The sequence below is a fragment of the Miniopterus natalensis genome, chromosome 10 (genome assembly GCF_054644295.1).
Source record: "Miniopterus natalensis isolate mMinNat1 chromosome 10, mMinNat1.hap1, whole genome shotgun sequence".
NCBI lineage: Eukaryota > Metazoa > Chordata > Mammalia > Chiroptera > Miniopteridae > Miniopterus > Miniopterus natalensis.
In genome coordinates, this window is record NC_142090.1 from 71,219,823 (window position 1) to 71,364,001 (window position 144,179).

At 36.7% G+C, this 144,179-nt stretch overlaps 1 protein-coding gene across 1 annotated transcript; it reads left to right on the forward strand.

Annotated features, from left to right (window-relative positions):
- The first annotated feature begins 16,437 nt into the window (after window positions 1-16,437).
- Window positions 16,438-91,690, forward strand: ITGB8 (integrin subunit beta 8). Its single transcript, XM_016217026.2, has 14 exons — window positions 16,438-16,639; window positions 40,685-40,770; window positions 47,322-47,493; window positions 54,650-54,896; window positions 56,274-56,439; window positions 57,035-57,193; window positions 67,280-67,375; window positions 70,591-70,680; window positions 74,183-74,317; window positions 76,660-77,065; window positions 79,757-79,982; window positions 82,772-82,878; window positions 85,890-86,053; window positions 86,150-91,690. Exons 1-14 carry the CDS (start codon window positions 16,513-16,515, stop codon window positions 86,270-86,272), a joined length of 2,304 nt encoding a protein of 767 aa, XP_016072512.2. The 5' UTR covers window positions 16,438-16,512; the 3' UTR covers window positions 86,273-91,690.
- The last annotated feature ends 52,489 nt before the right edge of the window (window positions 91,691-144,179 follow it).

A 144,179-nucleotide genomic window follows, 5' to 3' on the forward strand; every position in this document is an offset into this window, starting at 1 on the left:
TTTTGTTTAAAGATAATTTCTTTCAAGATTAAAACAATTATTTAACTGCCAAAGATAATTAATTCCAATTCGATGACTCAAATACCAAACAATTATCTTTCCAGATCCGGTTTCTTAACTCATATTCATAATCAGAATACTTGTTATTTAATCAAACTTAAGATTTGATTGATTGTTTCATGATATTAACATTAAAATCCATTTCTTTCTAGGCCTAATTCTGTTTCTTGTATTTGCTTTGTACTGAATTACTGTGATTTAAATAGCCGGTTTAACATGACTACTTTCAAACAAGATCATAAATTCTCATAAAAACAGACTAAGGAATTCATAATCATAGCTCTTGGCCGCCACCTAAAGGTTTCTTTCTTGTTTTATGTTACATAAGACCTACTGTGCATGCCTTTTGTAATAAAATTGTTGGCTGTATGATCGCGTTTCTATATAAGTATAGGGTAAAGAGACTTAATTCAGCATTTCTTTTTCATTTTGTGTATTTACATTAGAAGCTTATATAATTGTATCCACTTCTCAATCTTTTCTGTATACAAAAGCAATTTAAACTAGGTCCTCTAAGTGGTCTGAAAACTTTCTATTCATTCAAGAAAGAATGTCCTTATTATGGACCACCCCCAATCCTACTCCTATCTTAGAAATAGGAAAATATTTAAGTCATGGTCTCTGGTTCAAGCAGCATGCACCAGTTGCCAATGATGTAAGAAACTGACTTCTATTTTGTCATAAACTGGAGAGAATGATCATTAATTGGATGCCACGGAGTGAATCTAAAAGTCTAAGTTAAGAGAAATGTTTCTCATTTACACCTTTCCAAGCTAATTGGACCAAACACATTTATGGAACCATTGCTGAATGTAATGTATATGCTAAACTCTTCAACTTCCCAGATAACAGTAATAACAGGTGTAACCTCATGATTATGCTTGTGGGTAAACAGGCCCTGGTATTTACAACTCCCTGTTCCACATCCTATTCTCATTCTCTTCATTCGCCTCCGAAGAGGGCCCTGATTCAAGCAAGCACGCACCTCCAACCCCCTACTTGGATTCTGACAGGGTCACGCTTTGAGAATTAAATAATTACAATCTATGATATCACAGCAAAAAGTTAGATATAAACTCTACAAATTTCTCATTTCAAAATCCATACACATAAAGTATCTATGAATCACCAAAATAATTCTTAAATGTGTAGACATGTTTTATTAGCGTGAATACTTGCCATTATAGATTCCATTTATTTAGCCCTTGATTTGTGTATAGACCACTACTTATTATCCATTAATTCAAAACATGTTTTTAGGCACTCACCATGTGACAGATATTCACCATTATGAGTGTTCAATAAAGCAGACTGGGCTTGGCCCTCATGGGACTTGTAAGGGAAAAAACTAACAAATAAACAAACAAATAAATAAATCACATTATGATGAAAACTATAAAGAAACTTAACACATGCACTGTGATAGAAGATAATGTTGAGGAGAAACAGACCTACATTATAGGTAGGGTAATCAAGAAAGGTCTCTTGGAGGAGGCAATATTCAAACCTAAAGAATAAGGAGCCAGCTCTGCCAAGAATATGGAGGCAGAGGGAACTGTCTGTGCAAAGGCCAAAATGCTAAGGGAGGTCCAAGGGATCTAGAGGAAGCAAAGGAGAATTTCATGAGATGGGACTGGAGAAGCAGGAAGGAACCCAGCTGTGTAGGTTAAGGACTTTGGGTTTTAGTTGAAATAAAATGGAAAACAACCATAGCAGATTAGGAAGTTGACCTTATGGCTATGTCGAGAAGGAACTGGAGGCAGCCTAGAGAACATGGAGACAGAAGTTTAGAACAGAAATGCAGATGGGAGCCCTGATGGTGACAGGGACAAGGGCAGTGACAGCAGAGGCAAAGAGAAGTGAACACACTTGAGATGAATTCTGGCATTAGACTCAGTAGGACTTGGAGATAGGTCAGATGACCCCTTGGTTCTGCCATTTCTTGCCAGACTGTTAGCATCTGCTGATATAAATATAGCTTTGAAATGCTGATATAGATTTCCATATTAGATTTAAACACATAAATTAGATTTCATGTCACACTTAAGCTTTAATATAGCAAAAAACAATAGTTTTATGTAAATATCTTATTAGAATGTCCTATTAGTACACCAATAAAAAAACACTTATTATCTAGCATCTTCTGCAAATGAAGTAATCTACAACAAAAATAACTTTATGGATAATGGTAATTTGAAAGCTTATTTAATTTTAATCACTTAAAAGGCTTTTATCTGAAACTGTTAAATACTTCTTGATCTCTTAAACAGAATATATTTTAAATAAATTAAACTTTTCAAAAACTCAGGCTCACCATTTTGAAAAATAGTTGCTGTACTTCTGTAATATAGTGGTACCTCTAAAAGTAGTGAGAAAAAAGGGGTTTCCCTACTTTGAAAAACTGAAAACTACTCTGCTTTGAAATATTTACATTTTTGTTGTTGTTCCTCCAGTTACTCCTAGTTCTCATTGTGCCAGACTGTAGCCATCCACTTCTGACCCATTCTAACACAATGTTTTTCCTCTGCTGTATAGCTGGGAACCCTGCTATCAAATTTTCATGGAAGTTAAGAGTACTAGACTCCAAGTAAAGTATGAACTTTTGGATTCTATTTTGATTGCACAAAGGCTTTTTTTACATGCTGTTTTCACAAGAATATTTTAGGTCATTGAAGTTGCTTGATCAGCAAAATTCAAATCAGGGAGATGTCTTATGCTAGCATCTTATTTCCCACATTATTTTATGATGCTCCTTGAAAATGGAATTCACATTACCATATACATTATCATTTTAAGTTTCTAAAAAGGATCTGTCCTTAGGACACAACTTCAACTGCATCATTATAAATGTTGGTTTTTCGTTTGATGCCTAAAATATAGTTTTCAAATATAACATGAAAGCATATAAAATTTGACCATAAAACTAGACTAGAAACAAAAATCCCAAATTTCTTGACTTGTACTATAATGTTATCTCTTTCCTTTTTTCATTTTGACATGCATGGAAACTAAAACAAATCAAATGTCCACAAAATTCCAATCAGCAACACTGCTTTCAAAGTGTCTTTTGACAAGTAACATGTGCATATTACAAACGCGAAGACAAGTTTGCAGCAGCTCTTCTGAAAGCTACATTCCTCAAAGCTCTCTCTGTATCACCACCTTGTTTCATGAAAGGAACTTCAAAAATATGTAATAGAAATGTGTAAATGATTGAAGCATCTGTATAAACAAAGAACAGTCTTAACGTGCATGTGCATAAGAATTATTTTGAGGACTTCTTGAAAAACCAGGTACCAGATGCCTAAAGCTGACCTGTCAAGTGAGAACCTTTAAGAGGTTAAGTCCAGAAATTGGCCGTTGAAACAAATACTCCCCAGCTTATTGATATAGGTGGTCCTTAGAAGAATCTTTAGATAGCACTGTCATAAGATTTCAGGTAAGCAATCCTAAGTAATCTGTCTTTTCAACTTTGGGGCAAATTGCATTTTCCAAAGACGACTGTACCAACACATGCCATCCTTTATGCTTTTCCTTTAGGGCAACATTGACATCGCTCCACCAGAAGGGGTGTATGTTCCCTCTCGCTGAATCTGGGCAGACTTTGACTACAGTGGAAGTGATGTTTTGTGACTTCCAAGACCAGTGAGTAAAGTGCAACACAATTTCCGCCTGGCTCTCTTGGGAGACTAGCCCTTGGAATCCAGCCACCATGCTGTGAGAAAGCTAAGCAGCCACAAGGAAAGGCCACGTGCAAGTCTTTCAGCTATAGCTCCCAATGAAACTCCTGTTGACAGCCAGCCGTCAACCATCAGACATGTGAGTGAGTTTTTAGATGATTCGAGCCTCAGCATTTGGGCAACCCTAGTAAAGCAAAAACAAGTTCTCTCACCTTGTTAAGGCAAAATTTCTGATCTGTGAATAAAACTAATGTTGTCACTGTTCCAAGCTACAAAGTTTGCAGTGGTGTGTTTTTTTGTTTGTTTTTTTTTAACAGAGAAATAGGTAACTAGAACAAATTCCAAATATTCGTGTGGCTTCTTTAGATGCAGCATAAAGCCCTAGATAAACCTTCATGCATTCCAGTTTGCATTTAAGGATATCTGATTCTTTCCAGCCAGATCTACTCCAGACCCCCTTGCTAGGTCTCACTTTAGTTTATTCCCTAGATCTGTGGATCTCAATTAGGAATAGTTTTGCTCCCCCCAGGCACATTTAGCAATTTCTGGGGACATTTAATGATTGTCACAACTGGGGAGAAAATGCATCTAGTAGGTAGAAGCTACAGATGCTGGGTAAACATCCTGCAATGCACAGCACAGCCCCTCCCCCCAAAACAAAGAATTATGAAGCCTAAATAGTGCAGAGTTTGAGATACATGGACCTAGTTTGGCCCAGCAGTGAGGTACTCCATTCTCACCCATGATTTTCTTCACCATCATATAAGTTTGGAGTTCTCAACCAGGTTTTGGGTGGGTAGGGGGTCAGAATTAGAATATCAGAATTATCTATGAGGATTTTCAACCTACATAGGTGAGCCTGTGGTGCTCAACCCTAGCTAAAAATTAGAATAATTTGTCAAATTTTAACTTTTTCCAACATTTTTATTTTTACTATAATATTTTGGTATTTAAAATACTAACTCTATACCAGCTCAACCCCCAACTCTAGATTCTGATTAAAAAAAAAATACTGGTTGCCAGCAGTTTTTAAAAACACCTGGGTGATTCTAACAGGCAACTAAGCATGAGCACCAGAGATATTAGGCCCTTTACCTGGAGGTTCTGACTCCTAACTCAGGGAGAAGTGTTGATGGAGTCTAGAGAGTGAAGCTGGAAATCCTGGCAGGTGATTCTGTGGGCACCCTCTCCCCCTTGCCCACTAACAACCTTTGGTCTACATGCTCTCCTGCACTTAGCCTGCTGTGCTCTGGCAAGAAACACATCTGGTGCCAGACTCTTACTTCATTCTTCTGCAATTATTTGGGATGGAAGCAAACCCTAAGGCTTAGTTAATTTTTAAGTCAGTAAGCAGCACCATATAGTAAATGATGAGCAGCCAATTCTTGTATAATGAGCTCAGTCTGCTATGCACCTCTCCACCAATAATATCAGCTCTATTTATTAGTTTCCATTAATTGCTTAAGGCGGATATAAAAACATCAGTCAACATTTCTAGAATTTCACCACTCGAGTGTCAAGCTAAATAAAATAATTTACATAATTTACATAGTTCAAGATGTTGATGAAAGTTGTTGATAGGATGTTCTCCTATTGAGGTTCATCTCCTTCTAAATAGGACTTGCCTTGCTCCCCACCCCCCCACCAGAAAACATCAGTGAGGCATATGCATTGCCATGTGCCTCAGATCTGAAGCAGATGAATGTCTGCTCATTTTTAAAAAATGACTTGGGTGGAGAAGGAAAAAATGTGAAATAGCCCATTATTGTAATAATTACCTTGGCAAAAATGTGTTATTTCATCATGACAGTAAGCTTTTCTGAACATGTTATTATTACATTGCATTTGTTGTTAAAACAACAACTACACTTTTCTTTTCAAAATGTATCTGTCAAAGGAAAACACCAATTTAATAAATTAAATTTCTAAATAATTATTAGTTGTAGCTTTTCTGTTTTTAACTCTTTTCCACTAAAGCCAAAACCAGAAAGAATCTTTAATGTCATAACTATGCTTCCTATCTATAAAAGAGAAACATGAGTGTCGCTAACAGTTTTGAGTGCTAATTGTGCAGTGTGTGTGCCTCTATCTGCTAGAAAATGGTCATGATTAAGACCATTAGCTCTTAACTCAGATTGCCTAGGTTTAAATCCTAAGCCCACCATTTACAATGTGATCTTGGACATGTTATTTTATCTCTTGTGACTCAGTTCCATCTTTTCTAAAATGTTAATAATAATAATCGTACCGATGTCATAATTAGTTTTGATGATTAAAAGATAATATAAATAGAAAGTGCTTAACATAGTACCTGGCACATTGATGTATTTAATGAATGAAAATCAAATCTGTCAAAACCAAATGATATTGCCTCTGTCACTAATTAGTGGAGCAACTTTAATTCACTTTACTTCTCTAGTATTCAATTTTTTATTTGTATTATAAAAGCCTGATTCCTAAAATTTAATTCAAGTTTTACATATATATAAAACTCATTTCCTCTTAGACTGAAATCTGAAATATCAACTGCTACTCCCAGGTAAGCTGCCGACAGGTAAGCTGTCTTACCGATACAGCTTATGTCATATTTCCATGCTGATCTTATACAAATATGAAATTCAGCAGTATAAAGATTTTTCAAGAAATGTATAAGTGTCGCTCTCTTGGGTGAGTCTCTGACCTCTTTCACCCTCTTCTCATCTCAGCATCTCAAAAGATGTCTCCAGCTTTTTCATGTCCTGCAGTCTGGCCTCTAGCTGTCCTTCACGGAGGATGTTCTCCTTAGCAAAAGGGACCTCCTGGGTTCCAATCCAGTAGAGAACTGGAAGCCTTTGTGGTAGCTGACTTTTCTGTAGCATCTGACCTTCTAATCACTCTTTCCTTTTCAAAACGTTTCAGTTCCCTTGGTTTATTAGGGAGTCTCTACTCCCATTGTTATCTTGACTCAATGACTATCGTGCCTCGGCCTTCAGTTGTTAGTTTCCCACATTCCTCTTCTTGGCCGTACTCTGTAATCTTTCTATATATTTCCATAGGGGATGCTCATGACTTTATGTACCATCTTGCATATCTTTACTCCCAAGTCTATAATAATAGTACTACTTCTCTTTTAGGCTTCAAACCTATACTTCTAACTGCCTTCTGATTTCTCCATCTGAAATTCTTGCAGGCCATTTCTAAGTGATCTTCCCCGGTATATATTAGTTTTCCTCTGATATTCCTTAGGTAATCACTAAATATATCCTAAATATCTCTTTTTACCTCCTAAATACCTCTTGAATCTGTTATATTCTCTCCACTACCAAATACCACTTTCTGGGCCCAGCTAGTTTTCACCTCTCATCTACACTTACCCCAATCTCATCCTCTCAAATTCATTCTCCACACTAACACCAGAGTGATGTATTCAAAATTCCACCCAATCCAAATCATCTACCTGCTTAGAACTTCTCAATGACTCCTCCCCATCTACAGGAGAAAGTCTAAGTCCTTGGCCAGCAGAGTCCTCCATGGTCCTCTCTAGTCTCATCATTGGCTTCTTCCTTTCACAGTCAAACTAGAACTCACTATAAAACTTAATACCTCCAGACCCCTGTACATTCAGTTTCCTTCTCTTCATTACTCCAGTATCCGTTCCTTATTCACTCTTCAAATGCACAGGTTTCTTTCATGTAGACTTTCCCGATTCCCAGAAGCAGTAAATTTCTCATTCCCCTATACTACCTCACATGTTACAAACATATTGCTATCAAATAATCCTTTATTGCAGTTATTTTTTAAATGACTGTCTCCCTCAATATACCATGAAGTCCTAGGACAGAGAGACTACCATATTCATTATGTATCGTAGCACCAAGGAAAAAGTGTTTGTGTTCCCTGTCCTTGAAGCACATGCTGAGACTCTCTGCCCATTTATTTACTGTAGACTGTTTTCTGATGCAGTTGTAGGAACCTATTCTATGATATGTATTTTTACCTGTTCCTGAAATATTTATAAACACCTAAGCTTTAAAAAAATCATTATCAAATTTGTTGATTTGTTCTTTGAAATTGGATAAATTATTTTTACATTAAGAAATAAGTTTTGTAAAAAAAAAATTTAAAAAAAAAAGAAATAAGTTTTGTTACCAGTACTGGAAAAAATTACATATATAGTTTTGTAGTTTTATACTAAACCCTTTAATCCATCATGAATGTATTTTGGTATAAAGTGCTTTCCAAATTAATGTTTTTTTCCAAACAGCTAATAGTCATCCCAACACCATTTATTAAATTACTTATGCCCTCTCCATTGATTTCAAAGCATATTTTGTGTTATATTAAATTATTATTGATATTAGGATATATTTCTGAGCTATTCTATTTACCAACACAGGCGTCTTTTTTATTATTACATATTATTTACAAGTAAGATAATATCTTTGAGAAAAGATTGGATTTTACTGATGCTTGTACTTGCCATAGGACTTATCACTTTACACATACTAAATGTTCAATAAATATTTACATATTTATTAAATGAGTGTTTAAATTGAATATCCTATGCCTAATTTACAAAGAATTTCCTCGCTATGCTAAAAGGTCACATTCTTCAAGGTGAAACATGAAGTAATTTGGAAATTGGAGAAGGGGGCTAAGAATGGAAGCATTCCAAGAATAAAAATACCATGTGAATTTGATTAGAATAATTTAACATTTGTAGTGACTTCATTCTCTAGAGGCAATGCGATCATGAGAAAATGCTGAAAGGGGGAGTGTTAGTCGAGGGCTCGCTGCGAGTTACTGAAGTTCTCAAAGACCTTTAGCTGTGTAATGATGTGCAAATCAGCCCACATGCCACCATGGCCAACAGATGAACCCTGTCAGCAGTGAGCTGTCATATTTATAATGTCTGCTGATACCTTGATTTCGGAGAACCAGTCGTGGACCCTTAACATTGCAATACATTTAGAGTACTGAGCAATAAAGCAATGATATTTAAAACATATATATTTACTTACCCTCCTGACTACATAGAAGTTTAAATATGTTAAATTGTAAATGAAAGGCAGGATTAAGTATGTCATCCTTATCATGTACAAATTGGTAAAGCTCTCATATAGTGTCATGTCAAACTGTACAAGGATGACTTCAAGCTGAAAAGATTGTGGAACAATTTGGTTTGATTAAGGAGACATAAAACTAGACTGTCATAAAGAATGCTAGGATTACAGGCTTCTATATAAAGACATGCTCACTACATCTATTAATGTGGGTAAAGAATTGTATAGTTACCAGAAAAGGAAAGTTATGTATAAAGCAAAGCAAAGATATTTGATGTTATTTTTATGACAACACGAAAGTCTTGAAATAAGCATTTATGCATTTTCAATTATGAAATTTAAATGATCTAAATTAGCATGGCAAAAACCCTTGGGAAAATATATGGTGGGTTCTATTATGTTTCATTAATGAGCTTGACTTTGATTCTCATAATAATCTTATTTGGCAGTTGTGTGTGTGTGTGTATGTGTATATGTTTTATTGACTTTACTTTTTAGAGTAGTTTTAGTTTCACAGCAAAACTGACTGGAAATACAGAGTTCCCATATGCCTCCTACTGCCCCCCACCCCCCCAGGGCCTCCCCTGCTGTCAACATCCCATAAAAGCAATGAATGAACCTACAATGATACATCATTATCACTCAAAGGCCATAGTTTATATTAGAGTTCACTCTTGATGGTGTACATTCTTTGGGTTTTGACAAATGTACAATTATATGTACCCACCACTGCAGTATTATAGAGTAGTTTCACTGCCCTAAAAATCTTGTGCTCCGCTAATTTATCCTACTCTCCCCCCCCTTACCCTGGCAACGCTACTTCTACTCTCTCTATATTTTTGCCTTTCCCAGAATGTCATGTATTTGGAATCATACATTATATTGCCTTTTCACATTGGGTTCTTTTCCTTAGCAAAGTGCATTTAAGTTTCGTCCATGTCTTTTCATGGCTTGATAACTCATTTCTTTTTGGCGCTGAATAATATTCCATTGTCTAGACGTACCACAGTTTATTTATCCATTCACCTGTGGAGGGACATTTTGGTTGTTTCCAAGTTTTGGCAATTTTGAATAAAGATACTATAAACACCCATGTGCAGGTTTTTGTGTCAATATAAGTTTCCAACTCCTTTGGATAAACACCAAGAAGAGCAACTGTTGGATTATACGATGAGAGTGTTTAGTTTTATAAGAAGCCACCAAAGTCTTCCGAAGGGGCTGCACCATTTTGATTCCCACCAGCTGGGAATGAGAGTTGTTGCTCCACATTCTCACCAGCATTTGGTGGTGTTAGTGTTTTGGATTTTGGACACTCTAATAGAATTGTAGTAGTATCTTGGTATATAATTTGCAATTTTGGAAGTTATTTTAATTTCATTGTTGCATAAATAAGTAAACTGAGGCTCAAGGATATTAAATAACTTGCCCATGGTTCTACAGCTACTAAGTAGCAGGTTCAAGCGTAGTGTTCTTCAGACTCCAGAACCCTAGTGCTTTTAATCCTGTTGGCTGCTTTATATAAGCTAGATAACAATAAAATTCAAGTTCACACATGGAGGGCACAGGCAGTAGTTTCCGGGCGCATTAATTACTTCTCTTAGGGCCCTCCAGAAGACCCTGAGACAAGGAAATACCAGGAAGCAGCAGGGAAATGGGGGGGCAGACAGTGAAGGATATGTTTGAATAGTTATCACTGTGGGCGACGGCACTTACTCCCAAGGGAACCTGGGGCAAGGGGGTTCAATACTACTCAAAACGTGGTGTGTGATAGGACCAGTCCTTGAACTGTTTGAGACGGGTTCAGTACAAAGAATGTATAAAAAGTAAAAGTATTTAGAAATTTTTATAACAATTTGATACTTTTATGACACCCATTTTTTAAATAATTCATTTTTGAAAGTACCAATCCATGATGGATTGAAAATACGTAAAAGACTGGTCCAACAAGAGTTTGAGAAGCACTAGTGTAGAACACAAGGCCCAAAGTGGTTCCATACAAGGAGCAAGGGGCCTAGGGTATTTATACCCCACTTCCCATCAGGTTAGTCCTTGGTTGAGAAATATTCATTGCAAAGAGCTTCTGGCTGTGTGGAATGAATCAGCGCACCTGGAGGGACATGGGGGGTCAACAAAGCATCTGCTGCAGACTTGGTCAATAAAGAATTTCACAAAGCTAAATAATTAATTCAGACACCACATCTCTATAATCATTCTGGTAAGGAGCTAAAGGCTAAATAAGCATTGGTTTGTTGCAGGCTATGTAAGAATAACACAAAGCTGGGGTGAAACTATGCACAGATAATTTGTTTCATTCAAAAGTATCCATGAAGATAACTACTACTACCAACCAAAGCATCAGTTAGTGGGCAGGGTAGCTAAATCAAAGCTGCATCATTACCTCAAATCAAACTGTAATGAAACGCTGTAGCATGTGGAAATCAGGATATGTGCATAATGAGTGTTGGTCACTTTTAAGACAATTTTATGTCATCTTGTTGGGAAACAGTATTAGACTTTCCACTGAGAAAGCCAAAGGCAAGAGCTCCTCCCCCCCACCCTTCACCCTCAGAAAGCCAGAGGACTGATATGCGACTAAAGTTCTGAAAATTAGACATTGCCAACCAGGATTCTGAATCTTGAACAAGTGGTCCATAAATGGAGGGATGATTAGAAAATATTCTCGTTACCTGGCCACTTACTGCTACTTGGTTTCTGGCCTATTCAACCCTGACCTATTCAATCTGATTCTGTAAGCTCCCAATCTCCTTCCAGTAATTTCCTTTTTTAGTTAAGGCAGCCACAGTCTGACTCTCTTACTTGAAACCAAAAGTAATCATGATATGAGGTGGTCGAGAAGAATCAGGCTTTGATTTGTACCTGCTCAGTAATTCTCCTGAAGTGAGGTCAGTCTCCTCACCAACCTTGTTCTTAGTTTCCACATTTGTAAAGTAGGATTAAGTCTCACCAGTGTGCCTTATAGAAAATTAGTCTGTAAAATGTTCCCCAAATAAAGGAATCTTCCTTTGGAGAATCCAATTGAATGTTGGCCTGTTTAAGTTTCTGGAAAATCCTCCAGTAAAGAATTTAATTTAACTTTAACCCAGCATTTTTCTCCAAACTTAATTATGGAAATCTGGTAGCCTAAAACATGAACATCTCAGACACTGGATCCAGCAGTTCATTTTTCTTTGACTTTGCACCTGATACTGGAGTTTGTCAATAATCACACATGAGGCCTTTGAGGAATCTCTGTCTTCATCCATTATAGTAGGGGTTCTTAAACCTCAGTGCATAAGAACCATCTGAGACACTTGTAATAATGCATATCTCTGGGCACCACACCAGATCCGCAAAGTCAGGATCTCCTGGAACAGAACTAAGGAATCACCCTACAGGTGATTATGTACAAGGCAGTGTACAGTCCAGAGTATGAGTAACACTAATTTATATAATATTTCAGTGAAAAGTAACTTTCAGTGGCTTATGTTCTTTATCATTGGAAGAAGCTTGAAGTCATGGTCACAATAATACATCCAACTGTCTGGGCTGTATCATCTGTAAGAGCTGTTGATGAAGCAAGCTTATAGACAGCTTGTGAACATCTGTTAAAACTTATTGAATATCTCTGATAGCAACTTCTGGTACAGATGGTCCCAATTTACAATGGTACGACTTACAATTCTTTAATTTTACAATGGTGCAAGAGCAATATGAAATCAGTAGGAACCATACATCGAATTTTGATCTTTCCTTGGCTAGCGATACGCAGTACAATACCCTCTCATGATGCTGGGCAGCAGCTAGCCATAGCTTGAAATAAGCCACGTGACCAAAAGGGTAAACAACTGATACTCTACAGTGTATTCATTGCGTTAGGTGATTTTGCCCAACTGTAGGCTACTGTAAGTGTTCCGTGCATGCTTAAAATAGGGTAGGCTAAGCTATGATGTTCAGGGGGTTAGGCATGTGAAATGCATTTTTGACATGGTATTTTCAACTTACGATGATTTATTGGGACATAACTCTAGCATAAATTGAGGAGCATCTGTAATATTAAAATGTGAATATAGTTTTAACTGTAATTATGAGGTCAGTAATTTGGACAAAATCTAGTTAAAAGGCTGGATACACATGAAAAGGAGCAATCTCCCAGATGTCTCTCTCATTCCTGCGATCTTTCTATAGCTTATTCATTCTCACCATAAACTGAGTTAGTGAGAAGTCAAGGTTAAAGAAGTAGGAAAGAAACTTAATTCATCTAATTTTATGACTTACTTAGCAACTAAAAGAATCTGATGATACGAAGGCTGGAATGAATAGCTAAAATGTTACTACTTTTACACTATCTGTGAATTTCATTTGCTCTCATTACCACAAATGATAAAAAATTAGCTGTCAGAAATTTCAAAGCACGGCAGGAGAACTTGATAAAGACAGGAATTAATCGGGAACATTTTTTCTCTGTTTGAATTCAGGTAATATGAGGAAGATAATACCACATTTCTTCACAACATGCTGTACACTTCCTTACAGGAAAAAGAACGAGTTGTGGTGACCAATGACATTTATAGGAAACACGGAAACTTTTTGTTCCTAGGCCACTAGTTACATTTACTGTAAGAAAACCCTACAGATGATTTGCAGGGCTTGAGAGAATTCACTTTTATCTTTATAGCTCAAGATGTACAGATAACTAGTTTGTAAATAACTTACAAGGATCACAGTCTCACAACTGGGATATTCTGTCTTATTTTATTTTGATAACCACAATTGTAACCTCTTTGCAACTAGGAAGTGGTGATAAAAGGCACTGTGCTTACTCTTCAACAACTCCATAAAAGTGGCATCCTGACATATTTTTGACTGGGCTTCGTAAAATAAAATGTGGAAGTCTTTCTTTACAACATAAAATGCACTTACACGCACATCCTTATAGGTATTATGGGTTGACTTTTTTTCTTTATTATAGCACTGCACTGTCTCAAGGGTGGCTGCATTTCTTTGGACTGTGAAATAATCTCGGGAAAATATACATGCTACCCCACTGAAGAATACTAATTAGGGTTTGAATATGTTCATTTTGTGTTCAGACTTCAAATCCTCAGCCCCATCCAGCCACTTCTCAGGCCACGAAGTGGTCCTTGAAGACCACGAAAATCAAAACTATAGTTGCTCAAACTTGGAACTAAGGAAAGAAAATAAATAATGAAGCTGAGCTGGATTTCATTGTACATAGAGTACATTGTCTATAGTGGAATTGTGTTTATAAGTACCAGTTTTTCAGGTTTGGATCATTCATTTGGTCTCTGAAAGAAACCTGCTTTGTAGATTCAAGGCACTTGTAATTTTCCAGCTGGGTTCCTGGTTTGCTTAGCTAATTCTGTGGGCTTCAGCGTGCACTCCACACCTGAAAAGGGGGAGTTTTCAATGTTGTGGTTTATTAATCAGGTACTTTCCATTCACTCAGTTAACAAATAGAAAACAGAAAGAAAAAAAAACAGAGAAAGCCTCCTACTTGTTTTTTTACTCCAAATACAGAGATGGAAACTATCAAGCAAGTAAGGAGGGAAACTCCCACATATTTCACCTTGACCTGGCTGGACGGATCTGATGCCTGTAAGAGGAGGCTGCTCTAAGCAAGAGGTCAGCACGCAGCTAGTGGGAAAGGAGAGGCCAGATTTTACCAGGGCAAACCACTCCTGCCCCTAGAGGCAGAAGAGAAGCATCACCCTGTGTCTGATTGGAAACAGCGCCTTGTTTTTTTTGATCCGGAGGACTGGGTTTTCTCCCTCGGCCTAGCCTGGTACTGACAGGACCCAAGGAGACGCGCGGATTCCCTGACCATTGCCCAGCAAAACACCCCTTCCCTGCAAGCACCTAAATTTCTGATCTGCAAGCAGACAGAAATGCCCTCCCATCTCCTTCCCTAGCTTCTCTCTCCTGTTTCGCAGGCCTTTGTAATTTCTTTGTTCCGTTTACTGGGAAGGTAACACTTAAGGTCAAAAGACCCATGTTATAGCAAAAGCCCAGAGCCACCACCAGACCCTAGAAAAAACAAGGGCTGTCCAGCCCAGGGTTGATGATCCGAGTGGAAGAGCCGCGAGAAATTTCGGCCAGCGGCTTCGAGTACAGCTTCTGCAGACCGGCCCAACTCTCCACGGGATGGGGAGACGCAGGACAGTCTTGGGGTGGGGCAAAGGATGAGCTCCTAACTCTGCAGGCAAAGTAGTCAGTGCGCACCCGCTGAACAGAGGGTGTTGGGGGTGGGGTGAGGCTCCGGGACTCCACTTTGCATGCGGCAGCCGCCGAGCAGTGAGTATCTCCAAACAAAGGAGTGCGCAGAGCCCGGCTGAGAGGCTGGGGCTTGCGCGCAGCTGCCACTCGTGCTGAGCGAGTCTCTACACCCGGTAGGCGAGCGCTGGGGTGCAGGAACTCCGGGAGGAGAGGGAAAGAGAACAGAGCGTGCGATTCCTGTTGCGCGGCTACGCAACAAGAATCCTTGCGAACTGTGGGAATGGCAACCATCAGAGCCAAGGGGGAGAAAAAGAGCTGGAGTGAGCAAAACAAAGAGCGAGTGTGGGCCGCGGTGACTTCATGCCTCACTAATGTCCCGCCCACGCTGCTCCGAGCTTTTGCTGTTGCTGAGAGCTGCAGCCTCCCTGCAGGCTGCCGGGGCCGGCGCTCCGTAGCGTGGGGCGGTTTCCTAGCAACTCAGCCGGAGCGCGCCCAACTATCAGCACTTCGGGAGTAGCCCCCCACGCCCCCCTCCGCACCCGGGAAGGACCACAACCCCCCCCCCCCGAAGTCGCCTCCCTCTCATCCTCGCGGGGTGCACCCCTGAGCTCGCCAGCAGCCCGGGTTCTAGACGGCCGGACGTCTGAGCTGTACACTGGGGCCAAAAGGACGAGGGCACGAAGCTCCCGCCCCGCGAGGCCGGGCTTCGGCACCCCCGCGGAACATCCCGCGCTCGCGGCGGTGCGCTCCACTCCTGTCCCAGCCGGGAGCCGAGATGCCTCGCTCTGTGTCTGCCGGCGCCGGCGGGGGCTTCTAGGGCGCTCCCGGAGCCGCGTCCCCTGGCTGCTGGCACCGCGAGCTTCCTCCGGCCAGCCCAGGACGCTGCCGCTTCGACTCTGCCCGCGGTTCAGCTCACCAGGCTGCAGAGCTTCAGCTAAGTGGAGTTGGCCTCCCTGCCCACCTGTGGAAGAAGCTCGCGCTGACTGATGCGCCGACTTTTTTCCCCTTTGGCCTCACCGGCGTCCCCTCCCACAGAAGCAGCATCACCCAGTGAATGTACATTAGGCTGGTTTTTCCCCCCAGCTTCGGGCTTTGTTTGGGTTTGATTGTGTTTGGCTCTTCGCTAAGCTGATTTATGCAGCAGAATTCCCGTCGGCTGGAGAGAAACAAAAGCTCTTTTCTTTGTCCCAGAGCGGGCTGCGGAGCCCCGCTCGCGTCGCCAACCCGAGCCATTGGCCATCGGAGGAAGTGCTTCAGGCGGAGGTTTCGGGACCAGCCGTGCGGAGCTGGGAGGGCCGCGGGGGCCCTGAGATGCCGAGCGGCGCCCAGGCCAGCGTACCTGCACCGCTCGCTCCGAGCCGCGGGGCCCGCCTGCCCGGCCTGCTGGAAACGTCTTAGCGACATTTGGTCCGTGGGCCCCAAGGTGCGCCGCGGAGGCGCGAGCGCGCATCCAGATAGCAGCCAGGCGGCAGGCGCGGTGCGGGCTGCTCTGCATTATGTGCTGCTCGGCCCTGGCTTTTTTTACTGCCGCATTTGTCTGCCTGCAAAACTGCCGGCCAGGTCCTGCCCCGTTCCTCCGGGCGGCCTGGGTGTTTGCAGTTGGTCTTGGACTGGGCCAGAGTGGTAAGTTTTTTGTGTGTTTTTTCTTCTGTTTTCCTCTCTTCCTCAAAGGTCTTGAGCTGACAGGAAGAGCATCCCGGCCAGGTAAGTGGCCCGGTGTCAGTCTCCCTCCATCTGCCCTTAGAACTTAAGAGGGGTGGTGTGTGGAAGTGTCCCCCACCGCATGTGGCCTGAGGGAGGCCAGGTGTCAAGCATTTCCGCCCTGGAGTGACAGCAATAACTAATTATAAGTGGAGACACGGTGTGTTGCTCGTGGATGCTGGAGAGGCAGTAACAGAATGGACGTTTGGAAGAGTGGGCGGTGGTATTTACAGCAGCCAGTTTAGGGGTTCTGCCCCATCCTTGCAGGCATCCTCAGAGAGGACCCCCATCTTTTTAGCATGTGGGTCTAACCACTAGCTTGCATGTGATTCAAGGCTGAGGGTAAATAGGTGCAATGGGAGTCTTCTGTTTTTGAGGCCATGAAAGCAAACGATGGCAGCTTACAAGTTTCTCCTATGGTAGTGCTCAGCCTGAATGAATTAAAAGTGCAAAAGTGTGTGGGCACTTTTGAATTATATGCAAATGTAAGGTGACACTACTGCATTGCTAGCAAACAGTAGAACATAGAGTAATAGTAATAACCATCAATTTAGGATGAGTTCTTATTGGTTTCATACATCAACCAAACACTTACTTTTGCCAATGCAATGATTATTGCCACAGTTTATTTTTTAATTTACTTTATCTGTGTTTGGCCATCCAGCCCTTAAATTCTGTTAGAACCTTTCTCTGACCTCTCTTGTTGAAGGAGAGTTATAATTGTTTTGTAGACTAAAATTTTCTCTGATGTTCTGAACTGGGTGTGCCAAGTTTCTGCCTGAAGCTAATTAAAACAGTAAAGTCATAACCTTATAAATGAAGGTTTCTAATGGAAACATCCAGCTAGCTTCACTTATTTGTTGCTTATATAGTTATCTAATATATGTTTCAAAAGGAGACTTACCCAGTTACGAAATGAGAGCAATTAGAGTAAATTTTTATCTTGTGGTTATTTTTTGGCTTATGTGTTGATTTAAAAATAAGTGAAACTTAGGGAAAGGAAAGAGTAACATTCATTATCAATTATCTCTTAAGTGGAACATGAATTTGTTACAGCAGATTTTCCACTGAGCATAATTCCATCCTGTGTTAATAACTAACAAAGTGTTTTTCTAGATTTAGTAAACACATACACATAATAGTAAAATGACCAAAACTGTGTCGACAGCATATATTATATCCCCAATATGTAGGCAAAGGGAAAAGTCCTACTTGCCTCTAGAATTTGTTAATAGTAATAATTTGTATTCATTGTGCTTGTAAAGATTAGTCAAGCTCTCCTGTAGTAGCATTGTATTTCCAGCCAGTAACTATAACTGATTTGAAGCAAATATTATGAATGAGCTCCCTTGCACCTGCAGTTGTGAAAAGGGCATCCTTATTTGAAATCAGAACAAGGCATCCTTTTCCCAGCCTCTGTCAATATACAAAGGTTTCTCATGTATACTGGTTTGCATTGCAGTTAAAAACATGCAAAAAATTTAAATTACAGCCAGCACAACTCAGAAAATTAAAGATCAGAATAAACTGTTGTACTTTTGTGATATAGCTACAAGGCTCAAATTATATGTCTTTGCAGTGCAAATTAGACGCTTAAAGCAGAAACGAAATTTAGGTATCAGTTACAAAGGAAATCTTGTTCCCTTGCTCAGTAGTTTACACCAAGGAAATGTTGAGGGCATTAAAGCCATACAAAAGAAACCATAAACTGCACAATGTAACTTTGGGTTTAATTTTTGAAGTAGAATTTATAGGTCTCAAATTACATATGGACTTTTGTTAATGAATATATCCTGAGCAAGAGGAATGTTACTAATAAAACCTGAATATTATTCTGATCTAGAAAATTTATTGGACTTTGTTATTCAATTTTCCCTGGTGGAAATTACTGACAATTGAGTAACAATAACACTAAAGAATGGTTAATGAGTAACTGGAAAACACTAAAGACTACCTAGTGGTTAATATTTGAAGAAGACTTAATGTAGCAACAGTTATTTCTACATTTGCTAGTTTTAAAAGGTTAAAAATATTTTTAAAAAATATGTTTTTATTGATTCTAGAGAAAGAGAGAGGGAGAGAGAGAGAAAAACATCAGTTCGAGAGAGAAACATCGATCAGTTGCCTCCCCTACACACCCCGACCGAACCCCCAACCTGGGAACGTGCCCTGGCCAGGAATTGAACCAGCGACCTTTTGGTGCACAGAATGACACTCAACCAACTGAGCCATGCCGGCCAGGGCTAAAAATCTTTTTTAACTAAAATTGTATACAGCAATATAAGAGTGAAAAATTTCAGAAGTTTTTAAAAGTGGAAACTATGATTGCAACTTAATTTAACCTTCTGTGTATAATCAAGTATTTAGTCTTTTAAGTAACACCACCTGGATTACTGTTGTTTTTTAACTGTAGTATTACATTACCTCAGAACATATTTTATAACATAAGTGTTCTCGGGGTTTTTATGCTTACCTAAAGTGAGAGGATATTTAAGAGAACCAACCCTTCGTTTATAAAAATCCAGTCTTCCAATTATTTGTACAATAGGCATCCAAATTAATTATATCGTAAAGCAACCGAGACACTTTCTGATTAAAAAATAAGTTTGTGCACTATATAAAACAAAGTAACTGGTAAGATTTGAAAATACCAGAAAAATTCCTGTGCCCTCAAATATTCACCTGTTACCAAATTATCTGAAATTTCACCATTGAATGGATTTCTTTGAATTAAGCATGGTATTGAAACTATGTTTCTTCTAATTTTTAACTTTATATTATGGAAATTTTGAAACACATGCAGAAGCAGAGAGAATGGTATAAGGAATCGCTATATACCCATCACCCAGCTTCAGTGAACTATCAACTCAGGGCCAACTTTTTTCATTTCTCTCCCCACCCAGTTTATCTCTTTTCCCCAACTACATTATTTTGAAGCAAATATCTCATATCATTTTCTCCAAAATATTTCAGTAAATCAAAATACTAGTGAGGAGTAACACACTCATTAATCCCAGAGCATGGATTTCTTTAGCTGAGTTTTAGGGCCACAAGGTTGTTCATTATCTCTGATGGGAACTCAACAAGCAAAGACAGTTTCAACTATTTACTTCTCAATGGTTCTTCTATGGCTCCATTAAAAATATTTTTCTTAAAAATATGCATATGTAACAGCTTTTCTGATATGCATGTATATGAAGAAGGAGAAAATAACATGGGTAAATCTACTTCCCCGGCCAAATGCTAATTGCTTTATCCCGATGGAATCACAGCAAGTGCACCTTGTTTGAGTCTGTTGGAAGGATTGTTACCCTGGTCTCCTGAATCATCAGTTTTGCTCCCCTCTGCTGGATCAGTTATAGCATATGCATATCCATACATGTGTAGGATCCTTCTGTTTCTCACGCTCGTTAATAGCCAACATTCTTCAAAAAGTTGTTATACTTGCTGTCTCCAATTCTCCACACCTGCTTTTGGAGTCCACTGCAGTCAGGCCTTGTTTATCACCTCCGCAAGTATACTACTCTGTTAAAAACACAGGGAGCTGCCTACCGCCAAGCCCCACGGCCACGTCATAGTCTTCATCCCATTATCTGTCAGTAAGTGAACACTGTTGACCACTCCCTCCTGTACCCACGTTCTCTGGGTTTAAGCTCCTTCTCCTCTGATGTCAGTTCTTCAGGTCCCAACCTCTAAATGTAAGAGTGCTAGGAAACTACTAATATTAAGTATTTATTAAAATTATCTTTCCTGATGTGACTGAGCCATATAGGTATTAACAAGAAGAGTCCAGATAGAGACAATAGCAGGCTCAAAGATCCTGGAGTGTGCCTGGAGTGCTGGAGAAAGGGAAACAGGGCCAGTGTGGCTGGAGAAGAGCAAGAGGGGTGAATAGTGAGGGACGAGGTCTGAGGGGGTTAAGGAGGGTTACATCATATTGTGCGGGGTCCATGGAGAGTTCAATATGTCCATGAACTAGTCTGGGATAAGAATTATAGCTGCATTTTCATATCTAACATAACATGCATTTGTCTTGCCAAAGACCATCCCATGGTTGAATGTTATTACTCAAGCTAAGACACCCTAATATGTTTTTCAAAAATAAACTTGTTGCTATTTTAAAAGGTACTTTTATATACTGCATTAATAAAGTACATATATTACTTTAAAAATTGTCTTTCCTGAGTTACTTTAAAAGTTTCCCAACTAAAATCAGTTTAGGAAATAAGAATAAGATCATTAAAGTAAAATTGAAATGTTAAATTATGGTGGTTTTATTGGATATATACTCTTAAGATGATTTTAAAATATGCTTTTATTTTGAGTGTTATTATTCAAAGTACTAAAAGTTCATGTTTTAAGACAGCATATGAGGTTTCAAAGAGTGGTCTTTCATGCTGAGCTGATCAGTAAGCCAACCATCATTACTCTAGTGGGTTTGGAAATGTGTTATCTCTCCCAGGTATTTTTGTTATTTTTCTATTATTTTGTTTTAATCAACAAATACTGTTATATTTGTCAGAGACAGAGTCTGTTGCCATTCCAGATCAGTATTGGTGCAGTTTGATTAGTCTAGAAAATTGCCTCCAAAAAAAATCATAGGCCCCAGGTAGTTCAATAGCTGCCAAGGCTAGTTCAAGCTCAATCCATGGAAGAGACCGAGTCTGCAGATGGAGGGATAGGATAGTAATGAAGACAGAGTATGAAGACGAGAAATACATCAGCTCTGAAGAAATGTGCCAAATATTTCTTATTAACTATGTGAGGTATGCAGTGGCTCTTCGCCAGGGAAGTTTTAATATTTTGTGTTGTTTTGGACCCAAATTCCTTTTAGAACCAAAAGAGCTGGTATTTCAAGATATGCTGGTGGGCAAATGCAGCCAGAGTTGAGATACTGTTGTTCCACGTGAACACAAAGTACCAGGGTCCTTTCCTTGAAATTGAACCACAGTTTCCCACGTACAGCATTTTTTTCTGATTTCAGTGAGGGCCATATATTTAATCCCCTAGAAGCTGTTACAGACACTGGATAGGGAAAGAAGCTTGGTCGAAAGCTTCATCCTTATGGAATGAGGTATTACCACTATGCTTCAAAGGAGCTTTCGAATATTATGAGGTCAAACGAAAAAAATAATTAAAAAAAATTCAAAATTCTACAAAATTAGGTTAACAGGAGGTACCTTAAGGAATGCCGAACTAAGGAATGTCTTTCCTAATTGCCTGCTTGAGTGGGGCTAGGAGGCCAGGCTGGCTACGCCTGGTGCTGTAAAGATATTCATTAACTGCAGTAGAGCAAAGAATGCAGGGAAGTTTTGGGGTGTGCAGGAATTGCTGTAGGACTGGCTGTTCTAGTTGGAAACAAAGAGTTCATTGTAGCAGAACTGTATTACTGGCAGAAAAATGATCTAGCGGGTTTCTTCCTTAGTACAAGGCATACCTCCCAAGGTATTGCTCTATTGTCTTTTTGTGCATTTGGCTTGGATTTTTATGATGAATTAAAGACAAGTACACCATAATTTGCAAAAGAAAACTCTCTGGAAATGATACATGAGGCTCAAGTTTCAAGAGAATTTATCTGGAAGGTAGTACATTGAAAAAGACACTCAAGAAGGGAGTCAGTTTCAGGCATTCTGAGTTTTGGTTTAAAAGGTCCTTCTGAATGAGTGTTTCAACCACAACCACATAGAACCAGAGCACTAAGGTGAGAGCCAATGTACATAATCACGGTGCCTGACCTCTGAGGTTGGTAATGGAAATGAGGACGAAATGTTATTAGCATTAGTCCTTAATTCAGAGGATGAGCATGTTTGATGCCTCCTAAGGAATCCCACCCAGGCCACATGATGCTGGAGACATCTGATGGAACTCAGAAGAGGTGGGAGAAGGGGAGGGAGTTCCTGAGCATGTACCTGTGCCCTACTGAGGGCGGCATAGAACAGCTGGAGAATAAAGCCCAAAGCTCCCTATCATGGTGCATATGGTGTTGATATACATGTCCAGGGCTCACCTTTGGCTGCTTGGAGGGCAGCATAGCATAGATGCCACAGGTCAGTGCTCTCTGAGAACAGGGTTGCAGACTAGATTATCCAGTGATAGACTTATTGTAGTAGAAATTGATTTATGGGCATTATGAAACTTCAGATATCAGGACTTTTTGGACAAATTATGCCTCCCAGAGATATTTTTTATTTTAAAGTTTAAAAAAGACTAATACTACTTTTGGCTGAATTACTTGGCAGTGCAGAAATGTTTGGTCAGTTAGAATTGTCACTGGTGTTACACACCTATTCCCTACAGGATAGACTTCTAAAATACTGCCCAGATGGCATAAGATTTTTTTCTCCTACATGGGTACTTAACAATTCCTTTGGGCTTATTTTTAAAAACAAGAAATCTCATGTATGGAACCAGGGTTTCCTTGACCCTTTGACCAAATTAGATGCTTCTAGCTCTGTGTTAAAGAACTCAAGCTCCAGAGTACTCTGCCAGAAATGGGCCTTCAAGTTCTGTAGAGCTGCCATAGTGGCAATTTGTTAGGGGTCCTGATTGACAAGCAGGGAACTAACCACCTAGAAGATCCCAAGAAATATGGAATTACACAAACTTTCGAAGCCTACCTCTCCAGTATAGTGGCATTCCTATATATGAAGAAATTTGGGTTCCCAAGAATTTTACCCATAATAGCACAAACTCACTTTTCTAGGGTTCTGAGGATGCTGTACAGTAAATGGCCCAGGATGGTCCAAATGAGTTGGTTAAACAAGGCAGGCTGCTGGATATTACCCAGATATACAGTGGCCACCTCCATTTAAGAGATCATAGGAGATACCACATGAACACTGGGAGACTGGCAGGGAATTCCAGAATCTGAGAGGATATTACCAAATGGCATATTTGGAAAGACGCTTTTCATTCATCCCCTCTCTAAGTCATTGGTGTGCAAAGGCGAAGTGTGCTGGAAAGCTGGGTATTTCGGGTTGTTCAGGAGGTAAGGCCACAGGTGAGAGCACAGAAGCCTAGGAACAGAGTTTGGATTCTGGTTGTCATTTGTTTGGAAATAGAGCAGAGCCCTCCAGGCCAGGAGGAGTGGATAAACTGGCCTATCTCTGCAAACTCAATGGATCTGTAACGTAGGTCTGACAGGGTAGAGAGGCTTTCTATAGCCTGTCATGGTGAGGGAGTACTCCTTTTTACCTATTCAAATATAATCATACTTAATTGTATGTGTGTGTGTGTGTGTGTGTATATATATATATATATATATATATATATATATATATTTTTTTTTTTTTTTAAAAAGGCAGCTTGGGAGCATTTAGTAGAAGTGTAGGAGTTGAACCTAAAAAGGGTAATTGCGTGTTGGAAGACAAAAGAGATCTGACGTACAAGGGGAAGCTGAGTAGAAAACGGGCTCAGATATCAAAGATTAGACCTGGGGCGGTGGATGCTGGGAGATGATTTCATTTCTCTGAGTGGATTGCTGCTGTTTTGCCATATTTTACTGATCCAGCTAAATGGGCTGACTCTCAATAGCAACCTAACAACACTGTGTGACTTCTGACAGCATATATTTAGGAGCCAGACAGAATAGAGAGGCAATCATGTATAAAAGGACCTGGCAAATTCCTTAAATTTTCACTGACCCTCCCTGTCTCCCCTTGAGGTGACAGCCTTCTGCCATCTGCTGCCATAGCACCCTGCCTATTCCTTTTTGTAGCACATTTGTTAAGGTTCTGTTATATGTCAATTTTTGATGTCATTCTATAAGCTTCACAAGACTGGTACCCTATTTTTAATCCCCTACATAATGTCATGGTTATAGCAGGTATTAAATAACTACCAAATAATTCATGGATGGATGAATGCCATCTAAATCAATACAACTTCCAAATTCCTTAAGAAGTGGAATTTTCTGCTTTCTATTCCCAGATGACAATGTCCTTTCCTCTTTTAACCAAATATTTGCCCACTCTTCCTTGTAATCAAGGAATCTTGTAATGAGACTAACAGAGCTGCCCATGAGAATGAGTTACAGTAAAACCCTGGTTACCGATAGTGCATATGAAAGGTATTATTTTAGTTAGTTAAATCCATGATCATTCATATTTTCACTCTTTCTTCTGAAAATCTTTTAAAGACGTATTTGTAAAATTTCCTGTCATGGTATGTACATCATTCAGCTTTTGAGATTTGAGGAAGGTTCACAGTTATCATTCAATCAATAAATCAAAAGGTATTTCTTGAGCACCTACTCAGTACATTAGGCTTGCACTAGTACTGGGAGCAGAGGACAAGTAAGATTTCATGCAGATGGGAAAGCTACAGTTGGGGAACCATGTGAGTACATAGCACAAGAGAGTGATGTGAAGCTGATGTAGGTGGTCTGGGCCATTAGTGCTGCAGGGCTTCAGACTTCTTCTGATTCAGACAGGATATAGGTCAAATGTGTCCTGATACCAAGGGAGAACCTTGAAGTGTCTTCTAAATATTAATTCTTTGTTATAATGTTTCCTATGCTTTGGCAGAGAATTATAGCATAGAGCTTGACTTGCCCATCAGCACTCCTTACTCCCCATCTGAGTGTGTTTTTCTCTACAGAAGGTGCTAGACATATAGCAACTTCTAGTTTGCTGTACATTCTATTTATTTTGTCTATGGTCTGCTTTGTCCCATTAGAATGTGGTATCTATGCCAAGCCCCCACACCTGGAAGGAAATATGAATAGGACAGCATCTACCTCAATGATATGCCACTTTAAAGGCAAACACTTAAACATATTATAATTTAATAGGTTGGCACTTAAACATATATTATAATCTAATAGATTCTATAACTTAAACTAAAATCCAATAAATGCTAGTCATTTAACATATATTTTTTCACTGATGACTGGGTCAAAAGCACTGGTCAAGATATGTAAAAGACCTTAGGAAACAAAGGACACAGAACCTTGTCCTCACGAGTCTTATATTTTGGATGCAGGAGAAATAAAATAAAAACTAAACATGACTATAAGTAATTTTACAGTAGGTTAGAAAGTGGTAAGTGCTATGGGAAATAGGAAAGCAGGATTAGGGGGTAGATGGGAGTTGCCATTTTAAACGGATTAGATGGGATTGATCTAATTAAGAAGGGATGTTTGAGAAAAGTTTTTAAAATTATTTTTGTATTGACTTTAGAGAGAGGAAGAGAGAGAGAGTAGGAGAGACATACATCAATTGGTCCTTCCACAGGCACCCCAACCAGGGATCTAACCCACAACCTAGGTGTGTGCCCTGACCAGGAATCAAACCTGCCACCTTTTGGTGCACAGAATGATGCTACGACCAACCGAGCCACACTGCCAGGGCTGAGCAGAGTTTTGAAGGCTGGTGACAGAGTCAGCCTTGTGGATAACTGGAAGGGGGTCAAAAAAAGAGAGGATCTCTGGGGATGTAAGAAATGTGAAATAGGTGGGAGGATGGGAGGACTGGAGGTGGCAGATTGTTGGTGTCTACATCCTAGACGTGAGTTAGATTGAAAGGAGGTGGTGGTCAGAGAGGGTGATGTGGGAAATCAAGACTGTAGAGGGGCTGCAGTTACTGGTAATGGCAAGGTCTAAACCCATGGCCATGGAAGCAAGTAGTTAAATCAGAGTGAAGGACAAAACACTTGGAGAGAACAAGGAAGTGAGACATCCAGGTATTGCAAAGATGACCTGCCTGTGCGCTGAAATTGCCACGGACTGAAACAGTACTGTTGGAGAGGGTAGCAACAGGCAAGGAGTGGAAATCCTCTAGAAATGAGAAGGCATCGCCCTGGGGTCATCAAATGCCTGCAATAATTCAGGGTTATGGGTGACATAACCTGAGTGCAGAGTGTGAAAGCTGGGAGGGATTAGAGATGTGGGAGGGGGAAGACCCTGGAAGTGGCAATGCAACTAAGGAGGCCAGCTATCTGCCTCCAGGCCCAGTGTCTTCAGGCTTATGGGAGAAACACCAGCCATTATTCATGAGGTCAGCGAGATGCCTCATCCTCAGGGATGAGCCAGAGCAAGAAGGAATGGGAAAATTAATAGAAAACTAATACAGGGAATTCTTCTGGGAATGGACTATGAATTTTGGAGAGCACAAGGAGAGGGTTTCTGGAGTTGTAAAGGAGTGTAGATGGGGAAAGACGAGATTGTGTAGAGCCATATAGAGATTAGAGCATGTTGGGGGATGAGGGCCATCTGCAAGTCTCAGACTCCTTGAAAGGACTGACATAAACATGGATAAGTGAGATTAGTCTTTGTATGCTCAAGGCTGACAGTGGAAGTGAGGCTCTGAGTGGGGAGGGGGAGGTTCTGGGCTTGTTCTTGATTCCAGTGGAAGGAAGGGAAGAGGTGTGAGGAAGCCTGATTTAGTTCTGGTTTGACAGGGCTCACTTTACCCGATCTTCTGCCAAGTGGGAGATGGACTTTCTCTGAATGCCTTGGGATACCCTTGACCCCTGATGACGAAGCTGACTTCCTGCGGAAGCGCACAATACCTGAGGATTATACCTGAAGGTGGCACAAACCAGCTGTTTTGGAAGTGAAAGGGTTTACTGAAGACTTTCCAAACTACCTAAGATCATCTTCCTGGGGGAATTTGCTTCTTGCTAAATAAATTTCCATATGTGTAATATGTAAATTATATACAGTTGTGAAAAACACACAGCTAACTTAACAAACAAAACACAAATAACTAAATAACATACATACAAATAACTCTAATTCAATGCAGAATGTAAGGATCACAGTGCAAATTTTTAAAAGAGTGGAGAGATCAGCTATATCCGAAGGGAGCAGGAAGAAATTGATGGCAGAGATGTGGAAGTGAGATAAGTTTCTAAATTGCATACTGAAGGACTGGAAGGATTGTAACACAGGGAAATGCCCAGCTAGCAGAGAGAGGAGGCAGACATACTGGTCAGGAATAGGGCATCAGGGGAGAAGTGAAAGAGAGCACAGAGTTAGATATAGGTAGATTTGTTTGAACTTTACTATTCAGATGGCAGGAAATAAATCATCAAAGGCTTTTTATTTGATTGTTTAGTAGGGTAGTAATGTGATACATTAAGGACAGCGTATCAGGAAGTGAATCTGGCACTAATGGGTATAATGAATCTTAGTGGTAGATGACCGAGGTAAAAGACTGTGAGAAAGTTGCTACAATAGGGTGGGGAAAGTCCAGCCCACTGGCCCTATACGGCCTGAAAAAATCATTTGTTCTGGCCCTGCCACGGCCTCACCAAAGAGCAGCAGTTCCAGCCATCGCATTAGGGGTGAGTTAATTAAATGTTTGACCAAAGATAGCAGGCTAATTTTTAAGTTGATAATTTTGTATGGCCCATGAATGTTGTTATAAATATCCAAATGCCCCTTGGCAGAAAAAAGTTTCCCCACCCCTGCAAAGCAAATGATAATGTTTCTAAACTAGGGTTGACGTTCACTAAGGAAGAGGTGAATGTTAAAGATACCTAGGTAAAAGCAAAAAAGTCTTGGTGACTCTCAGGTTGTTGGGATAATAGTAGGGGGAGAAGTCAAGGTTCACCACAAAGACTTAAAGCAGAATAACCAGGAAAATAGCAATAATTAACAGAAATGTCAGTCAAGTCAGGAAGAGCTACTAATGGATAGGAAGATAATTTTTACTTGAGACTCTCAGATTTTGACGTTCTAGCAGGAATCTAAGTGGAATGTCCAACAGTTTGTTGAGAATTCAAGATGGAAATTTGAATGAGAGTTTGGGGCTACAGATACTAGTTGGTGATCATGTGCAAGAAGGTGAGACTTATAGTCATGTTAGTTCATGAAGCCATCAAGGAATAGTTTAGAGAGATGTAAAAATAGTCAAAGATATAAGAAGATAAGTAGGTGGAAGAAGTGATGGAGGACATTTAAACATTGCTAAATGCTAGTTGCAAAGTAAAATTAGGAAATCATTGTTTGTTTTTGAGTGAGCAATTCACTAAACAGAGGGAGGGAATGATCTTCCCAAAAAGGAAAACTCTTCTCCCTCTGAAAGGAGAAAAAAAACAATTTTAAGTATATTTTAAATAAAGTTGTTTAGATATTCTAGGTAATACAAAGGTAGGGTTAGGGTCATAGCACGTTGCTGACCAGCTATTTTGAGACAGAAATCGCCTGTGTGGCAGGCTATTTTGGTCAGCAAGGTGTTAAAATTACTTATTAATGTAAGGGCAGACACGAGTTATCTTGTGACCGGTTAGCAAGGTGTTTAAGTATGCAGACTTGGTAGAAGTTTTTTGGGGATTTGAGAAGAAAGAATTAAAATAGTTGAATGTAAGAAACGATGAGGGAAAGTCAACAAGAGGTGAATAAAAGCAAGGCCTAGGGGCTAGGTGAGGTAAGAAAGGAATTTGGAAGACACCCAATCCTTAATACACCCATGACAGATAGTACCCCATAAAAGCAGTTTCAGATGCTAAGATTTAAGCTGTTGCATCACCCCATTTGTGTCTGATCTACTTCTGTTTATTTCCAACTTCACATTTAGAATTGCTGGCTCAGAAGCCTGCCTTCCGTCCCACGCTGTGGCTCCTCCTGAATTTGTCACTCATTCTGCTTCTCTTTGGTCTTTGGGCCTAGGAATTCTTTTATGGTTTCATGATCCAGGGGCCCCTTTAGCTCATGAGAATTCCCCACCACATTCCCTGGCCCCAGGAATTCCCAATGACTCTGTCCAAGGTGAAGGCAGTGTGATGAGAGGAAGATCTGGATGATTACATGGAATCCAGTGAGGTAGAAAACCATCAGCAAGATGAATATAAGTTTTAGAAAAGTCTCTGGTGATGGGAGCAAAGGTGGGGAGGGGCACATTAAATAAGAGCTTTGAACTTTGAAAGAATAGAGGTTGATACTGTTGGGAGGTAGGGAGTGGGGGAGAACTCTACAAGCAGCCAGTGAGAACAAGGAGATTAAAGCATTGGTTGAAGATTTACACAAAGAATGATGAACTCTGACAAAGATGAGCTTTGATGGAGAAATAGTAGTTCGACCATTTTGGGAAATATGAAGACTATGGAACAAAAATTTCATAATATAATATGGATTATAGATTAGTTCATGATATAGTGTCAATAATAAATGTCCTGAATTAATCTGTGGTGGTTTTGTAAGAGAATATCCTTGCTCTTAGGAAGTCACACTGAAGACTATGAGGCAAAGCATTGGTAATCGATATAAATTTATAAAGAAGTACCTAGCTTGGCCAGGCGTGGCTCAGCGGTTGAGCATCGACCTAGGATCCAGGAGATCAGGGTTCGATTCTTGGTCAGGGCACATGCCCGGGTTGTGGGCTAGGCAGCCGATCAATGATTCTCTCATCATTGATGTTTCTATCTCTCTCTCTCCCCCCTCCTTTCCTCTCTCTGAAATCAATAAAGATATGTGTGTGTTTTTTTAAAAACAAGAAGTACCTAGTAAGATTCCAGCCAATGAAATTAAACTGGGCAATTACTATCTGAAATAATTTAAAATAATTAAAGTATTATGGAAGATTAAATTTCTATCCTATAAAATATTTAGGTGAAAATCTTTTCACTGTAATTCAGAATTTCCTTTGAGCCCAAAAGTAAAATTTAAAATAATAATTTGGATCAAATTTGATATAATTTACACCAATACACTGCATCTAATTAAACTGCCAATCAGTGGGTTTTGACAGATGTGTGGACCCATGAAACTACCGCTACAATCAGCATAGAGAACACTTCCATGCCCCAAAATGTTTGCTGTGTCTCTCTGCTGACAACGTTAAAACATAAAACAGCAAATGATTCTGCATTACTGGGCAACTGATATACCTAACAGATAGGGTTTGGATGGCCTTTTAAAATAAACCTTTCATATTATAATATATTGCATCTTAAAATATTCCCACAAATTAGAAGAACTGCACATGCTGTAGAGCACATGTTCTCCCGCATCACATCATTACTCTACTTTTTAAACTGTTTTTACAACTCAGGGGATGGATATAGTGCACAAAGAGCAGGAGCATTTCCCCTCCCTCATCAGCAAGAAAGCAGAACCTCAGCAAAGTTAAATTATGAAGCCAAGGTCAGAACATAGGCAGAGAATAGAACAAGTTGCCTGCTGCCCTATTCCAGATTTGGCTTCCAGGGCAGAACTGGAAGTTCACAAATGGAAACAGCAACTACAAACATCATTTCAAGTGCTTCTGCCTAATTAGCATGCAGCCCAGAGCCATCCCCTGGCAAGAGGCTGGGGAAACACAGTTGTAAATGGAGAAGCGCTCCCCCATACTGAGCAAGTGCCAACCAGTCTAATTTAGGCATTGGTGAGATGTTCAGGCTGGGACTTTGGCATTAAAACTCAAAGTTTCCTTGTGCATGGAAACAAAATGAATTTAGAAAAGGGCACTGCAGCATTTAGGAAGGTCTTTGGCACTGAGGATAGAAAATAATCCTATGGGGCGAATCTAACATCTTCATCTCTAAAGTGGGACTAATGAGAGGAAAAGTAATATCATACTACTTGTGTGAAAGAATTATCTTGGCCTACGTGGGAATTACTTTTTAGTCATCACTCAAGGACTAATGATAGTATAATTAGCAAGGGTTTTAAATCATGCTTTGCTATAACTGTCTTTCTTTTGGTATTCCCTACTGCATATAGTGTTTAAGGGGAAAAAAAAGGCTTTGTAGTCAGAACTGAGTTCAGACTTGGTCTCTGTACTTACTAGCTGTGTGACTTTGGGAGGTTACTTTGCCTAAGCTTTAGTTTCCCATCTGTTAAATGGGCATAGTAATGCTTTTCTCATAGGATTTTCATAGTTTCAATGAGATAATATATATAAGTGCTTGGTACAGGACCCAAAACAGAGTAATCAGTTAATAAATACTTATTTTTATTTTCTCTCATTTTAACCTATTGGGTATATAGATTTGATTTTTCAGGTGGCAGAGTAAAATATAAATAAATACCTTTTTGGTCTTTCAAATGTAATTACAGGAAAACCAAATGCTAAATGAACTAAAATTCACTTTGGATTTTAATTAATTTATTTTTTTCTATAGAACAAAATTCTTTACAATACAGGGTGTTCCTTTGCTGCTCTAATCAAGTGCACACCTGTGATACAGCTTCAGGTTTAAAAATAATGTAGAAAATGCATTTTTACTCTCTTGAGGCATTTCTTTTACCTCCTTCACTATGGCATTTGTGGTTTTGACATGAATTGCAGTGTGATTTTTTTTTTTTTTTTTGGTAAGGGGAGAAAGGAAACTCCTACCTGCCAAGAGTTGGAGAGGAAAATAGGAAGAGCCCTGGAACTCTAGTGTGTTAGATTAAAAACATTATTTAGAGCAACAGAGTGGGAAATCGGTGGATATTCTGGCTTTTACAGAAAGGGAGTGTGCCTCATAAACAGGACAGTTGGAATGTATGGAAAAGTTCCAGTTAAAACAAGACACAAAGCACATGACTAATATTGCTTTTCCAAGTTAGACAAATGCAGCCCTAACCAGAATTTGCCTCAGGGGGGCCTCTGGAGCCCTCCCTGAACCTTGAGATTTTGATCCTTTTGGTAGTTCCAAGTCTGGAACTATACTGAGAGGTGCTGTGTTTTGACCCCCTTCTTTCTTCCTGAGTTTCTCCCACTTTCTCACAAATTCCCACCAGCTGAGTGAGTGTCAGAAGACAAACTGATATATTCAGGTAAAGGGGCAACTGCAAAACTAACTGTGATCCTCTTCAGGAATGATTATGTTGTATGTTGGATACCTGCTTGGCCACCAAGGGAAACTTCACTGTCTAGGAAATAGTATGAACTGCAAAGTCATTTTCACATGCAAATGACAAATATTCTTAATACTCTTTCATCTCCTTCCCACATCAATGAGTATATATCAAGGTGTATATAGCATATAATCTAAAAACAAATAAATTTTAACCAGATTTCCGTGCTGTACTGACCCTTCAACACCTGCCAGACCCTCCTTAATGTGGAGAGATTCCTCCATCACGGACTCTGGCATTCTCTTTCCCCTTCCACATGTCCTGTCACCTCAGCATGGATCGCCTTGCTTATTGTTTTTATTTCTTGAACTACACCACCAACTACTACTGTTCACTTAGGGTGACCATGGACCCCAGCTTACCTGAGGAATTCCAGTACACACCTGCTGCACCCGTGTAATTAACAGTGCCCCCTTTCAACTTAAAACGTGGGCTCACGTACAGCTTAAGTTATACAATTGCCCAGTGTTTGCTGCAAACTGATTAGAACATGTGTAAATGAGTAACAAAGAGCACCCTTCTTGTGATGGCCTCTTTCAACACAAATGAGAGTCATCAGTGGCTTCTCCATGGTTCTTCCTATATATTCCGTCATGAACAGAGTTTTGCTTTATGCCATCCCAGCCCACTTTAAGTTCTGACTCATGTTGGGATTGCCCCAAACAGGGCAGGGCAGACTGATGGAATGTGTAGCACTGCCCTAACATTTCTTAACCTGCCCAGTGTTGAAAGTGGCTTTCCCCTGCTTTGCTTCTCTAGAAATTTTTATGCTAAGCATAAAACCCTACTTAATTCACATGAATTTTTTGCTATGTAACAAGGGAGGTTGAAACTTGTCTCTGAAACATAAAGATTATAATAAAAGCTTAATAAACCTGGTTAATGAGAAGCAAAGATAAAATGCTATTTCTTAACTAGGGTATTATATGGACATTCTTCTCCAAAAGAAATTACTTAACCTTATGTAGGGGGAGGAAAGGAGGGGAACTTGCTGAATTGAAATTTGATTTAGATATGAGCAATAAGGGGGGAAAAAGTGGATGTCATGGTATTGCATCTGATAATGGTAGCATTTAAAAGGTCCTATTTTAATTCAGTATCATTCCATCATATATTCAGAGTTTAACTAGCCTTGCTTTAAAAAAAATCAGCAGAACAATACCAGAAAACCAATTATAAAGAAATTATAAAGAAATTTGAATTAACTCATGTTTCACACTTAGAAATATCAGGATGAGTTAATACAGATGTATATCATTAAGCAAACATAATTATATTGCCCTTTTCAATAAATAGGTCTGGGAAGTGAAGATTATTTTAAAATGTAAATAATCAAGAGCTATAAAAACCTAAGAAATTAAACTGCCAAGTTGATCTCAATTTAGGCTATCATTTGTTCCTCACACATTTATTGAGTGCGTTCCAAGCACTAGGCTCAGATTTGGGGCCTAAAGAAAAAACATAAACACCTGTCCTCCAAGGACTGTCAGCCTAGTATCTTACTTTTCCAAGTTATACAATTTCTTTTCCAAGGAAAAAGAAAACATGAAAAAACAAACAAACCACCTCTTCAAAGTGTATGGTCTACTTCATATAAAGTAATGTTCTGCTTAAAATTTCTTAAAAAAGCATTCACATTAATCCTGCTCAAGTCTTTCTCTTATTATCAAAATGCAGATGAATTTTCCTCTTACATCAGAAACAGTTCTGAGAGACAACCGAGAATGGGGGCAGCAACTCCACAGAGATGTGAGTGGCCCAGGCCTCCTTTACCTTTTGCAACCCTGAGCACTGGCTTCAGTGAGAAAGCATCCTTTGGGTACGAAGAAGGCCGCTGCTGGTCTAGACATCCTTTCGTACAGCTGGTGCACTATCCCCTGCTGCTCTGAGTTCTGGCCATTAATGGCTCATAGCTGCTACCTTCTCAAAAGAATTGTCCTCCGTCAACGCAGACCACATGGCTCAGAGATGCATGAGGTTAACCCACCCTAGCCCCTCCAGCCCCTTCCAGACTGCCCTCATCAGTGACAGGCTGATGGGAGGGTATAAAAGCCAGACCCCTACCCCCTGCCCCAAAGTGGCACAACGTTGTTGTGTCATTTGTGCTCTGAGTTCTGGGTGGAATCAGGCTGAGGCCAACTTCAACTACAATAACATCTTTGCTTAGCACCTTGCCAGTCCTGACCCCTTACCTCACTTCCCTTTTCAGTAAGTCACTTGCCAAGGATGTCTATCTCAGGTTCTTCCTCTGGGGAGCTAAGACAGTTAGCTTTCCTCACAATGTCCTCATTCCCTCCCCCTTCTTCTGGGCCCCTATGTAAGAACTGAACATGATCATACCACCACCTATTCCTCCAAACACGCCTTTAGACCATCAAACCTGATCACCGGAACAGCTGACAGAGAGGACGAGAAATGAATCCACGCTGCTTTTCACTGAACATAAATATGGGTGTATGTTTTCTCAAGTACAAGTAGAAGCCAAATTCTTTAGACAAAATGGTTTTCCCCCTTAAAGATACCCATCTTCATTTTCATGGGCTGATTGCTTGTTTGCTACTAGTTTGAAACAAATATGGTAGACGTAGAGGAGAGGAATACTCTAGGCTGGGTGTTGCTGCTAAGGAGTACTTTCTGGATGTATAATTTTGTAGCAAACCATGATAATTAAAATTAATTTTTCAACGAATTATGTATGAACACAGAAGATATATGCATTTGTTGCAAAAAATAGTAAGCTGAATTTCTGCCACAAATCTATTACTTTAATTCTTTTAATTATATCTGTTTCTTTGTCTATTTCAACAGTAAAATTATGTTTCATATATTCTGAATACTAAGTGAAAGGGCCAATGAAAAATGCTACTCAATAAAGAATGCAGTTTTGTATTATGTTTATATGAAGTTTAATGGGAAAAAACTAGGCAGAAGAGAGAAATACCAGTACTTGTACTATTTCCTTGCTCCCTCTTTTGACACACTGCCTCAGGCGCTACCTTCCCCCTAATACATCTCCAGATCTTCAGAGCTTCCTACTCAGACCTACCTTTCCCATGCTTCTGCCTTTTCTCCCATGCCCCTTTACTTAACCCTTATTAAAATTTAATTGACTTTGGTTTTGTTAACTGTGCCTGCTTTTCCAAGAAGTAGCCCTAACAACCTCTTCCCTCCCTATATTTTTGTAGGGGCTTTTAGGAAACAGTTCCTCAATCAAAACTTGTAATAACTAGGTAGTGGCAAAAGATCTATTTCTTCATTTTGATTTTTCTTATCAAATGATAGCATATTTTAAATTTCTGTGAGAAACAGAGCTTTCAATTATCAGGTTATATATTTTGAAGGTGTCTATAAAATTTACATGACGATGATGAACATCTAGAGCAGCGGTGGGGAACCTTTTCTCTGCCAAGGGCCATTTGGACATTTATAACATCATTCGAGGGCCATACAAAATTATCAGCTTAAAAATTAGCCTGCTATATTTGGTGAAGCATTTAATTAACTCACCCCTAATGTGATGGCTGGAACTGCTTCTCTTTGGAGAGGCCTTGGCAAGGCCAGGCTAAATGACTTCACGGGCTGTATATGGCCAGTGGGCCAGACGTTCCCCACCCCTGCCCTAGAGCAAGGAGACCCCAAAGTTACACTGCAAACTTTATTCTATCTGTGGTCAATTTGCCTGGTATTGAATGTTATCAGAGTATAATATGTACTCATTATAACAGTGTTTACTTTGTTATTGTTTTTTAAAGGAAGTAGCTTTTATAGTTATCCAAGTTTAATTTAATTTGTAGAGTAAATGTAATTAGGAAGAGGATACTGCCTGGAAAAAAATAGTGCGTTTCTGTTTTTACAAATCATTCTACCAGGCAGGAGTAATAGGGGAATCTACAATGAATATTTATCAATTTTAGTTGTTCCTTCTTCCAGAAAACTATGGAGATCCTTTAAATTTTGTTAAAATTTTGTGGCATAGACTTTAGAGCAGAAAAACATTAAAAATGTTTCCTAAAACTTTTACTGATCTGATCACTTGCCTTATAGAAAGATCCCAATCTAAACATTGACTCTTCTATTGTCTTCTTTAATATTTTTTGTCCACTTTCTTCCTCCTTTCACTTCTATGGATTGAATATGCTCAAAATAATATGGATAAACCCATCACCTAAATTAAAGACCACCCAAGAGAGTGTCATGAATATGCAGTTTCTTGATTTTTGTGTACTCTATCCTGTTAACAATGGATATTTATCATATTTCATGAAAGACAATTACAGAGATCTTTTCACACATGTCCTAAACATTTAATTCTGGGAAATAACTCAAAAATTATTCAGATTAAGCCAATGTCCACTTTGCAAATGCGAACAAACTGAAGGTGTTTGAAGACATCTTCAGAAATCCAATTATAGTCACGCCAAAATTGTATCTGTGATAGATTGAACTGATATGTATATACTTGACTAAACTGGCTTTTAAAAATCAATAACTAAAATACAGTAACTTTTACCTTAATAGTGATTTTTATATATTAGCTATATTTTTAAACTTTTGCCTTTATGACCCAAGTGACTTTCATTTTAAAGACAGCCAGTTACATTTACAACAAATTTAAAGACTTATAATGCCTTACTTTTATGAAAGCTAGAATTAAATCAAGTATATGTATGAATATATATATCTGTGTATATATATATACACACACATACAAATTATATAATATTAATTATAATAACACTACAATAGTCCCTTTACTGAGTTTCTACTATACCATAAGCACTATTCTTGGCATGCTTATACTTGCTCATTTCATCTCCTATTGGTGTTTTGATATAGGTGTAGCTAGCCCTGTGTTACAGTGGAGGAAAAGGAGCCTCAGAGAATTTAGACAGCTAGCCTAAGGGCACATAGCTACTATGGAGGAGTGCTATGAAAATTTGGAACTTTGTTCCCAGTATCCATTTAGCAATGCTACCTCATCGCATCTGTTACCTCCAGTTCTAACAAAATGAGAAAAAGTAAGGCTCTCAGCCCATTCTCAGAGATGAAGGAATAGAATTATTCAGAATATACAAACATACTGACATTATGATGTTTAATCTTCTACTGATTTCTGTCAAGACAGCACATTTTTTAACTACATGTGATTTGTGAGGCACTTAGGGCTAAAAAAAAAAGTACAAAAGACGGATCTGAGGATATGTGGTTTAATGCTTCCATTGGCTTAAGGATTTCCAGTATGATCCATAAAAAAAACTATCCTTAATGAAAACACTGTGCGAGAACATAAAGAACAGGTGTTTAATGCCACATCACTGGACAAATAACTGGACAAGGACCTGCCACTATCATAGACAGAAGAATATGAGAGCTGCTGGGAAACCACCTCTAAAAAGTAGCCTTCCTGTGACATTGAATCAGGGATAGGAATGAACTGAGTAGACCCAGAGGCTGATGACAAACTGTCAGTGTCTGTAAACAGAAGTCCTGCACTGATGTGTGTGCAGTGTAAAGCTTTTTGTTTGCACAGAAGTGTGTATATGACAGACACACAGATTCCTAACACATAGTGACAAATAGCTCCCACAGTCGCATGTCTATTTAGTGTAAAGAATTGCTATAATTGATGTTATACTTTTGTGTTAGGTATTTAATGACTTGCACCTTTTAAAATTAAAAAGAAAATCCTTACAATTTTCTTTACTGAAGTGTATCTGGCTTGTCTTCTGTAAAGTCTAACGATGACGCTCTCCAGCAATTACATCTGACACTATTCCATGGAGTCCAATTTATGGCCTTCCTCCAGTTTCCAGTTCTGCAGAACCATGAGGCCCACCTCCTCATATCCATTTATGGGATCACTTTCTGGTAGTTACATAGATGTGGAGAAATGTCAGCCTTTGAACCTGGGAAGTACTGACAGAACCAAAGTCTCTCCCCTTCTGAGTCATCATCCTGAGGCGTCTGAAGTTTAAGAACAGAAGTTGACCAAGAACTTATTAAAGAAAGCAGAATACAAAGAGAACAGAGTTTTGTTTGTACATTCATTATTTACCTCATGTGCTATGGAAGTGGGAGCCTGACTTGAACTTGAATCTGGGTTAACTTAGGACAGAGAAAACCATTACAAACATGAAGAGCAGAATGTCATAGAATCTGCTGCTTCCCTTCCAGGAGACTGCAGTCTTAACTGCCAGAGCAAAAGTCCTACCTATTCAGTGAAAGGCTTGGTCAAGTCTGATCTGTAATAAAATTAATTCCCTGTTCCAATTGGGTCAAGCTTAAGAGTTGGTAAAGGTCAAGTTAGGTCTGCAAATGTGCTTGATTTCTAGACCTAAAGTGGTTTTCTTTCTGGGAACAAGTAAAAAGGTCACTTGCTCTTCTGACTACTTTAGGAATAAGCAGATTTTACAGTTTTCCAGGCTAAGCCAGTTGGCAGGTTTTTAGTCTATGGAGTCTTCAGAGTTAGGTGGCCACACTGGTAGTAAAGGGAGCCCAAAACATTAGTTATTTTTTGTCCTTGGAATTCTAGGCCAGTGAAGAAAATTCTAGGCCAGTGACTATATTAATGAAGTTTTAGATAATGTATTTTAAGAGTTGATATAAAGCCAAGGACAAAGGGTGCAAGGGGACACAGGAGATAATAGAGCAGCAGGGATGTCAGGGAAGGGTACTTGCAGCTTAACTCCTCGGTGTCTGGGGTTACAGGGAAGAGTACTCACTACCATCCAAGTTAGCACCTCTCTGCTATGATTAACCCCTACAGGTCCTCTCTCTTTCTTCCCACTGCCAGCTCCCATCCCATACTACCTCCAGATAAGAGCTGTTTTAGACCTGATTTCTAGAATGTTTGGGGCAAGCTGAAAAAGAAGAAAAAGAGAAACCAATTGGATGGGGACGGCTAGAGACTGTGGGCTCTCTCCTCGTTCAAACTGCATGTCCGTGTGACTGTGCGCACACATGCCGTCTTCTTTCGTGCCTATTACACTTTTTTAAAGAGATAAACACAGATTAGAAGAAACAAAATGAGATGACAAAGAGATATACTAGATTCCACTGCCTCTGGGGAGCCATCCTTAAACACGCCCTTTTCACCCCCACCCTTCCCTCTAAGGCGTAGTGGGAAGCTCCTCACTATGTTCATAGTGCCTTGGTGATCCCCTGTGCTTATCACACTGTATTTCATGGTTTGTGTCTCTAGTTTTCCTCTCACCTGGATTGCCAGCTCCTTACAGCCAGCATGTCTATGTTGTTTACTGTGTGCCTGTGAATTGGACATAATTCTGTGGTTTCCAGTGTCCTTGGGACATTTCACAGTAAATAGTAAAGGGTGGGATGTAGGAAGCATGTAAGAAGAATATAGAAAGTATGTGATTAGTCCACTAAAAACTCCTAATAATTTATGACTCATTATTATATTTTATGTGTTTAAGTCTATAATGATAAGCCTTTTTTTAATGGTATAAGTAGTTAGTGGCTAGAGGGGTAAAGGTAAATAGTTTCCAGGCACAGCTATGTTATGAAAATGTCACACCCAAGTGTAGGTATCTATGGAAAAGTGACGTGGTCATGATGTTAAAGTGATCAAGTCAGAGAAATGAAAATAACTAAAACAACCGATTCATTTTAACCACTTTATCTTTAAAATACTAAATCATATCTGGTCCTGATGTCCTTCAAGGCAAAATAATATTAACACAAATTAATTACAATATATGTCCATCAAGATTATTTCTCAGAAAGTTCATTCACTATGACTCAACATGGATTTACATGTTGAGACTGAGGTCTGTGTTGATTATTTTTACAGGAAAAATCCTAGATCCAAAAACACCTCATTAGTTCAGATAATATGAAATACAGTGAAACTTGAATACATTAAACACTTTGGAGGGTCCTCTCCTATTGCAGCAGAGTTCAAGCCAAACCCCCAAACCTAGCTAAAATCACATTTTAACTGCTCTTGTGTTCCCCAAATAATAAAATCCAAAAATAACTCTCTGGGAAATGCAGTATCTATTAATAGTATCTTCCCAAAGAAGTTGTATAGTTTTTGATGTCATGTACTTAAAACTGTTGGTCAGTTTATTTCGGTTTTCAAAAAACATTTCTGTTTAGAATTGTATATACCTCCAAACAGGAGAGTAAACCATAACCCCCCATCTTGTCTTGTGTTACAGAAAACAGCAGATGTGCATCTTCCAATGCAGTATCCTGCACCAGGTGCCTTGCGCTGGGTCCAGAATGTGGATGGTGTGCTCAAGAGGTGTGCCCATTTTTTCTTTCTTTTTTTGCTCTATTCTGTTTTTCTCACAGTTGCCCTTCTCTCTAGCATAATTTCATTGCCCTGAAATTCTATACTTTGAAGGTGCATCAAGAAAAGGATACTGATGAGCATCAGGAAAAATTTACTTGGTTTTATGCTTGGAAACAGCCTATCTGGCTGAATATAAAGTATAACCTTTTTATTAGGAAAATTATGGTAATTTTTAAATGAAGTGCAAACCATTTTATGTTTTCCATCTGTTCTATAGAGAAAATTGGCAAACACTGAGAGTAACTTTTGCTAGGTCAGAAGGCTTTGTGTGAAATTCTTGCTGCAGCTTGGGGCATTAGGTTATATATCCAAGCTGGATCGTTGTCTTGTACTTGCTTATTTAAAAAAAGCAAGCTATTTTATTGGTCTGTTTCATTCACTTTTATTTAAAATACTTGAAGGTAAGTCATTTACTATGTCATAACATTGTGCATCAATTCTTTAGTTACTTATGGAAAATGGGGTGCTTTTTTTTTGACACGCGACCCTGCTCATGTGATATTGTGCACATTTAAATTCTGTGGAATGGAAAATAATTCAGTAATGTTTATTGTTCAAAATTAGTGTTTTATATTCTAACAAGAGAAACTTATCCCAGTAACTTCTTAGTAAAATAATTATAATGCATTCCTTCTTCCTTGGCTCTAAAGTTGTGTTGTGAATGTTGTTGGTAATCTTCAATCAGAACTACCTTCTATAATAAGTTGCAATAAAGAAGCCATCTGCTAATTTGGGGTTTCTTTTATGAGACTGGGCCTAGGCAGTTCTGCATTTATTTTATGTAGCCCCTAAGACTTGGAACAAATAGATCTTTAATGGCCTTTTGCTTCACATGAAGGGAAATCTCTAGCTTTAGCTCCTCTGATTTAGCTCAAAAACTGCACCTACCATCATCTTTTCAACCTCTCTTATTACTGCTTGCTCTTGTGCATCCCCCAGGAAGAAAAAGAAAGGTGAAAAGTAGCAAAGGATAGTGGACATTACTTTATTCTATGAATCAAGTCAAGAAAGAGGCATGGGGGGAGTGGGGCTCACAAAACAGCAGCCATGTCTGAAAGTAAGCACTCCTCCTACTGAGAGCCTCAAGGCTTCTTCAATGTAGACTGGGTTTTACCAGTGAAAAAATCAGATGTCACTCAAAACTAAGTGGTGCTTTACCAGAACCCACGGAGCCAGGCAATCCCATAAGAGGACAATTCCAAAGTTCCTGGGACCAATCTCATTACTTCCACTAGCCACATCATTAAAGGAGCTGTCCACTCCTACAGGCTGACCAGACATCATCAAGAGAAAGAATGTAGTAATAAATTTTGAAAGATTGTCCATTGCTTAGGCACGCATGCAACTGATGTCTATCATCCTCAATCAGCAAGGGTGGAGGGACAAGGAAGGAAGATACGGTTTTATCTGTTCATGATTAGAAGAGATAAACAATAACAAATTAAGCCTGGTTTATATGATTTTCAAAGCTGGTCAAAAGTAAAAGAAAAGCTGAAGGAGTTCATCATCATCAAACCAGTATTACAAGAAATGTTAAAGGGACTTCTTCAAAATGAAGAAGAAAAAATAAAAAATATGAATAAGAAAATCTCACAAAGAAAAAAAAATCTCAGCGACAAAGGCAAACACATAATAAAAGCAATGGATCAACCAACACTAAGCTAGTACAAAGGTTAAAAGGCACAAGTAGGAAGATCATATGTAATTACAACAGTAAATTAAGGGATACATACAAACACACAAAAGAAGTAAAATATAATGAAAAAAAACATAAACATGGAGGGGGTGAGTAAAAATGGTAGTGATTTTAGAAAGTGTTTGAACTTAAGCGACTATTAACTTAAAATAGAATGCTATAAACATAGCTTGGTATATATGAAGCACGTGGAAAACACAAACCAAAACTCTACAAGAGACATATAAGAAATAAAGAGAAAGGAATCCAAACACAACACCACAGAAAGTCATCAACATACAAGAGAAGAGAGCAAGAGAATAAGAACAGAAAACTACAAAAACAATCAGAGAACTATTCGTAAAATGGCAGTAAGTACATACCTCTCAATAATTACCTTAAATGTAAGTGGATTAAATAGGCCAGCCAAAAGACAAATGGATAAAAAAAGAAGTGGTACATATATACACAATGGAATATTACTCAGCCATAAAACAGGATGAAACCTTACCCCTTGGGACAACACGGATGGACCTAGAGAGTACTGTCCCAGGTGAAATGAGTTACAGTGAAGGACAAATACCATATGATTTCACTTATATGTGGAATCTAGAAAGCAGAATAAACAAACAGAACAAAAACAAACTCATAGATAAAGAAACAAACTGATGGTTCCCAGATGGGAGTTGGTTTGGGGGGCTGGGTGAAAAAGGTGAAGAAATTAAGAATTAGAAATTGGCAGTTATGAAACAGTCACGGGATGTAAAGTATAGCTTAGAGAATATAGTTACTAATATTGTAATAACTATGTAAGGTATCAGACATATTGGGCTGATCACTTCATAAATTATATAAATGTCTATATGCTGTACACCTGAAACTAATATAACACTGAATGTCAACTGTAATTAAAAAATAAAATTTAAAAAGTTTAAAGAAATAGAATTGGTATCTTTTTTTTAGTATTCATGCCCTGAAGCTAAATTAATGATCAGTTTGTTGTAAGCCCTTTAGCTAAGAGACTATTATGACCTGAATAAAATAAACCTAGGACCAGATAGTAGATAAAATAACTAGTACTAAGATAAGAATGACAACTGTACTATAAATAACAAAGTGTTAAAAACCTCTGTGTGTGTTCTCTCTCTCTGTGTTCTTTTTTGCTTCCTCTCCCTCACCCCTGTCTCTTTCTCTTCAACAACAACAAAAAGTAAAAGATTGCTAGAAAACTTACACAGGATATTTACTCAATTTGCCTGCATTCTTGTGTAGCATGTAAATCTGCCAGTGTATATATATTTTGCCTTCTCTTTCTCTCCATGCTACGTAAAAGCAACTGAAAAATATTTAAGATGGAATCTTAGCGATACTACCTAGTTTAATGCCTCATGCTCCTTTTCAGCATATGTCAAAAACTTGACCAGTTTTTCTTCCTTTCGTGCCTGATATGTCAGATACAGGTTGTGATTGCATAGCCAGAAGTTTAGAGGGCAGCCTTGCAGCATAATTATATTAAAATGATACAAAGGGCATTCACTGTCATAAAGAAGATGATATAATTTTCATTTCTGTGAAGATTGTCAATTTGAAACTCAGAAGGGCTCAGAAATGAGTAGGAGAAAACGCTTTTCTTATTTATCTCCCCAGATTATTCCATTAAATGGGTGAAATAACTGAGGAAAAGCCAACCAGGGTAACGTCAACATGGGCTTTTCATTCCAAATAGGTTTTATTCTTTTTTAAAAATACGAAGTAATATATTTTAGAAAGAACAAGAATACTTAAGTTATATAATAAACAAAATGAAACACTTTTGAGGAAATTTTTATATGACATAAAATTTCCATGACTATAATATCAGTTCAGTTAATAACCTCAAAATAACTATATTTATACTATAGAATTTGATGCCAAATTTCAAAACTCAACATTTAATCCTAGTTTTGTTGTTGTTGAGGTTATTGGGGTGACATTGGTTAACTAAACCATACAGGTTTCAAGTGTACAACTCAACAAAACATCACCACCAAACAGGTTTTAGATGTAGACCATCAAAGTATGAATTTGCTGGAGTATTTCTTGTAGAAAAAGTAAAACATAAGAATTAGAAGAAATTAAAATGCCACAAAACACCAAAAATTAAACGGGTGTGGCTTGAAATTCTTTTCTTTTATACAAAGTAGAAAGTAGGCCACAGTAGATAGGGGCAGCATTCCATTCTTTATTTTGATGCCACGGTCTTTTCTTTCCTTTTCAAACCTAATTGTCAAATTGGCAATGTTTTTATAACTTGGTGTGTTTTTTTCAACAGAAGTTAGCTACTTTATTCCTATTATTATTATTTCTGGCCTCTGCATTGGCCTTGCCCAAGCCAGGCATACTTCTTTCTGCCTGGGGCATTTACACAGTATGTTCGCTTTTCATGTGTTTGTTTTTTTTTTCCTCCAGAAGTCCCTGTAGTTCACTCTCTGATCCTTCACAGTTTTGTTCAAATGTCATCTGACCATGCTACTTGAAAATGCAAACAATATCCCATCTCCTTTTCACATTCTTTTTAAAAATTTTAAATTATATTAGTTTCAGGTGTACAACATTATTTTTACAGTGGAGTAAAAACAGCCACGCTGCTTTAGACACTGAAGAATAATTGAGACTATTTGGCTTGTGTCAGCAAACCGATTTGACATTCAAAGGTCAAGTGGCATAGTGTGATGTATAGTAGCAGTGAATTAACCACACTCACTTCTTTTCCATTCTGTCTATACAAATAGTAAAATCCCTGGCTGAAAAGAAAAATCAGAGTTATTTGTATTTTATTCCTTTCCTGATTTGAAGGCTTGGGGTTTTTACATCTGTAAAACACATGTGGCCCTTGGTCTGTGTCCTGTCGTGTGAGGCCTGAATGAACACATATTCCTCAGGTTCCGGCACAGGTGGGATCCCCCATCCCAATCTGGCCTGAGGCTTTCTGAAGGAAAGTAACATATATGATGAAAGTATATGCCACCTCTCTCTGAGGAACCAGAGAAACAACTTTCTCCAAGTTGTTTATAAACCACAGCTCACATTCAGTACCTCTAAATTTTATCAATAGAAAGGATACATTTGGATACACAAAATTAAGGCTTTGAACATTTTAAACTTCAGGCTAAAATCTAGGTGTATGGTCAATAGCAAACCAAGTTGAATTTTCTGTTTCCATGAAGTCCTTTACCAAATGACACCTGAAAGTCTTGATTGAAAAGGAAATATTCTCTATTGTCTTTTAATTATGTTTAAATTACAAGTGTTCTCCACACTCTAAGGATCAGTGCTGTAAAGGGTCACATAGTAAAAATTTTTAAGTTTTGTTGGCTACATACTCTCTGTGTTGCATGTTCTCCTTATTATTGTTTTACAGCATTTTTAAAATGTAAAAAGCATTTTTTTAGCACTAAAGCCATACAAAAACAAGCGATGGGTTTTCCCATTCCTATTCTAAATTGAGATGAGAATTAAATTAAAATCCTTGTATGAATGTTTTTATATTGCCTATCACCGTGCCATCTAATTACTCTCCACTGCCAGGGATGTTTTTGTTCATCATTAGTGAGTGATCTCATATTCAACTCATATTAAGATTAATAATCTCCAGAGCCCTAGGACAATATGTACGTCCTGTAACTTTAATGTCCGTGATAATTACATTTACTTGCTTAATGGCTGGATTCACTGATGGTCTGTTGACTCTTTGATGAAGGGAACTCTGTTATCTTGTTGCATTCTGTATCCTCAGCACCTAACAAACTTCTCTAAGTATCCAATCAACATTCTTTGATTGAATGATTAATTGATTGGAAATCCAGTCCTCTGAATCAGCTGAACTAAAGGAGGAATAACTGAATGCTAGATCGAAATAGCCAGGAAGATCACTGAGCAAATAAATATCTAGCTAATGTGTAAGCAAATATCACAAATAATTCAAGCCAACATTATATATAATAAAACATATTTCTATACTTGTCAATATACTTGTTCTTAGGAAAACACCCGAATGGTTACATGAAGAATAAAAACATCAGGTGTGTTTTTTTTCTCAGCTAAGATAAACTAAATTTTAAGGTTGCTCCATTAATTCCAATTTATTGGATGGTTATTGTATAAACATCAACTAGCCAATGCTGAATGGTAATGAAAGTTCTAGATGCAGTTGCAAAATCAAGAGAATTTGAGCTGCCATCTTACCTCCCTGCCTCATTATGAGCATCGATCATCCTTAGTTTATTGAATTACTCTTTTGTGTATAAGAAGTTGGCAGATTTCATAGTCTAAGAACTGCAGATTTCCAATTCACTCTCTGATGAATTTTCTGTACGTAATTAAGCATGTGACATCAGAGGACTTGCTCTCATATTCCAAACATAACAGTATATAATAAACATACCAGTTGAATTCTTTGAGAACTAAGGCTCAAATTTAGAACCACTGAATGGTCCATTTGAGATAAATTTTCTTTTGGAGCAGTCCTTCCAAAGTAAAATATTTAGAAAGAATTAAAAATTGGTATAATTTTACAGTGACCAGTTAACAATATTTAAAGTAAGTGGTTTAAATCTCCTCTTTAATATTCATTTTCTTCTTTTTAAATAAGATTTAGAAATTAAAGCTTTACTTAAAACAAATTTGTCAGTACTTTTATTGGAAACATGCAGCTACTTTGAACAGTTGCATAAGTGGTGCAAGATTAGAAGATGGCTTCTTTGCAACATTTGTTATGTGGTTTTCTTTGGTTATAATTGAGATGATATGCACTAAAAATGTCAGTGATTTTCCTTCTTTTAAACAGGATTTCATTTCAGGTGGATCAAGGAGTGAACGTTGTGATACTGTTTCCAATTTAATAAGTAAAGGATGCTCGATTGAGTCAATAGAATACCCGTCTGTGCATGTAATACCAGTTGAAAATGAAATTAATACCCAGGTGACACCAGGAGACGTGTTGGTCCAGCTGCGTCCAGGTTTGGTGATTTCCAAATAAATTTATGATTCTTAATTTGAAATTACATTTAGTTTTATTTTCTCACTGTTAATATTTTGTGGCAGGCAGTATTGTTGTAGTGAAAATAATAGTGGGCTCAAAATCAGAAAATCAGAATTCTAGCCTTTATTGTGCCTATAGCTAGCTAGCTGTGTGGCCTCAGACACTCTAGCAAACCTGACCACACTATATTAGAATTATGTGTTTCTAGACTTGATCACATTGTAGTGTAATTGTGTTCCTGCTCTACTGCCAGTTCTGGAGGAAAGAAAACATATTTTATTCCACTCTGTTTCTCTAATACCTAGAAGAATGCTGGCATATAGTAATCATTCCATAAGTATTTGTTGAACATATTAGTTGAATAGTTAATTAGTAAGAGATGAGAATTAGGCTAAGTCCTTAGAGTCTTTATGATAAACTTTTAGACACAAAACTATAATTCATAATTGTCATAATTAACTTGAGCAGCTTTGTAATGGCCCCTGAGATTAATACACACTCTTCCTCCTATATTTCTTGTGTACTTACCCTTCCATCACATTGTATTCCACAGTCTGGCATTTGTAGTAGGCCACTAGAAATTATTCATTTTCCTCCAGTACCAGAGAATCCCAATGTACTACCTCATATGGCAAGATAAGTTCAGGTATACAGGTATGCATCACTCAATTAAATGTATTTCGTTTTAACCAGTATGCAAGACTTCATTATTTCATTCTGGGCGGTCTTGTCCTGTCATTAAAATTTTAAATAACCATTATTGACACACAACCTCCCTATTCCAAAGCTGAACTATTTCTTCCACACTCTTAGATTACCAGATAAACAAAGTCCATTTCTTTTGGGGCCTTAAGCATGTTTCCAGCTTCCAATTAAAACTGTGCTCCTCAGAAGGCGGGAGTGGGGAGTGTCGGGGGGAGGAGATCAATCAAAGAACTTAAATGTATATACAGTGGTGCCTCGGCTTTCAAACATCTCTGTTGATGAACATTTTGGTTTACCAACGCCATAAACCTGGAAGGAAATGCTACGGTTTTTGAACACGCCTCAGAAGTCAAACATGCCACATGGCTTCCACTGAGTGCAAGGTCCTGAGGCCTAGCGGTGAGCTGTTGATCCCTCGGTTTTTGAATGTTTCAGAACTCAGATGGTCTTCCAGAACAGATTACATCTGAAAACCGAGGTACCACTGTGTACATGACCTGTGGACACAGGCAATAGTGTGGAGAAGACCTGGGCGGTAGGGGTGGATGCCGGGTGGACGGGATCAATAGGGGGAAAAAAGGGGACATCTTTAATACTTTCAACAATAAAGAAAAAAATTAAAAATAAATAAAACTGTGCTCCTCACCATATAAGACAATTATACGGCACATAGTATAGATATATGAGCAACAGGTGGAAAAGGGTACCCAGAAAATGAAAGTAAGATTGTGACACTTGCCACCTTCTGTTGCTGCCATACACAGAGTGGCTTAAACAGCAGAAACTTATTTTCTCACAGTTCTGGAGGCTAGGAAGTCCAGGATCAAGGTGATAACTGGTTCAGTTCCTGGAGAGGAAGAGAGAGAGAGAGAGAGAGAGAGAGAGAGAGAGAGAGAGAGAGAGAGAGGGAGAGAGAGAGGGAGAGAGGGAGAGAGGGAGGGAGAGAGGGAGGGAGGGAGAGAGAGAGGGAGGGAGAGAGAGAGGGAGGGAGGGAGGCAGGGAGAGAGAGAGGGAGGGAGGGAGGGAGGGAGGGAGAGAGAGAGAGAGAGAAAGGGCTCTCTAGTGTCTCTTCTTATAAGGGCACTAATTCCATCATAAGAGCCTCACCCTCATGACCTCATCTAAACCTAATTCTTTCCCAAAGGTCCCATCTCCAAACACCATCTCACTGTGTATTAGGGCATCTACATATAAATGGGGAGGGGCACAAACAGTTCAGTCCATAGCACTTGATAAATAAAATAATATTTTCAAAGGCCATGACATATTTTCAGAAATTAATCACATTTTAAACAAGAAAACTGAATTCCAAAAAGTGAAACTGTTTTTACAGGCCAATATCTCTGAGTACTGTGCAATAAAATTTGGAATCAATATGAGAGGATGAACCAATATGAAATGACAAAGAAACTAAGAAAACCTTCTAAATAAATTCTATCCCTAGGAATAAATAACAGCTGTAGTCACAGACTAAATGGTATGTGGCTGAAGTTATTCTCAGGAAAAGTCAAAACTTTAAATGCTTTTATTATTAAAGAAGAATGAAAGAAAATGAACTAGATATCCAAGTAAAGATATAGGAACAACAAAAAACAAAATCACCATAAGGAAAATAAGAAGAAGGAATTCATAACTTAAGAATAAAACAAAAGTAGTGAAATGTAAAATATAAATACAAAAGTAAAATGAATGTATAAACCCAAGAGCTGCCTCTCTGTAAACCCCAATCAAATGGGTGAATTGTTGGCAAATCTAATTAGGAAAAGAGAATAAGCTGACCAGGCATGGCCCAGCGGTTGAACATCGACCTGGGATCCAGGAGATTGAGGTTCGATTCCCGGTCAGGGCACATGCCCGTGTTGCGGGCTCGATCCCCAGTCCGGGGTGTGCAGGAGGCAGCCAATCAATGACTCTCTCATCATTGATGTTTCTCTCTCTCCTTCTCCCTCCTCTCTCTGAAATCAATAAAGATATATTTTTAAAAAAGAAAAGAGAACAGAAAGCAAATAGCCCAGCTGTACAGACTGTGACCAGAGGCACAATAATGGGTAGGACTCTGAAATGCTAAACATGAAAATCTCTGGTAAAATGTATAAATCTTGATAATATAGGTAATTTTGTAGGAAAACGTGATTAAAAAATGACTCAAGAAATGGGGAAACCCTACGAAACAAGATACAAGTACACATGAAGCTTATATATTATTTGCTTCTAATTAATATGACTATGTCCTTTAAAACTGTCTTTTAAAAAAACATTTGAAGGTTTTAAATTACAAGGTGCATTTTTCCTACTGATTTGTTACACTTAGATTTATACACTTCAATGAGTTTATCGTGGTCCCTTTTGTAGATATAAGGGTGACTGAATCCACCCAAGATTATAAATTAACAGTTCAAAAGTTGGAAAGCTGTTTCTGTGCTGTTTCCACATGATAGTAATGGTAATGATAATAATGACAGTAACGGTAATGAGGCAGGAAAAACTGGATGGACTTGGGAAATAATGGGGAGGCAGCATCCTCAGAGGTTGGTGATTGATGATGAACATGGGTGCACGTGGGCTCTGGCTCATGCAGCTAGGTGAGAGGCAGAAGGCTGCCCTCTGTGGACCGGGTGGTAATGAGTTCAAATTGGGACGACTTAGCTTGAAATAGTGATTATTTGTATGAGACTGAAGTTCAGGGGAGAGATACAGGCTGGAGATAGAGACACGGGAGACATCAACATGAGATGGCAAGCGAAGGCAGTATGGATGTGATCATGAGTAACAGAAGACTGAAAAGAGAAATGTTTTAATGTCTATGTCAGTCATTCTGGGGCTCGATTTTATTCAGTTTCCCACTACTATATGAATTTACATATGCAGATTGGTATAACTGTCTAGTGTATGTAAGTCATCTTTCCAACATAGCTATGACATAACTATATTTTATAATCTGCATATATAGCAAAGAGTCATGAAATCAGATTTATTAAGTTCATCTAAATAATGCCTTGTGACATCAAAGACATGCCAGCTTTGGGGCATAAAATATAAAGCTAAATTGTACCAACTTCACATATATAGAAACATCACTCCTCATAATGTCAGTCTTTTCCACCATGATACGTACAAGAGTTGAGGGTTTGATATAATGCATACCTAAGTGTAAAATATATTTATCTCCTAATATCAATTTTTATTTATTTGGTTTAGTTGTAGAAAACCACTTTATTTATAACTGATAAAAATTCATCACTTTAAATATAGCAGCTATTAACTTAAATTTTTTTTCATGGATATTTCAATATCATGTACTGACAAATTTTAAAAGAATGTTAGTAGGATTATATAAAAATGTGTATATATAATAAATATTTAAAGTAAGTTGTTAAAATGACATTTACTTTTCACTTCTTAAACTATACTTTTTTTTTTCTTTCTTACTTTTACCTATCAATCTTATGGAAAAATAGTAACAGAAATAGGTTATTGATCCTAGCTGATGTTCCCTATGAAAACTGAAATGAAATCTTTAGGAAGACAGGAAAGAGAAGAGAATTCTCTAATTCTGCTTCAGAGTAATACAATATATATGATAAAGATTAGTATAATTTATACTTCATTAATTCAAAAAATATTTCAAACTTGATCCATTTTAATATTGTAAAGAAAAAAGTCCTTTATTTGGTGCAGCTTAATTTAAAATGTAAGATGTTTCAGGTATCCTTCCTAAATTCATTTTTTCCCCAAAAAAACCCCCATAAAAATATAAAAATTATGCATTTTCTCCCCACTCCTGCACATACACCCCATTTTACCCACCACAAAAATTCAGAATTGTGCTAGAGTCTGTCTGTGCCTTCCTGTTTCAAACCAGTCTCATTCTTGGGCCTTCTCCTTTCCCTGCCCAAGTATAATTAGTAACAACTGGCTGCTCTTTCTTCCTGCTACACTTTTACACATTCTGTTACGGTTTTTCAATTTCATCTTATGCAGAACATTTTTAAATTATCTTTTCTTAATGTCCAGTCACATTTGTAGCCAGTACTTCAGAGATGCTCACACAATTATTTGTGTGACTCAAAATCATTCTAACAACTTTTAATTAATTCTTTGGGCTATTCAAACCAATACTGGCAATAGCTGTAAGTAGGTCTCAACTTTCCTCCAAGTCCTCTTTCTTATTCTATGTAATAGGCTCACTTCTTCCCTTTGAAGTTAATTGAAGGGAACAAGGATCTGAGCCTTTAGAATCTCAAAAGACATGAGAATGAAGCTTTCCTGGAGATAATAATATACATGGTAGTAGCATACACATTGTGGGGCAAGATGATACTTTTTCCTGTTAAAGAGAAAATAAGTTCCCCCTAAACTGTGGGAATTAAATCATAGATATTAGTTTCTTTTTGTGGTAAATATGCGGGCCTTTTAAAGGCTATATATAAGTGTGCTTCAAATATTGCCTAGTTGAAGAACATTTATAAGTCGCTATGCATGTATAAAACCAAGAGGCTTCAGAGATGGATAAACAGTTCTTACCCTAATGTTGCCTATAATCCAGTAATAGTAATGGTAATAATTACTAACATCTAGTAAGACCAGGATTTGCTCGCTAGGCTATGAGCAGCTGGTGTGTGGTGAGGGGGCTTGGAGCTCCCTGAATAGCTTAAGCCACCAAGGACTGTGTTTTACTGATACTTCACAGACTCTGCCTGTTGGCTGAGATAAGCAACAATATAACAACCTGCACAATACGCTTAACTGGTTTTTTGCAATGACTGTATAAAAAACAGACATTCATCTTTAGACAGAGCCACCATAAACTGCAATGATTCACCAAGATGAAAATAGCACGTGGCCAGTGCCTAAGGCCTTCAGCCGTGTGTCCAAGTCAATGATTACAAAACAACTACACAATTTGTAAAAAAAAAAAAGTAAAAATAAAATGTTTTAATACTGACCCACACATTAAAGTTCCTCCTCATGAACCACACTCCCCAGTTATACTCTGTTTCTGTTTTTCATCAATCCAGCCCTGTCTGTCAAATTCAGCCACTCTCCTGAATTGAAATTCTCTACCCAAACTGCAGGGTACTTCCACATGGGCAGACTTTTTCACCAAATACCCGAAAGCAGAGCCTCTCTGGAGGTAGCCCAGCTCCTAAATGTAAGGAATGAGAGTTGGCTGGGATGGACAACACACATACTCTTCCAAATTCGCCTTCCAAACTCTTGGGCCAAAAAATTAGGCATGTTACAGTAAAGGGGTTTCTACCACATAATGGCAAATTAGGGATGAGTAAGTAGTCCCTTTGTCCCATAATTATTAAGTACCAGGAAAAAAACTATTTTGAATACATTCCTTAATCTGGCTGAAAAACATCTAACTTGTGAAATAATTTAAGAGAAAATATTGCTACTTTTAAGCACATTAAGACTGAAACTATGATTTGATAGATTAGAGGATTCCTTTAATAGGTAGAGCAGGCTACCAATTACGCAGACAAGTTGGTGTTTATTGAAAATTTTTTTCCATTCAAAATATTCTTCATGGACAAATAATTAATGACTTACAAAGCATATGCTTTATTATTTTCAAAAGTAAAATTCACAAAGTATTTAAATTGATAACTTTTCACCATCTACTTAAAAACACACACAGAGCTACCAATTCTCCAGGGTTGTCCTGAGGGGCTCCCACAGCTCTCCTTGTGGAGACCCTCTTCTCATTCAGTTCCCTTGCCTCTGTAATCCCTCCTCAACATACGTTTATTGAGAACCCAGGATGAGTTGGACACGTTGTCCCCTCCATTGCCCAGGTCCTCAATGTGGCACTGCCGGGTGCTGTTCTTTAGACCACTTTCCCATTCTTTCTCTCAACTAACTGCTGAGAAGGATCTTATCAAGTAATTCTTGATGCGGTACTCATTGTTTTGAGTAGCTTAGTGTCTTGGTAACAGAGCCGCACACCTCATAGGTAAATATGCCTTAATCCAAAAGAATGAATTTATACCTGCATCCAATAAGAGAGGATTTTTCTTAAGATACCTTTCTGGTTCTCTTCATACCTGAAAGTCACCTTCAAATGAACGTAGCCACCTACTCTCTCTTGAAATAGAATGTTGCTTGCTGTCTTGGACTGTGCTTCTCAAGATACTAGAAATACAGGTTCATCTGGTAATAAATACATTCCCTATTACATTTATATTGAGCTGGTACATTTGATATTATCTCTGTCTGTCTTATAGAGTTGCACTGTAGAAGTTGGAAACTCATAAATTTGTGTGATTTTCAAATTGCCTTAAAATTACTCCAAAATAGTCCCGATTTCATTCATTATGCACAAGTCTGTGATTACTGTTTTATATTTAAAATGCATCTGAATCATTGACAGTTTATCCTGAGATGTTTAAAATAAATATATTTGTCTTTCTTTGAACTAGGAGCTGATGCTAATTTTATGCTGAAAGTTCATCCTCTGAAGAAATATCCTGTGGATCTTTATTATCTGGTCGATGTCTCAGCATCAATGCACAATAATATTGAAAAATTAAATTCTGTTGGGAATGATTTATCTAAAAAAATGGCATTTTTCTCCCGTGACTTCCGTCTTGGATTTGGCTCATACGTTGATAAAACAGTTTCACCATACATTAGCATCCACCCAGAAAGGATTCATAATCAATGCAGGTATCTAGTGTTTGAGGAGGATTTCATAGTGCTAAATGAAATTTTCTTATTATTAAATCTCACTTTGTTTTTAAAGGAATTGCTAAGTTTTATATTTTTGTTTTATTATATGTGAAGTAAAAATATTTGAGGGGAAGTATGTTCCTATCTGAAAACTTCTGAGATTACCTGTTGCTTGGGCTTTTTTATATATTTTTCAAATATCATTCACTTACTTTTTTTCATCAAAAAACCCACAAATAATATGAACAATTTTGAGCAAATCTTCAATAATCAGGCTTCCACGTATATAAATACCTCCTCAAAAATTCTGTTATTTCTCTGTTTTGATTGCTTCAAATGTGTTGAATTAAGCTTTGTCGAATTCATAGCACTTATGTTGCCAGTATCTACCTTCCTATTACTGTATTGTGACTGCTGATGATTTTATTACTTATGATGTGACTTCAAAGAAAACTCAGCTAGCACATGGAGGGTAGGGCAAAAGATGAGAATTTGCCTTCTAGAATGAGCCCTTTTTCTTATCATTATGGAAGTCCAATTCTAAACAGCATATGCCCCACTCTAAAACAAAAACTGACCTTAAAAATACAAGTTTCTCACACAATAGTCTAATTCGCCTGTTGAATTTTCAGAGAGAAATATAAATGTTTAGTTCTTCATTAACAAAACTTTTCATTTCAACATCTTTCCTACTTCTGTAAATTGCCCAGATCACTTTACAGTACACACTGTAATTCACCAAAACAGCTCTGATGTAGTAGAGCAGGACTGAAACATCTCCCTGGGGAGTTTCATGAGCCTTCTCCCTGTGTGGATGCACCTGAGGAAAGTCTTACTTTTTGGAAATCATGGAATTCTCAAAACTATTTTAATGAACTTTGAATGCTCAGCAATAATTGCACACCAAGATCACTTTAAAAATAGCACAATATTTTAAAATAATCTAATAGTATAATATTTTACTAAATTCCTAAAAAAAATTTCCCAAAAAGTGTTTTTCAGTTGCTCCACGGTCAAATGTGATAAGAAATCACTACAAATTCTTTTCTCCTCTTAAAAATTAACACTACATGCTAGGATAATAAAATCCCTTAGGTGTCCTATATTATATAAGAAACATTAATCTTCTTTAGTTTTGAACACCAAACTGTTATAGTCCTATTTCCTACTTGCAAAGAAATATTCACCAATATTGAACTTTCCTCTGACTTTATAAAAGTACAGGTTTTCTTTGATAAAATTTCCTTGGCAAAACAAAACAAAACACTGTATTACCTTCTCACATCAATCACACAATTTTACTGTGAGTAGTATTTTGGATCTTTGAAGGAAGCAGAGCAAAATAGAAACTGCATTTCTTGTTAACCCACACAGTGACTACAATTTAGACTGTATGCCGCCTCATGGGTACATCCACGTGCTGTCTTTGACAGAGAACATCACTGAGTTTGAAAAGGCGGTTCATAGACAGAAGATCTCTGGAAATATCGATACACCTGAAGGAGGTTTTGATGCTATGCTTCAGGCAGCTGTCTGTGAGGTAAGACATCTCACACCATTGAGTGTTTGTGCAAATGTGGAAGTCCCCAAGAATTTAGGATAGGATTTTCACTTTCTTTTTTATTTGTAGAGTGAAAACAAAGCATAGATGAATACCTCTATCTCTTATTCGTCACCAGTGTTACTCATTTTGGCATGTGTTCAGGACAGAGAGGCTAAATTTGGAGTGGGTTATAAATAGGAAAAGATAAAAGGGAAAGAATAACTTATGCACTTGGAAAATCCTTTCCAAAAGGGCTGCTCTTTCCTCTCACCACCATCCAAAGAAGAGCCAGGAGGAGCCTCTGCCCTGCTCACACCACACTGGGTGCTCTGCGCTTCTTATACTTCCCTCATTCTCCACTGCGGGAGCACGAGAGATCTCTAGCCATGAGCTACTGTGCTCAGATGGCTGTGGGAAAATAGAGAATACACAAATAAAAGTTAATTCTATTTAAGAAACGGCATTGTTTATTACACACATCCTTCTAGCCTGGCTTGATGTTTGTGCACTTGAACTTAACGTTCACTTAAGATGAAGACCACACTACAGATCTATGTTATTGTACAAGGTCTAATTACATGTTTATTTTAAGAGTCATATTGGATGGCGAAAGGAAGCTAAAAGATTGCTGCTGGTGATGACAGACCAGACATCTCATCTTGCTCTTGATAGCAAATTGGCAGGCATAGTGGTGCCAAACGATGGAAACTGCCATCTGAAAAACAACATCTACGTCAGATCAACAAGCATGGTAATGTAGCTGTAGCCTTTTAGTAGTTATGACTTGGTTGAAGCATAAGTTTAAATGGGCAATTCAGATATTCTTGTACCAAGAAATTACCACAACGGGCATCACACATAGGGTAAGCCATGAGAGAGAAGTTCTGGAACAATGTAATCTATAAATGCTGATCAATGAAATATAAAGCTAAAATACTGTGACAACATCTAGCAGCTGACTTTCTGATGTGCTGCAAAGGACTATATAATTTATGAAAACAAAAATGATAGAAGAGTTTTTATGCAACTGAAGGACCTATATACACACACACACACATATACATATATATATATATATATATATATATATACACCTTTGCTTTATATAAATTAACTAGTTCTGCAGAGTTGGTATCTAAAAACATATTAAGGATTGGTAAGAAAAGTCTATTTGACCTGAGGAAGCCTCACAATATAACAGGTAGAATCTAAGTAGAGACAAAGGGGGGAAAGGGTAAAATAAAGCCAACTTTCAATATTCTGTAGCTCACTCCTTCCCTGTGAAGCTTATCTATGTTTAGGGACTCTTTTTTTTAATCAGCGAATATCTGGATTGCTTCCTGAGGGTGTTTCAACTCTGAATCACATATTTACATATACTCTCCTAGTGTCATATCTTTCCCGGCATTATTTATTTTACATGTGGAAAATCAAATGCACAAAGCATCGTTTATGTCTGACATTGACACATATTTATACATTCATGCAAATGTTAGAACAGAAACTTCCAAACTTTCTCAGATCTTCCCACTCTAGTGTCAGTAATTTTTTTCCCTGGCGCCCCAGGCCAAAACAAAAACAAAACAAAACAAAAACCTGACAATTCTGCTTTTTAAGTAGTGAAATAACTTAACTATTTATGTCCTAAAAACTTAACAGCCCATTAAAAAATAATATACATCTTGAAACACATAACCATATATTTGTGTCATTCTTAGTGAATCAGTTACTGATGGGAATTTCCAAGCCTTGGAATCAGATTGGACATCACCACCCTTATTTCCTGCTTCACACTGATTTTAATTCTGCACAGCTTTATAAAGACATGATGTCCTCTAAAGGAACAGAGCCAAATGTAATCTTAAAACTGTGGACTACCGCCCAGCTAGTGTGGCTCAGCGATTGAGCACTGACCTATGATCCAGGTGATCAAGGTTCGATTCCCAGTCAGGGCACACGCCCAGGTTGCGGGCTGGATCCCCAGTGCAGGGCGTGCAGGAGGCAGCCCATCAATGACTCCCTCATCACTGATGTTTCTCTCTCTCCTTCTCCCTTCCTCTCTCTGAAAAAAAAAAAACCAACAAAAACTGTGAACTACCTCCAGGTACCTGAGAGATGCAAAGTATCACTGTGCTTCCCTTGAAAATTTAACACATTTCAAGGTGACCTAGTGAGTGTACTGCAGTGCTCCAAGGCACTTCATGCCTAATTTGGGAACTGAAATATTAAAAACATATAAATTATGCTGAAATGTGGGTGGTTCCCATGAGTAAAATTTAAGTTGTTTAAATTTAGTTAATGTGGAACATGCTACCAGATTTATTGAAGCAATTGTAATACCACATAAAACAAGTTTAACCTTTGGTTTGGTTTAGTCTCTTGAAGGCAGCCTCACATTTTAAAGATTTTAAAAGTTAACTAGAGTTTGAATTTTTCATTTTAGGATTTGGAGTTAGTCCAGCTGTCTTTCCCTTTGTTATTTCTCTTCTACTCAGCCACATTTCATTTTGATAAACCCATCTACTCCAATTTAGTCATTTCTTATCTTTCTTTCCTACCAGAGCCTTTTTTAATCTGAGATGGAGTTTAAATTTATTTACTTGGGAGTGGAGGAGGAGACAAGGAGAAGCTTTTTTAAAAAGAAAAAACAATAATCGAATTATTTTCAAATTGCAATGCATTATTCTTTTGAAGTTTTGCCAAGTCACTGAAGTCATCTCTCCGTAATTGTATTTTAGAGGGTGTTGTTGCTCATCTAGAAAGGATTCTTTAAGGCAAAGAAATGCTCTCATAATTTTAGACATATGTCATGCCATATAACCTTATGGAAATAAATTCTAATTCTGGTGGAATTTTACAAAGTATTTTGTTTTTATGACATCAGGAATTAGTATAATCTATCATGAACTTCACTTGCTTTCTTCCACATCATTCCACTTACTTAAAAGAATGAACATTCCACATGTCACTGATGTGTACTGAGTAAACCAAGGAGGAGTGTCTTTGTTAATACCTTAGAAAAATACTTTTCTCTCATTCCATGTCTGAGTTTTAAGGAATCCTCTTCCTAAAAATTCTCATTCCCTTCATTTCTAGGGACATTCCCTAAAATAAAAGTTGAAGCATTTTGATTGACCCCTTGACTATGCATTTATATATACAAGATGTGTTATTGCTCTGAAACCTATATCCACACCTACCCTGAACCTGACTCTAAGCATATTTACCTGCACATTTTAAAATGACCTCCATCCCCTCCTATTTGGCCATTATAGAGAATTTTTAAAAGGTATGTTGGACAAGCCATCAAACACTTTGCTTCCTGGCTTTATCTCCAGAAGCCAATGTTGAATGCTATCTGAACTTCTTGGTCCAAGACTATGGTTCTTTTATTTGCAAAGGAAACAACTTTAAGGATAAAACACCTTTTATATGTTCAGATTACCTGGGCCAGAGTTCTGCTACTTGAATCCATAGCCAGTTCAATGTGAACTCCAGAATAATAACAACTATCTTGTTTTGAGTATTTACTAACCAAAACCACGATAGCAAACACTGCACACAGAATCAAGTTTACCTTACAAAAACACTTTACAGCAGTCATAATTATCCTTTTCTTATAAACACAAAAATTAAGGGTAGAAGAATTAAGTTGACCAAGAACAGACAGCTCAAAAATTAGTAAGTAACAAAGTTGGGGCTCAGTCCAGTTCAATCTTTATTAAAATCTGTATTCTTAACAACTTTGCCACAGTGTGTCAAGGGAAAAGTAGAAGAAATAGAGCAATGAAATTCTTGTTGTAATTTTTGCTCTGACTTCTGGTTGCAGTCTTACTTACGGAAGAAATAAAGTAGATAATTTGGCTTACATAAATTACAAAAAATATAATTTAAAATAGCTTATATTTACACATTATTGCAATATTGTATATGGCAAATGATGTTATACATTTTCCATGGCTTTTTCTCTACGTGCTGGAATGAAAATCTTCAGTAGTAATATCATTTTATAATTTATCCAGTAATAACGGCAGTTTAAAATATGGTATTCTTTCAAAAATGGTAGGTGTTAATATAAAAATTGTTCATGGTATAGAAGATAGGTTATTAATACTGAGAGTCTGGAATTTCACCCTCTCTGTGCACCCACGTCTTCCAGAGTAGTTCCCAACCTCACTCAGCCCTCACAATCATTCACCCCACCCTTGGCAGAGGCCAAGCATAATACCAAGGTCTCCAGTAACAATAAAAGAGGCCAAGGAATAAGTATTTGGAAGAGGCACACAGGTCATGCAATGAACCCTTTTTTATGGGATTTTTTTAAAATGTTTCTATGAGCCTCAGTCCTGGATGGAGGGATGCAAATAGGTGAGATCTCACCCTACTTTTCTCATTGTATTTAGTCATTTAGATTTGGTGTTTCTTTCTGTACTGGGCCTTCTTTTTTTTTTTCTGTGCCTCATCATATTATGGTCAGTGATCCTTCATCCCCCCTATCATATACCTCCTCAGAATTTCCTTTCTGCTGGCTTCAGAGTTCATTCCCTCTCCTGTAGCCTCATTTGGATAGAATAGCTTCTGAGTTGATCACCATATTAGAGGAGTAAAGCTGAACTGCAGAAGGCATATTTGGCATTACTCAAGAGTTTTGCTTCCTTATGGGTAAAAATTGTTAATATTCTGCCTCTAACTTCTCATGCAAGTTTGTTTAACATGTTCTTGACTTATAGTAAACCATTGTGGAAGCTGTCTTTTTACCATGTATCTCAACTACTTGGAATTATATTCAACTCTTCCAGGACTGCAGATGAGAAATGGAGCTTGAGAAGATACTTTACTAATTAATTTAATCCATAACTTTGCTACCTGAGTTAACAGACTTTCATAAAGTTATTATAACCATCTATGTTTTATTTTTTTCCTGATTGGGCTATTTCTGACATTTTGCTCTATATTCTAATATCAAACAGCACTCCATGTAAAGATACAAGCTTAATCTTTTAGTAAAGAGACAACTACTTTTTCTGCGCCTAAGAAATCACCTCTTCACCTTCAGAAAGTGTTAAATATCTCTCTGCTTCTAAGCTTCTTTGTTCTAGACACATTTTTATTTTACTCATAGACATATTAATTCACTGAGCACTTATTTTGTGCTGGGCACCATGCTGATGCTATTGCTTACATTATCTCATCCAGACTTCACCACAACCCATTATAGTTAAGGAAACTGAAATTTAGAGATATCAGGTTAATTTATGCAAGGTCACACAGCTACTACAAATATCAGAGTCAAGATCCGCACCCAAGTTATGTACCAGCAGAATCCACTGATGTGCTTCAACCTGATGCTGTGCTGGCTGCCTCCATTTATTACCATTGACTTTGAGCTGGGACATCTGCCAGACCCTTCACATACCTTAGCTCATTAAATCTCCAAGGCAGCTTCACATGTTAGGCATCATCACACCCATACACAATGAATAAAGTGGAGAGGGAGAATAAAGATCTTGCCCAAGGTACCTGATTCTCAGGTCTCTAGCTTGCCCCATATGCCTCAATCTTCATACTAACTCAGTACTGGCTGCCCTTCAGAAAACCAGTAAATGCAAGTGATTCTGACGACACTGAAAGAAGCTACTTTAGAAGTCATTTTTAAAAATATTTTAAGCATATTCAACTCTGAATATTCTCCCTGGATATTTTAAAAACCTGAAAAAGATGTACTTCTTCAGCCCAAATCTATACAGTATTCCTAATTTTGCATAATACCAAATCCTATAGCTAATGAGAAAACAAAGATCTAGAATGACCCCAAATCTGCTACCTGCTGTCACAAACTGAGGTTTAACAGCACAATAGTTATTTAAAGTCAAGTGGAGAAGCCATCTAAACTAAAACAATAATTTTAAGGGAAAAAGACATTAATATTTATTTAGTCTCAGGATAATAACTATTTCTAATATGGCCAAACTAAAGTATATAATAAAATTTTTCACCTTATTTCATGATTCTTACTATATTTGACTCAGCTTAACATTATATAAAAATATAACTTTGTTAATTAATTGAAGAGATGATGTCAGTTTATAGTGTTAGCATTTTTGGGCCTTATAAACATGCATAATCAGGAAAGTAAAAGAAATGTCACCCAGGCAGAATGTGCCTGAAGAGTTTTAAGTCCACGTGCAGTTGTTTTTTTAAAATATTGTTTACAACTTTTAAAACTAACAAAATGCCTGATATCAGCTTACTGCTCTCTGAACTATCTGCTCTAAATTATAAATGTTGTGAGAACAATAATGACTTCAGTAACTTCAGAATATACCTAATTTTGAATGCTTCTCATGCTAGCAGTAAAATAGCCAGGAAATGACCTCTACAAACAATATTCAGTTTATTTCTTTCTTTTAAATCGAAAGCAAAAGTTGCACACAGAGTCACCGGGGCCAGGCTTAGACTTCACTGCTTTTATAATGGCTTTGATAATGAGAAAAAATAATGGTTTGCCAAAGTGACACAATGAAAACAAAATTTGATGCAAATATTCATGAAGTGAAATGTTTCAATTAAATTATATGTTTAAATTATATGTTTCAGTTCACATCTAAGCACAACACTTTTTATTACCACTCTCATTGATGGAAAAGCTTACAAAAAGTCCATGCCCCTCACTTCAGTAACTAGGATATCATGATGACAACTGATACTGGGCTGGGGAGGAGCCACAAACTCAAAGCACTTCAGGGGCCTTGTACGAAGGGTACATAAACCAGACAAGTGAAACAAAGCAATACCCAAGAGCCCAACATCTAGCCTTTAGTAATGGCCTCCAAATGTGTTTTATTAAGTCTTTCATTGAAAGCTGTCTTTTACTGGGTGGTTGTGTGGTGTTTGTCCTTTACATTTACATAACACCACCCAAAACCCAGGGAGGTATAGATATTGTTATTACCTCCATTTTATGAATGAGAAAACAGAAGCACTGAGAGAGTCAAGAACTTGTGTGTGGTCACACAGCCCTAAGTAGTGGTGCCTATGACACATGCCAAGCATTGTGACATCGGACATGAGCTTCTACTCATTGCTAATCTAAGATTAATAATTACAGAATGGTAAGTCAAAGCCTTTACACAGGTTAACCCGTTTAATCCCCTTCATAACTCTGAGAGGTAGATACTAGTATTTATACCTATTTTATACATATAGGAACTGGATCACAGAGAGGTTAAGACAGCTGGCCAGTGTTACATAGCTAGTAATTGCAAAGCCAGGAGCTGAGGTCCCAAATTGTCTGTTTCTAGAGACCCTACTCTTGGTATGGTTCTCAACTGGAGTGATTTTGCCCCCCAGAAGAAATTTCAATGTCCAGAGACATTTTGCTTATTACAACTGGGAGAGGTGGGAGCAACTGGCATCTGGTAAATAGAAGCCAGAGATGTTGCTAAATATCTTCCACTACACATGACAGTCCCCTACCCACAACACAGAATACCTGGTTTCCAAGTCTCAATAGTGTCACTGGTAAGAAACCCTGGTCTATGCAATTTTATTGTGTAGACATGTACATAGAAAATAGTCTGAAGACACACAAAATCATCATCTCTAAATAAGTCTGTTATAAGATTGCTTTCATGTTATTTGTCTCTTTCCTCTAAAAAGTGAACTGTAAAAAAATAGTCCAGATAATTGAGTACTTTAATGAAGACACTGGGTTTTTTCTGCATATCATGATATCCAATACTACAAATTCTATATTAGTTTACAAAATTTTGTTGTAAATCTTACTCTCATGAAGAGCATCTTAAAATCTTAAACACTTCTTTCCTTGCCACTACATATGCACATTAAAATTCTTCCGCACATCTCTATACAGCTGTCTCTTTAACCAAATCGCTTTCAGTGAATCTTCCTTACCTACTCCTCCCTTCTGACATTTTTAAGTTATTTCCCACAAGTCACAGTGAAGGTGATGGTAAAAATGTGAAAGGAATCCTTTTGTCCGTAATTACATAGCAGCTGTCTTGGCACATTACTTTCCTTTCTTCCTGGAATGCCTGTTATCTCTATTAATTATTTTCAGAGTTTAGAGAAACAATGTGTTGGGTTAGACAAAGGGGGAGTTAGGGATGAGGAACAGTGACGTCACTACAACAGCTGGCTGAGAGGGAGTGTTCCTGCTAGTGAAATACAAGACAGAAAAGATAAAATACCTAAAAGATAATGTTCTTCATGGAGGAAAGGGGAAGGGGTTCCGACAATGGCCATTAATCCACAGCTCTCCTGTCAACAGTGGTTTATTTAAACATCTGTTAAACATTTGTAATTTTAACAAATCTGCATCAAGGTACTTGGAATTTTCTTTTAAAAAACAGATTTCTTTCTGCATTCAAAAAAAAAAGTGTTCTTTTAAGATAAAAAATCCAACTCACCCTTTTAAAAATGAGCTTCTGACCAAACTAGAACTTTCTAGATTTAATTTTGTGTATTTTTGATCAATGTGACTTCCTGTTTTTGAAAGGGGAAAGAGATTAAGAAGGCTCCAAAAGTTGCTTACATCTTGAACTGTTCTTTAAATATTGATTTTATGTGAGTTAAGTATAAGCTGTTTAAAAGCATATGGATTAAATTTTCTGTAAAATATGAATGGTTTTAAAAATTAAGAAGGGGGAATGCTTGGCAAATTGTGATTTTTTTTTTTTTTTTGTCAAAGCAAAAATATTTGAAAAGTAGTTGTTGCCATTAAAAAACACTCCCAGTACAGCTAGATTTACCCTTCCTTTACTCGTTCTCTTTAATTTACTAGCATTATGCAAACTGTCATAAATCTATTTTAAGAGTATACATATTATTAGGAACAAGGAATAAGAATTTATCTGGTAGAATTTATATTTGGGGGATTATTTTTCTATTATTTTAAAATTATTTTAAGAATTGCTCTGGGCAAAATTTTTCTTATGGAAATCCATGTGGTCATACTTTTTTAACTTATTCATAAATTGGTTTCATATCACATTTAAATGCAATTCATGAACATTTGATTTGCTTCTACCACATCAACTATGGATTATATAAAAATAAAGGCATATTTGTTATGGTTATTATCTTAATCCATTTGGGCTGCTATAACAAAGAACTGTAAGCTGGGTGGCTTATGAACAACAGAAATGTATTCCTTACAGTTCTGGAGGGTGGGCAGTCCAGGAACAAGGCACTGGCAGATTCAGGGTCTGGTGAGAGCCTACTTTCTGTTTCATAGATGACACCTTCTACCTGTAACCTCACATGGTAGAAGGGGCAAGGGAGCTTTTTCCATTGGCCCTCTTTTATGAGGGAACTAATCCATTCATGAGGGCTCCACCTTCATGACCTAATCATCTCCCAAAGGCCCGCCTCCTAACATCATCACCTTGGGGGTTAGGATTTCAACACATGAATTTGGGGAGGGGAACACAAATATTCAGATCATAGAAGTTGCTCATGTTAGTGATAGTATTATTAAGCACAAGGTTATTTCCTATGTATGTGTATATAAATTTAATATGTGGGTCACAGGACTTAGGCTATAAGCAAAACTAATACTTTTAGCTCTTTTACTAAGTTCATATATTTGCCAAAATACAGAAATGTTAACCAAGATGGTTTAGCAAAAGTTTCCCCTTAAGAAAACACAATTAACTTGGGAGGATAGAAGGGGAAGTAAAAACTACATAGTAATTTGAACTTGAATCACATGCTCCTTGATTAGGCTCAGTCACATGATCCTTGGCTAATGTAACTAGGCGCCAATGGAGAGTTGAAAACCACTGCAGGTAAAGTTTGACACCTGTCTTTGAGAGGTGTCTAGTATGAAGTTGTTATTTGAGATTATTAATTTAATTTCTAGAAGAGTATTTATAGAAAGAAAAAATTTCAAGTATCTAACTATGTAACTTCAGGTATAGCAATTTCTAAGTTGTCAGATTTCCCATATTTACTAAATTAAATTTTATTCCCCTTCCACTAATCCCAAACTTTCTCACTACCACAAAGAATGTCACAGTTGGCTCTATTTATCAAAGTAAAACAGATTTATAATATATACATATAGGATAAAAAGTTTAAATAGAATAATAAGTTGAAGAACTGTAACCTATACCTTGTATAAGCTGTGGGAAGTAAAAATTCTGATAATAATTAATATTAGTTTTGAGTACCTACTCTATGCAGGAAACTGTACTAAGTAGCTCACATACTGTTATCTTTTTCATCTTGCCACCAAGCATGGAAAGCAGACACCATTCACATGTTGGAGGGAATGGACATGAGAAAGAATTTTTTTATCATAAAGTGACAACTTGGGATTTGAGTACAGGGCTTTTTGCTTTTAAACAAAGTTTGTACTATATCATGTTATATATCAAATATATATATGTATGTGTGTGTATCTGTATGTATATACAAATATTTGCATTTCAATACATTTTACTGAATTTTGCCTCAGAATGTGATTGTCACTAATGTGTCTCTGTCTGAATATTCAATTATCTTTCAGTTATACCCCTTTAATCCCAATGTTAACCTAAAAATGTGCCAAATACTTTGTATTATGTTGAATTCATCCCTTTTCATTTTTCTGAGATATGTTTTTATAGAACTTTTGTCTATAAAATATCCTTAATACAATGATGTTGATCTTATTTTTAAAAGAATGTAAATGTCTCTAGTAAAGCCATAACCTTTTCAAACAAAACATGTTTTTATGTCAGTCATATGGTTTCCTTTATAAGAAATTTTTGGATATGTGTGGGATCAAGCTACTAAATTTCACTCCCTTCTTTATTTCATTGTCCGTTAACAGGAACATCCCTCACTAGGCCAACTCTCAGAAAAGTTAATAGACAACAACATTAATGTCATCTTTGCAGTTCAAGGAAAACAGTTTCATTGGTATAAGGTATGTTCATTCCCAAATATAAAAATTAAGATGTTTGCCTTGGTAGTTGAGACTAGAATACCTCTTAGTACCAAAAGTAAGAATTCTAGAGTTAGAATTCTAGATTCTTCGTACAATCTAAATTGAATACTGTATTAACTAATGTATACTACAAAGTGTCTTAAGTTAGCGTTTAAGTATAAATTCTATCTACAGCACCTAGAACCAAGTGTGGGCACCGAAATTGAGGGTGGTTCTAACTGTGACAATAATTGAAAGGACTTTGATCAGGTAAAAAATAGTTCACACTCCAGCTAGATTGGGTTGGGAATATCAACTTAATTAGCACCAGCATACCTAGGTTTGGTCAAAGTCATCCAACAAAGGAACAGGAGGAACCATGAAAGTGGCTGACTAGTCCAAAGCCTTCCTGCATAAGAATATTGTTTTGTCCAGAATCCTTCAGGCTAGGAGAGACCCACAAGCAGAACAGACATTTGGCAGCTATGTCAATCTGGCAGCACCATGGGACTGCCCCCCTTCACCAACACAGAACTATTCTTCTGTGACCTTACTATAGCTTTCTTTTTGCAGTCTTAGGCTCTTTCTTCGGAGAAACACTTTTTTCTCCTTCATTTCCATGATACTGTGATACCCTGATTTTCACTGCACATGTCTGTTCTTGTATCTTCTTTATCTTTGTCATTGTTGCTCTTCCTTACTCCTGATGCCCTTTACTTACTTTTTAATACTTCAGAGAAACTACATTTTCATTTGTCTTCAACAAATACTTGAACCCATTTGCCCAGAGCTGATGTTCCGTCCACCAGCTTCCCTAATACCTGGCTGCCATACTGACCACCTGAAAGCACTTCTTTAATCATACCACTTCTTCCCTTAGACATCATAGTTAAACTTTATTAATTCATTGTTTTCCCAACTGTATATCCCGTGGAGCACCCTTTTAATGTAACAACCACTAACATTCACAGAAGTGGGGTTCTTGCCCAAATCCAATGCCCAAACCACTTTTTTAATGACACTAACAGCTTCCACTTACTGAATACTTACTATTGTCAGGCACTGAGTTTATTAACTCACTTAATGCTCTTAACAACTCATAACAATGAGGGTAGTGTAAATAATATGTCCAATTTTAAAGATGAGGAAACACATTTAGGGAGGCTATATACTTTCCCAAACTTTCCTAACATTCTAAATCCTATGCTCTCAACCTCTAAGCTTAATAGTTGAATTTCAGATTATTGTGTAGCTTTTGGGGAGAGGGGTTAATTTTTTTTTTCAATTAGAGATGACATACAATATTATATTAGTTTCAGGTGTACAAAAACATAGTGATTTGTGTTCACCCTGATAAGATACTACACATCTGTCACTAAACATACTTATTACAATGTTACTGACTATATTCCTTATGCTGTTTCCATTGCTTTTGCCTCATTTTTCTCTGCTACTTATTATTTTTTGATGGTGTTATTGGCTCTAGCAGTTTCTTCCTGCTCAGTTAAAAAAATTTACACTGACTGATAAACCATAATTGAATTGTGTGCAAAGTAAGGATAAACAGGTTCTGAAAACCTGACAGGCTGTACTGTGAGTCCTGTATATACTTTTACAGTCAAAGACAAAGTCTCTTTCACTGCCCAGAGACATTTCTATCAACCACCTTTGTTTGAGTTGTAACAGCTTTTTAACACATCTCCCAAATCCATCATCCACCTGGCTGCAGGATGATCTACTTAAATCACAAGTGGACCAGAGTGCTCCCTAAAGTAAAATGTTCCTAGGGTTCCCTCTGACTTTGAGGATCGAGTCTTTAACATCGTTTAAGAGATCATCTCATCCCTGCTTGCCTGTCTGGACTCATCCCCCACTATTCTTTGCCTTTCACTTGTCCCTCCAGCCATGCTTCTAATTCTTCTGTACACACCATTTACCAGGCTCTTTCTCCTTTGTGCCAATGTCCTTGCCATATACCACCATGCCTGGAAGCCCTTCACCCTCATTATTTGGCTAACTGTTATTCATCCTTAAGACACAGCTCATGTGTCACCTCCTCCAGGAAACAGTCCCTGGCAACCTTCCCCAACCCTCAAATGCTTGCTGGGCACCCCTCTCCTTAGGGTCTGTGCATTCTCTCTATTGCTTCATGAGGACATTGTTTTGTGAAATTGTCATTTATGTACCTGTGGGACCCTTAAGGATGGACACTAGGTGGGCCTAGCAATTTATCATCTCCAAAGTGGTATCCAATAGGTTCTCAAAAAGTTTTATAAATGGATTTTAAAAATCTGTAGGTGATACATTTTCCCTATTACCTGAAATACAAAATTGTTAGTGTCTAAGTAGTAGCTGGCACACAGCGGAATTTAATGAAACTTGTGAATGATAAAAAATGAGTGTATAAACGGATTTCAATACTTTTCATAATCTGATTCCTTAGAAGTTAGTTATACATCCTTCACTCCAATCAGACTGGTTTCTTCTGTTCTTATTTCACACACAACTCAGATAAACCTTTAAGGCTTTGCTAATTCGTTTTCTCACTAGGAATACCTAGAGTCTTCTCCATAATTATTCAGTAATTAAGAACATCCATCAAGAACACCTGCTCCATGAAGCTTCCACTTGTGACTATGATTTTCTTTCTCCAGTCTGGGTCAACATGTGATAAAGTTCATTCCATGAACAGTCATTCTGCAAAATGTTTATATATGTTACATGAGAAAAGAGTTTTGTAATTAAGGAAATGGTGGGAAATGCTGCATTAAATAATGCTAAATAATTCTGAATTGCAGGACTTCTCTGAACTTTTAACTTGCAAGTGTACATTTTGAGTCTCTAAGTGGAAGAAACCATGTGTAGAACTTGGCAAACTTATCTGCCCTTAGAACCCTTTCATGTTTAAAATCTCTTGAGACTATGCTCCATTGAAGATATTTTGGGAAATGCTGGTCTGTACTTTGATTGGGTTTTAGGTCAGCATGTAATTTGTGCATACACATACACTCTTGCACATACACATACACATTACCATTTCAGGTGTATCTGTTTTGGCTGCCCTAGTTGGTTGCTTTTATTTTTCTTTTCTCTTATACTTTTTGATTCATGTAATATAACCTTCCACTGGTAACTACAAGAATTTTTACTATTTGTTGATTGCTAAACCATTGCATATGACTGTCATTAATAAATATTATTGGTATATTTTCCAGGACCTTCTGCCCCTCTTGCCCGGTACCATTGCTGGTGAAATAGAATCCAAAGCTGCAAACCTCAATAATTTGGTAGTAGAAGCCTATCAGGTAGGTACATATGTATTCCAAATAATTTTTAAAATAAACTTTTAACCCCAATTTCTGTGGCAAGGTATAAACTAGTGCTGTATCATCCTGAAAGGAGTGGAGGAAAGAACATTACATTTGGAATTAAGATCCTGATTCAGCCCTGGCTCTACTGCTAACCAGCCGTAGAACACTGGGGAAAAGTCACTTCAGCCTTCTGTGCCTCACTGTGTCTCACAGACAGTAAACCCAGGTTAGGCTACAGGCAACCTAAATTTCCTTCCAAATCAAATATTTACTGAGTCACCAAATCACAGCTATAGAATATACTTTATTACCAAGAAATTTCACAATTTCCTATGTCAAAAAGATAAAATAAGAAATCCATACTCTTATTTAAAGCGGCAACCTGTCAGGTAAAATGAACTCTCTGGGATACAGAGATTACTAAGAGGACTCTGATAGGTTTCCTGAATCAATCACTTGATTGTCCAATCAGTTATTTTAGCAGTCTTATAAAACTACTTTAAGCAAAAGAATCACCTTAAAAGAGAGATTATTTTATGGACACATATATTATATGCTGTCTCTAGTCTGTGAAAAGTGGGTGCCAAATGCCAAGATTTAAAGAAACATCTGCTCTTTCAACCTAGGTCATTCCTAGAAAGAATTATCTGTTAGGATGTTATAATAATAGTAACTGTTACTTTAATTCCACTAAGAACAAGTTACTTTCCATACATGACCTCATTTAATATGCACAATTGACCTCTAAGGCAGGAGTTAGTATTCCCACTGAGTATTTGTAGACCCCAAAGAAGCTACACAAATTAACCAAGGGTCAAACAACTAATAAGCAGAAGAGGCAGGAACAGAACCTAAGGCTTCCTTAACTCTAGGCCCCAGGTGATACCACCTGTTTTGGTTTTTTAATTTTACGTAGCATCCAAAGTTCTGCTTTATTCTACCTTGAATTTAGGGACCATTAATAAAGTTTCACTTTCCTAAATTCTCTGATTCTCTTTCTGGCAGGGTAGGGTTGAATAGCAGAAATAGTAGGCCAAGCGTTGTGAGAAATCCCAGGCTTCTCTTCTCATTTTCTCCATGCAACATCTGCCTTCAATACGGCTACAAACGAGAAAGGAAGAAAGTACACACAGGATAGAAAATGAAGGTCTTGCTTAAACTTCCTTTTTTTAAAAGAAAAATTAATCTTCTGAAATTTTTTAAAAAGGAAAATAAATCTTGTGAAATTGTTTTAAAAAGGAAAATAAATCCTGTGATTTTTTTGCCAAAACAGTTGTTGTATATCTGAAAATACGTTCAATGAAATAAGGAAGTGCATTTTTAATTATATTTCCTTCTCACTGTTACCAAAGAACATTAGGGCTGGAGCAGGGAGCTTCTATCAAAGAATATCGAACATGTACAATTCATGCCCAACCATAGTTTGTTCCCAGGAATAATCAAAATAAGTATTAGAAGCCACCCTAGTTTTTATAGTATGAACCCATTTATTACCCCAATCAAGGGATATAAATTAACAGAGTTGCCTGAGCATCAAACTGCACCAATGAAAAGAGAACAGCATTTTGTTTCATGTTCCTTATTTGCCTAGGATAGGTATCTGAAGCCTTAAGCTAACTGCAGTTTTGATTAACCTTAAACAATGGAAAAATACTAGTAAATCCAACAAAAATTTACTCTAGCTAACGAATCTCCTTAAGTTGAGGTTCTGTTATTATTTTATATATGTCCATATTTTCAAAATTCTTCTGAAATTTCATTTTGTTTTCACAGTCCAACAGAAACAATTCACAATTCATCGACGAAAAAAATAAAAATATTTTCATTCTAACTTCTCATCTTTTGCACTTCCTTTTTAAGAATTTTATAAAAGCACATACAAATTTAGTACATGGTGAATGTTGCTATATTTTATTTTTTATCCTTTACATCAGCAGTCAGTAGAATCAAAATTATATAAAAATCATAACTCTAAAAGCAATAGTGATTTAGCTGAAATTAAGAAGGGAAAAAAATTATATTGAATTAAAAAAGAATTATACATTATAAAATAATAGATTCTGCCTCTATACCTTTTAGATATTAAAAGTGAGGTTTATATAACTATGTCTGGAGCTTAACTTCTAAATGCCAAAACTGGTCAACATTTTAGATATTTGTCTTCACACCCTGCTTAAAAAACATTGGTATAACTAGCTCAAGATTTTAAGAGAAGCAGAATTTCAGAAGGGCAAACTGAAAACACTCATTATATTAGGGATTTCCTTCTAATCTGTCAAACCATCACCATGTCAACACCTGTTGTATACCATTAGAAGTTTCTGTTGGTTTGCCCAAATCATTCAATTAAGTGATTACAATGTATGACCTCTTTGGAAGATAAAAAATGTGCCTGCCAGTTTTACCTAATCCAAATAAAATTTACTAATTTGAGGAAGTATCTTGTTTTAAAGATTTACTACCATAATTCCATAATTAATTATTAATTAGCATACATCTTTTTATTGTTTATACAACTGAAGAAGAAAAATTACTCAAGTAAAGAATTAGAAGACATTAGAAATTAATTTTTTTCTTCGTATCTAGTTACTCTTTCCTTAGGTATGTATGTCATCTTTTCTCTTCCTTTTGTTTACAATATATGTTAAGGATTTTTGCATGTGGTAGATCTTTAGTTTTATAAAATTAAATACACACAAGTCTACAATATGTATTTAATGTAGCAAGAATTTTTGAAACTCCAGAGATTGTGATGGAAGAAATTAGTGTGTGCTTGACACATGATAGGCATTACATAAATGGTTTCTGAAAGATTGCATAAATGAGTGAATGGTTTTCTGCTCAGTAAGGGGATCTATTTCAGCATTAAGAATTGGAACAGATTTGATTGATACAAGCAAGTCCCCAGGGACTTGGCAAAAATCCTAGGCCATTCATGGAGAATTTATAGGACCATATCTGGCAGGTAATTCTTAAGCCTATAGTATAGAAATGGGCTCCCCAAAACTTCCTTTCAATTCTGTGTCAATAAGGCATTTTAGCTTTCATGAGAGTCTAAAGTATTTGAAACTGAAATGTTTCTTTAACATCTGTAAATGTCAGAAACATGTTTCAGATTTTAAGCTGTCAAGATTTACTCTCTTTGATGATATGTGTTCTCAATGTTTTATTTAAATTTTATCACAGAATATAAAGATTACTGGATCAAAAATGATTATTTTTGTAACACAGTCTGAGTTAGATTTACATTTGAAGTGATCAAAATGCAAGAAATACATGGAAATAAGTAAAAAAAATAGAGCAATTAAATGCAGACAGGTTAAAATCTTTAGTATTTCTTACGTATTTCTTTATGTAGAACTGATGTTTTTATTCATCCTTTTATAGAGGTAGAATCTTTTCATTAAATCTAGAATGATTTGATAAAAGTGACACTGTTTACTTGCTTACATTTGATACTGCTATCACATAAAATTAAAAAATGATGCCTCTGCAGAAACTTATTTCAGAAGTGAAAGTTCAAGTGGAAAACCAGGTGAAAGGCATCCATTTGAACATCACTGCCATCTGTCCAGATGGGACCAGAAGGCCAGGCACAGAAGGATGCGGAAACGTGACGAGCAATGACGAAGTAAGTTGGTATGCGTTTTTCCCATGTCCAGTAAACTAAGATGTTTGGCATAACTCTCAAGTTAAAATAAATAAGTATATATATATTAAATACTTATTCAGCGGTAATATCTTTAAATGTAGGTGTCACAGCCATTACATATTAGGAAATCACATCTCCTCAAATAAGTAGTGTCTGTACTTATGATGATGATAGTATCTTTTTGGTTTCAAATCTGAAAATTCTCAGAGCAAATGTGAAACTGAAAGTGAGGAAGCTGCAGAAAAGAATGGGAGTGATGGAGCAGTAGATTGAAACTGAGAATCCCAAAATCTTTCATTTTGATTGTTCTGACACACTCATAATGATTTAGGAGGAGGCAGGGAAATTTGTTAAGAACAATAAAAAAGAAGTGTCATCATTTAACTAAAAAAGGGTGAAACGTGGGAAAGCGAGGCCCAGGTTAGAGAACCATCAGGAACAGGACCGCAGGAGAGGAGGACCCTCCTGGGACCCGCACTACAGAGAGCAAACACACAGGAACATGCTTTCACAGGGAATTCTTGGATGAAGTGATTTTCAGCGAGTCATTTACTTCTTGAGGCATCAGATGCCCCATATTTAAATAAATAGCTTGGACTAGAAGATTTATAATCCCATTTGCTTCCATATCTAAGACTGTATGATGTTATTAATTATTTTAATTTCATGATATAGAGAAAAAGAACAAGAGTTATTCAAAGAGATAAAAATAAAAGGTCCTAAGGTCCTAAGATTGAATAAAAGAGAATCTTCCTTTCTCTTTAGTTTGAATATATTTTTCCCTCTTGGTAAATTTAGAATCTGCAGGTAGTATAGTTGTTCCAGCAAACTGTATATTTGAAATTAATTATTGCTAGTTTTGAGTTCTGTAGGCTCCCCCATAATCACTCCTTGGATTTTCTCAAAAAAAAAACACATTACATATCAATTTATAAAATACATATTTGATATCCATTAAATATAGAGAAAACTTTGTGGTAACAAAAGATAGCACTAAGTTACTTTCTGAGAAAGGGTTACCTTCTTAGAAGTAGTTCTTTCTTTCAAAATCGGTTTTGGCAGAATGTTTTTCCTTACTTTTTACATTTTTTTTCTTTGTCTTTGTCTCCATCCCTTTACTCCCCTCACAACAAGTAATATAAACAGTCTGACTGTCAGGAATGACCTCTTAATTATATAAACCCTACATTTTGCTCTGCTATTAATACTGGCAGTGCCCACATTATCATACACATCTGTTACTCCTTTAATTTCTTAAAGACAAAAATATTTAAAATACAACACCAACTGTATTGATTTTAATGTTATGAGACTGATTCTGATTTCTAATGCATATATATATATTTGTGCTAGGCTTTTGGTTTGGGATATAGAGAGATATATTTATATGGATAGATATATATCTATATTCATATGTTTATTTATATCTATCTATTTACATTCCAAACAAAGAGTCTAGCACATGTTATTTTTAAATTGTAACAGATTTCAGTCTAACATGGAAAAGACCATATAACCTTATTTGCCAAAGTACCTAAAGTTCATAAGGTGGACTGACAAATATAAATAGACACATTAAACCAATCATGTGCATAAATAAAAAACTGAGAAAAAGGAAAACTTTGGCAGGGGAAAGAAATTCTGTAGTTTCATGAGGAAACCAATTCCTGCCAGCCCAGATTCTTAGTTCGGGGCTAATATCTCCACTGAGACAAATGTATGGCCTTGCCTTGAGATCTGAAGATCTGAGAGTTACAGTCCTAGGTTATTTTTCCTTGACTTAGAGAAAGCCTCATGTTTTCCTCTGTAAACACCATGTATAAACTAAAATGTAACTCTGAAACTTTACTTGACCCCCTAGAAAACAGAAACAAAATTAAAATTGTTCATTTGAACACCCCATCTCAAGGGATTCTACTGTTTTAAACCCTTGAGATCTAGTTTGTTTGATCTATCCCTAGTATCAAATATTCCGTTAACCCCCATGTTAAGGACAGAATCTGGAAAATGATCTAGTCTCTCTCAAGTTTGCTAAGAAATCAATTGAGGACATAAATTAATAATTGAAAGTAGAATAGACACTTCAAATAATCTAAGCAAGTAGCAGTCACTGAATCCTTTCACTCTCTAGTTTATTAATTAGGAAATAAATAAAATTAAAGAAGGATGTTACATGTATGTATGAAAGAGTACGTGTGTAATTTATAAATATTAATTTCTATAAGATGGAATATTGATTCAAAATATCATTAACAGATATAATACTGGTGATAAAAATAATCAAGACATATATTTTTTCTTTTACCCTGCCCCAAATTTAGGTTTTTTTCAATGTAACAGTTACAATGAAAAAATGTGATGTCACAGGAGGAAAAAACTATGCAATAATCAAACCTATTGGTTTCAATGAAACCACTAAAATTCATATACACAGAAACTGCAGCTGTCAGTGTGATAACAGCAGAGGACCTAAAAGAAAGTGTGTAGATGAAACTTTTCTAGACTCCAAATGTTTCCAGTGTGATGAGAATAAATGTCATTTTGATGAAGATCAATTCCCTTCTGAGAGTTGCAAGTCACACAAGGATCAACCTGTTTGCAGTGGTCGAGGAGTTTGTATTTGTGGGAAATGTTTGTGTCACAAAATTAAGCTTGGAAAAGTATATGGAAAATACTGTGAAAAGGATGACTTTTCTTGTCCATATCACCATGGAAGCCTGTGTGCTGGTGAGTATAAATATATAATATTACACATGCAGTTTTTATGAATCACTATTAAACTAGTATATATGTTAAAGTGTCTTTAAATCACATCTTTATAATTACTAACCCTGAATCTGAATTTAATATTTAAAGTTTCAAAGTCCCTGAAATTAGGGCATGGCAACAGATTTATATCACAAGATTCTGATATTTCTATTTTAAATAATTTTATAAAATAGTTAAAAATAAAAACCCCAAATTAATTGCTATTCTCAAGTATGCCTTGACCTTGTGAAGATAGATACCAGAAAAGGAAATTACTGATGATGTCCAACAGGCTTTCTGTAATCAGGGTATTCTTCTAGAAGGATCTGATTCATTTTCATAAGTGATTACTCCCTCCAGCTTGCTCAGAGGACAGTGAGCTATAACAATGTACTTTTCATTCATTGGAAAATTCTTAATGCATTATTATAGATGGTATTAGAAATTTGTAGTTATTTAAAACTTTCCAGTTTATTTTTGGAACAATATCAGACACAAAATTGTCAAAAGACAGTATTCTTCAAGAAAATACTGGTTTCATTAGTAATCTAGAAGATTAGTCTCAGAGGCCCCACACAGACCAGATTCTAAAACAAAAACATCTAAAGTACTTTTTGGCTAATTCAGTTTACTGCCATCTAGAGGTTAGAGTCCAGAAAATCTGCAGCATTTAAAAATTAATACAAATTATTGTTTTTAAATGAATTAATTTTTCTGTGACAACATGCTAAATCCACTTATGGTGTGTTTATATATGTTTTTATTGATTTCAGAGAGAGGAAGGGAGAGAGAGAGATTGAAACATCAATCATGAGAATCATTGATCGGCTGCCTCCTGCATGCCCTCTACTGGGGATCAAGCCCCCAACCCAGGCATGTGCCATGATCAGGAATCAAACTGCTGACTTGTTAAAACAACTTTTTAGTGTTTGCATTTTATTAATAAATTTAAATATTAATTAAATTATTGATAAATATTTCATTGTCATAAGCATAAAGTAAAAAAACTATACAAAATAAATTTTCTATTCTGTGTAAGCTAAAAATTTGCCCTATATCACATAAAAATGTGATGGTAAATTGCATTTTTATTCTATTATATATACAAAATATTTTATATTTTAAACATTTATTCAACTCAACCTGGTATGGGTAAAATGAATTATAGATGACTAGAACAAACCAGTAATTACCTGCTAATTTTTTAGAGCTAATCCTGTTTGGGACAGGGAAGAGAAAGAATTCTGAAATCCTTTCCCACAGTTGTCGATATCTCAAAGAAGTTTGAAATATACTGAAAATCCCAGTCTCTGTTTATAGTAAAATATCACAAATTAATGTACTGACCCTCTTCTATATGATTATGATACTACTGACACACAGGCAGTTGAGAATCTGCTTTGAATTATTTGTGTATAAATTGTAAGTGCAAACTGGAGGCCGACAAGCATTTTCTTCACTGGTTTCCTTTGAGAATAAAAACATATGTTCACAGGTCGGCTGCCTAGGATCAGTCATGCAGCCCGCTTACAGGCAACAGGGTCTGGCAGGCGTGTGTTTGGCCTGGACCTCATTAGTTTTACATTTAGCAAATTAAGCCGATCCAACAGTACACTCTATGGAACAGTTACCTTGTGAGGTGCTCTGCAATGAAGGGAGAGAGGAAGGAAGCCAGGAAGCAAGGGAGGGAGGGAGAGAGGAAGAAAGGGAAGGGGGAAGGAGGAAGAGAGGAAGAGAGAAAGGAGTGAAGGAAGAAAGGAAGGGAGGGAGGGAGGGAAGGAAAGGAGGGAGGGAGGGAAGGAAAGGAGGGAGGGAGGGAGGGAGGGAGGAAGGGAGGAAGGGAGGAAGGGAGGAAGGAAGGAAAATGTCTGTGGCTAAATAAGCTTGAGAAATACTACATAACCCTGTAAAATGTACCCCCTCTTGAAGATTTCTAGTTCACATTAGCATATTAAATTTTGGATATTTCTGCAGTCTAAAATCCATTAACTACATATAACCATTGTTTTCCCTTAACTTATCTGTCTGTATAAATGCTCCCAACCCCAAAACCCACATCCACCGCCTTGATTTCTCTCATTACCCTGTAATAATAGTGCACAGCATACTTTTGACAGGCCCTGCTCAACAATGTCCTGAAGATGTGAAAGGATTAGTTTGGCTTCCCTGGAAATTTTACCTTTAAACATGGCAGTAGCAGAACTGAAACACTAGAAGGGTTTGTTTCACGAACTTTCAAAGTGATCCCAGGCCCTTGGCAATAAGGAGAGACAAAGAAAATAAATTATGGAAGCTATTCATCAAATACCCATTTTTCAAGTCAGGCAATTAACATTACTTCAACCTTCATAGCTTCTTTATATTTGTGTTTTAAATTTAAAATTGAATGTACAGTGACCTTCAAGTAGTCAGGCAGTCACTGCAGCAGGGCAGACTTCACAATTACCAGCACAATACAATAGCATCAGATTATCTGCACTAGAACAGCTTTGAAGATAGACACTCCTATGTCCTGGCATTGTTTAGGTCAGACAAATAGAAAATGATGCTATTTACACTCACTTCACTGTCTGTGTGTTTCCATGGAGATGGCAGGGGAATTCTCATTTGGAAATGCTTCACAAAGTCGCGGGCCCCAATAACTTAGGTCCTGGGGTGTCTTTGCTGCAGGGCATGGAGAGTGTGAAGCAGGCAGATGCCAGTGCTTCAGTGGCTGGGAAGGAGATAGGTGCCAGTGCCCATCAACTTCAGCCCAGCACTGTATCAATTCTAAGGGGCAAGTGTGCAGTGGAAGAGGCACCTGTGTCTGCGGCAAGTGTGAGTGCACCGATCCCAGGAGCATCGGCCGCTTCTGTGAGCACTGCCCCACGTGTCACACAGCCTGCAATGAAAACTGGTATGTGTTCTCTGATGCCAAACATGCATAAAACAGTCCTCCACTATAGCTGTGTTTGTTCCTTTTTTTTTCCTCAATCCTCACCCGAGGATATTTTTTCCATTGCTTTTCAGAGACAGTGGAAAGGGGAGAGAGACAGAGACAGAGAGAGGGAGAAAGAGAGAAACACTGGTGTGAGAGAGACACATCAATTGGTTGCACCCTGCCCGTGTCCGGATCAGGGCCAGGATAGAGCCTGCAACCGAGGTACACGGCCTTGGGCGGAATCAAACCCGGGACCCTTCAGTCCAAGGGCCGACGCTCGAAACACTGAGACAAACTGGCCAAGGCATGTTTCTCCTTTTTTATTCTGCCTTCCATAATCTTAGAAGCACTGGATCTTCTACTCCAAATAAATTGTTATCATCCTGCTGAAATAGAACTGAATGGGGGATTTGGGAATTTTAAGACTTAGATTCTAATCTTTGGCCCCTAGATAGCTGTGGAATATCAGAATTTATCTAGGCATTCACTGCCTTAGCTTTTGTTGAATTAGGTGGTATTTTTTTAAGAATAATATTCACTATTCATAAGGGTTCATTGGGTTTTTTTCCAGTTTGATTGATACATAATTCGCATATAACCTATGCAACTTTAAGGTTTACAATATGATGATTTAGGGGCTGCGTGCTTCACAGTTTACTATTTATTAGCTGTTTGATTTAGGACAAGTCGTTGAAATTCTCTGTGAATTTTCTGAGAATATTCTCTGTCAATATTCCTGATATCAAAAGTGAGGATAATAATACCTTGTTACAGTTCTGTGAAAGAATTAGATGATTCTAATTAAAAAAATAAAACTCAGAACACAGTAATCATAGAAAAAAATGTTAGCTATTACCATTGAATGATGGTGGTTATGAAACATTATAGAAATAAATGATGGATAAATGAAAGGTGATATGTTAAATGAAGGTAGCATTATTGTTTTGTGCCAATAATTAATTTTCCAGTTAACAGTTTGTTTGAGTTCAAAGACCACTACTCTAAACATCACTGTACCTTCCAACTTGTTTTATTCAAATTTATATGACTGTAATATTTTAAACAAAAATAAAATTTAAAAATTTAAAAAGAAATTTGTATGACCTTCACTTTCTGGGATTGGTAGCTAAGTAAAAATTTTTAAAGAATGCAGAGCAAATTATGTGTTTCTCTTAGAAATTCAACATAATGATGCATAATGATGGAGTTAATTATAATGAAACCAACCAAAATCTGAACTGTGTATTCATTGCTAAACTTTTCTAATAGTGTCGTAATAGTCATCTTCTAAAGCATCTATGCTATTTGTGTGTGTATGCATGTGTGTGAGAGAGTATCTATTCATTTCCTATAGATTTTTTTCTCAAGATAGAATAGTTATTTTTAAAAATTTTACTTTTCAATTACAGTTTACATTCAATATTATCTTCTATTACTTTCAGGTGTACAGCATAGTGGTTAGACAATCATATACTTTACAAAGTGTTTCCCCCGATATTTCCAGCACTCATTTGGCACCATACATAGTTATTACAGTATTATTGACTATATTACCTATGCTGTATTTTACATCTCCATGACTGTTTTTTAACAACCAATTTGTACTTCTTAATTCCTTCACCTTTTTCATCCAGTCTCCCAACTCCCCTCCCCTCTGGCAACCACCAATCTGTTCTCTGTATCTATGGGTCTGTTTCTATTTTGTTTGTTCATTTGTTTTGTCCTTTTTATTCCACATATAAGTGAAGTCATATAGTATTCGTCTTTCTCTGACTGATTTATTTCACTTAGCATAATAGGTCAGAAATCCATTGCATTTTTATAGCAATAATGAACTATCAAGAAGGGAAACTAAGAAAACAGTCCCATTACAATTGCATAAAAAATAAATAAATAAAATACCTAGGAATAAATTTAACCAAGGAGGCAAAAGACCTGTACTTGGAAAATTATAAGACACTCAAGAAAGTAACTGAAGAAGATACAAATAAATGGAAGCATATACCCTGCTCATGCTTAGGAAGAATTAACATCATTAAAACATCATATTACACAAAGCAATCCACAGAGTTGATGTAATTCCTATCAAAATACCAAAGTTTGTTTTTCACAGAACTAGAACAAATGATAAAAAAAAATTATATGAAACCACAAAAGACCCCAAATAGCCACAGCAATCTTGAGAAAGCAGAACAAAGTCAGAGGCATCATGCTACCTGATATCAAACTATTAAAACTATACAACATGGCTACAGTAATCAAAACAGCATGGTACTAACATAAAACAGAAACATAGAACAATGGAACAGAATAGAAAACCCAGAAGTAAACCCACACCAAGGAGGCAAAAGCATACAATGAGGTAAACACAGTCTATTCAATAAATGGTGTTGGGGAAATTGGACAGATACATGCAAAAAAGTGAAACTAGACCACCTTCTGACACCATAAACAAGAATAAACACAAGATGGATTAAAGGCTTAAATGTAAGACTCGAAACCATAAAAATCCTAAAAGAAAGCATAGGCAGAAAAATCAGCATTTTGATTTCATACATTATTAAACCATGTTAAGTGGTTAGAAAATAACTTTGCCATAGTACAAAATTTAGCCAAGATTACAAATAAGTGTCATAGTTTTCTTTCCCAGTTTCACAAGGCTGCTGTCCTAAAACAGTATTTTACTTTATTTCATTTCTTGTAGAAAATACTACAGGCTACAAGCTTTTTAAAGATTATGTTTTCACTTCTGTTTCCCCTTACAGGAATTGTGTGCAATGCCTTCACCCCCACAATCTGTCTCAAGCTATACTTGATCGGTGTAAATCCTCATGTGCTTTCGTGGAACAGCATTATATGGACCAAACATCAGGTAAACCAAACTTAATAATCAAAGCATTGAGAAAGTAATGAATCACGTTCCCCAAAAGGGTCCAAAATCAACCATCTTAAAGAATGGACTGACTGCTTCAATGTTTTCAATCTCCCAGAAATAGTACTCTAAAAAATCAACTGAGTATGTTTGTCACAATTGGCTGATTGTTAGATATCCCATCTCAACTACCCAGCTAAATTCCCATGCTGTGCACCTCTGTGGGTATGCACCAAACATATTTTCTAGAGAGGCCTCACTGAGCCAAGGATTTTCTTATTTAGAGTCCATTTCACCCTTAGAGACATCTATGAAGCCATAATTATCCCTTATAAACCAAACTTGCTTCCAGTTATAACCTTCCTCATGTCAAACCAACATTTTCATGTTTCAGGTGAAGCCAAAAAAAAAGTTTAAATAGCAATGATCTGCTTTTTAAAAATGCGTAACTTCAAAAAGGCCATTCCTTCCTGGTACTTTTCATTCTGATATAAAATTCATGGTGAATGACTGATTATAAAGGTGGCACAATGGAAAGGGTATGGAACTTTTAGTCTGAAGACCTTGGCTTAAGATATGTCCCTTGACACTAGTAGCTAAGAAATATGAGCCTTTTACAATATTTCCCTGAGCCTCAAGTTTTTCATCTGTAAAATGGAGATGGTAATACCAATCTCAGAGCTGTGTAAGATTAAATGCGCCAGTGAACCTGAAAGAATTATGTAAATTAAAAGATGACACATAAATGAGAGAAACATGTGAAAGCTGTGTTCAAAGACCATTTCATTAGAACCCAAAAGTCAGCACCCTGCCTTGCTTGGGTGTAAGGTATTAAACTACACATGAATTTGAAATAATGTCTTCACTGAAAGCATTCCTACTGCTACTACTATGTCCAGTCTCTCTTCTAACCTATAAGAATAATTCCAGATCTTAGAGAGAGTTCACAAAATAATAAACTTTCTCCAGAGTTTTGCTTCCTTCCCTCACATCTATACTGATTTTAGCCCATACTGAATTTGGCTCTGAAAAGAGCCCATGTGCTGCCAGCTGGGGCTGTAGCAATCACTCCAGAAAGCCAAGTGCCTTTTCTAATAAATGGAGCCCTTCCTGTCAACATGTCATTTATTATGTTAAGTAAACAAACCTACTGTGACCTAAGTGTGGTTACAAAAAGTATTCCATTAAAGCTCCTTAGGAAAAGCCCTTGCTTGACCTAAACTAAGAAGATAGTCATGGCCAAGGCTTAATGTTTGGCTATCCAAAATGACATTTAAAAATGCACCTGGATTTGGGCCCTGAAAATGTCCTCTATCCTAACCCATTAGAAACATTTGTAAAATGTATCGGTAGCTAGGGGAATCCCCTCCTCTTCACAACTATTGTGCAAGGAGAGGGAAAGGGCATTTGTTAGCCACCTCTATTATCTATCCACTCAATCACACTTAAAGGGTGTTCTTTGGTCTTTCTGGCTAAGCTGCTTCTAGGCAAGAAGCCAGTAAGTGGGATCAAGCCATATGCCCCCTATAAGGATCTTAGCCGATTGAGTAGTTCTAAGTCAGCCAAGGGAAATGACAGTCTGTCAGGATGAACGGGGTGCATGTCACAGACTTCAAGGTCACTGTGAAAGATTCCAAGGGCATCACCTTTGAATGGGGCATCTTGGATTCTGTGTGTGTGAAAGACTCGTAATGAGGGAAAAGTTGCATTTTGCGTTTGGTGCTTCTATTCCAATTAGTAGTAGTTCTCCAGACTCTCTCTAACCTTTCTCTCAGGGAATCTTACCATCGACCAACAGGAAATGACTGTCTTCCCACCTGGTGAGGAGCCCTTGCCCTTGTTACTGAGCTCTTGGATTATTCAAGAGCATGCTTGGTCATCCCTGGGAATTCAGACACAAATCACCCATGATTGGGTGATCTCTTTTCTAAGTCTTGGCAGGTCCCCTCCCGAAAGGCCCTCCCAGGGAGACCTTCAGACATTTAGGTGAAGTCCCCAAAATCTGGAGAATAGGCAAAAAACACATGCCTCTTTAGGCCAGGAGTTTATTTTGTGAGTCTGGGACAGCTGGTAAGTTCTGTGGAATACTGGCATATTGTGCAACCATGTTCCTCTCAGATTTGAATAATACCTCTGGCAGTCACAGAGTCTGTAGACTTTCCAATTAGAGTTTGCCAAAAGTCTAGTGCTAAGACATGCCCCTCCTCTTAATGCAGCATATCCTTTTCCAACTAGTAATTATTTATTCTAGAAAAAATACAAGTGGAATGTTTAGATGCAGAATAGACTTGGTTAACAGACAAGTAAAATAAATAAATAAATAAATAAATAAATAAATAAATAAATAAATAAATAAATAAATAAATAAATAAAATCTGAGGAGAGAGATTTTGTGTATTGTCCTGAATTGGATACTCTTATTTCCTGGAGGAGCTATGTGTAATAATCATGAAAAGTGACACTGCAATTTCAATGGAAATAATTACTCATCTGTTATAGTAGTACCGATTTTAGCTTCTGCAGATGTTTATTTTCCATTACTGGAGGGAAACAAATAAAAAGTGAGTATAATAAGAGAAACATAAGCCAGCGAGTAGAGTTGTTAAATAATTTTTTAAATCCTATTTTCCACTAGTGATCAAGGGTACACACCACAAAACCTGTCACTTTCTCTATCATGGATACAATTATATTTGGTTAAGGAATTTGGCCATATTCCAGTTAATACTACTAAAGAATCAAGCTGCAAAAAATACTTACTAAATGCCTTAATTGTGGCTATTCTACAAAGCAGAGTTTTATGTTGAAAATATTTTAAAAATAAATATGTAATAAAAATTCTAGAATTTTCTCTTTGAATCGACAGTAATGGCAGTTATCTGTTTTCAAAATGTAGATTTCTAAATATCTTTGGTCCTGTTAAATGAGATGGTAAACACTGTTTACTTGTTGGAATCCCTTGATTTACTAATTACAGTTTTTAATCCATTCATTTGTTTGCTTCATTACAGAATGCTTCTCTAGCCCAAGCTACTTGAGGATATTTTTCATCATTTTCATAGTTACATTCTTGATTGGGCTGCTTAAAGTCCTTATCATTAGACAGGTGATATTACAATGGAATAGTAATAAAATAAAGTCCTCAGCAGATTACAGGGTGTCGGCCTCAAAAAAGGTCAGTGAATTCTAAAAAAGAATTACTATCAGCATGTCATTGTCTACTTCCTGTATTTAGATCCTTAATTAATGCTAATATTTCTTCTCTGTCAAGGACAAGTTGATTCTGCAAAGTGTTTGCACAAGAGCAGTAACCTACCGACGTGAGAAGCCTGAAGAAATAAAAATGGATATCAGCAAATTAAATGCTCATGAAACTTTCAGGTGCAACTTCTGAAAAGATAAAAAGTACTGTATGGAAACTGGATTTTTAATAATTGCTCCTAAAAATTATAGTTGTAGAAGTCACAGGAGGAGACAACTTGTTCTAGATCGTGCTAGTTGCTGGTTTTCGCTAGAATGAAGACTGACAAGCATCCTCATCATCATGTGACTCACATCGCTGCTGACTTTTTCAGAGAAAAATGTGTCTTACTACTGTTTGAAACTAGTGTCGTTGTAGCACTTTACTGTAATATATAACTTATTTAGATCAGCATAGAATGTAGATCATCTGAAGAGCACTGATTACACTTTACAGGTACCTGCCATTCCTATGCTTCCCAGAGAGACGCAATGCTTTTGAGACAGTTTGAGCATTGTGTCACTGCAAGGGTGCAGTAATCCCTGCACTGAAGGTGCAAATGAGAAAAATAATACGGCAGTTATACTAATGTTGCCAAACTCTTCAAAATTTGGTAGCAAATTGACAAGAACAGCTAGATGAATAAATGGTTAGTGATCCACTGATTCAAGAGGTGAACAGATAAAACCTTATCTTGAGGGATATTGCGTTTGAAACTAGTTTTATGCATGTGTGTTTGTTTTCTTTTTACAAGATGGATACTAATTCCAACATTCTCTCCTCTTTGCCTCTAGAGTTTGGTTTTCTTTCTTACAGGATAAGTTTATATATGTCACAGATGACTGGATTAAATAAGTGCTAAGTTACTACTGCCATAAAAACTTAATACAATGTCACTTTATTAGAATACTGGTTTTAAAAGCTGAATGTTTAATAAGGGACACTGTAAAGTAACATCACAATTTGAACAGCTTCGTTGTTTGGAGATGTGGAGTTTTATATCTTCTTCCCTGGTAAACTGGATGGCCTGTTTCACCATTTCATTTGTCTAATCATCAGGTTAAAATTCACAAGATACTGAGAAACTCTTCCTCAAGCAAAGTGCCACACTTTTGACTGAGTTTTCTCAGATATTTACTCTAACTATTTATTAGCATTTTTCAAATTAAAAGCTATAGTAAATTATATTATTTTTGCCCTTCCATGAAGCCTATGGACATTCTTTCCCTTTATCACCTCAACCCCACTGGCCAGAATTTTAAAGTATGCAACTGGGGGAAGATAGACAATATCTTAGAAAAAAGCTAATTCATCCTTTTAGTCAGTCAGAGAATAAAGCCTCAGAAAGTTTTAAGTGATTTCTCAAAAACTATCCCAGTGATTAAGCGGCAACATTCGAAGACTTCTATCTTCTTATTGCCAGGCTAGTGTTCATTGCACAATATAATGCTACCTCTAGAGTCTTTAAAATATGTAATTGGCAAGTGTTTTTAAATGTGATTTACTGAAGTCTTAAGTATATGAGCATGAGAATATTGCAAAGCAAAGCAGAAAAGAGTCATCCACACTGAACTGGCCGTGACTAGCTTCCAATCTTCCCTGCTAATCACCTTCGAAGAGCTAACTACAGGGGTGAAATCCATTCACGCCTTAGCCTGTATGAACAGCACCCCCTAGAACTGTGCAGTGTTCAACCAGAGATTAATACAGAGGCCAATGGAGGCATCTTCACAATTACCATAGCCCTACAGGCTTAGTCTGATTTTACTGGCTAGAAGTCCAGTAATCCTGTGTGCAGTACAGAGCTTTGCCTATGACAACAATGTCTTATAATTAACATCCCAGATTTTTGTCTTCCAGCACTTGGGTTAATCAAAGTGCTAGATATTTGCATTTCAATGAAGACTAACCCTCCACCTCATATTCTATCCTAAAGAACATTTTAAAACATATAGTAAGTTGTTCTGGAGCCAATGAACACAGCAGCGCTCCATTAGCCATTCCCTATAGCCAAGCAACTGTGACTCTAAGTTGAACTGTATTTCCTTCCCCAAATGAGAGGTTGGGGACATTGACATAATTCAGTACTCTGACTCACTTGTGTAAGATCCCCTTGACCACCAAGGACAATGTAAAAATCATATTTTGCAGTCTGCCTGTCACATGTAGCATCCTTTTTCAAAAGAAAATAAATGGATACCTGACAGCCCCCCAAAAGGAAAAAGTGGGAAAAATCCATTTCTTAAAATGCTGGCAATTTAAAAAAATGAACATTACGATGTTTGTAAACTAATTTCCATGTGGAATGAACTATCCAAAAGAGCAAAGTAAAATGAAACCCTAAAAGTCCAGGGTTTATATTTTGACATTCTCACTAGTTTGCACTAATTTATAATGCACCAACGCTGTTATCTTAGGAAGGGACAAACTTCCTGATAGGCAGTTCAATGCTAGATGATGACTGTAGTTATTTTGGTGATGTTCTTTCTTTCTTTCTTTCTTTCTTTCTTTCTTTCTTTCTTTCTTTCTTTCTTTCTTTCTTTCTTTCTTTCTTTCTTTCTTTCTTTCTCTTTTTTTTTTTTTTTACTTAAAGATCTAATTCTTAAAGATTTTAGAGCTTATATTTTACTTGAATAATTGGCATGTTCCTGTTTAATGGTTTGTGAGAAGAGAATTAATATTTGACTAGTTAGAATTAATTAAAAGGTAAAGGAAAACAGGGTATTCTTAGATAAAATAATATTTGTAAATAGAGCATATTTTCAATATGACCAGAGGAGCCTTTTGAAATTCACTGATATTAAACACAAGTAATGAAATTTTTAATGGTTAACAAAGTTAAGAACTTGAACACTTTTGGTACGACAGCATTTCTGTGCCCTAAATGACTTACATTTAAATTACATGTGCCATGTAATGACTTAGAAATGTGCCATACACTACAATATAACTGTATGCATTTTATTTCTCTGGGGACATCTTTACACTGCAGTGTTCATGGATTTATAAGCATTTGATGTCTTTTCCAATTCGTTAATATTTATGAAGTCATAGATATTCTCTGCAAGACTCAGAAATTCACTAAAAACCTTATTAAGTCCTAAGTTTTCAAAGTAGCATTGGTTAATAAAGATTTAAAAAACTTAAGCTAAACAAAATAGACTTTTTTCTACAGGCAAATTTTTCAAAACTCAAAATTAAAATCAGTGTATACATCGCTAAGGAATAAATTCCAGATATTTCTTAATATATATTTAATCTCCATTGAAGATATTATTATGTATGACAACAGGTACCTATGAAACACTGAAATAGTTTTATGATGGACTATGGAAATTTTTCTCTATAGAATTATATTCCTCCAGGTACCTGGGATAGCAACTCTGTGGCTTTTGCTCCCTTGCCTTACTCCTGTTTTTCTCCACTCCCTTTTCCTAAGGGATTGCCCTAAAACTTCCAACTCAATAAGCCTAATTGTGAAAAGTAACCAAATGCAATGGTAATGTTCCTCATTTCCAAACATCACTTAATTTTAAAACTCACTTGAATCTATTCACCTGAACAAAGGAAGAATCCATTAAAAACTAAGAATTTTAAATTATCACAACTGTTAGAGATTCAATTTTAAAGGATCTGAGGCCTATATATTTTAATAAAAGTTTTGAGTGAAATATAGCTACTTGGGAGTTCAAGCATGTGCAGATTGTATTCTGTTTTAGTTGCTCTTAACATTTAATTTATGATTGTCCTTATCAATAAATATTGACCTTAAGAACTCCATTTCATGCAACGCAAATTGAAATATATTACTTTTCAAGGAAATATAAAACTAGCTTTCAGATCATTTCCCTTCTCTTTAATGATTCCTCTATGGAAAATTTACTCTGGGTAATTGATTATACATATTCATATTTCATTGATTCTGAGACATCTACTCTTTCAGTATAACATCTCTGAAATTGTGATGTATCTTGCAACTGTTGGCCTGTTAGATGTAGTGTTGAAGGTTGTGATTGAATAAATAGTACACTAATTAATTTAACTAAATGTTCATGGGTATAGGGACATTCCTTTCTTACAAATATTTGAAAATTTATTTATGGTAACATGAGCCAGTTTTCAGTACAATTAGATCACATACAACTCAACATGGATCCTAACTGTATGATTATGAGCTCACATCCTGCAGACCTTTATGTTATAAAAGTTCTTTCTGCCTCCTGTTTATGCCAATGGTTATGATTTCTGCAAACCCTAGTTTAACTGACAAGAATGAGTGGGTTTTTCCGGGTCTTGTTAACAATTTTTTATGCTTTCTATTCCTTTGTAAAGAATACTTCTATATTATCATCTCGCTGTTAAACAGAATTAGGTGGAAGAATAGTACATGTAACCATCAATAATTAGATTTTGCGGCATCTCATATGTGTTATGTCAGTGACAGAAGAAAAATATGATACAACAAATCAGTGCTGTTGGGAAAAAAACAAAAACTTTCTCTTTGAGTCCTCTACTTTGTTATTCTTCTTTAACATTTCTGTTCTTTTGAGTGGCTTTTTTCTTTGGCTCTGATAAATTTACCTTCAAGCCCATGTAATGACTGTCATAAAAGTGCATATTTAAATTATTTTAATTATATGAAACAATTGTTCAGCTATTTGGGCAGCTGTTAATAAAATACCTGAGAGTAACAACACTACTTTTATCTACCTGAAATACTTTCCTCCATAAAATTTATCTTTATAAGCTATTTCTATTAACCAGGTCTCTAGCCTTTACAACCTACTTCAGTTAAAATTATTTAATCCAACAATTAAAACAAAAAAAACCCAAAAAACCCTGCAGTCACCAAGGATGGAAAATGTGATTTGTATAAAGAACTTTTACTAACTTTACACTGTACCATAGAGAAATGTGATTTGGTAAGAATTACACACAATGACAAGCATGGTACATAAATTTTATTAAGAATATTGAATATATTTTAATTCTAAATTATAAGAAAATATAAATTTGCACGTATTAATATAGAAATTCATTTTGTGTATATTTAACATAACTTTAAACTATTGTACATTTAACAGCTACTTCATTTTTAAACCTCTGCAAAGAAAATTTTGAAATGTTTTTAAATTATCAGTAATATAACCTTATTTGTTTCATTTAACAAGTCTTGCCTTTGTAAAAAATTTTTAACATAGAGTGTATTTTTAAATTAAAATATTTAAATATAAAACAGCTCTAAGAAATAAATTCTCATTAAACAAGTTTCTTATTACTTCTGGCTTTGAATTATACATAAAATTAAGTCTCCTTAAATGACACAGAAGACTGAGGAATATGACAATTTCACATAATATACTATGAAGCTGTTCATATAATTGAGTGACTACTAACTGCTGTTTTATGTATTTATTAAAGAGCTGACACTGTAGTTGTGAGATGTCTATTTTTCTAACAGAGCTTATAATAGTTATGACAAGGCATTTAATTAATGCATCATTCTGTTTAAAAGTAGGTGTTAATTACTATAAAATTTTGTTTTAAAATAAAAATGTAAAAATCTAAGAATTCTTCTTTATTTACCATTGTGTCCTACATGACCCTCAAAACTGCCAGACAACAGCACATTGTCACAAAAGGAAATGTAATAACATTCATATATTGTCATTAGTAGAGGATATTACATAATTTCAAAGACTACTACTTCTTGAAAATTGTAGGGCCAATGACAAAGGTGTGGGGGCAATGCTAACTGCTCTACTTCCCTTTTGACTGCTGTGCAATGATGGAAGTAGAATGAATATCCTAATTACAAAGAACTGAAAAAGTAGCTAAAAGATAAATCAGGCTTTTTCTACCAGCCAGAGCCTTCTATCAGCATCCGGATACAAATATGACATGCTCACCAACTTCAATCCCACATTCTCTAGAGCCATATTTAAACTACTGAAAACTATGGAATACCCCTGTGCTGTGGTTTTTCTTTATTTAACCTAGAGGAGAAAGTAAAGAATATAAGGGTACACATTAAAAGTTAAATAAGACAAGCAGACAGATTCCCTGTCCTTTATGAGTTTTAACAGTTTGAAGGAAAAGGTATGTGTAGCATATCTATAGATAGGATTGCACTAGAAAAGTCAGCAGGAAGCTATCGGAGGTCTCACAACCCAGTTGGGTGTGAGTTACAGTCTTTCAGGATCAGAATCCTGATTTTATTATGAATATCGTTTGGCCCCAATCTTCCCTTCTACCTTAAATAATAAGACCCACCCCCCTGAGTAGAGCACACAGGGAGACTTAACTACCCAGACTCCATTGCAGCTAAATGTGATTATGGGACTAAATGTTGGTCAGTGGAATGGGAGAGGAAATGATATGTGCAACCCCAGATCTCACTTCTTTTCCCCCCCTTTTTGTTGTCTGGGAAAACTGGAGCAGCATCTTAGCAAAGGAAGCCTGTGCTGAAATTGTCAGAGCTTCCCCTTCAGCTACCAAATTCTCACCTCAAGACATCCCTGGTAGGAAAACAATCTCTTTTTAGCCAAACCACTGCATTAGACGTTATATCAGATAATCTATAATATTCATATAATTGTCACACTGAATCCTTAGCAATACTAAATACCATTTCCTCAAATTTTCAAATAAGCAAAACGAAGTAGAGAGAGGTTGGATACCTTGTCTAAATGCACGCAGTCAGCAAGTGGCCAAGCGACAATTCATACCCATATGTGTTGTACAGTTCATAAATGAGTAATCATACGTTATGAGAGGATAGATTTTACTAGTTTAACTATACCCCCATTTCCCCCCCAAGACACACATGTGCAATGAATGAAATTGAGAAGCTAATAATATGTATGTACAAATACTACATAGGAAAGAAATAAACAGACCTTAAAAAATTAAAAACAAAAACGTAAGTGTACACAGATGCTTGAGTTAGACCATGGAAGACAGCATTTGGCCTAGGCCTGGAGGATAGGTGAGTGTCAAGGAGAACTAGGGAAATGGTGAAGCAGAAAAAGAGTTGGGATTCCATCCAAGAGCACTGAAATCTTGTTGAGATGAAACACTGGATAGTGAAAGCCAAGAACCTACAGGCCCTAAGTTATGGAGAGCCTGGTTTCCAGACTAACAAGTTTGAACTTTGGATACTAGGGAAAATAAAGCTCTAAAGTTTTTTCACAGAAGAGATATTGCGGAAATTACATATGGTCTGGCATATATTTACATAAATTAAATATAATGTTTAATTAAACCCTTTTAATTAATTGTATACCCTCTAATACTAAATGTAAATAATATTCAATACTATTAAATATTTAATGCTATTAAATGCTACTTAATACTAAGTTTAAATACTATTTAGTACTAGTGTAATAAAAAAATTAGAGATATACAGAAGCAGAAAAAAAATTCAAAATCCCACTCTCTAATAGCAATCACTTTCAGATGTACGCATATTTTCTTTTTATTTTATTATGTACTTTATAACTTTTATTGTTTACTGTGAAACATCCTAAAATACATACTAGTCCAATCCAAGCACCCAGAGTTGACCATTGCCATGGATGGTGATAGATAGATTAGATGATATAGATAGATGATAGCTAGATAGCTAGATAGATAGCTAGATAGCTAGATGATGATGATGATAGATAGATAGATGATAAAGAGATAGATGATAGATTAGATAGATGACAGATAGATGATAGATAGGGATAGATAGATAGACAGATAGATAGACAGACAGACAGACAGACAGACAGACAGACAGACAGATAGATAGATAGATAGAGATAGATAGATAGACAGAGATAGATGATAGATGATGATAGATGATAGATAGATAGATGATAGATAGATAGATAGATAGATAGATAGATAGATAGATAGATAGATGATAGATAGATGATAGATAGATAGATAGATAGATAGATAGATAGATAGATAGATAGATAGATGATAGATAGATATAGATAGATAGATAGATAGATAGATAGATAGATAGATAGATAGATAGATGATAGATAGATAGATAGATAGATAGATAGATAGATAGATAGATAGATAGATAGATGATAGATAAGTTATTTGTAATTAAGAAACATATGCTATAAATAGTCCGGTATAAATATTTTTTCTTCAAAAACATTTCAAACATTTTCCATATCAAGAATTTAAACAATCATTTTAATAGTTGGATATATCCTACCCATGAATGTGCCACAATCATTGCTCCTAAATTCATTGAGAAAAAGAATGAACAGGATATGATATCAAATATAAAACAGTGGTTAACATCTTCAGTATTTAACAACAGGAGATGGTTAAATAAGTTGTTTTTCGAATGGGAGAAATTCACATAATTATAATTGAAGAGGAGCCACTGTAGAAAGAAATGTTTATGCTGGGAAGGTTTGGATTGGTCTAAGTACAATAGGGGTACATTTCAAACTGTGACAGAGGAGTCAGCCAAATGAGCTTGGAGAATTTTCATGAGGAAGTAAAGATCTAGACAAAAGTACAAAGGAAGGGAATCTGAGACACTGCTGCACGGAAAATGTGAGAGAACTTAGGGACTGTCTAGATATAGGTGATAAGGAAAGGAGTTAGTCAAAGACAATTCTAATGCCAACTCGGAAAGTCACTATAGACTTCTATCCAAATTGGATAAAACTCCCAATCTGGTCTCACACACCACATTGTTCTTGCCAATCCATGATTTTTAGACTAAATTCTAACTTCATCAAAATATTTGGCCAGACAAAACTAAAGCTGTAAATTTTTAAACCATGTCAATGATGATGCTTTTAATATTATCAAAGTAAACCTATCTAAAAGATACACAGGATCTCCTTTATATCTAGTTCTTTATATATAAATATTTTTATCATAATTAGAAGCAGTGGTAGGTTGCTTGCAAAAAAACAAATGGCACCTTGGCTTTCAACTTCGTAATCCTTTAGCACTTTTTTGGACTGGTATATTATTTAGTCCTTAGGACCTGGTGCTGTTTAGACTTCTTCCAGTGAATTGCCTTAAAGTCTAAAAAAATTCTCAGACTATAATGATGGAAGGGAAATTCTTTCTTTATTGGGGTTTGTCATTCTCTATGCTGTTTTTCCATTGTTATGACTACAAAATACATTCTGACCATCACTAAGGTCATGAGAGATAATTATCCACTTAAGAAAATCTTATGCCCTAGCTGGTTAGCTAAGTGGTTAGAGCGTTGCCCTGTGGACTGAAGGGTCTCGGGTTCGATTCCAGCCAAGGGCATGTACCTCAGTTGCAGGCTCGATGCCCAGCCCCATGCAGGAGGCAATCAATCGATGTGTCTCTCTCACATCGATGTTTCTCTCTCTCTCCTCCCACTCTCTCTGAAGAGCAATGAAAAATATCCTCTGGTGAGGATTAAAAATAATAATAATTTTTAAAAAGCTCTGCTTAAAGTTCTGAGCTACATTTATTTTTTAAAAAAATCTTAATTTGCCATTAACAACAATTTTTCTACATTTTTCCTTATTAAATTGGAGATAAATTATGGTTCTCAAAGAGTTGTCCCCATACCAAAGGCATCAGTGTCACATAAAAACTTGTTAGAAATGCAGGCTTTTGGTCTCTACCCCAAATCTTCTGAATCAGAAACTCTGGGAATGGGGCCCAGTGATCTGTGTTTTAACAAACTCTCTAAGCAATTCTGACGCCTGCCAAAGTTTGAGAATCATTTCCATAAAGAGTAAAAACTAGCATCAGGAGGCCACAGTGATAGATAATACTTACCAGTGAACCTAGGCCAGTACCTGACACTTAATATCCAGTGTGGGTACTCAATTAAGTAAGTGTTGAGTCAGCCAAAGATACGCTCTTTTCTATGAGCCCCTCAGACATGTCCCTGAGAAAATATTGGGCTTAAAATGTGTCTGTATTTGTTACAGTTAAAATCAAAGTAATAAAATAATTATCTGTATGTTGTTTAAAAGTATAAGATTGACTTCAATTGCTTTTTATAACAAGCCTAATATCACATCTGTAGAGGCCTACATTAAATACTTTTATTATCCACAGCCATGTCTCATTTTTCCGTCACTGAAACCCCCTCTATTCTTAGCAAAAGCTAAATGCATGTAGAGTTGTGTGTGTGTGTGAAACAACTGAAGGATCTCCACCACTGCCTTAAAGAATAGGGAAATTCCTAACATGGTCTGTGCATTTCATCTTATAGGAATAAATCTCTTCATATTCTCACCTCCAACAAAGTATGTAACTTCTCTCCCTCCTCTCTCAAAGACACTTAAAACTATCTAGATCTGGCCCTGGCCAGATGGCTCAGTAGGTTGGATGTTGTCCCATACACCAAAAGATTTTGGGGCTCAATCCCTGGTTGGGGCAACCGATCAATGTATCACTTTCACTTTTTTTAAAAAAATATATTTTTATTGATTTCAGAGAGAGGGAAGGAAAGAGAGAGATGGAAACATCTGTGGTGAGAGTCACTGATCAGCTGCCTCCTGCATGCCCCCTACTGGGGATCGAGCCCACAACCCAGGTATGTGCACTGACCGGGAATCGAACCAGGATTTCCTCGATTATAGGTCAATGCTCAACCACCGAGCCATGCCGGCCAGGTTCTCTCTCACTATGATCTCTCTTTCTCTCTCTCTCTCTCTCTCAATCAATCAATCAATCAATCAATAAGAAACATAACCATCTAGGTCTGTTGGTTGTCTTCAGGGAACACAAGTCACGCCAACAACAGTTGCGCACAGCATCCCTTCCTTCTTCTTCCTGGTCACTGTAGTAGAAAATCCTTCTGCTCTGTCACATTTTGAGGAATCACATTTGTTTATCTTTTTCTCTCATATCTAAAACAGTCCTTTCTCCCTTGCCCTAGATCCAATTTTTATCTCATCTCGAAAAAAAAATGTAGCTCTACAGGCATGCATCCAATTTGTCTCTAGTCCACTAAATTCTGCACTTATTTTGGTAGTATTTCTGGGCCAGGAAAAGAGGGAAAAAAACACCTTATGGTGTCAATAAACAGCAAAAGAGAAAGGAAATATGTATATATGTGTATGCAAGGGTAAGGTAGACCCAAAGAATAAGAAATGGTACTGAGAACCTGTTCTGGTACTCTGGATCCCTTGGGCCACAGAGGATACAGAGACGCAGAGATGGAAAGGAAAGATTTTTTTTTTTTAAAGTTATTTGAAAGATCCCTGCTTTAAGTCTCTACTACACCCCTTTGAGGACTGGGTAGGGAGATATCCTCTCTAACCTCCAGCCTAGTAGGGCTTCAAGGGAACCACTAGGAGCTTTGAAATGTATTCTCTGCATCTGGGAGACAGAGAAGTCTGATGCCTGCCTCATGCCAGAAGGGATTTCATCTCACAAGGCTATGGCCCGGGTCCTGTCTCCTCCCAGGAAAACTAAAGAGGATAAATGGCTAGAACTAGGTGTGCCTATACTAATTCTAATTAAGTGTCTATTCTTATTCCATAGATTAGAGTATAATTTGAAACAATAAATAAATGCCATTTTTCCTTCTAAGTATCAAAATAATATCAGACTATATAAAAATAATCATTCTCAAGAATGATTTTGGATCTAACAACTCCTTCTCACCTGACCAGAGAATCTGAAAAAAAAAACACAAAATGTATATATTGAAAACATGTTCGATAATGCTATTCATTATGTTCTTTAAATTGACTGGAGGTTGGTTTTTTTTGGTGCATTTAAAATTTATGAGATTACTTTGCATAAAGCAATAGTAACCTTAATCTACAGATTGATTTTGCAAATATAGGCTACTTTCCACTTGGTAATTTCCGAGCTTCCTTTTGTTTGACTAAGAGCTTTTATTTTAAAAAAACAGAAATACAAGATGTTTTCCAACATTTAAAATGGCTACATTAACATTTAAAAGGTGCTCTCCTTTGCCCTTGGAAGAACTGTGAAAGACCAATTATTAAACTTCAAGATTTCATTTCAATCTGATGACACTGAGTCTGAGTAAAAAATATGTAGTCAAAATTGAATAACTAGAATGGTAACTATATGTCATCTTTTAAACTGCCTTTTAAAATAAAAGATAAATATGCAATTTAAGTTTATTCCTAGCTCCTCAGTCATTTACTAAGAATAGCATATATCATAACTCTCTATTCTAGAAATGGGTAGATAATTGCCTAATTAGTCAGGAATCATTTGAAAACAAGAGTAGAATAGATGAAGAATTTCCCACGCACTTCCAAAGAAGTAGGGAGAAAGTAATGCATTCTTAAAAATGATGATGAGTGAAGGTGTCATTGAGTCTTTACAATGGGTGTGGGTGGTTCAAGAAAAAAAGGAGACAAATGTCATAGCAGGGAAAATCTTCACTTATCCACAAACCCTTACACACACACACACACACACACACATATACATATATACACATTCTCATTACATATACTCTGTATGACATATCACATCAATCATGACACAGCTGCCAAGTACCCCTTTAGGATTTTTTTATGTGTAATTTACATACAATATAATGCACAGATTTTCAGTTTACAACTTGAGTTTTGATAAGTGTACACACCTATGTAACCACCGCCCCAATTAAGATATAGAATATTTCTGTAACTTCAGAAGGTTCTTTATGCCCCTTTCCAGTCAATAAGTCTTCTTCTGTGATGGTTAATTTATGTGTCAACTTGACTGAGATGCAGTGCCTAGATATTGGGTCAAACATTATTCTGGTTATTTCTGTGAGGGTATTTCAGGGTATGATTTACATTTAAATCAGTGGACTCTGAGTAAAGCAGATTACCCTCCACAATGGGCTTAATCCAATCAGTTTCAGTTGAATCAGTCTGTTCTAAGTAGAACAGCAGGCTGAACTCCAACAAGCAAGAAAAAATTCTCCAGCAGACTACCTCTGGAGCAACATCAGCTCTTTGGACTTCATCTGCAACATCAGCTCTTTCTGCTTCTCCAGCAGACTGCCTCTGAAGCCAAACTTCAACTCCTTCGTGAGTCTCTAGCCTCCCCCATCAGGTATTGTACTTATCAAGTCTCCACAATTATACAAGCCAATTCCTTAATATAAATCCTTTTAATTATACATGCATACATACATACACATCCCCTATTGGTTCTGCTTCTCTGGAAAACCTAATACACTTCCTCTTCAATACAATCACTGATTTCTCCTACCATAACCAAACAGCTTTTTTCCCAAAAAATTACAGTTTACATTCAATATTATTCGGAATTAGCTTCAGGTGTACAGCAAAGTAGTTAGACAATCGTGCATTTTACAGAGTGCCCCACCTCTGATGCTTCAAGTATCCACCTGGCCCCATACACAGTTATCATAATATTATTGATATACTCCCTATGTTGTAATTTATATCTCTCTGACTATTCTGTAACTACCAATTTGTAAAGCTTAAACCCTTCACCTTTTCACCCAGCCTCCCAAACCCCCTCCCCTGACAACTGTTAGTCTGTTGTCTGTTTCTATTTAAACAGCTTTCTTACTTGTCATTTCCCTCAGAATAGCACTCACCTGACATTTACCCAAACCTAATTTTCTCATAGCAATACTAAAGTATGGAAGCTAGCATAACATTTAAATAAATTACACTTGCTTTTTTAAAAGTCAGGTTTACGGTAGTATAATAGAAAACTACACTCTTTTCAGAAGGATCTTGACAAATATATACATATAGTTGTATACCACTACCAGAATCAAGATACAGAACATTTCCATCATACCCACAAGTTTCCAATGTCCCTTTATAGTCAATTCTCTTTCTCTATCCTCAGCCCCTGGCAACCACTTATCTAATTTCTGTCCCCATAGTCTCCTTTTTCCAGAGTGTCATAAAAATGGAATTATACAATTGTAGGAATCCACTGTACAAATGTACCATGATTTGATGATCCATTCACTGTTGAAGGGCATTTGTACTCTTTCCAGTTTTTGGTTATTATGAGTAAAACTGCTATAAGCATTCTCATAAAACATTGTACAGACTTATTTTTTATTTCTTGTTTAAATACCTAGGAATAAAATTGCTAGGCTAAATGGTAAGTATATGGTTAACTTTACCAAACTGCTTTGCAAACTGGCTGTACCATTTTACATTCCCAGCTGCAATATCTGAGTGTTCCAGTTGCACTGCATCCTTAAGACTTTGTAGTGTCAGGTTTTTAAAAGCCATTCTAATAGATGTGTACTGCTCTTATCTTTGTGGCTTTCATTTGCACTTCCCTACAGACTAAAGATATGAAAACTTATCAAGTGTTTCTTTAGTGGTGAACATTCAAGATGGCTCCCCAGATGATCCCTAGATAACTGGTATTCACACCTCTACACAGCTAGCTCCTAAATTTAAAAGAGCTGTATAACAAATATTATACTGTGGAAATAATAGTGTGTGTGACTTCTAAGGCTGTCATAAAAGCCATTGCTGCTTCCTCCTTGATCTCTCTTGGTTCACTCACTTTGAGGCAAACCAGCTGCCATGTAATGAAAACATTCAAAAAACCCTATGGAGAGAGAGCCACGTAATGAAGAATTCAGTTCTCCTGACAGTAGCCAGCACCAACCTGCCAGCAATGTGAGTGAGCCATTTTGAAGATAGATCCTAAAGCCCCACTAAAGGTTTTAGAAGGCTGCAGACCCAGCCAACCTCTTGGCTACAACTTCAATGAAAACCAGAACAACCAGGTAAGCTGCTTCTGATTTCCTGACCTACAAAACCTATGAGATAAATGTTTATCATTATTTTAAGCCAGCACTTAGTAAATTGTTACACAACAATATATAACATACCACTCATATCTTTTCTTTGGTAAAATGTTCAGCTCTTCAGTCTATTTTTCAAAAACGGATTATTTGTCTTATAGTTATTAAGGAGTTCTTTCTATCCTTTGTTTATAAGTCCTTTATAAGATAGGTTTTCTTCAAGTATTTTCTCCCAACTGTTGGCTTTTTTCTTAATAGAATTGTTCAAGAGAAAAAAAATTGTATTTTTATGCAGTACAATTTGTCTATTTTTTCTATTATGGTTCATGTTTTTGGTGTCATAGCTAAGAAATCTTAGCCTAATGAAAGGTCAGTGGATTTTTTCCCCTATATTTTCTTCTGGAAGTTTTATAAATTTAGGTTTTACTTTTAGGTATATAATCCATTTTTGAGGTTTTTAAAAAAATATTGTCTGAGTTCATTCTTTGAAAGTCTAATTGATTCAGCATGATTTTTACAATGACTATTCTTTCCCCATTAAATAAACTTGGCACCTTTGTAAAAAAACTTAATTGACTTATGTGTATGGTTCTGTTTCTAGGCTCTATTCTATTCCATTGATCTGTTTGTCTATCCTTATGCCAATATTGCATTGGCCTTATTATGCTAGTTTTAGCGTATAAATCTTGAAATCAGGTAGTATGAATTCTCTAGCTTTTTTTTCAATTACCAGAATTTCTTAAGTTATTCTAGGTACTTTGCTTTTCTAAATACATTTTAAAATACATTTTTCAGTTTCTATAAAAGAAAACTTGTTAAAGTTAGGATTAGGACTCTACTGAATATAGAGCAATTGGGGAGAATCGATATTTTAATAATCTTAATTCCTCTGGTCCATAAACAAGATATATCTCCATTTATTCAGATGTTCTTTGATTTCTCTCATTAATGATTTCTAGCTTTAATCATACAAATATTACACGTAATTTGTTAGGTTTATCTCTATGTATTTTACATTTTAATGCAATTTTAATAGTACTATTTTATCTATTTAGATTTTTAATTTTCCATTGTCAGTATAGAGAAATGCAATGATTTTTTTGTGTATTAACCTTTTATCTTGTGACCTTGCTATACTCACTTATTAGTTTTAGTAGCTTTTTCATAGATTTTTGGGGATTTTGTATTTAGACAATCATATCACTTGTAAATAAAAATAATATTATTTCTTCCTTTCCAATCTGTATAGCTTTTATACTCTTTATCTTACCCTACTGTACTGGCTAGGATCTCCAATATAATACTGAATAAGAATGACGAGAGCAGACACTTTGCATTGTCTCCAACTCTTGAGCAAAGGCATTCAGTCTTTCACCATTAAGTTATTAGCTATTGGTTTTTATATGTATACCCTTTATCAAGTTGAGAAAATTTCCTTCTGTTCTTCATATGCTGAGAGTTATTTCATGATTGGATGCTGAATTTTTTCAAATATCTTTACTGCATCTATTGACATGATCATTTTTTAGTTTGTTGATATGATTTATATTCATTGATTTAATGTTGAATTAACCCAGATGGGTTTTTTTTTACATTTATTTGTTTCTTATTTATTATTTAATTTATTGGGGTGACATAGGTTAATAAAATTATATAGGTTTCAGGTGTACGATTCTATAACACTTCATCTGTATATTGTATTGTGTGTTCACCACCCCAAGTCAAGTCTTCTTCCATCACCAGTTATCCTCCCTATACCCTCTTCTACCTTCCCCCAACCCCCTTTCCCTCTGGCACTCACCATAACCTAAGTGCTTTTAAAGACCCACCATATAATCTCACTCTACATATTCAACCACATTTTGCACAAGGTGCAATCACAAGTCCTATCTATCTTACTTGACTGCTCATCCTTTGACCCACAATGCTCTTTTCCCTTCACCTATCTGGATCTCCCCCTCTCTTCAAGGTCTAATCTAATTCCACCTACACCATGAACCAGTTATCTAAATTCCCTCTTCATGGGCCAACCATTTGAGCACTCTTCCAATCCATTTTTATTAGCAAGAAGCCATGTCAATAAGAGAAATTGCTTGGGATCAGTGGACAGAGATAAGAGTTAATGTGAGAAAGTACTGGGAAGGCAGAGTAGTATATTTGAGTATTACAATTGGTGTTTTTCTCCCAGTACAATAACACAGGGAATTTCTTGTTCTAGTTCTGGGGAGATTCCAGTAATGTTATGCTCATAGACAATCCTCCTCCCACCCTTACTGCTCTTGGAACAATTCTGGAAGACCGTGCTCTTTTTTTTTTTTTTTTAATGGAACTGCAAAGATAAAGAGAACATCCTGTTTCTCTGAAAATCTTTTGTGAAAATATGGATGAAAGAATAAGATAAAATGTTATATTTATTTTCTCTATAAGTGCTCAGAAATACCTTGTGTGAAACACTGTGTTCAGCTTTGTGGAGATAAAAAAATAAATCCACTTGACATATTTAAATTACACATAACATCCTATATATACTTACTCTTTCTTGTGTTGAAATCCCTATTTCTTTGTAGCCCACCACCCCAGACACACACACTCAGCTGCCTTCCTACCATAAAAAAGTGCTATTCAATATACAAATACTAAAATACATGATTACATAATCACATAATTAATTTAGCACTATTTTGCATAGTTTTACACAACCAGTTTCATTATCAAACAATTATGGAATAATTTGTAAAAATCATTTTGAATATTTTCTTATCATCTTTAAAAAGAAAACCCAGTTAAAATCTAGAAAATTGGGTTTCATTAAAAATTAAAAATGAATTGGTTAAAGACAGCTTTTCTAATTAAAACTGTATGGGATCTCTGAACAGTGCAGCTTCTGGTGCTGTCAGGATTTCCTGTGATAAAATTGGGACCTGTTTCCATGGAAGTATCCTGCTACTCAGGCTCTTGGACATTTTCAGTTTCGGCCTCCATAACAGTCTCCAGATGATTATTAAATTACCTGGGTAAGGAGCTGCAAATTGTTAAATAATGCTGTTTGAAATCTATTTGCCTTAGTGTGGCAACACAGTACAGAGTAACTGCCTGGGTAAACAGAAATTCCCAAATGTTGGATTAGCACTACCTCTCCACCCCAACCTCTGGATCAGAATCTTAAAACACAGAAGTAAAAATTTGGTGATTTCCATGATCCAAGATGAAAAACAAAGAAAAAAGTCTCATACTGTAAATGATAGTGGGGATTTTTCTCCCTTGCTTTAGTACTCAGCTAACTGAAGTTCAGCTGGAATTTATAGCACTTAATGGTCAAAAGGAAATGTATACCTTGAATTACAAACAAAAATCAATTGCAATAGGAATTGCAGATTAGAATACTTGATGAATCCCAGTTTTATGTGTTACCTACAATCAAACTCTACATGCAAGTCTTAATTCTGCCTTGAATAATTTAGGAGTCATCTGCCTAAAAAAGTCTGTATTCCCCTTTCGTCTATCTTCTGATACTCGAATTTTTACTGTTTTTCTAGTTAAGCCTTGTCAACCTAAAGTAAATAATTTATTCTAGTAAAGATGTAATGGGAGAAGAATAAACAGCAGAAAACAATTTACAAAAGGAATGTTTTTCAAGTCTATAGCTCCATGAAAAGTCTTCTTTAAAAAGACTCCTTCTATAAATCATTCATGAGAACCAGTATAGAAAATCCAGAGGATCTGATCTGCGAGGGAATAGGAAATACCCAGAAGAAAGAGGAGTCCTGTGCCTTGTTCATCATTTGCCAGCTCCTGCAGAACCGTACAACACTGAGGAACTAATCTCCACAAACACACAGAAGCCTTCCCTCTGTATATCCCCTGACCCCTCTCTGTCCCTCTTCACACCCTCCCCTTTGTAAGGTGTGTCTGCCAAATTATTTGAAAGCATTCAGTTCTCCTATAGAAGGCAAGCGAAGCAAATAGAATAAATGAAACTCATAAGAAACATTAAGTATAAAAGTAGCTTATGAGACACAGGAGAAACTCTTAATTTGTGTTATGCATAGATAGGTTAGTAACCTTTGAGTTACCTTAGACCTCCATAAAGTACAAAGAGCATAAGTGATAAACAGAGGTGAGGAATAAAAGACCAAAGGTACCAAATATTCGTATGGCACATGAGAAACCAAAAATTCATTTTTTATTAAATATTTATGAGGCAAAGAGATCTCAGATATTCATGAGACACTCAATATTTATGAGATTTTAATTTCCCCCCACCCATTGATGATACCCATTCTGGCTTACTTGTCCTCTACTTGAGACAGGCAGATAAAATCTACAACTGCTGGCAAGCTAATGGGCAAGCTACGGCTGTGGCCAGGCTTCCCTACCCCTGTGTCTCTCCTATAGCACACTCATGTATTGACTCCAGGCATCTTCCCTTGGCTGAGTGTTTTGCTTACTCTTAGCTCTGGTCCTTGTAATCACACTGATGGCGGGATGGCTGATAAGGCAGAGAGAAAGATAAAACATAGAAACAACATTGTATAACATAAAATTAACATAGTGTGGTCCTTCTAACCCTTACCCTTTCCTAAGTGTGTTAAACTACCCCATCTCTCTGCACTTGCTTTTGTCACTCTTTATTTTACATTGATTCAATAAACCATAAGCTTTGATAATTTTATTTTTTATTTTTAATCCTCACCTGAGGATATTTTTTCCATTGCTTTTCAGGGAGTGGCTGCAGTCGCCTCCCACACACATCCAGACTGGGGCTGGGGACTGAGCCTGCAACTGAGGTACCAGAATCGAACCCAGGACCCTTCAGTCTGCGGGCCGATGCTCTAACCACTGAGCCAAACTGGCTAGGGCTAAGCTTTGATTATTTTATTTTAGTTTCTGAGTCTTTCTGTTCTGTGACCAGTGGGAAAGCTTCCTCATTGTTTATTTGCAGGCTTCCACTGTACCAAGGTAATTTCCCATATGAAACACCATCCTTACCACCTCTGATGTTGAATCTCAGCCTTGCTGCCTTGATTAGTATAGAATAACAACAGGTACAGTACTTAAGGATTTCATAAGGCTCTAGATGATGCTGTTGAGCTCCCTAATGCTGTCATTTATGCCTAAATATGAAGTGCCTCCCTACACTTAAAATTTTTTGAGTAGATTACATAATTCTTTACATAATCTCTCATTTTTTTCTGACCTTTAGGTTGCCAGTTTTCCACTGTATTAGTTATATCATAAATAATTTTCCCTATTTTAGACCATTATTGGAAATTTTTTGTTAGTGAACTTTTTTAGTAAGTCTTTCTCCTACTCTTGTCCCCAGTCACCCAATTTCCTTCTCCATAAACACCAAATATTTTGTTTTTTTGAGGAGAAAGTAGATAAAAAATAATGATTCAACTCACTCAAATAAATTTAATTTTTACAATGTTCTGAAGTCTTGTGAGGATGAGAGGGGATAATTCAACCAATTTCCATCAAGAAAACATTATAATATTTTATTATTAATAAAAAAGTAATTTAAAAATAGTTTAAAGTTTTTTGTACTTTCCATTATATAAACAAATTTTCAAAGTATATTTTTTAATAATCACTGAAACTCCTTCAGAGACATAGAAGCATGGAACAGACTGAGGAATCTCAGAGGGTAGGCTGGGGTGGGGAGAGATTAATCAAATAACTTATATGCAGAAATGCATAACCCATGGACATAGACAATGGTATTGGGAAGGCCTGGGGGTGGGAGAGATGCAGGGTGAAGGGGATCAATGAGGGGGAAAAGGGGGACATCTGTAATACTTTCAACAATAAAGATAAATTTTAAAAAATAATAATACTACATATGTGATCACAGGCAAGTTTCTTAATCTCTCTGTGCTTCACTTTACTCATCCCATTAAAATAAAAATAACAATAGTATATATCTTATAAGGCTGTTGTACTAAAACAATGAATGCATGTAAAGTGCTTAGAATAAATATCTAGCACTTAATGATTTGAATCTCTTTTGTAAATTTAACGTGTCTTTTTTATTTCTCTATGACATGTTCATCTTCTTTCAAAAATGTTATAAGGATTCACTATTTATAAAACATGTAAACCTGTTGTAAAGATAATAATGCTTAGAATTAGATTTCATCCAATTCTTGTCATGTCCCTGGCATTCTGAAAGTACTTTATCTAGATAATTTGATTTAATAGCCAAAACAACCTTATGAGTAGATATGTTATCTCCTTTAAACAGATAAGAAAATGGAGACAACAGGATTAATTAGATTCCCCAAGGTTACACTGCTAGAAAATAGTCAAATCTTAGACCAATGAATTTATCCATTTCTGTCTCTAAAGTTCATATTAATAATTATATTTTAGTGCCCTTTATCAAAACTATAACTTTGTAATATAGTTTGTAATATAGCTTGAAATCAGGGAGCGTGATGCCTCCAGCTCTGTCCGTCTTTCTCAAGACTGTTTTGGCTACTCAGAGATTTCTGTGGCTTCATACAAATTTTAGGATGATTTGCTCTACTTCTTTGAAAAATGCATTTAGAATTTTGATAAGGATTGCACTGACTCTGTAGGTTGCCTTGGATAGAAAGGGGACTTTAACAATATTGATTCAATCCATGAGCAAGAAATATCTTTCCACTTACTTGTATCTTCTTCAATTTCTTCATTGTCTTGTTTTCAATATACAGGTCTTTCACCTCCTTGGTGAAATTTATTCCCAGGTTTTTATCCTTTCTGACACAATTGTAAATGAGATTGCTTTCTTTCCCTTCCTTCCTTCCTTCCTTCCTTCCTTCCTTCCTTCCTTCCTTCCTTCCTTCCTTCCTTCCTTCCTTCCTTTCCTTCCTTCCTTCCTTCCTTCCTTCCTTCCTTCCTTCCTTCCTTCCTTCCTCCCTCCCTCCCTCCCTCCCTTCCTTTTCTCTTTCTGATAGTTCATTATTAGTGTACAGAAACAGAACAGATTTCTATGTATTGATTTTGCATCCTGTAACTTTATTAAATTTGTTTATTCCAATAGTTTTTTGATGGAATCTTCAGGGTTTTTTACATATAATATCATGTCAACTGAAAATACTGACAGTGTTATGTCTTCTTTCCAATTTGGATGCTTTTTATTTCTTTTTCTTACCTAATTGCTCTGGCTAGGACTTCCAATAATACTATGCTGAACAGAAGTGGCAATAGTGGGCATCTTTGTCTTGTTCCTGATCTTAGATGAAATGCTTTCACCTTTCAGCACTGACTGTGATGTCAATTGTTGGCTTGTCATATATGGCTTTTAGTATGTTGAAGTACATTCCTGAGTCAGTTTACGCAGCAACTCCATCAGCCTATCATTGAAAGATGCCGGCCTTCTCCAGCTCTTCCAGCCACCTCTGGAGGTGGACCTGTCATCAGCAGCCAGATAACAAGGAAGGAAGACTGGGGGGAAGTATACTACAATAGTGAGGCCCAGGGAATTGGAATGGGGACAGCTTATGCTCCAGTTGGAAAGCAGAAATGCCATTAGTCAGGATTCATGTTGAATGAGTTGTTGAATTATGGGAAGTCTTCAGGAATGAGTCCTTTGTGATTGCGGTGAATAAAGTATAAATATTATGATGATCTATCCATCTATTCTATTTATTCTAGGGTGATTATCTATTCTGATCTATTACTCTGTCAATCTACTCATAATATTTTAATCACAATAGTTATGCATTTTAGGGCAAATACCTCCATTTTATATTTTTCTTTAGAATCCTTTTAGCTAATTTCATTCTTCCAAATGAAATTCAAAATTTTGCATCAACTCCCACAACCACTCAAGAAAGAAATCCTGTTAGTAATTACATTGAAATTTCAAATTTTAATTTAGTAAGAATCTTCTCTTTAGAAACAAATGTTGTCTTCCTGTGCAAATCTGCAAATTCAATTCTTCTTTTATACCTCTCAATACAAAGCTGTATATTTATTCACATGCCACAGAAATGTTTTGGAGGGTTATTTCTGTATATGTTAGAAGGTTTTCTTTTTTGCTATTTAATGAAGCAGCGATTTTCAACTAGTGTGCCACAAGAATTTTTAAAACATGCAAAACCTGACCATTCAGTTAGAGGCAAAGATCTCCTTTCCCTTAGATTGTCAAATTAAAAAAATGACAACAGCCAACAGAGCAATAGCCGTCTGGTGTGAATGAATCAAAATTATACTATTTTTTGTCAGACCGGCAAAATATATAATTTTTGGTGTGCCACAAAATTTTAGTAATTAGTTTACATGTGCCATGAGATGAAAAAGGTCAAAAATTGCTGCAATAAGGAATACCCACACCCTCCCTTCATTATAACTTTTAACCAAATATACATTGTATATAAGAAGGTTACTTATTTTTAAAATTTTTCTATTATATTCATTCTACTCTTTTAATTCTAAGCATTTTTTATTATTTTCTTGTGCTGGTTAGGTTATAAGCAAGTCATCTGTAAAATTTATAAAATCCTTTCATTAAACATTGTTCCTTTGAATCAAAGCATTATCTCTAAGGTACAGTATCCAAGAGAGTTAAGAACATATTTGGCATGGGGAGAGATTAATCAAAGAATTTATACGCATATATGCATAACCCAAGGACACAGATAATAGTGTAGTGAGGGACTGGGGACAGGGGTGGGGCTGGAGGTGGGGTGGAAGGAGTCAATGCAGAGAAAAAGGGACATCTGCAATATTTTGAATAAAAAAATTTTTAAAAAGAACATATTTGGCTCTTATCAATCATTATTTTCTTATCAGTGTGAATTCACTAATCAGATCCTTTATAGGAGGGTATTTAATTGAGATAATGTATTAACAGATAAAGGAAAGGCTGGCAGGTTGTTTCTAGGCCTGTGGAGGTAGGACATAAACAGAGCTATTAATCTTGGCAGGGAAAATACCAAAGAAGACTGTCCTCTGTTTTGCAGTGATGATTAGGGAAGGCCCTGGTCTCCAGTGGGCGTTCCACTTACCAACCTGGCCCTTTTCCAGGTCTCCATTTAGCTACTGTTTCCACTCTATTAGATGACAAGAAGGAACAGAGTGAGAAATAGTTTCACAAGGAGCTTGGCTCAATAACCACACACTTTCTGAGTTGCCTAGGGCTGCGTGCTTAGGATATGAATAGTAGCATATGTTGGATTTGATTATTATACAGCTGGATGATGAAGCATTTTGCTAAGTTTCTGAAAGTATGTTAGCACACAAAAATAAAGAGCTTCATTACTTTTTATTCTAGGATCTTCAGAAAAAAATTTTTTTTCAAAACTGTGCTGAAGCCTGGCTGTTGTGCCTCAGCTGTTGGGCATCAACCTATGATCCAAGAGATCGCGGGTTGATCCGGGTCAATTCTGGTCAGGGCACATGCCCAGGTTGAGCAGCCAATCAATGACTCTCTCTCATCATTGATGTTTCTATCTCTCTCTTGCTCTCCCTTCGTCTCTCTGAAATCAGCAAAAAATATACTTTAAAAAAATGTGCTGGAATTTAAAATCACAAGGAAACAACTTTAGGTAGATTATTAGCAGCATTTTAAATAACTATAAATGACTAGCAGGAAGAAAGTTTTTATCAGTAAATTTAGAACTTCTCTCTCACCAAGCACCATATAATTCAAAATAAGAAAGGAAAGGAGGGAGGAAAGGGAAAAAGAGTGGGAGAAATTCTTACACAGCTAGTAATTCAAGTGATTTTTCCAATGAAAGAATGAGATCTACTTCTACTCTTTATTTTTCTTTAATCAGTATGCCTTTCTACAAGTCATCTTCAAGAATATCTTTGAAGAAAAATTATTTTGAGGGTTCTCCAGATAGAAATACCTTTCTGAAAACTTTCCGAAAGCCTGAGAAAATTATTACCTTTAGAAAACACAAAGCATTTCGGTGTAAAAAGGCTAAAGTTCAAAACTTGTTTTCAGACCCTATGAACTAAGATTATTACAGTCTAAAGTTTTGGAAGTCATTAGGTAGAAAATGAAAAGCTAGAAGCACATATTTCTTAATTGGAACCAAGTAAACATCATCTGTTATTTTCTTATGCAGCCCTGTCAAACCCTTAAAATTGCATCTATTGCACAGTGGGTTATTAGAGAAAAAAAAGAGAAATTAGCATTACACAAACATTTAATTGTAAACATTTAAATACAAAACTCAGGGAGTAAATATCATTGTGTCTTAATCATGTTAGAATATATCAGTTTTTTAGTACTTTCAATGGATCACAGTTCTTGTGCAAAAAGTTGATTAACACAAAATAAGTCAGAATTTTAATCTTGACTTCCATCTGAAAAATCAAATTATCTACACAAGGAGGTTGGTTCTGAATCAAAATGAAATTTTTAAAAAATATATTTTACAAAAAAATTGCCATGTTCTGTATCATATAAAGTTATCGAACACCTTTAGTATTTTGTGCTGTCCTGGTAATTCCTGTCACTCTTTGTAAAATGAAAATGGATGCTGGATACTTGAAACTCTGAAAATAAGAGAGCTCTTAAATAAAAATTCATTTTGCTACTAGTCTGTGTGATAAATGCCCAGCAACACCTGCACCTTGTAGTTGGACTCATTAAGCACCGATGGCACTTGTGCCCCAGAATAATTTATATAATTATAATTACACAAATAATTTAAAAATTAAAGTGCAGTTACCACACTTTCATCTTCTTTTCTTTACAAGGCCACTCTCCTGTAATACTTTGGTTCCCTTTGTTTAATAATGAATTTGTCTGGCCTTTGTCCCTGGTTACTGGGAGTTGATAGGAAAGTCTTTGCTACTCATGCTGGGCCTTTGGAACCATACTGGAGTTCATGCTAACAAGGTGACAAATAGTAGTCTGTTGCACAGTTTGTGCTAAAGAGATGACTCAGGAAGGAAACTAGCATTGCTAGAAAGACCATCCACATGATTACAGGGTTAGGGCTTTGAGCCAAGTGATATCTGCTCAACCTCTGAAGAGGAGAGAGAAACTGGAGATTGAGTTCAATACTGTGGCCAATGATTGCCTACATAATGAAACCTCTGACAAAAAATAGGTATAGTTTTGATTTATTCCCATCAGACAGCTATTGTTGTGTTGGCTGGTGTTCTCTTTTTATTTGACAATCTAAGGCAAAAGAGGTCAGTGCCCCTGACTAAATAGTGAGGTACAACATGATTTTTTTAATTGAATTTATCAGGGTGACATTGGCTGACAAAATTAGACAGGTTTCAGATGCACAATTCCACATCACATCACCTGCACACTATATTGAGTGCTTACCACCCCAAGTCAAGTCTCCTCCCAGCATTATTTATCCCCTACACCCTCCTCTACCCCATCCCCCACCCCCAGCAATCACCATACTGTTGTCTGTGTCTGTGAGTTGTTACTTTTTTTCTTTTTTGCTCAATTCTTCTACCCCCTCACCCACCCCCAACCCTCCCACCCCAACACCTGTCAGCCTGCTTTCTATCTACGAGTCTGTCTCATTTTGCTTGTTAGTTCATTTTGTTCGTTAGACCTGAACAGCCACTTCTCTGAAGAGGACCATGCAGATGCCAATAGAAATATGAAAAGATGCTCAGTGTCACTAATCATCACAAAGATGCAAATTAAAACCACAATGAGGTATTACCTCTTACCTGTCAGAATGGCTCTCATCAATAAATCAACAAACAAGTGCTGGCAAGTGTGGAGAAAAAGGAACCCTCATGCACTGTTGGTGGGAATACAGATTGGTACAGCCACTGTTGAAAGCAGAATAGTTACCTCAAAAAATTAAAAATGGAACTGCCTAGTGATCCAGCGATTCCACTTCTGGGAATTTATCCAAAGAAACTCGAAACACTAATTTGAAAGAACATGTGCACTCCTATGTTCATTGCAGCATTATTTACAACAGCCAAGATTCGGAAGCAGTCCAAGTACCCATCAGAAGATGAGCAGATAAAAAAGCTGTGGGACATTTACACCATGGAATACTACTCAGCCATAAAAAAGAAGGACATCTTACTCTCTGTGACTGCATGGATGGACCTGGAGAGCACTGTGCTAACTGAAATTAATTAGTCAGAGAAAGACAAATACCATATGATTTCACTCAAAGGTATTGCATGTTTTAAAAATTCTTGCAGCACACCAATGTGCCGCGGTTGAAAACTGTTCTAAATTCTTCTCAGTCTTTCTTTTTTCTTTTCATCCTCTATTTATGAGTATACTTAGTGATTTTATAGCCAAATTGCAAGACGAGATAGTGTTTTTTAAAAATGCAATTGGGTTAAGGAGGTCATAACTTCTGTCACTTTTCTCTGTTATCTTCCTAGGGGGTAGAGTGATGTTCTTACATCACCCTAATGTTCTTCATTTATCCAAGCCATGTTTCCCAACACAATCTTAATTCTGCTAAGTAACTATCTTAATCTCCCAAAGTTTGTTAAAAAAATGCTTTATTTTTTTAAAAGTCACATTCTTCAGGATAATTTTAGAATAAACTGATTTAAAGAACAGATTTTTAATGATTTAGTATTTTGTTAACTTATTAGATGAACTGTTTTGAAGGAGAAATTCTTTTCCTGCCTGACAATTATGATAAATTTTTAACTATATATTCAACTATTTTTATAAACAGATTTTAATTTGTATTCATAACATAGACTAGTAAAAAAGTTAGCAAATAGTCTATATGAACCTCTGGCATTACTTCATCTCTTTTTTCTGCTAGGACACTCTGATAGTACCAAGCTAAGTACTCAAGTTATAATGATCTCTGAGGTCTACATTAAACATCATATGCCTGCCCTGGCAGGTGTGCCATCCTGTGCACCAAAGGGTTGCTGGTTCAGTTCCCAATCAAGGCACATACTGGGGTTGCGGGCTCGATCCCCAGTAGGGGGCATGCAGGAAGCTGCCAATTGATGTTCTGTTCTCACATCAATGTTTCTCTCTCTGTCTCTCTCCCTTCCTTTCTCTCTAAAAATCAAAGTATTTTTTAAAAAACATCATATGCAAACTCTTGGCTTCATGAAGTAATTTGTCGTTGATGGGAAATGCACTAGGTTCAAAGTCCCTTAGTTATGTAAAGGGTTCCCTTTTCAAGAGACACAGTGTTCTCAAGGAAGATCTTAATTGCAAGAAAAAAAGAGATATTGGCATTTCCCCCCACCACTGTAAAGGAAGCAGGTGTGTCTGATTTCGTTTTTTGAGATGAAATTTCAAATAAGGAAATAGGATCAGAAAATGCAATTGTTTTTTATATGGGCACAAAAGTCAGTCTATCAGGAATGTTAGCAGAGAATATAGTTCACTTACCCAAGTCAAAGCACAGTGTTAAAAGCCTTGCTTTCTATGTGCTAAAAATGATGAACCTATGAGATTCATGTACATGAACTGAATGACTATATTAGTGAATGTTTCTGTTATTTAATACTCATGCCATTTTTTGCCTCTGGTTACAGCAAGTGTTTAAAAAATGAGGAACTGAGAAGCAGAGTTATACCCACTTTATAAAAGCAATTTAACAGTGCACGTTATTTCGTTTCTCAGTAGATTCTTGGCATGAAATAGTGCGGAATCGAGACATCATGATAAAAGTTATTTAAGGTCAACTGTCTAAGAGGAGTATAATGAGGAAGGATGGCTGAACTATGGACCATCTGCCTCCATACAGTCCCATTTGGTGGCTAGCTTTTCTTTTCTCCCAGCTTGCTTCCTAAGCAATAAATTTTAGGGAAAAGACAAGTGTACTCACTCCTCCTTTTTCTGCCCAGCTAACTTCTATTTCAAACAGTCATAACTGTACCCTGATGGCAGAACACTGTAGGGAAAACAATCAAGATGCCCAGTATATTGGGCTTATCTATCTCCCTTTAGTGCAAGAAATTTCAACATGCCCTAGGTAAACCTAAATCTCTGTGCTTAGTGTTTATAGGGTTTCCCGGGCTATATTCCTATTTACTTGGTCTGTTTGCTTATTGAAATCCTCCCCTGTTCACCAAAGGAATTGGGACATTTTAAATATATAATATGAATAAAAAGAGAGGATCTGGATATATAGGCAATGCAAATAGACAACCTAGATGAAATCTCTTAATATGTGGACCATAGAAGCCACCTGAGCTTCTTTAGTTGGGTTTCTAAGTTTCTAGATAAAGTAAAAGGGGAATATAATCACTCAATTCTCATTTTGGAGAAAGAGAAAGTCATGTCAGGTTCCCTAGAAAGGAGACTTCTAGGCAGAGATTTGTATTCAGGGAGTTTACTAAGGAGGGCTCTTGGGATTAGCTCCTGAGGTGGAGAAAGAGAAGTATAATGGGCAGAGAGAGAATTGGGGCTATGAAGCCAACAAACAAGGGATCCCCAATGGGGAGCACTGAAGCTGGGGTGGCTGTGCAGAGTTGTGTCACTCGGATAACACAAGTCTTTATACCTCTCACCCAACTCTGCCCAAATTGGGCCATCATTGATATAGACTGTTTCCGAGAAGTGGAATAACATCGGGACAGTGGCTCTTTTCAGCAGAAGGAAATTGGGGGAGGATGGGAAGGGAATTAACTGACAGTCAGCTTTTAATTCTCCCAGGAACTTTGCTGTGTGTGCCTCAATCCTGAAGAAAATGAATTTGGACTGCACCCCTAACTGTTCACTTACAAAAGAAAGAAAACAGATTACTCTCTTTGGGAAAGAGAAGTGATGCCAAAACAGGATGAAAAATATATTAGTTTTCATTACTTAGTATACAGAAAACTGAGTAATATGATGGAAAAAGTTCTCATCAACAGATCTACAGGAAGCACAGTTAGCACATTTCATGGGGTCTTGATAAGAGAATAACATTAAAATGCCTCTCCATGAAAGTGATTCTGTAAGGGGACAACCACAACCAACCCTGGGACCCAGTCTTCTTGTGGTCCAGCTTCATACATTATTTTTTTCTTTATTCGACGAATATTTACTGAGTGCCTACTGTATGCCAGGCATTATACTAGGAACAAGAAATATTATGTTACGGGCAAGACCCCACAGGGATTACAGATATTAACCAAAAGAATCACATGAACAAATGTGAAATCACACCTTTGATAACTGCACACAGGAGAGACTCACTCTCCAGTGTTATCAAAGCTTTTAATAATAGAAGTTGACCTTGTTTTGGCAGTCAGAGATGCTTCCTTGAGTGATTATTTTTCCAAAGGTTGAAGGGAAAGTAGAAGCTAGCCAATAGAAGAAGAAAGGGGCAACAAACCTGGTGTTAGAAAGGCCCATAGCAAGCCAAGAATGCAGGCAGGTGCTGAGGGCGAACTTGGAAGATGATGACACCAAAGAGTTAGGGAAAAGCAGCCCTTAAAAATCACATTAAGAAATGTGGTCTTGCATGGCCGGTGTGGCTCAGAGGTTGAGCATGGACCTACGATCCAGGAAATCTCGAGGTTCGATTCCGGGTCAAGGCACATGCCCGGGTTTCAGGCTCAGTCCCCAGCAGGGGCGTGCAGAAGGCAGTTGATCAATGACTCTCTCATCACTGATGTTTCTCTCTCTCTCTCCCTTCCACTCTCTGAAATCAGTAAAAATATACTTTTAAAAAGAGGAAAAAAAGAAATGTGGTCTTCATCTTATAAAGAATTGTAAAATCATTCAAGGGTTTAACACAATAGCACTGAGTGAGGATGTACTGCTAGTTCAGGGTGGGTCATGATACACTGAGTCAAGCAATGAGGCTGAGAATGTAGACTGAGCCTGTTTGATCCTGCACAAATATATGTCCACCACCTCCCAGCTTTAAATGTCCATTTAGGCTGCTCTCTAGGATTTTATCAGGAAAGAGACTCTCTCTTCCATTGATATTTAAGATTTAAGGAGCATGTAGAACTGTAGATGCCCCTGGATATCTTCTCCCATGTAGAGAATTCTACTGAAAATACAAAGGAAATCAGAGCTGAAGGAGAAAAAGAGCGAGCAGGGGAAAAGAAGGGAGGGAGGGAGGGAGAGGGGAAGGGAGGGAGGGGGAGGGGAGGGAGGGGGGAGGGGAGGGGAGGGAGGAAAGAAACTTGATACCTGATAATATTGTTTGAACATCTGAATCCACCTATGCCTATGAAATCAGAACCACCTTAGACTACCCTGTTTTAACCCCAAAATTTCCTTCTTTGTCATAAGCTGGTTTAAGATGAGTTTCTGTCACTTGAAATCACAAGAGCTCTGACTAACACAGGGCTGGCATGTGGGGAGCCCAGAATAAGGCAATGGGAAAACATTTTATGAGTATTCACTTTGTCAGACACTGTGCTGAGCCCTTTATCTAATGCAATGAAAAAACAACTTTAGTCCCTGCCCTCATGGAAGTAACAATTTTTTAGGCCCCTAACAGGGACCTGGCTGGATCTCACTCCTGTTGGTGTATATGTGTTTGGGTAGTTGCTGATCTGTGCCTATTCTGCATTTTTCATCTGTCTCCTTTCCCAAGGTATTCTCTTGGTTTAAGATTTCCTAGAATTGTTCCTCATTCGTGTCAACTTATTGCAACCACTCATGTTATTGTTCAATTCAAATTATCTTTCTCTCTGAAGCCTTTTTTTAAGTTGTGCTAAAAACATAATGTGAAATTTCCCATTTTAATCATTTCTAAGCATACAGTTCAGTAATGATAATATATTCATGTTGATGTGAAATACCAATTTCCAGAACTTTTTTACCTTGCAGAACTGAAACTCTATACCTATTAAAACAACAATTCCCCATTTTCCCCTACCACCAGTGCCTGGTAACCACCATTCTACTTTCTGTTTCTATAAATTTGACTACTCTAGATACCTCATATAAGTGGAATTATAAGGTAACTGTGCTTTTCTAACTGGCTTATTTCACTTAGCATATTATCTTCAAGGTTCACCTATGTTCTAGCAAGTGGCAGAATTTTCTTCCTTTTTAAGGGTGAATACTGTTCCACTGTATGTGTATACCACATTTTGTTTATCCATTCATCTGTCAATGGACATTAGGGTTACTTCCATGTCTTGTTTCTTATGAATAATGCTGCTATAACAGGAGTGTACATGAAGCCACCTTCAATCTCTCCTTCTTTCTCCTCCAAGGAATTAATTTCTCCCATTCTCATAAGAATCCTGGTTCTTTCCATGTCATTCTATCCATGCCACTATGCACTCCATGGTACACTGATAACTTTTAAGGTGAGGCATGTATGGGATTTAAACACCATCTGTGTTGCCATTGGGAAAAAAAAAGAATAAGCCACTTAGGCCGTTCTCTAGGATTTTGTTGGCACTATCGGGGAAAGAGACTCTCTCTTCCATTGATATTTAAGATTTAAGGAGCACGTAGAACTGGAGAGGCCCCTGGACATCTTCTCCCATGTAGAGAAAATTAGAGTTGAAGTAGAAAAAAAAGAAAGAAATAGAGTAGCAGGAAGGAAGGGAAGAGGAAGGGAGGGAGGGAGGGAGGGAAAGAGGGAGGGGGAGGGGAGAGGAGGGAAGGGGAGGGGTGGGGAGAAAAGGAAACTTATACCTGATAATATTGTTTGAACATCTGAATCCACCTATGCCTATGAAATCAGAACCACCTTAGACTGCCGTTTTGTTAACCTCAAAATTTCCTTCTTTGACATAAGCTGGTTTAAGATGAGTTTCTGTCACTTGAAATCACAAGAGCTCTCATTAATACAGGGCTGGCTTGTGGGGATACCAGAATAAGGCAATAGGAAAACATTTTATGAGTATTCACTTTGTCAGACACTGTGCTGAGCCCTTTATCTAATGCAATGAAAAAACAACTTTGGTCCCTGCCCTCATGGAGGTAACAATTTCTTAAAACCCTAACAGAGACCTGGCCGGGTCTCATTCCCGGCTATAGACATTACTGTTTTTTGTTTGTCTGTTTGTTCTTTTAACAAGTACAGTCATATTGGGTAACCACTGATCTAGAAGAGCATGTGAGCATGTCTATACTTTCCCAATGATAACTTACTTGGGTTGCTTATTAAATAAATAAATAAATAAATAAATAAATAAATAAATAAATAAATAAATAGCTTAAGCATCCCTCCAAGTCACCTACTTAGAACCGCTAAAGGTGAAGCCTGAAAGCACTTTTAAACTTTAGCTGTCCCGGTGATTCTTACCACCGAGAAGTTTGTGAAATGCTGATCTTGCTATTCAATGTGGATTCCTTGGATCAGTGCCAGGGCATCAGATGGGAAATTGTTAAAAATGTAGCATCTCAACCCTCTCCAAGACCCAGTGAATCAAGATCTTCCTATACTGTTTTAATAAGATAGTTTATATTACACGGGAAATTTTTAATCTGAAAACTAGAAGCAAGGGGAAAGAAATTTAAGAGAGAGAACTGTCAAGGTACCTAGTTTCAGCTGCTATAAAGTGACAGTCTTAGTTAATTAAGAGTTTGGATTCTGGAGCTCATCCATCTACCACATCCACATCTGACTCTACCACTTACTAGCTATATAAACTCAAGCCAGTTACTTAACCTCTCTGTAACTCTCTTTCCTCATTTACATACTGGGGGATAGTAATGGAAAGCTCACAAATTAACTCGCCAAGTTTCATGTATACTGACAAAAGATACAAGATTCCTGGATCAGAGACAAAAGATTTTATTCCTCACAGCAAAAGCCGTAGACACAGTGTCAGCATTGCTGTGTCAATTCCCTGAACCCAGGTTCCTAGCGGCACTGCAAGTTTGTCTAGACGAATGCCTACACACAGTGCATTGTGTTACAGAGGAGGAATACTGGGCCTGGGAAGTTGCTGCTCTACAGCAGTCTGAAAGCAAGCCTATTCTTTGTTCCAGAGCAAGATATTACCTCATCTCCCAAGGTTGTTACTACAAACACCATCCTGAAAAGTGACCTATGTAAAGTGCTATCAGGGTCTTGCATTTTTGGCATTCCCAGCAAGATGGAGAGCAGAGCAAGAGGCCTGTGGAGGACTGTCTCCAACAGGTAGTTGGAAGGGTTGAGCAAGTTAACATATGCAAGGGACTAAGAAGAAGAATAGCTCTGTATAAATGTTAGTTATTAGTAGTAGTCAAAGCAGCAGTAATAGTAGTGGCAGTAGTATGTGGTTGTTAGCTGCCTATTAATTTAAAATAGCCCCTCCATTTATATTTATATATATATATATATATATATATATATATATGTATGTATGTATGTATGTATATAGACACACACATGTATACACACACACATATATTAAATATTTGGTACATATATATAAAAAGAGATATACTAGATGTTACATATATCAGAAAATTTGTAAAATGAAAATAAACTATTAAAATCACCATCAATTATTATTATAGAAAAATAAATAAATCACCATCAATTATTATCCACTATTTTGTTTTATTCTTTGTTTTTCTATGCATATGCACATTTTTATATTCTTAAATGATATCCAAATCCATATACCATTTTATCTTTTTCCACTTTTTGTTTCATCATGAGCATCTTCCTTTTAGTAAATATTATCTAAAACTAATTATTTTATATATGTATGCCATGTATAGATGTATCATCAATTACTTACTCAATCCCTTACTGTTGGACATTTTGGCTATTTCTCTTTTTCTGCTAGATGCTTAACTTCGACCACAAATGATTACATACTTATACATGGAATTTCAATTAAAAACAACATACAACATAAAATTACACAAGTATAATTCCTAGATTTTCAACTTTAACTTGTTCCTTAATTGGCAATAAGTTTGTTCTTTTTCCTTAGAGCCACATGAAACAACATCTAATTTATCTCCAGGTCCCTCATCTGAACTACACACTTTTTGCATTAACAGAGGGTCACTGTGACAGGGAGTTCTGGCTAGGGCAGAGTGCCAATCTAGTGTTGTCATAGAGGTTTACATTACTTAGGAAAACCTAGTTTGAAAATGTTGTTATTATTCCCTAATGGAAATCTATCCCGTCTTTCACCCATTTACTAATTGAAAAAGTAAGCAATTTATATATTTTTAAAAAGCAAAACAAGTATCGAAAAATTCCGTGTATCAAACTGCTATATTTTACCCATACAAGAACCCTCAATATCAACCTACTTTTACTCTACATCTAATTGTAAACTTCTCAGAGATTAACATTTATTGATTCCCTCGATGTCCCAGTCACATTTGTTAAACATGTTACATGTCTCATTTTAGTCTCTGCTAATTGGAAAACATTTATAAACACTGGAGAGAAAGCTAAGGAGAAAAAGATCTATGTGAAGTACACCTCAGTTCTAAAACCATAACCATCTTAGCCCATTTAGTGTAGCAGCTATTCTACAGGAACACCTACAGAGAAACTTAGATTCGTAAGTATTCCCTCAAATTACTAAAAAAATTCATTGGAGTTTCTAATGTGAAAAAGATACATTTATTCAAAACATATTTAACAAATATTTCCTCTAATGTGCTTAAAACAGTTATCTTCAATGTTTTTAAAAAATGTATTTATGTGTAACCAATTATTTTTTGACATCAAATATGTTGAACTTTTAGTCATTACTTTGTTGAATGGGCCACATATGGTCATTCTTTCTTTCCATTTGGCTTTCATTTCATCTGATGATTTTTCCTTTTCTGGAATTTTTACCATAATGGAAGACATAGCATTAGCTAATCAAATAAAATGTAAAGAATAACAAAGGGAAATGAAAATATAGATCACAAATGATATTCTAACCGAAAGATACAAAAATGGAAAAAAATGTGTGCTATGAGATGTGAACATATATTTCCTTTGTTTATAAGCCAAATAGGATTGAGCTAACCTTCCAGAATTTTTGGAAAGTCAAAATAATGGAATTTTGTTTATCTGATTGGTGTCCTGCATTTTGGTGCTTTCTTTTCTGCCTTATCTCAGTTTATTTTGGTGCTGTAGTGCTGCAATAGTTCTATTGGCATAAGGTCCCTGCCAATGTAAAAAGCCAGTTAATTCAACCTTATTGCCATTCAAATTTGCTACAACCAAAGAACCTTAACCTTATTTAGGTTCTATTAAACTTCTGTTTACCTAGTTCTTCCTATAAAGGGCAATTGAAATCACACAATTTTATAACAGGGATCAAAGCAGAACAGCAGTTGTGAAGGGTGAGACACAGTGACCAAACTGTGATGCAGAAGATGAGGGGCTTAGATGAGGTCAGCAGAGTCTAAATTCCTCCCGAAGAAGAGTCACTTTTCTTTCTAAGTTCTTAAAACTATAGCAAGATGAGAAAGAGGACAGACAGTGAGAATGACGACTAGAGAATGAAGTCTCTACAGACCTCACAGTTAAGAGAGGGAAGACAGGAAAAAGGTGCTGTTGGGGATTAATCAATCAAGTCTCTTGGTGAGCAAGCCCCAGAGGTCACCCTCCCCATGGTAGGTCATGAAAACCTATGGAGAGGAGCCAAGGAACAGAAGCAATGACAGGCTTAGAATGGCCTTTAAAGACCACTTAAAGTCTAAAATTCTGATGGATTTAAATGCGATGATTTTTCCAATTAAAAGAAAATATTCACCATAAATACCAATTTGCAAATAAAAGGTATAAATACCAAGACATGTAGTCTTATCTGTTCTAATATAAAGAACCCTATACTGTGCCGTTCCATATGAGGGGAAAGTCCTAAGTTTTGATAAGAAACAACGGCTCATTCAACAGTAAGATGAAAGTAGCCTGACTGTTTCAGCATTCCACTTTAATATTTAGCGAGGAAAAAAACAAGTACCCTGAGAACCTCTGGTTTGGTTCCAATGTATGACTTTCAATCTGATATTTTAATACAAATTGCACAATTGTATCATTGTAGGTATTCAAATGATTCAGAAACTAGAATCCTTAAGAGAAAAACAGGACATGACTGAGCCCCAATGTATCAGGTACTTTATAAAGGGTATCTCATTTGATTCTCACAACAAATCAAAAAAGCTGAGTAATTTACCCCTTGTCCAAGTTGATAGAACTTGCAGGGAGATAGGCTAGGATCTGATTTTAAGTAGTTTTGGCTTCACAGTACATGCTGTATCCATTACACCATAATACCTTCTCTCATTTCCTTGTATAGGAAGCTGAAAAAATGACCCTTCAATGGGTAAAAATATAAGCCACAGATTACTTTCCCAGTTGAGCCAAAAATGCATTATCATGATACAGAAATATTAGGAAGTACTTTAAAGGAAGTGAGAAAAGGCCCTATCCACTGAAAAACTTTCTTGATATTCTAAACATTTCCAAAATACTGGGGATTCCTCTACCAGTCAGCAGGGACTAGACACAAAGGACTGATTGTACGTATGACAGGGGATTCCCCAGACATTACCTATATTTTTCCCATTTCAGCACAAAGAATTATTACACCACAGAAGGTACACCTAACACCTCCCCCATTACCCACCGCTCTGACACAGTCTTTAACAAATCTATATGTAAAATATTTAATACATATGAAATGTGTGTAAAATAATGCAACATATAGCTAGGTACTCAATTCCCAACTTAAGAAATAGCATATTAATCACATCATATTTTAAGACATAAATATGATTAGGGAAAAATTTCTAAAGGAGGGAAGTTTCCTTATAAGTTTTATTACATATATCGTGAAAGGAACCCATTAAAAAGCCAAGATACATTTTTGTTCCAAAACACATTTAAAAATTTATATGAAATGCTTAACATGTCCAATAAAATAAGTATACATAATGGGAAATATACAGCAAAAGAAGGAAAAGGGATGCTTCTGTGTAGAACTCCATGGTGTCAGAGGTACAACTTTGAAACTCAAGGCTGTGCACAAAGACAACAGCAGGCACAATGACATGTTAAATCATCCACGTGATGTATAGCTTAATGAACCCCCTTGTGTTGATCACGCTTGACATTAATCAAGAGCCATGAACAGATTCCCTTATTTTCTCAATGCTGCTCTGATAAACTGCAATTTCATTTAACCTTGGACAGCAACTCTAATAGCTTCCACAGGGCAACTGTCACTACTTCCTGGGTGTACAGTGATTAAACTGCAGCCCAAGATGCATGTCATGAATTTTCTTCATTTGAAATTAGAATTTTTATTCTTAATAACTATTTGCATAAAATATGCTGAAAACAGAGATGTGTAAAAATTTGCCTTTATCCAAAGTCAAGATCTGCCATGCTATGTTATTAAATATTAATATAGTCATGAAAGCAAAAGAATTTGATGCACATATATATAAATATATATATTTATTTAATCCTCACACAAGGATATGTTTCTGTTCATGTGAGAGGGAGAGGGAGGAGAAGAGAGAGAGAGAGAGAAACATCAATATGACAGAGAAATACTGATCAGTTGCCTCCCATATGTGCCCTGACTGGGCATCAAACCTGCATAGGTGTCATGAATGGGAATCAAACCCAAAACCTTTTGGTATATGGGACAATGCTCCAACCAACTTAGCCACTCAACCAGGGCTATTTCCATATATTTTTATACTTTTACTCCATACAGATGCATTCTCAAACAACATGTATCATAGCCTTGTCATGTTTCTAAAACTCAATGTAAATGTTTTCAACTATATGAACATTTTTGCAACTTTCTTTCTCTTTTTTGATGATCATTGTGAGATTCATTCATCTTGATATAGAAGTATCTGTAATAACATTTCCACTGCATGATTCTGTTGTACCAATATGTAACCATTTTCCTATTGACAAATGGATTGTTGTGCCATTATAAATAATACTGTTCTAAATGTTTATATATCTGTGTTGACATGAGAGTTTCCATAGGCTACGCTTATAAGTGAAATTTCTAGATCAAAAGGTAATTGCATCTTCAACTAAACTAGATATTGAAAAATTGTTTTAAAAGAGGTCAGAGAAATTCACAACCTCCTCAACTTTTTTAACAGATACTACCAAACATAAATTTCGATTCCAACAATGCTTGATTCTAGGTAGATCCTCATTCCAGTAGACAGTAAAAGAAGTTTGTTTTTTGTTCACAATTAGGTTCCATTCCCTTAACGCAAGTAATTAGCTAAGGTAATCAGGCTGAGTCCAAGCTGTCAGTGATTAAATGTGGCCTTTCTTATCTTCAGTGTGCCCATTCTGAATAATAAAGACCTCTCACCCTTTGAGAGCAATTTGACAAAATCTATCAAAAGCCTTAAAAACTAACTAGTCTTTGATTCAGAGGTATCTAGAAATTTACTCTAAGGACATATTCAGAGGTATACATAAAAATTTGTATATTAAGGTATTTGCCTTAGTGTTAAGTATGATTTCCAATGCAATCTTGTTGGTGCAAACAAACAAAATATAAGGTGGGAACTAAATAAATGGTTGTATATTCACATAATTGCACACTAAGTGGAAATTTAAAGGATTGAGATGAATGAAAATAAACTGATATATTATTATTTATTGCTACATAACAAACCATTCAAATATAAAGGAATTATTTATTATTCCTCAGGATGGTATGCATTGGCTGAAATTATTCTTTTACTCCTGGTGTTGGCTGGGGCCACTCATAGTGCTGCATTCAGCTGGCAGGTGAACTGGGACGGGTACATTCAAAAGGACCTCACGCATCTGTCATTTCATGTTCACTGTCACCTGAAACACTTCAGTTCCCTTCCATGAAGCTTCTCTTCATCTAGAAGTACAGAACAGCTTCCTTAGAACATGGTAGCTGGGTTCTAAGAAGCAGTGAGCCAAAAGGACAAGCCCCACTGTGCAAGTTCTTATCAAGCCTCTGCTTATACCAAGCTTGTTAATGTCCCAATGCCAAAGCAAGACACATGGCTAAGCCCAGACACGACGGGAATGGGTAGTACAAAAGGGTATGGGTTACAGGAAGCACAATTCACTGGGGGTGACCAATGTAACGATTACCACAATTATTAAGTGAAAATGAAAAAGCAGAATAGTATATTAGAATAACTATTGTTCTAAAAATGTTTGCATAGACTATATCTGTAAAAATACAAAATAACAGTGTTTGAAAGAGTTAAGTGAAATTTGCATAGGAAGTGGTAGTCAAAAGCAGGCTTTTTAATGCAAGTATATGTGTGTATTGCTTGAATTTTTTATAATAATCATATATTTTATTATTTTAAAACTATGAAAGGAAATGAAGTTACAGACTAATAATTACATAAGTGAACATTCATATGTCAATTTTTAAAAATACTAATGATGGTAATTTCAGGATGAAAAAAATTTGAGCAATTTATTTCCTCTTCATAATTTTCTATCTCCTCTATATTTTGTATGAAAAATACACACAGATTTTAAAGTCAGAGAAAAAAACAAAGAGGAAACAATAAAGTCAAATCACTGGTCAAGTATTTCTTATTTTTTATGCAAGTATTTACAAATTATTATAGCATCACTTTATCTACTTTTATATATTACCAAAATGCTCATATATCTAACAGTAATAAAATTTTCCCAGTGGCAAAGTGAAAAATTTATGTGTAAATCTATTCTGCTTCATGTTTTGCAATCTAATAAGATCATGAAGCAACTGTAACTGCTCCATGATGATGGGTTTTTCCAAATTTGCATGTTGGGTTTCCCAAACTCAAATCCATATTTGCACTTTCTGAGCACTCTCTGATGAAGCACTTTCCCAACTGTTTACGGCTGTCATGTCTTAGCCATATTATTAGTTCTTTGACAGCAAGGCAAATGCATTTCCTTTCTTTACTGATTTTTAAGGATAGAATTTTCCCTTTCATTCAATCATTTTTAAATAGATAAATATGATACTGTGTGTGATTCATTTATTTTAGAAAATGGACATTGGAATGTTGGAATTCCTGTATGTTGGAATTCCTATGCTGTATTATATGTATAATATAGTCTAGTCCCATCAAACTGAATGTACAGTACTCTGTGTGTCGGAAAAATCAAGACCATTCTGCTACTCTTAAGAGTTTTTTTAACTAAAATTATGTTTTAAATATATATTCATCAAAATTCATGGAGGTCTAATTTAACCTTGATTATTATTTATGTAAACTTTATGACAAAACAAATTTAGATATTGTTTATGAACATATAACATACACAGTGAAAATAATAAACTGTTTGGGATAGTGGCTCTTGTTGGGACTGAGGAAATGGAAAGGCTGGAGATGGAGGTTTCCTTAGTTGTATCTATAATTTTTTCATAAGAAAAAGACGGCAAACTGAAAGAACTGTAATGTCTGGGTGATAGAAAAATAACCATCTGTTATATTCTGTATGTTGAAATGTACTGTAATTAAAACATTTTTAATTAGAAACATAAAAAGTAATTTAACTGCAGCTGGTGCCATCATCGGGATTGCTAAGACAGCACAGCTAATAAGGTGACTCCTGAAATAAGCCAGGCCCAGAAGAGAATCAGATGCTCCACAACACAGTCATGCCTGGGCTATTTTTAGGCCAAAATTTTGATCCAAGACTTGTATACAACAGGACTGCACTTTCTTAATATGTTGTCTCCAGGGCAAAAAATAAGGCAATGTGCGCTCGCTTTTTAGGCTCTTGGAAAATCAAACTCTCTCCTTCTTTTGAAACTAGAGCCTGGACAGAGGGAGCCTTATTAGAATCCAGACAAACCTCCAGGCCCTGGAATTTGCTTGGCAAAGTGAAAAGTATCAAGGGATGGAAACTTTTCTTCCTGTGTCCACAGCTGGTTTTTCCCAAAGATGGGGAAGAGATACCAACTGGAGATTTGAAGGAGGCATCTATAAAAGCTTACATTTTAGCAAATATGGGAATATGCAATTTACATAAAATCACAACTTCTGGAATTCCTATGCGGTATTATATGTATGATTTTCCTGGGCCTTCAGTGAAAGAAAGCTCCTTACCATGTGCATATGGTCTGGGGAAGGCAAGCAAGGCTCCATACCTGGGAAAGCAGTGACAATTCTATCTGAATTATGGTTCAGGGTGGGGACAACTTTACAATTATGGAGATAAAGGATTTCAAGGGGGACATTAGTTTACCATGCCCTATAGTTTATCACAGAGAACATGGTCACCATCCTTCTAATCAAGTTCTCCAGATTCCCTATCAACTGGTCTCTCTATTAGATTGGTGTCCAAATCTGGTAGATGATTATGATTTCCAGTCACTTTTTGAATATAAAAGATTCCTGCCTCCACCCACCACCCATGCCTAATACTCCCTTTTGAAACTTCAGCAATATGGCTCTGTTGTTTGTGTGGGGGGAGGGGATGGTTTGTCCGTGGGATATGTGTGCATGTGGTATATATGTGGAGAGAGAGAGAGAGAGAGAGAGAGAGAGTGTGTGTGTGTGTGTGTGTGTGTGTGTAAGCTCCCAAGTGGTTCTGATGCATTCTGTCCTTAGACCTTGGGCTGGAAAAATACTTCCCTTAGACTAGAAATTATTTATTTTCAGGTCCAGCCACAATTCAGAGATTCCCCCACAAGCATTCTTCATTACTAATGTAGCAAGAAACCATTTTCTCCTGCCAGAGATGGTGTCTGGACCTGAGCAAGGGAGCTGGAAACTGATATTAGGAAGTTCTGTGAGTATATGGGATGTGTCTGTTATCTATCACTCTATCCCAAATACTGCGTAGAGTGTCCGACACATAGAAAACACTCAATAAATATTTATTCAACAAACAAAGGAGAAGGAACCACAGAGGAAAGTCTGTAGGAATTAAGTACCTAAATACAAATGTTTCAGACTATATCCTTAATCCATCTGTGCCATGATATAAAAAGGCAGCCTTCATTTGAGACCTAATGGCCTGGAGACAATTATGGGGTTGTTTGTTCTAGTTTATTTGTTTGGCTATTTGTATTGATATTTTCCTTCCTTTGGATTAGGCTAAAGGCAGAAAACATTGGAGCTCTGATGTGGCCGAGAGGAAGAAAAAGAAGGGGAAATCTAAAGAGGACTCTCCCCTTTGGGAAAGTGAAGCTGCCCTGCCTACCCCCACTCCCAACCTGCAGGGCCTCAAGACATCCAGCAGAGGACGCTCTCTGAAGAAGCCTGACCTAGACCAGTGACCACTAAGGCCGTGTTAAGTTCTTGTCCGCATTGTACTTCCTGGGATGTCCTTAAAGTTTTAATGAAAGCTTTGTTTACACCACAATTCCATGTCAGTGGAGCACTGAGAATGCGGAGTTGCAGCAGCATGGAAGGGCTACTAGGAGGCAGGTGGATGTAGAGAGCAAAAGTGTCCAGAGCCATCATCGGAAATGGCCCTGGCAAGCACAAATCTCAGCGGATTTGGGAAAAAAGTAAGTACTTCTTGAAGCACTTAATGAAGACTGGTAGAGAGAATGCAAAACAAGAGTTTTGAGCAGGATTTTGGAAAGAGGCCTTCTAATAAATATTTGGGGTCCTAAACATAAAGGGGTTTTTCACAGGCTGGGAAAGTTGAAACTTGGAGTGAACCTGGTGGTTGATAAGAGGACACAAACCTATTCTGCTTCTTAGATTGAGACTCCGAATTAATATTTTAGTATCAATCAAGTGTTTGCTAGAAGCAAAGTAGTGTACTGGGTGAAAAGGGATAAAGACATGTACATATGCATATAGTCTAGACATTTACTAAATATTTACACACATATAAACACACACATAAATAAAATCATAATTAACACATTTTATAACTCTGATCCACCACTTTTTTAAAATTTGTCTTTATTGTTGAAAGTATTGCAGATGTCCCCTCTTTTCCCCCTATTGATCCTCTCTACCAAGCATCTGCCCCCACCTGCCCCAACAGGCCTTTTCCACACTATTGTCTGTGTCCATAGGTTATGCATATATGCACATAAGTTCCTTGGTTAACCTTTCCCCACCCTCTACTCCCCCACCTCCGCCTTCCCTCTGAAATTAGTCAGGCTCTTCCATGGTTCTACGTCTCTGTATCTATTATTAATGGCTGTGTATTATGTTATCTTATCATTCAGCCATTTAATGGGTAATTATTGAATGCCTATAAATCAATTAGACTTCATTCAGCTGCAAGGAACAGAAAATCTCATAGTGCAAGATCAGGATAGCTCAAAAGTGGGAGCTCACTCTAGACAACAAAGCATCTGAGACTGGGGCTCCCCTCTCTCTCACAGGAGGGGCTGCACCCCAGTTTGGCCCCCCACAGGGCTCATGGCTTTCTCCATGAGATGGCTTCCTTAATCTCATGGACCTCAAAGCAGCTCTGTTCCCTGAGACTCCTGTGGCACCTGGCACCCCCAGAAATAAGCAGACTGTGTATTATCCTACTGACAAGTTTATACTCAATGCTTGCACTCTCAGGAAAGAAAGAGTGTAGACCCATACTGCATGTTCTGGACTTCGCACACTTCCAATTGTGATGATGCGGAGATGAGAAATGGTCCTTTTCTTCTCTTGCCAAGCTTGGGTGTATGCGAGTGGCTACTGGCATTGGTTTAGTGGCTAGACTATATCAGGGCCAATGTTTCTGCTATTATCTTGGCCTTTATTTAAATGCTTCTTGCCTTGTAATGAGAAGATATCTACTATTTGCTATCTTGAGTAGTAATTTTTAAAATGTAGGTATACGGTTCTTGGACTCAAATTGCATTCTTGTTGTAGCCTGCAAAGGTTAAGGGTGAGCCTGGTAGTCCCTATCCCTCCACTGAAACAACTCATCAAAGCAACAAATGATTTCCACATGGCTGAATTGAAAAATTTATAGTCCTAAATTCCTCTGACCAGCAGCATTTGATATAGTTGGTCTCTCCCTGCTTTCTGAGATACTTTTTCACTTGGTTTTAAGATAAAACTCTTCCTTGAGTCTTCTCTTTCCCCACTGGCCACTTCTTCCCAATCTATGTTGGGAGCCCCTCCCAATCTTCCCAGATTCTAAATGCTGGAGGCCCCAAAGTACAGTCCTAAGAGCTTTTCTCATTCTTTGGGTGATCTTAATTTCATGGTTTTTTCTCTGACAGTTTTAAATTTCTCCCTCCAGTTCTTGAACCCCAGGTTTATCCATTTGCCTCTGGACTTCCCAGTTGATACTTTAATAACCATCTCAAACTTGACATGACTAAAACCAAATTCCTTATTGCTGAAACCCTTCCTGCAAAGGCCTGCTCCTCCACAGACTTCCCTATCTTAGTAAAACAGTCTTCACTGGGTTTGCAAAGTTTACAATTTCAAAAGGGTTTCCTTCAATCAGGAAATAGGTTATCATTACTGCTATTAATACTTCATGAACCCCCGCTGCCAATCAGAGTTATTCTAGGCAGAAATCTGTAGTTCCCCTTGATTACTCTTTTACTCTCTCCCACTCAATCCATCAAGAAATCCTATTGGGTTTATCTTCAAAATAAGTTGAGGATCTATTACAACCTCAGATGTCACCACATTGCTCACCTAATTATTATAAGAGCCTCCTAATTGTATGTCCTGCTTCAGTTCTGTTCCCTATAATCTATTATCAACATAGTGCCCAAAATGATTCTTTTATAACATCTCAGATCATGAGCAAAAGCAGAAATCCTCAAAATAGCCTAAAATTGCTACATGATTAAGCCTTCAATTCCTATCCTGCTCTTATCTAGTCTCCTTGCTATTCCTTCTAAAACAGCTTTTAAAAGCTAGAAACTACCTATGAAGATAATTCAAGTTCAATGGTTCCTAATTTCTTGGTACATGTTTCATTAATTGTAATAATTTGTCATGTACTGTTAATCATGTTTATCAAATGCAGCCCCTTCCCTCTGTCCCACTGTGATTATCTGCTTTTGCAGAAATTTAATTGTTAGAACTTTTGCAAAGTTTACAATTCCAAAAGGGTTTCCTCCATTCAGGAAATAGGTTGTCGTTATTGCTATTAATACTTCATGAATCCCTACTGCCAATAAGAGCATCCTTAGTGAGGTTTACTTGCTTTATGTATCAGCTAACTATATAGACATATAGCTATATATACTATTGTAAATAGTATACATAAGCATAAGTAACAGTATATAACATTTAATATAAACTATATTACTATATATAATATTACATAGATATTTGCTGAATAATTGGAGAATTAAAATTTATGTAGGGAGATCAAACTTGGGAATATAAACAGTCTACTAGTTATTGACTTAAGGTCCATAAAATTTATTCCTCCTAAATACTTAGGAGAAACATGTCTATTTATATATCTATTTTCCAAGTCAGTGAAAAACACAGTATGACCAAATTAAGGTAGAAACTCGTCTGCAACTGGAAGCAATATTCTGTCTTTTTAACTCTATGTGCACATTGTTGTTAATTTCCAGGCCTTTTTAATGTTATTTCATTGCTAGAAGGCATAACTTTGATCTAGGAATTATAACTAATCAGTTTATTATATTTAGGCAGGATTATTTACAGAATATTTATTAAAATAAACGGAAAGAGAAGTATATCACTGAAGTCCTATATGGGTGTGTGTGTATGTGTGTGTGTGTGTGTGTATTTACTAGGTATTTTATAAATAGCATCTCATTTAGTTCTTAGACTATTCTTAGAATAACTCAGTTGTGTATTACTGTTCTCATCTTAACAAAGAGGAAACTGAGGTTCAAAGAGATTAAGTAACTGCTGTAAGGTCAGAACCAAAGTCTGATTTTTCTGACTCCAAAATTAGACTGTTTCTACTATACCACACACCTCCTAGTCTAAGTGATAAGCGCATAGCAGGAAATTCCAGTATCTCCAGACAATTTTCTATAAAAAAAATCCAGCATTAAAATGCCCCATTAACTATTTCTGCACAAAATCCTATTCAGTTTTGTCTTTTCTCAGTTGCTTATTTCATAAAGATGAAAAATACCAAGCCATATCCCCAAATTCCTACTTTATATGGGAAATTCTGTCTTTCTTTCCCACAGACCAAAAGTTGATCCTAATATTTATCAACACTTTATAGCATTTAAGCTCATGTTTTCAATTTTTCTGTTTATTTTCACCATATCTCCACAACTTTTAAGTCAGGGGAGTCTTGCCTTTGACTTACTAATTGAATAATACTAACCAACACCTAAACTATCTAACTCTAATTCACAGTCACTCTTCTGTGGTACTCCCTAGGAAGCAAGGTTTCAGAGGTTTCCCACCCAACAAGACCCCCCTCACTGACCTACTAGGATGTCACCATCTAGAAATTCAACTCTTTATTCCTTTTTCATAAAACCCCTATGAAAGTCCTCATATCCTGAGAAGTTCCATTTTGAGCACTCATAAGCTAACACAACAATAGAAGAATCTTTTAGATTCTTTCTAAACCACTAGTCAGGCTCTTCAGGGTGAAGGAAGAATAAAAAAGCTGCTTAAAGGGTTAGTGAGGGCACCAAAGATGAAGTTCCCTTATATCACAATTTTGCTTCACTTCCCCTTTAACTCCCCAATAGCCCTGAAAATGGATCTCAACGGTGGTGTCACAATTACCCTCTACCCTTGCTTTATTCAGATAAAGAACAAATCTACTTCTTAAAAAGAAAAGCTTGCAACCAAATTTGGTTTCCCAACAGCATGTGATTCTGAATCATTTTCCCATCTCTGACAGTGAAGTAATCAGATTACTGATTAAAAATTTCAATCAGAAGTCATTTAACCACAGGGCATTTACTACTTCAACCATGTCACAGGCCCACACCCTAAACAGCTTCAGAGGGATCCTGGGACTTCCCAAGAGGGGGCTGTGGAGGTGGGTTGCTACCATGGTGTAACAGAAAGATCACTGGCCTCATAGTCAAAAAACCCTGAATTTGAATCACAGCTCTGCCATTTACCATCTTTCTGAACTTAAACTGCTTCATCTAAAACCTGGACATAATATAATCCACCTCACAGAACTTTTTCCAAGAATGACATGTGAGAACACTTAGCAGAAGGAACACTAACAAAGGGAAGGCACTCCATAGTGTGTTTATTTTTAGTTAGACACAGTCTGTTTTTCCTCTCTGGTCATGGGATAAAGAGCCTTGAATAATTTAGAATAACTCCTTTCCCCCTAAAATTCTCCAGAATTCTGGAGCCTGAACCCCAGATTTACATGTACACGCCTGAGAGGCTAAACACTGAATGCTAAGAGAACATAATTTTTGCCTCTAAGACCACCTCCAACAACAGCTCAAAAAAATTCTAAAATTCTACTATTCAAAATTAATTTTTATCTGTTACTTTGATGGTATTTATCTATAGTATAAATGTCCCTGATGGAAATAACACTTTAATCTGCTCTATCATTCATCTCTCAGTAGAAATTACTTTATGAGGTAATATTTTATGAGTCAAATATGTACAAGAAAGAAAAGTCATGCAAGTAGGGTGTATGCATGATTCCTACAAGAAAAAAGCCAGGTAGGAAGGTAACTTGGCAGGTCAACTACTGCTCTATGACTTTTGCACTACACTAGCCGTGTGTGGAGGGAGAAAGAACTCCTAAGCAGGAACAGGGCCCTGAACTCGGAGATAACCTTTCAGGACAGAAAAGCCCTCCTCGGTCTACACAGGAAATGGTTTTACACTAGGGGTGCTAGCTTTAGCAAATAGGAATACAGAATGCCCAGTGAAATTTGAATTTCAGATAGACAACCAATATTTTTTTCTTTAAATGGAACATAAATATACTTCTTAGTTGCTTATTCATTGTTTTTCTGAAATTCAAACTTCACGGAGTATCCTGTATTTTATCAAGCAACCCCATTTTATACCCTTAGAGCCATTCTAGGAGAATGGCTTCCTTAGCTGGCCGTCTCAGGCACTGTCCCACAGGCCAAAAGCACGGGTTCAACTCTGCAGTTGTATAACATCATTCCTGCAAATGCTTTATTTTTCTTCATAGTGCTTACCATCACATGATGTGATGTGGTGATGCACATTAGTGGACTTATTTCTGTCTCTCTCACTAGAATGCAACTTTGTGAGAGCAGGGACTTTGTCTTTTTACTTCAGTGTCCGGCACAGAGTAAGAGCTCTATGAATAATTACTGGATGAATATAAGACTGTATCTTCTTCCTTAGTCACCTGGTCCTGCCAATCCAGTATTCTAAGCAGCCAATTACCAAATTTCCATCAACTCTCACAGAAATACTCATCTTCTTTGCTCAGGCTCCTTCCCTATCTTCAGTCTACCCTCCATGTAAATCTGAGGGTTGTTTCTGAATAAGAGGTCTGTTCGTGCCACTTTTCTGCTTCAGAACTACAGTGGCTCCCTCATCGCTGACAACAGAATTAAGTCCAAACCCTCACCATGGAATTCAGAGCCTGTGTGACATGATCTGAATCATCCTCTCTTACCCCTGCTTCTCAACTATCCCCACTCTTGTTTCCAATATGCACTGACCTCTCCCCTATTTTCTTTTCATTGAGTGCTCCAGGCTCTTTAATATAATTGGCTTCTCACCTTTTCTGGCTGACAAACACCTGCTCATCTCCATCACTTCTCCAGTGGAAACTTGCCCAACATCCCATTTATTCTGGGTTTCCTCAGAATTCTGAACCTAGCTGAAGAAACTGTTTTATTATAATTGTTTCATTATAATTTTTTCCTTATAGGTCTGTCCTTCCCCCTCAATAAACCATTATATCCTATATCTCTTTTCTTTTTAAAAATTTCTACACTACATCCTAGGCAGGGCTTGGCACAAAGTACCTGTTAAATAAATTTTTGTTGAATGACTATTCCCAAGATAGATTTGGAAGATACCAGTTTTAGAGCAGGATTAATGACAGTGAAGCTCACTATATTCCTACAATAATTCCAGACCCAAAACCACACTGGACTCAGGAATTATGAACAAAGAGAGCCAGAAAGATAACATACTCTGAAGCTTTTGTAATTTGGTTTAAAATTTTAGGTTTCTTCTCTTCAGGCAGCCTCATCAGAAGTCCAGTTCACATGCTAACTACTAGAATATGATCTGCTATAAACCAATAGGAATAAGCAATTGCAGGGAAATCTGAGAGGCTGTTGTTCATACTTACTTCATAGTACATAGCAGGGTAATGAACTTGAATGCCTAAAGGTGGAAACTTCAGCCAATGATTTATTGATCCAGTATGTGCTCAACCTCATATTAAGTTGTCTCTAGAAACAAGAAACTCCTAGAGTAAAAATACACAATTCTTCCCCAGAAAATTTCCCCCTAGTCAAGGGCAATCAAATCCCTGAAGAAGCAATATATGTAGTTTTGCTCAATAATATACTTAAACTTTCTTCTTATATATTGATATTGAGAATGTTTTTAGAAACATAAGAACTAATACTGACATTGTTTTAGCTTTCACCACACAGTAACTTTTCGTGTAACCCCCATCATGACAATTTTAGTAGAGTGAATCAAATATTCTGATCACTTACTCTACAATATTTCCAGCAAAGAGGCAGACGTTTGCCCTATATAAGTGCTTCAGCTGGTAGGCCTCAAGAAAGGCACTCCTACCAGCAATATTCTGTCATAACCCCTACCTCAAGACCTTGTATCAGCAGGAAAGCTGAATACAGATCATTCCATCCTTGAATGTTCTCCCTAGTCAAGGACAATCATCTCCCAAGAGAACAGTTTGTATATTTTTGCTCAATGAAATGTTAAAACTTTTTTCTTGTGCACTAATGTTGAGAACTTTTTTGGAAACATATCAACAAGTACTGACCTTGTAAGTACTGAGTTCCTTTTTGGATCTGATTTCGTCTCTGGAGTTATAAAAAAAAGAAACATTCTAAATTTCTTCAACAGGCATACAATTAAATGTGGTAAGTTAAATATGATTTGTTCTTCAAAATAAAACGTATTTAATCAGCATGTCTTCTGTCCTTTACTAATCATAGTCATGAACATAAAAATGTTCATAATAATCTATAATAACGCCCTTTCTGCTCTAAAATTATACTACCTCTCCTCCTCCTGAGCTGACAATTCCAGTGACTAACAATACCATCATTATCTGGAGACGTGATGTGGGGACACTGTTAATCTGTCCCCATTATTGCATTAGCCCTGACATAGCAAATATGAGACTTATGTACAGTCATCATGCCCTTTGAATTCATGGCCTCATACTAATCCATCTCACTATTCTTCCCTTCTGAACCCAGATCAAACCAAAGAATCCTCTCTGACCAAATACTTTCAGTACCCATGACCTAGTAAACAGACCCAGCATGTGAGATTTTTTTAAAATCTATTTGATATTTTCATTTCTCTCAAATAGAGAAACCTCCCAATCCTAAAATAAGATTAGTTAAGCCAAACATGAAGAATAAGGCCAGACATATGTAAGAGCCAACTTTTAAGTAAAATATACCTTGGTCAAAACAAAACCAAACCACCAACAATTAAAATACAAAAGCAGGAGGGCATAACCCCCTTGACACTGGTCTTGGCAATGATTTTTTTTTTTTTTTTTTTTTTTTTTGACACCAAAGGTAAAGGCAACAAAAGCTAAAACAAACAAGTGGGACTACATCAAACAAAATATCTTCTGCAGAGCAAAGGAAGCCATTGGTGAAATAAAAACACAACCTACAGGAGAAAATATTTGCAAACCACATATCTGGTAAGGGGTTAATATCTAAAATATAAAAGTAACTCATACAACTCAATAGCAAAAAAGCCAAATAACATAATATAAAAATGGGCAAAGGATCTGAATAGACATTTTCCAAAAAAAACCATACAAGTGGCCAACAGGTAGATGAAAAGGTGTTCAACATTACTAGTCATCAGGGAAATGCAAATTAAAACCACAATGAGATACTATCTCACACCTTTTAGGATGTCAATTATCAAAAAGACAATGAAAACAAATGCTGGCAAAGATGTGGAGAAAGGAAAACGCTTGTACACTGTTGGTGGGAATGTAAACTGGTATAGCCACTATGCAAAAAAAGTATGGAGGTACCTCAAGAAATTACAAAAAAGAACTACTATAGGATCCAGCAATCCCACTTCTGGGTATATATCCAAATAAAATTAAATAATTATCTCAAAGAGATAGCCATACACCCATAATCACTGTGGTACTATTCACAATAGCTAAGGTATGAAAACAACCTAAGTCTCTGTCAGCAGATGCATGTATAAAGAAAATATGAGGTACACACATTATATAGAAGAAAGCAGCCCAGCCGGGTGTGGCTCAGAGGTTCAGCATCAACCTAGGATCCAGGAGATCGCGGTTCGATTCCTGGTCATGGCACATGCCTGGGTTGCGGGCTCCATCCCTAGTTAGGGGCACACAAGAGGCAGCCCATCAACGGTGACTCTCTCATCATGGATGTTTCTCTCTCCCCCTCTCCTTTCCTCTCTCTGAAATCAATAAAGATATATTTTTAAAAGAATAAATAAAATACATATATAAATACACACACAATGGCAAAGGGACTAATTTTTTCATGGATAAATGTTAGTATCCAATCTGTTCCATCCTGATTTTCTCCTTAAAAATAAATATAATGATAACTTGGTTTAAATATCAATTCTTTTGAGTTTAGTCATATGGCTGTTCCCCAAATATTTCCAATCCTCTACCTTCTGGGCAGAGGGCAAGACTGCACATCCTAGCCCCTTGTGGATGGTTAAGGCCATATGACAATGATGCATTCATGAGTGGAAGGAATGTGTCATTTCTGGGCTAAGCATCTAATTGCCACTAAGAGTCTCCAGAGCTAGTGTTTCCCTAGTGTTGGTGCCTTGGCAACATTTGCGACGTGGGCTGCCTTGCTACCTTGGGTCCTGGAAGGAGGGCAATGTGGAATACAAGTCACCAGAGGGTGGTGCTGAGAGCCAAAGAGAAAAATAGATGGGTAGCCCATTCCAGGGATAACTTAATCAATAATCATTTTGATGTGTTTTTCTAACATGAATTACATATTGGCATAAATTAAGTAGAATATATTGGCTATAGCTTTAATCTTTTCCTAACTATCCAGTATGTCATCATTATAAACATGAACTATTTTAGGTGCCATTGAGTTGTGAAAGCTATTGAAGTGTACACAGAGATGTAGTTTTAGGCCTGAGAATAAAATAAAAGTTGACCAGGCATTTCGCAAAGTTATTTCATTTAATCCCTACAACCACTCTACAAATTAGATTATATTATTTTCATCTTACACATGATAAAATGGACACTGAGATTCTAAATAGCTTGTCTAGGGTTACAGAGCCAATCAACAAGAGGTAGATGGAGATTTTGTACACAGGACTATTTGTCTCCAAAAGCCACATTCTTTCTACACTGCTACCTCCCTGCTGTTTGACATTAAATTATGTTTTTAAACTTACTTTTTAAAAATATTTTCCCATATTGAAGTCCTGTTTGTTGCCAACAATGCACTCAGTAATGCCCCAAGTCTTCCTTTTTTAATTTGCTTCTTTTAACAAGTAGTGAGCTAAGGAAAGCAATAAACAATTCTATTAAATGTGTTAAGAGGAAATACAAGGACCTGGTGTACCTGTTCTATGAACACAGAAGTATAACACATGGACTCTTTGAAGTATCTTTTTAAGGCATAAGACCTGTATTTGCAAACTTCATGGTTTTCAGACAGGTTGTAAAGAATGAAGTTTACTAGTAAACCAAATTCAGATAACTGAAATATTTACTTCTGTTTTTATATCTCTCTGCATCTGTCTGAAATTTTCATGAATGTCTGTTGCTGTTGTTTATGACAATAGGTTTAAAAACATGACAGAATGGTTTAAAAAGATACTTTTAAAGACATGTTGTGTAATTGTGCTGGGTTTAAATGGGTCAATCAGTGATCTAATAGAGTTTTTTAATGTTATTTAAATTTTTCTTCCATTATGTTTCTTCAGTTAAATTAAAATTATTTTCTGATTGCTTTTCTACTCCTATTTTATTCAATAATCTTCAAAAAACCTCTACTGAGTAAGCTAAAAGAAAATGTTATTGCCTTTTATTGGACATAAAATATAGAAGTCTAATAGAATGGGAAATAGACTAACCAAATAGTTCAAGGGCAATCATTCCATCATATTCTACCATGTAGTAGTATGATCCTTTTGTAAATATTACTAAAATATAAAATACTGGTTAATGCCATGAACTACTGTTTTTATCAGAAGGAAGTGACTATGCTGTTTGTGATTTCCTTTTAGATCTTTTTCTTCCCCTTAGTTCTAGCAATAACAAATAACTATTAAAAATTTCAAATGCTACATTAAAGCAAGCAGAACAAAATAGGTTATCTTCATCAATTTCAATTTTGTTCAAGCACTATGCCAGGCTCTAAAGATCCAAAAATAAATTGAGAGATGGTTCTTTTCCTCCAGACAAAAGAAAATAAAGACAGGATAGTCTGATGGTTTGATTTATGCCCGTGGGGTCAGACACATCTGACACGGAATTCTGACTCAGGCAGTTAATTCCAAGTCTCAAATGCCTCATATGTAAAATGAAAACAACAAAATTAGACCAGTAACAGTGTCTCCCTGTTGGGGGAGTGGTATTTCCTGTATCACCTGAGATATGGTAGGAGAGGGGCAATATGTCTGCATAAGTCAGTGGGTGTTAGAATCTGATTACAATGTTTCTCACCCTGTTTTTCCCACTCACTAGCAGTTGAAAAATTACCTTATCCTAAAATCCTTCACTTGCAAATTAGAGATAATAATAGTATGTATTCCACAAGTTCTTATGAAGTAACAAAGAAAATGAATGTAAAACATTAGTACAGTGGCTATCCGTGTTAGTTTGCTAGAGCTGCCATAATAAAATTCCAGACTAGATGGCTTAAACAACAGAAATTTATTTTATCATAGTTTTAGAGGTTTGAAGTCCAAAATCAAGATGTTGGCAAGGCTGGTTCCTTCGGAGTTCTCTCTTCTTGGCTTGTAGGCAGCTGTCTTCTCCCTGTGTCTTCAAGTGGTCTTCCCTCTCTTCTAATTTCTTTTTATAAGGACACTAGTCAGATTAGGGCTCACCCCAGCTACTTCATTTATCTTTAATTATCTCTTTAAAGATTCCATCTCAAATACAGTGACATGCTAAGGTACTAGAGGTTAGAGCTTCAACAGGAATTATGGGAGTAAAAGATACAATTCAGCCATAAAACTGGCCTATAAGAAACACTCAATATATGTTAGCTATCATTGTTGCTGCTGTTATTATTATTATTGATAAAATAATTTATGAATCTCAAAGGCAATAAGGCACTAATACTGATTTAACAGTAGGCTGTTTTCTTATATTTTATTTCACAAATAGGGGTATTTTTATCATAAGGATGTTTAAATAGTATTATCTGCTACATCATGTGGTTCAGGAGAATTCAAAGTGTAAGTTTCTGGTAGTTTTCATATTGGTTTTAAAATACTACTAGAGTCAATATCAAAAGTTCATTCCATATTTAGGCCAATGGCTTCATTCTGCTCTGTAGTTGCAAAATGTACCCCAACCCTCATCAGTCACATCACAAATAAAAGCCATTATTTCATAATGGGAACAGGGCAGAGGGTGTGCATGGCTTAGCAGAAATTATTGGCATGACCAGGATGCATGCCCTTCCTCTAAATGAATAAATGATTTCTTATTAGATCTTTTTTTAGAGTGAATGCAAAAATGCTTAAGAAATGACAATTGTCCCTGAAAGAAGCAATGAAGGGAAAATGAGATTTTACTTTGATTTCCCCTTTTTAAAGTATACTTAAGCTAGTAAAATGAAATTAGTGGTGTCTATAGAAACATTTAATGGCCAACCAACCACTTACTTTACTTCTCATTCTTTTTATAATTTCCTTGGAAGATACTGAAACAGTGTGCCTTTAGGGGAGTAGGGGAGGAAAAGGCTCAATTATATTTTCAGATATATATATACACATATTTTATTTTCTACCAATAAAACTGTCAAGAATCCAGCTCCACTTTGAAAATGATTTGCTATATAATAGATATAGACGATAGACTTACATGTCAAGATTCTCAAATTACTGTAATTTGCAATCATTGATATCTACATGGAACTTCGGATAATAAAAAATAAAATTAAAATGGAATAATTCCTTTCCATTAAATATAAACTGAATATTTAAATTCATCTCTTCTGTCCCCATACACTTTTTCATGAAGCCATATGAAATCAAAATAGAAGTACCATTTGTAAAACATGTCATAATGACATGTTCTTAACTTAAATCTGCCACTAGCAAAAAATAACTCAGGAAAATTTGTGCAGGCTACAGTTTTACTGGACAATATTATTTTATATTTGTATGCTTCCAACATACATTCAACACTTAGAAATCTCCAATGATTTATATCACCACACAAAATTTCTTGAGGTCTGATTATCCCACTCTAGCCAAAAAAGTTAGTAAAGTAGGGCACCAGGAAAATAACCCAGAATACTCTGGAATTCAAAATGTATTTATACCTCAAAGAAACAGTCACCAGCCCTCATCCCCATAGCAAACAATAACCTTAAGTGTTGGCTTCAAATTTATACAACTCTGCTGTACATCCAGACCCAAATGATCCTGAATTTCCCGCAGTTAGACAAGTACATCAGAGTTAGGAAATAATTAAAATATACTCATGTGTTGCTTAAATGATGGGGATATGTTCTGAGAAATGAATCATTAGGTTATTTCTTCATTGTGAGAACATCATAGAGTACATTTACACAAACCTAGATGATATAAATTACTACACACCTGGGCTTTATGGTATAGCCTACTGCTCCTAGGCTACAAGCCTGGTCAGCATGCTACTGTACTGAGTACTGTAAGCAACTGTAACACAGTGGTACATATTTATGTATTTAAACATATCTAAACATAGAAAAGGTACAACAAAAATACAGTATAAAAGATAAAAAATGGTATACCTCTATAGCGCACTTACCATGAATGGAGCTTACAGGAATGGAAGTTTCTCTGGGTGAGTCAGTGTGTGCATGGCGAGTGAGTGTGAAGGCCTCGGGCATTACTATTATAGACTTTATAAACACTGTACACTTAGGCTAAACTAAGTTTATTCTAAAAATACTTTTTCTTTCTTCAATAATAAATTACCCTTAGTTTATTGTAACATTTTTAAGTTATAAACTTTTTATTTTTTTAACTTTTCAACTGTTCTGTAACTAACAATTAGCTTAAAACACAAATACATTGTACAGCTGCACAAAAATATGTTCTTTCTTTACACTTTTATTCTATAGCCTTTTTTCTATTTTTAAATTTTTAATATTTTTTTCACTTTGTAAACTTCTTTGTTCAAAACTAAAACACAAATACACACACACACTAGCCTAGGCTACATAGGGTAAAGATCATCAATATCACTGTCTTCTACCTCTACATCCTGTCCCACTGAAAGGTCTTCAGGGACAATATATAGAGCTATCATCTCCTACAATTAAAAGGCCTTCTTCTGGAATACCATCTGAATGACCTACCAGAGGCTCTTCTTGAGAGGTGTCACTCTTTTCAGAAATATGTCCATGGTGGTTTGCTTGATGTGTTTCATATTTTAAAAACACAGATTGCCCTGGCAGGTGGCTCAGTTGACTGGAGCACTGTCCTGTGTACCATAAAGGTTGTGGGTTCAATTCCCAGCCAAAGTATGTATGGGAGGCAACTGATCAATGTTCCTCTCTCACTTCGATGTTTCTCTTTCTTTTTCCCTTCCTCTCTAAAAATCAATAAAATTTTTAAAAAAACATAACCTTGGGTGAGGATTAAAAAAAATCATAGATTTGCTTATAAGCAGATAAGTTATCATGCACATTTCTCTCTAGTAATGAAAACCTTCCAGTGTTGGGGTCCATGTCTTCAAACTTTTTGAGGAGCTTGTTGAAGTCTACAAAAGTTAATCACTTCACTGTGAATTTTCTTGGGGATTCTTTTCCTGCTCTTTTCTTTTTCTCTGGCATCTTCTTCAGTTATGCACTCCTGCTCTAGTGCCAACAACTCATTAGTCAATTTCTCAGGAACTACCTCTAGGAGCTCAACAATGTCAGCCTCACCCTTACCCAGGTTAAAGTCATTTGCCATGTCAACCACAGTCTTGTTGATTTTTGCAATCTCCTCACCCATGGCCAATCCTCTGAAGTCATGGACAAACCTTTTAAGTGTCTTCTTCTAGATACCATGCATACACTCCTTGGTGACATCACCCCAAGCCCAAGCAAGGCTCTTGATGCAGTCATAGTTGTTGTAATCCTTCCAGAATTGCATCAGTGTCTTTTCAGTGTCTTCCTCACTTGAAACAATAGCCTGGGAAAAGTAGTAGACCTTAAAAGCTGTTATAACTCCTTGATCCATTGGTTGGATCAAAGAGGTGG

Coding starts and splice junctions, on each gene's coding strand:
- ITGB8 (XM_016217026.2), top strand. CDS start 16,513: ATGTGCTGCTCGGCCCTGGCTTTTTTTACTGCCGCATTTGTCTGCCTG. Junction 70,681..74,182: donor TGGTAGTAGAAGCCTATCAG/GTAGGTACATAT, acceptor ATGCCTCTGCAG/AAACTTATTTCAGAAGTGAA. Junction 77,066..79,756: donor CCATGGAAGCCTGTGTGCTG/GTGAGTATAAAT, acceptor TCTTTGCTGCAG/GGCATGGAGAGTGTGAAGCA.